General features: G+C 45.8%; 1 protein-coding gene across 1 annotated transcript; it reads right to left on the reverse strand.

Annotated features, from left to right (window-relative positions):
* Window positions 1-26,124: 26,124 nt before the first annotated feature.
* Window positions 26,125-109,871, reverse strand: LOC138282898 (GDP-L-fucose synthase-like). The gene is made up of 11 exons (XM_069220909.1): window positions 109,782-109,871; window positions 100,626-100,779; window positions 88,762-88,876; window positions 77,571-77,699; window positions 75,950-76,023; window positions 73,785-73,918; window positions 73,090-73,154; window positions 63,988-64,054; window positions 54,473-54,552; window positions 53,161-53,260; window positions 26,125-27,691 (listed from the first exon to the last, which is right to left on the reverse strand). Exons 2-11 carry the CDS (start codon window positions 100,775-100,777, stop codon window positions 27,636-27,638), a joined length of 972 nt encoding a protein of 323 aa, XP_069077010.1. The 5' UTR covers window positions 100,778-100,779; window positions 109,782-109,871; the 3' UTR covers window positions 26,125-27,635.
* Between the last annotated feature and the right edge of the window lie 34,308 nt (window positions 109,872-144,179).

Raw genomic sequence — 144,179 nt, forward strand, 5'->3', positions numbered from 1 at the left:
TAGTACAGTGTGATCGCTGTGAGTGCATGGTGAGTGGTGTTAGTACAGTGTGATCGCTGTGAGTGCATGGTGAGTGGTGTAGTACAGTGTGATCGCGCTGTGAGTGCATGGTGAGTGGTGTCAGTACAGTGTGATCGCTGTGAGTGCAGGGTGAGTGGTGTTAGTACAGTGTGGTCGCTGTGAGTGCAGGGTGAGTGATGTTAGTACAGTGTGATCGCTGTGAGTGCATGGTGAGTGGTGTTAGTACAGTGTGGTCACTGTGAGTGCATGGTGAGTGGTGTTAGTACAGTGTGATCGCTGTGAGTGCATGGTGAGAGATGTTAGTACAGTGTGATCGCTGTGAGTGCACGGTGAGAGATGTTAGTACAGTGTGATCGCTGTGAGTGCACGGTGAGTGGTGTAGTACAGTGTGATCGCTGTGAGTGCATGGTGAGTGGTGTTAGTGTGATCGCTGTGAGTGCATGGCGATGGTGTAGTACAGTGTGGTCGCTGTGAGTGCAGGGTGATGGTGTAGTACAGTGTGATCGCTGTGAGTGCAGGGTGAGTGGTGCAAGTACAGTGATCGCTATGAGTGCATGGTTAGTGGTGTTAGTACAGTGTGATCGCTGCGAGTGCAGGGTGAGTGGTGTTAGTACAGTGTGATCGCTGTGAGTGCATGGTGAGAGATGTTAGTACAGTGTGATCGCTGTGAGTGCACGGTGAGTGGTGTAGTACAGTGTGATCGCTGTGAGTGCATGGTGAGTGGTGTTAGTAATGTGATCGCTGTGAGTGCATGTAAGTGGTGTAAGTACAGTGTGATCGCTGTGAGTGCAGGGTGAGTGGTGTAGTACAGTGTGATCGCTGTGAGTGCATGGTGAGTGGTGTAGTACAGTGTGATCGCTGTGAGTGCATGGTGAGTGGTGTAAGTACAGTGTGATCAATGAGTGCATGGTGAGAGATGTTAGTACAGTGTGATCGCTGTGAGTGCATGGTGAGTGGTGTTAGTAGTGTGATCGCTGTGAGTGCATGGTGAGTGGTTTAAGTACAGTGTGATCGCTGTGAGTGCATGGTGAGTGGTGTAAGTACAGTGATCGCTGTGAGTGCAGGGTGAGTGGTGTAAGTACAATGATCGCTGTGAGTGCATGGTGAGTGGTGTAGTACACAGTGTGGTTGCTGTGAGTGCATGATGATGGTGTAGTACAGTGTGATCACTGAGTGCAGGGTGAGGGGTGTAAGTACAGTGTGATCGCTGCGAGTGCAGGGTGAGTGGTGTTAGTACAGTGTGATCGCTGCGAGTGCAGGGTGAGTGGTGTTAGTACAGTGTGGTCGCTGTGAGTGCATGGTGAGTGGTGTTAGTACAGTGTGGTCGCTGTGAGTGCATGGTGATGGTGTAAGTACAGTGTGATCGCTGTGAGTGCATGGTGAGTGGTTTAAGTACAGTGTGATCGCTGTGAGTGGTGTCAGTACAGTGTGATCGCTGCGAGTGCATGGTGAGAGATGTTAGTACAGTGTGATCGCTGTGAGTGCACGGTGAGTGGTGTAGTACAGTGTGATCGCTGTGAGTGCATGGTGAGTGGTGTTAGTAGTGTGATCGCTGTGAGTGCATGGTGAGTGGTGTAGTACAGTGTGATCGCTGTGAGTGGTGTAAGTACAGTGTGGTCGCTGTGAGTGCAGGGTGAGTGGTGTAAGTACAGTGATCGCTGTGAGTGGTGTAAGTACAGTGTGATCGCTGTGAGTGCATGGTGAGTGGTGTTAGTACAGTGTGATCGCTGTGAGTGCATGGTGAGTGGTGTTAGTACAGTGTGATCGCTGTGAGTGGTGTAAGTACAGTGTGATTGCTGTGAGTGCATGGTGAGTGGTGTAAGTCAGTGTGATCGCTGTGAGTGGTCTAAGTACAGTGTGGTCGCTGTGAGTGCATGGTGAGATGTTAGTACAGTGTGGTCGCTGTGAGTGCATGGTGAGTGGTGTAAGAACAGTGTGGTCGCTGTGAGTGCATGGTGAGAGATGTTAGTACAGTGTGATCACTGAGTGCAGGGTGAGGGGTGTAAGTACAGTGTGATCTCTGCGACTGCATGTGAGTGGTGTTAGTACAGTGTGGTCGCTGTGAGTGCGTGGTGAGTGGTGTAGTACAGTGTGGTCGCTGTGAGTGCATGGTGAGTGGTGTAGTACAGTGTGGTCGCTGTGAGTGCATGGTGATGGTGTAGTACAGTGTGATCGCTGTGAGTGCAGGGTGAGTGGTCTAAGTACAGTGATCGCTGTGAGTGGTGTAGTACAGTGATCGCTGTGAGTGGTGTAGTACAGTGTGATCGCTGTGAGTGCAGGGTGAGTGGTGTCAGTACAGTGTGATCGCTGTGAGTGCATGGTGAGAGATGTTAGTACAGTGTGATCGCTGTGAGTGCATGGTGAGTGGTGTTAGTACAGTGTGATCGCTGTGAGTGCATGGTGAGTGGTGTAGTACAGTGTGATCGCTGTGAGTGCATGGTGAGTGGTGTAGTACAGTGTGATCGCTGTGAGTGCATGGTGAGTGGTGTAGTACAGTGTGATCGCGCTGTGAGTGCATGGTGAGTGGTGTCAGTACAGTGTGATCGCTGTGAGTGCAGGGTGAGTGGTGTTAGTACAGTGTGGTCGCTGTGAGTGCAGGGTGAGTGGTGTAAGTACAGTGTGATCGCTGTGAGTGCATGGTGAGAGATGTTAGTACAGTGTGATCGCTGTGAGTGCATGGTGAGTGGTGTTAGTACAGTGTGGTCACTGTGAGTGCATGGTGAGTGGTGTTAGTACAGTGTGATCGCTGTGAGTGCATGGTGAGAGATGTTAGTACAGTGTGATCGCTGTGAGTGCACGGTGAGAGATGTTAGTACAGTGTGATCGCTGTGAGTGCACGGTGAGTGGTGTAGTACAGTGTGATCGCTGTGAGTGCATGGTGAGTGGTGTTAGTAGTGTGATCGCTGTGAGTGCATGGCGATGGTGTAGTACAGTGTGGTCGCTGTGAGTGCAGGGTGATGGTGTAGTACAGTGTGATCGCTGTGAGTGCAGGGTGAGTGGTGCAAGTACAGTGATCGCTATGAGTGCATGGTTAGTGGTGTTAGTACAGTGTGATCGCTGCGAGTGCAGGGTGAGTGGTGTTAGTACAGTGTGATCGCTGTGAGTGCATGGTGAGAGATGTTAGTACAGTGTGATCGCTGTGAGTGCACGGTGAGTGGTGTAGTACAGTGTGATCGCTGTGAGTGCATGGTGAGTGGTGTAAGTAATGTGATCGCTGTGAGTGCATGTAAGTGGTGTAAGTACAGTGTGATCGCTGTGAGTGCAGGGTGAGTGGTGTAGTACAGTGTGATCGCTGTGAGTGCATGGTGAGTGGTGTAGTACAGTGTGATCGCTGTGAGTGCATGGTGAGTGGTGTAAGTACAGTGTGATCAATGAGTGCATGGTGAGAGATGTTAGTACAGTGTGATCGCTGTGAGTGCATGGTGAGTGGTGTTAGTAGTGTGATCGCTGTGAGTGCATGGTGAGTGGTTTAAGTACAGTGTGATCGCTGTGAGTGCATGGTGAGTGGTGTAAGTACAGTGATCGCTGTGAGTGCAGGGTGAGTGGTGTTAGTGTGATCGCTGTGAGTGCATGGTGAGTGGTGTAGTACACAGTGTGGTTGCTGTGAGTGCAGGGTGAGTGGTGTAGTACAGTGTGATCACTGAGTGCAGGGTGAGGGGTGTAAGTACAGTGTGATCGCTGCGAGTGCAGGGTGAGTGGTGTTAGTACAGTGTGATCGCTGCGAGTGCAGGGTGAGTGGTGTTAGTACAGTGTGGTCGCTGTGAGTGCATGGTGAGTGGTGTTAGTACAGTGTGGTCGCTGTGAGTGCATGGTGATGGTGTAAGTACAGTGTGATCGCTGTGAGTGCATGGTGAGTGGTTTAAGTACAGTGTGATCGCTGTGAGTGGTGTCAGTACAGTGTGATCGCTGCGAGTGCATGGTGATGGTGTAAGTACAGTGTGATCGCTGTGAGTGCATGGTGAGTGGTGTAAGTACAGTGTGATCGCTGTGAGTGGTGTAAGTACAGTGTGATCGCTGTGAGTGCATGGTGAGTGGTGTTAGTACAGTGTGATCGCTGTGAGTGCAGGGTGAGTGGTGTTAGTACAGTGTGATCGCTGTGAGTGGTGTAAGTACAGTGTGATTGCTGTGAGTGCATGGTGAGTGGTGTAAGTCAGTGTGATCGCTGTGAATGCATGGTGAGTGGTGTAGTACAGTGTGATCGCTGTGAGTGCATGGTGAGTGGTGTAAGTACAGTGTGATCACTGAGTGCATGGTGAGAGATGTTAGACCACTCACAGCGATCACACTGTACTAACATCTCTCACCATGCACTCAGTGATCACACTGTACTTACACCACTCACCATGCACTCACAGCGACCACACTGTACTTAGACCACTCACAGCGATCACACTGTACTAAGTACAGTGTGGTCGCTGTGAGTGCATGGTGAGATGTTAGTACAGTGTGGTCGCTGTGAGTGCGTGGTGAGTGGTGTAAGTACAGTGTGATCGCTGAGTGCATGGTGAGAGATGTTAGTACAGTGTGATCACTGAGTGCAGGGTGGGGGGTGTAAGTACAGTGTGATCGCTGCGACTGCATGTGAGTGGTGTTAGTACAGTGTGGTCGCTGTGAGTGCATGGTGAGTGGTGTAGTACAGTGTGGTCGCTGTGAGTGCATGGTGAGTGGTGTAAGTACAGTGTGGTCGCTGTGAGTGCATGGTGAGTGGTGTAGTACAGTGTGGTCGCTGTGAGTGCATGGCGATGGTGTAGTACAGTGTGATCGCGCTGTGAGTGCATGGTGAGTGGTGTCAGTACAGTGTGATCGCTGTGAGTGCAAGGTGAGTGGTGTTAGTACAGTGTGGTCGCTGTGAGTGCAGGGTGAGTGGTGTAAGTACAGTGTGATCGCTGTGAGTGCATGGTGAGAGATGTTAGTACAGTGTGATCGCTGTGAGTGCATGGTGAGTGGTGTTAGTACAGTGTGGTCACTGTGAGTGCATGGTGAGAGGTGTTAGTATAGTGTGATCGCTGTGAGTGCATGGTGAGAGATGTTAGTACAGTGTGATCGCTGTGAGTGCACGGTGAGTGGTGTAGTACAGTGTGATCGCTGTGAGTGCATGGTGAGTGGTGTTAGTAGTGTGATCGCTGTGAGTGCATGGCGATGGTGTAGTACAGTGTGGTCGCTGTGAGTGCAGGGTGATGGTGTAGTACAGTGTGATCGCTGTGAGTGCAGGGTGAGTGGTGCAAGTACAGTGATCGCTATGAGTGCATGGTTAGTGGTGTTAGTACAGTGTGATCGCTGCGAGTGCAGGGTGAGTGGTGTTAGTACAGTGTGATCGCTGTGAGTGCAGGGTGAGTGGTGTTAGTAGTGTGATCGCTGTGAGTGCATGGTGAGTGGTGTAAGTACAGTGTGATCGCTGTGAGTGCATGGTGAGTGGTGTAGTACAGTGTGATCGCTGTGAGTGCATGGTGAGTGGTGTAGTACAGTGTGATCGCTGCGAGTGCATGGTGAGTGTTGTAAGTACAGCGTGATCGCTGCGAGTGCATGGTGAGTGGTGTAGTACAGTGTGATCGCTGTGAGTGCATGGTGATGGTGTAGTACAGTGTGGTCGCTGTGAGTGCATGGTGAGAGATGTTAGTACAGTGTGATCGCTGTGAGTGCATGGTGAGTGGTGTTAGTACAGTGTGATCGCTGTGAGTGTAAGTACAGTGTGATCGCTGTGAGTGCATGTGAGTGGTGTTAGTACAGTGTGTTCGCTGTGAGTGCAGGGTGAGTGGTGTAGTACAGTGTGATCGCTGTGAGTGCATGGTGAGTGGTGTTAGTACAGTGTGATCGCTGTGAGTGTAAGTACAGTGTGATCGCTGTGAGTGCATGTGAGTGGTGTAAGTACAGTGTGATCGCTGCGAGTGCATGGTGATGGTGTAAGTACAGTGTGATCGCTGTGAGTGCATGGTGAGTGGTGTAAGTACAGTGTGATCGCTGTGAGTGCACGGTGAGTGGTGTAGTACAGTGTGATCGCTGTGAGTGCATGTAAGTGGTGTAAGTACAGTGTGATCGCTGGGAGTGCAGGGTGAGAGATGTTAGTACAGTGTGATCGCTGTGAGTGGTGTAGAACAGTGTGATCGCTGTGAGTGCATGGTGAGTGGTGTAAGTACAGTGTGATCAATGAGTGCATGGTGAGAGATGTTAGTACAGTGTGATCGCTGTGAGTGCATGGTGAGTGGTGTTAGTAGTGTGATCGCTGTGAGTGCATGGTGAGTGGTTTAAGTACAGTGTGATCGCTGTGAGTGCAGGGTGAGTGGTGTAAGTACAATGATCGCTGTGAGTGCAGGGTGAGTGGTGTTAGTGTGATCGCTGTGAGTGCATGGTGAGTGGTGTAGTACACAGTGTGGTTGCTGTGAGTGCATGATGATGGTGTAGTACAGTGTGATCACTGAGTGCAGGGTGAGGGGTGTAAGTGCAGTGTGATCGCTGCGAGTGCATGGTGAGTGGTTTAAGTACAGTGTGATCGCTGTGAGTGCAGGGTGAGTGGTGTAAGTACAATGATCGCTGTGAGTGCAGGGTGAGTGGTGTTAGTGTGATCGCTGTGAGTGCATGGTGAGTGGTGTAGTACACAGTGTGGTTGCTGTGAGTGCATGATGATGGTGTAGTACAGTGTGATCACTGAGTGCAGGGTGAGGGGTGTAAGTGCAGTGTGATCGCTGCGAGTGCAGGGTGAGTGGTGTTAGTACAGTGTGATCGCTGCGAGTGCAGGGTGAGTGGTGTTAGTACAGTGTGGTCGCTGTGAGTGCATGGTGAGTGGTGTTAGTACAGTGTGGTCGCTGTGAGTGCATGGTGATGGTGTAAGTACAGTGTGATCGCTGTGAGTGCATGGTGAGTGGTTTAAGTACAGTGTGATCGCTGTGAGTGATGTCAGTACAGTGTGATCGCTGCGAGTGCATGGTGATGGTGTAAGTACAGTGTGATCGCTGTGAGTGCATGGTGAGTGGTGTAAGTACAGTGTGATCGCTGTGAGTGCATGGCGAGTGGTGTAAGTACAGTGTGGTCGCTGTGAGTGCAGGGTGAGTGGTGTAAGTACAGTGATCGCTGTGAGTGGTGTAAGTACAGTGTGATCGCTGTGAGTGGTGTAAGTACAGTGTGATCGCTGTGAGTGGTGTAAGTACAGTGTGATCGCTGTGAGTGGTGTAAGTACAGTGATCGCTGTGAGTGGTGTAAGTACAGTGTGATCGCTGTGAGTGCATGGTGAGTGGTGTTAGTACAGTGTGATCGCTGTGAGTGGTGTAAGTACAGTGTGATCGCTGTGAGTGCATGGTGAGTGGTGTAGTACAGTGTGATCGCTGTGAGTGCATGGTGAGTGGTGTAAGTACAGTGTGATCACTGAGTGCATGGTGAGAGATGTTAGACCACTCACAGCGATCACACTGTACTAACATCTCTCACCATGCACTCAGTGATCACACTGTACTTACACCACTCACCATGCACTCACAGCGACCACACTGTACTTAGACCACTCACAGCGATCACACTGTACTAAGTACAGTGTGGTCGCTGTGAGTGCATGGTGAGATGTTAGTACAGTGTGGTCGCTGTGAGTGCATGGTGAGTGGTGTAAGAACAGTGTGGTCGCTGTGAGTGCATGGTGAGAGATGTTAGTACAGTGTGATCACTGAGTGCAGGGTGGGGGGTGTAAGTACAGTGTGATCGCTGCGACTGCATGTGAGTGGTGTTAGTACAGTGTGGTCGCTGTGAGTGCAGGGTGAGGGGTGTAAGTACAGTGTGATCGCTGCGACTGCATGTGAGTGGTGTTAGTACAGTGTGGTCGCTCTGAGTGCGTGGTGTAAGTACAGTGTGATCGCTGAGTGCATGGTGAGAGATGTTAGTACAGTGTGATCACTGAGTGCAGGGTGGGGGGTGTAAGTACAGTGTGATCGCTGCGACTGCATGTGAGTGGTGTTAGTACAGTGTGGTCGCTGTGAGTGCATGGTGAGTGGTGTAGTACAGTGTGGTCGCTGTGAGTGCATGGTGAGTGGTGTAGGTACAGTGTGGTCGCTGTGAGTGCATGGTGAGTGTTTTTAGTACAGTGTGGTCGCTGTGAGTGCATGGCGATGGTGTAGTACAGTGTGATCGCGCTGTGAGTGCATGGTGAGTGGTGTCAGTACAGTGTGATCGCTGTGAGTGCAAGGTGAGTGGTGTTAGTACAGTGTGGTCGCTGTGAGTGCAGGGTGAGTGGTGTAAGTACAGTGTGATCGCTGTGAGTGCATGGTGAGAGATGTTAGTACAGTGTGATCGCTGTGAGTGCATGGTGAGTGGTGTTAGTACAGTGTGGTCACTGTGAGTGCATGGTGAGAGGTGTTAGTATAGTGTGATCGCTGTGAGTGCATGGTGAGAGATGTTAGTACAGTGTGATCGCTGTGAGTGCACGGTGAGTGGTGTAGTACAGTGTGATCGCTGTGAGTGCATGGTGAGTGGTGTTAGTAGTGTAATCGCTGTGAGTGCATGGCGATGGTGTAGTACAGTGTGGTCGCTGTGAGTGCAGGGTGATGGTGTAGTACACTGTGATCGCTGTGAGTGCAGGGTGAGTGGTGCAAGTACAGTGATCGCTATGAGTGCATGGTTAGTGGTGTTAGTACAGTGTGATCGCTGCGAGTGCAGGGTGAGTGGTGTTAGTACAGTGTGATCGCTGTGAGTGCAGGGTGAGTGGTGTTAGTAGTGTGATCGCTGTGAGTGCATGGTGAGTGGTGTAAGTACAGTGTGATCGCTGTGAGTGCATGGTGAGTGGTGTAGTACAGTGTGATCGCTGTGAGTGCATGGTGAGTGGTGTAGTACAGTGTGATCGCTGCGAGTGCATGGTGAGTGTTGTAAGTACAGCGTGATCGCTGCGAGTGCATGGTGAGTGGTGTAGTACAGCGTGATCGCTGTGAGTGCATGGTGATGGTGTAGTACAGTGTGGTCGCTGTGAGTGCATGGTGAGAGATGTTAGTACAGTGTGATCGCTGTGAGTGCATGGTGAATGGTGTTAGTACAGTGTGATCGCTGTGAGTGTAAGTACAGTGTGATCGCTGTGAGTGCATGTGAGTGGTGTTAGTACAGTGTGTTCGCTGTGAGTGCAGGGTGAGTGGTGTAGTACAGTGTGATCGCTGTGAGTGCATGGTGAGTGGTGTTAGTAATGTGATCGCTGTGAGTGCACGGTGAGTGGTGTAGTACAGTGTGATCGCTGTGAGTGCATGTAAGTGGTGTAAGTACAGTGTGATCGCTGGGAGTGCAGGGTGAGAGATGTTAGTACAGTGTGATCGCTGTGAGTGCAGGGTGAGTGGTGTAGTACAGTGTGATCACTGAGTGCAGGGTGAGGGGTGTAAGTGCAGTGTGATCGCTGCGAGTGCAGGGTGAGTGGTGTTAGTACAGTGTGATCGCTGCGAGTGCAGGGTGAGTGGTGTTAGTACAGTGTGGTCGCTGTGAGTGCATGGTGAGTGGTGTTAGTACAGTGTGGTCGCTGTGAGTGCATGGTGATGGTGTAAGTACAGTGTGATCGCTGTGAGTGCATGGTGAGTGGTTTAAGTACAGTGTGATCGCTGTGAGTGATGTCAGTACAGTGTGATCGCTGCGAGTGCATGGTGATGGTGTAAGTACAGTGTGATCGCTGTGAGTGCATGGTGAGTGGTGTAAGTACAGTGTGATCGCTGTGAGTGCATGGCGAGTGGTGTAAGTACAGTGTGGTCGCTGTGAGTGCAGGGTGAGTGGTGTAAGTACAGTGATCGCTGTGAGTGGTGTAAGTACAGTGTGATCGCTGTGAGTGGTGTAAGTACAGTGTGATCGCTGTGAGTGGTGTAAGTACAGTGTGATCGCTGTGAGTGGTGTAAGTACAGTGATCGCTGTGAGTGGTGTAAGTACAGTGTGATCGCTGTGAGTGCATGGTGAGTGGTGTTAGTACAGTGTGATCGCTGTGAGTGGTGTAAGTACAGTGTGATCGCTGTGAGTGCATGGTGAGTGGTGTAGTACAGTGTGATCGCTGTGAGTGCATGGTGAGTGGTGTAAGTACAGTGTGATCACTGAGTGCATGGTGAGAGATGTTAGACCACTCACAGCGATCACACTGTACTAACATCTCTCACCATGCACTCAGTGATCACACTGTACTTACACCACTCACCATGCACTCACAGCGACCACACTGTACTTAGACCACTCACAGCGATCACACTGTACTAAGTACAGTGTGGTCGCTGTGAGTGCATGGTGAGATGTTAGTACAGTGTGGTCGCTGTGAGTGCATGGTGAGTGGTGTAAGAACAGTGTGGTCGCTGTGAGTGCATGGTGAGAGATGTTAGTACAGTGTGATCACTGAGTGCAGGGTGGGGGGTGTAAGTACAGTGTGATCGCTGCGACTGCATGTGAGTGGTGTTAGTACAGTGTGGTCGCTGTGAGTGCAGGGTGAGGGGTGTAAGTACAGTGTGATCGCTGCGACTGCATGTGAGTGGTGTTAGTACAGTGTGGTCGCTCTGAGTGCGTGGTGTAAGTACAGTGTGATCGCTGAGTGCATGGTGAGAGATGTTAGTACAGTGTGATCACTGAGTGCAGGGTGGGGGGTGTAAGTACAGTGTGATCGCTGCGACTGCATGTGAGTGGTGTTAGTACAGTGTGGTCGCTGTGAGTGCATGGTGAGTGGTGTAGTACAGTGTGGTCGCTGTGAGTGCATGGTGAGTGGTGTAAGTACAGTGTGGTCGCTGTGAGTGCATGGTGAGTGTTTTTAGTACAGTGTGGTCGCTGTGAGTGCATGGCGATGGTGTAGTACAGTGTGATCGCGCTGTGAGTGCATGGTGAGTGGTGTCAGTACAGTGTGATCGCTGTGAGTGCAAGGTGAGTGGTGTTAGTACAGTGTGGTCGCTGTGAGTGCAGGGTGAGTGGTGTAAGTACAGTGTGATCGCTGTGAGTGCATGGTGAGAGATGTTAGTACAGTGTGATCGCTGTGAGTGCATGGTGAGTGGTGTTAGTACAGTGTGGTCACTGTGAGTGCATGGTGAGAGGTGTTAGTATAGTGTGATCGCTGTGAGTGCATGGTGAGAGATGTTAGTACAGTGTGATCGCTGTGAGTGCACGGTGAGTGGTGTAGTACAGTGTGATCGCTGTGAGTGCATGGTGAGTGGTGTTAGTAGTGTAATCGCTGTGAGTGCATGGCGATGGTGTAGTACAGTGTGGTCGCTGTGAGTGCAGGGTGATGGTGTAGTACAGTGTGATCGCTGTGAGTGCAGGGTGAGTGGTGCAAGTACAGTGATCGCTATGAGTGCATGGTTAGTGGTGTTAGTACAGTGTGATCGCTGCGAGTGCAGGGTGAGTGGTGTTAGTACAGTGTGATCGCTGTGAGTGCAGGGTGAGTGGTGTTAGTAGTGTGATCGCTGTGAGTGCATGGTGAGTGGTGTAAGTACAGTGTGATCGCTGTGAGTGCATGGTGAGTGGTGTAGTACAGTGTGATCGCTGTGAGTGCATGGTGAGTGGTGTAGTACAGTGTGATCGCTGCGAGTGCATGGTGAGTGTTGTAAGTACAGCGTGATCGCTGCGAGTGCATGGTGAGTGGTGTAGTACAGCGTGATCGCTGTGAGTGCATGGTGATGGTGTAGTACAGTGTGGTCGCTGTGAGTGCATGGTGAGAGATGTTAGTACAGTGTGATCGCTGTGAGTGCATGGTGAATGGTGTTAGTACAGTGTGATCGCTGTGAGTGTAAGTACAGTGTGATCGCTGTGAGTGCATGTGAGTGGTGTTAGTACAGTGTGTTCGCTGTGAGTGCAGGGTGAGTGGTGTAGTACAGTGTGATCGCTGTGAGTGCATGGTGAGTGGTGTTAGTAATGTGATCGCTGTGAGTGCACGGTGAGTGGTGTAGTACAGTGTGATCGCTGTGAGTGCATGTAAGTGGTGTAAGTACAGTGTGATCGCTGGGAGTGCAGGGTGAGAGATGTTAGTACAGTGTGATCGCTGTGAGTGCAGGGTGAGTGGTGTAGTACAGTGTGATCGCTGTGAGTGCATAGTGAGTGGTGTAAGTACAGTGTGATCAATGAGTGCATGGTGAGAGATGTTAGTACAGTGTGATCGCTGTGAGTGCATGGTGAGTGGTGTTAGTAGTGTGATCGCTGAGTGCATGGTGAGTGGTTTAAGTACAGTGTGATCGCTGTGAGTGCATGGTGAGTGGTGTAAGTACAGTGATCGCTGTGAGTGCAGGGTGAGTGGTGTAAGTACAATGATCGCTGAGAGTGCAGGGTGAGTGGTGTTAGTGTGATCGCTGTGAGTGCATGGTGAGTGGTGTAGTACACAGTGTGGTTGCTGTGAGTGCATGATGATGGTGTAGTACAGTGTGATCACTGAGTGCAGGGTGAGGGGTGTAAGTGCAGTGTGATCGCTGCGAGTGCAGGGTGAGTGGTGTTAGTACAGTGTGATCGCTGCGAGTGCATGGCGAGTGGTGTAAGTACAGTGTGGTCGCTGTGAGTGCATGGTGAGTGGTGTTAGTACAGTGTGGTCGCTGTGAGTGCATGGTGATGGTGTAAGTACAGTGTGATCGCTGTGAGTGCATGGTGAGTGGTTTAAGTACAGTGTGATCGCTGTGAGTGATGTCAGTACAGTGTGATCGCTGCGAGTGCATGGTGATGGTGTAAGTACAGTGTGATCGCTGTGAGTGCATGGTGAGTGGTGTAAGTACAGTGTGATCGCTGTGAGTGCATGGCGAGTGGCGTAAGTACAGTGTGGTCGCTGTGAGTGCAGGGTGAGTGGTGTAAGTACAGTGATCGCTGTGAGTGGTGTAAGTACAGTGTGATCGCTGTGAGTGCATGGTGAGTGGTGTTAGTACAGTGTGATCGCTGTGAGTGCATGGTGAGTGGTGTTAGTACAGTGTGATCGCTGTGAGTGCATGGTGAGTGGTGTAAGTCAGTGTGATCGCTGTGAGTGCATGGTGAGTGGTGTAGTACAGTGTGATCGCTGTGAGTGCATGGTGAGTGGTGTAAGTACAGTGTGATCACTGAGTGCATGGTGAGAGATGTTAGTACAGTGTGATCGCTGTGAGTGGTCTAAGTACAGTGTGGTCGCTGTGAGTGCATGGTGAGATGTTAGTACAGTGTGGTCGCTGTGAGTGCATGGTGAGTGGTGTAAGAACAGTGTGGTCGCTGTGAGTGCATGGTGAGAGATGTTAGTACAGTGTGATCACTGAGTGCAGGGTGAGGGGTGTAAGTACAGTGTGATCGCTGCGACTGCATGTGAGTGGTGTTAGTACAGTGTGGTCGCTGTGAGTGCATGGTGAGTGGTGTAGTACAGTGTGGTCGCTGTGAGTGCATGGTGAGTGGTGTAGTACAGTGTGGTCGCTGTGAGTGCATGGTGATGGTGTAGTACAGTGTGATCGCTGTGAGTGGTGTCAGTAGAGTGTGATCGCTGTGAGTGCATGGTGATGGTGTAGTACAGTGTGATTGCTGTGAGTGCATGGTCAGTGGTGTAGTACAGTGTGGTCGCTGTGAGTGCATGGTGAGTGGTGTAGTACAGTGTGGTCGCTGTGAGTGCATGGTGATGGTGTTAGTAGTGTGATCGCTGTGAGTGCAGGGTGATGGTGTTAGTAGTGTGATCGCTGTGAGTGCAGGGTGAGTGGTCTAAGTACAGTGATCGCTGCGAGTGCATGGTGAGTGGTGTAGTACAGTGTGGTCGCTGTGAGTGCATGGTGAGTGGTGTAAGTACAGTGTGATCGCTGTGAGTGCATGGTGAGTGGTGTAAGTACAGTGTGGTCGCTGTGAGTGCATGGTGAGTGGTGTAGTACAGTGTGGTCGCTGTGAGTGCATGGTGAGTGGTGTAGTACAGTGTGGTCGCTGTGAGTGCATGGTGATGGTGTTAGTAGTGTGATCGCTGTGAGTGCAGGGTGAGTGGTCTAAGTACAGTGATCTCTGTGAGTGGTCTAAGTACAGTGATCGCTGTTAGTGGTGTAGTACAGTGATCGCTGTGAGTGGTGTAGTACAGTGATCGCTGTGAGTGGTGTAGTACAGTGTGATCGCTGTGAGTGCACGGTGAGTGGTGTAGTACAGTGATCGCTGTGAGTGGTCTAGTACAGTGATCGCTGTGAGTGGTGTAGTACAGTGATCGCTGTGAGTACATGTGAGTGGTGTAAGTACAGTGTGGTCGCTGTGAGTGCAGGGTGAGTGGTGTAGTACAGTGTGGTCGCTGTGAGTGCATGGTGAGTGGTGTCAGTACAGTGTGATCGCTGTGAGTGCATGGTGATGGTGTAGTAAAGTGTGATCGCTGTGAGTACATGGTGAGTGGTGTAGTACAGTGTGGTCGCTGTGAGTGCATGGTGATGGTGTAGTACAGTGTGATTGCTGTGAGTGCATGGTCAGTGGTGTAGTACAGTGTGGTCGCTGTGAGTGAATGGTGAGTGGTGTAGTACAGTGTGATCGCTGTGAGTGCATGGTGAGAGGTGTAGTACAGTGTGGTCGCTTTGGGTGCATGGTGATTGTGTAGTACAGTGTGATCGCTGTGAGTGCATGGTCAGTGGTGTAGTACAGTGTGGTCGCTGTGAGTGCATGGTGAGTGGTGTAGTACAGTGTGGTCGCTGTGAGTGCATGGTGATGGTGTAGTACAGTGTGATCGCTGTGAGTGCATGGTGAGTGGTGTAGTGCAGTGTGGTCACTGTGAGTGCATGGTGATGGTGTAGTACAGTGTGATCGTTGTGAGTGCATGGTGAGTGCTGTGTAGTACAGTGTGGTCGCTGTGAGTGCATGGTGATGGTGTAGTACAGTGTGATCGCTGTGAGTGCAGGGTGAGTGGTCTAAGTACAGTGATCGCTGTGAGTGGTGTAGTACAGTGATCGCTGTGAGTGGTGTAGTACAGTGTGGTCGCTGTGACTGCATGGTGATGGCGTAGTACAGTGTGATCGCTGTGAGTGCAGGGTGAGTGGTCTAAGTATAGTGATCGCTGTGAGTGGTGTAGTACAGTGATCGCTGTGAGTGGTGTAGTACAGTGTAGTCGCTGTGAGTGCAGGGTGAGTGGTGTAGTACAGTGTGGTCGCTGTGAGTGCATGGTGATGGTGTAGTACAGTGTGATCGCTGTGAGTGCAGGGTGAGTGGTCTAAGTACAGTGATCGCTGCGAGTGCATGGTGAGTGGTGTAGTACAGTGTGGTCGCTGTGAGTGCATGGTGAGTGGTGTAAGTACAGTGTGATCGCTGTGAGTGCATGGTGAGTGGTGTAAGTACAGTGTGATCGCTGTGAGTGCATGGTGATGGTGTTAGTAGTGTGATCGCTGTGAGTGCAGGGTGAGTGGTCTAAGTACAGTGAGCTCTGTGAGTGGTCTAAGTACAGTGATCGCTGTTAGTGGTGTAGTACAGTGATCGCTGAGTGGTGTAGTACAGTGATCGCTGTGAGTGGTGTAGTACAGTGTGATCGCTGTGAGTGCACAGTGATTGGTGTAGTACAGTGATCGCTGTGAGTGGTGTAGTACAGTGATCGCTGTGAGTGCATGTGAGTGGTGTAAGTACAGTGTGGTCGCTGTGAGTGCAGGGTGAGTGGTGTAGTACAGTGTGATCGCAGTGAGTGCATGTGAGTGGTGTAGTACAGTGATCGCTGTGAGTGGTGTAGTACAGTGTGATCGCTGTGAGTGCACGGTGAGTGGTGTTAGTAGTGTGATCGCTGTGAGTGCATGTGAGTGGTGTAGTACAGTGTGGTCACCGCGAGCATAGGGTGAGCTTGAAGGCGAAGGGGGAGCAGTGAGAATGATGGGTGAGATTCCTGAAAGCAGGAAGCATCCTCAGACACTGAATATCCCAGCATGTTATCCACGTTTGGCGAGTGGGGTTTCAGATATAATTTAAACTATTGCTAATATGGCATCAAGCAGGCATGAGGGAGGATGAAACAAACGATTTGCGGATCCTGCAACAAACTTTCAGCCTCTTGAAATGCCTTATAGGCAGGGCCACGTGAATTATGCAAGTGCGTTGCCGAGGCAATTTCCACATAATTATAGATTTGGTGCATTTGCCACATAATACATCATCTGCTGCATAATCTGCAGATTGAAACAAAAAAAATTGTTTACAGCTCAAACGGTTCAGAAGTTACTAAAAATGCAGCAACACCTGTTGCTGCACAGTGGATGGCCCTTCGCAAAGGTTGTCCGGTCAACTTTCTGTAGGTTATTGCTATATTTGGGTGTTAAACCGCTACCAAAAAGGTGCAACTAATGCCAAGACAGTGTTAAGTTTAAAACTTGCAAAATATTGAAGTAATTTTATCACAACGTGTGCAGTATAATGCTGCATGATTTGTCTTTTCTCGACTCCTATTTTACTCAACCCCTGCCGCATAATTCTACTGGTCCTGTAGTCCAATAGGGCTGCCACTTTTACAAAAGAAAAATGTTGGCGATTTGTTGTTTTAAGAGTCTTTAAGTCCTGCACGATATTGTATTAGTTCATTTGTAAGATGAGGTTTTTAGCCTTTGTCCAATTGTTAGTTGGGGCTCGTTAAAACGGCTCTAGAGCACATTTAAAGGTGATGTCCGTTTATATTTGCTGGTTAAAGTAGGTACAAATAGGATCTAAAAGTAACCAGCGTTAGATAGTTTTGCATATACCGTACCGTTTCCCCCTTAGAAACCCAGCCAGATTGCCCCCCGCCCCTCAAATGTCCACCCTGGCAGCGGTTGTAATTTACAAATGTAATGAATAGGCAGAGGGGGGGACGCAGGGGTCTGGCAAGCAGTGTAAAAACACAAGAAAGCCTTGTTAATAAGTAAATGGTCTTTTAAAGACCTGTGAGATTCTTCGATGAGGCTGAGCTAAGGCACCAGCACCAGCCCAGCCAGCCCACGGCAGCTCAGTCTGGGCTAAGAAACACGACGTGGGAGGGATGGACGAACGATATCAGTATTGTTCACTGAAATGTAAAATTCATGTATTGCTTCAAAAATAAGCAGTGAAACATCACTATCTACGTTTCTGTGGTTGCTGTTTATGGGTGTGTATATATATATATATATATATTCTTTCAGTGTTGGTCTGTGGTGTCAAAATGTTCCCTGACCTTTTGACGACTTGCAGGTAGTCATCTGTTAGAAATTGGGTCTCTAGTGGGCATAGATATGCACCCTGCCCAAGCAGGGAGAACAATCCTAGTCAGGGTAAATCACAAGACAACCTAAATTATCCTGTGCTCACCCTCCGGTAGCTTGGCACAGAGCACGCAGGCTTAACTTGGAAAGCAATGTGGAAAGTATTTGTGCAATTACTCATACAGTAACAGTGAAAACAACACAAAAAGTACTCCACACCAGTTTAGGAAGATAGATAATAGTTATTTGAATAAAATAAGACCATAATGACAAGAATCCAATATGCACAAGTCAATATATCACTTTTTAGAAGTTTAGTTAAGTCTTAAACCATAGGAATCAATGGATGTATCTTTTTTTGCACAAAGTATCTGGGATGTGTCAAGTCAAAGTAAAGCAATGCGTTGATTTTTCAGGAACGGCAGAGGTGATGTGTTGATTCTTTTCTCATGGGCAAGGTAATGTGTCGATTTCCGAGTGTGCAGGTCTGTCTCCTTACTGCGGTGCAGGGATAATTTGACGCCCAGGGATGATGCGTTGAAAATCCAAAACACGCTGCGAGGATAAAACAGGTGCTGTGTAGATTCTGTAGGTGTTGTGTCAATTTTCCAGTGGCCAGACAGGTGCTGTGTCAATTCTGCAGGAATTGCGTCAATGCTTGCAGGTGTTGCGTTGATTTTACGGTGCATTGGATTTTTTTCTCTCTCTGGTGAAGTCTTTGATGGCCTTGAGACTTCTTAACAGAAGGCAAGCTCAGTTCAAGCCCTTGAAGATCACTTTGTGGGGGAAGGCAAAGCCCTTCCAACAGATATATATATATATATATATATGGAAAATGTCACTTACCCAGTGTACATCTGTTCGTGGCATTAGTCGCTGCAGATTCACATGCTGTGCACATCCCGCCATCTGGTGTTGGGCTCGGAGTGTTACAAGTTGTTTTTCTTCGAAGAAGTCTTTTCGAGTCACGAGACCGAGGGACTCCTCCCATTTCGACTCCATTGCACATGGACGTCGACTCCATCTTAGATTGTTTTCCCCGCAGAGGGTGAGGTAGGAGCTGTGTATGCTAGTAATAGTGCCCATGCAATGGAGTGAATGCATATGTACATAATGAAGTTTTAAGTAATATATTTACAAATGTACAAATGTTTAAGATCTACTTCTAAACGGCTACAGGCTCCCGGGGAGGCGGGTGGGCACATGTGAATCTGCAGCGACTAATGCCACGAACAGATGTACACTGGGTAAGTGACATTTTCCATTCGATGGTATGTGTAGCTGCAGATACACATGCTGTGCATAGACTAGTAAGCAGTTATCTCCCCAAAAGCGGTGGTTCAGCCTGTAGGAGTTGAAGTAGTTTGAAATAATGTTCTTAGTACAGCTTGACCTACTGTTGCTTGTTGTGCAGTTAACACATCTACACAGTAGTGCTTGGTAAATGTATGAGGCGTAGACCATGTTGCTGCCTTACATATTTCGTTCATTGGAATATTTCCTAGAAAGGCCATGGTAGCACCCTTCTTTCTGGTTGAGTGTGCCTTTGGTGTAATAGGCAGTTCTCTTTTAGCTTTAAGATAGCAGGTTTGAATGCACTTAACTATCCATCTAGCAATGCCTTGTTTTGAAATTGGATTTCCTGTATGAGGTTTTTGAAAGGCGATAAATAGTTGTTTTGTCTTTCGAATTAGTTTTGTTCTGTCAATGTAGTACATTAGTGTTCTTTTGATGTCTAATGTATGTAGTGCTCTTTCAGCTACAGAATCTGGCTGTGGGAAGAACACTGGTAATTCTACCGTTTGATTCAAGTGGAACGGTGAGATTACTTTTGGTAAAAATTTAGGATTGGTCCGTAGAACAACTTTATTCTTGTGTATTTGAATAAATGGTTCTTGAATGGTAAATGCTTGAATTTCACTCACTCTTCTTAGAGATGTGATGGCAATTAAAAATGCTACTTTCCACGTTAAGTATTGCATTTCACAAGAGTGCATGGGCTCAAAAGGTGGACCCATGAGTCGGGTTAAGACAATGTTGCGGTTCCATGAAGGAACTGGTGGTGTTCTTGGTGGTATAATTCTCTTTAGGCCTTCCATAAACGCTTTTATGACTGGTATCCTATACAATGAAGTTGAGTGCGTAATTTGCAGGTAAGCTGAAATTGCCGTAAGATGTATTTTAATGGAAGAGAAAGCTAGTTTAGATTTTTGCAAATGTAGTAAGTATCCTACTATCTCTTTTGCAGATGCGTGTAAAGGTTGAATTTGATTATTATGGCAGTAATAAACAAATCTTTTCCACTTATTTCCATAGCAGTGTCTAGTGGTAGGTTTTCTAGCTTGTTTTATGACCTCCATACATTCCTGTGTGAGGTCTAAGTGCCCGAATTCTAGGATTTCAGGAGCCAAATTGCTAGATTCAGCGATGCTGGACTTGGATGTCTGATCTGTTGTTTGTGTTGTGTTAACAGATCTGGTCTGTTTGGCAGTTTGACATGAGGTACTACTGATAGGTCTAGTAGTGTTGTGTACCAAGGTTGCCTTGCCCATGTTGGTGCTATTAGTATGAGTTTGAGTTTGTTTTGACTCAACTTGTTTACTAGATATGGAAGAAGTGGGAGATGGGGAAAAGCGTACGCAAATATCCCTGACCAGTTCATCCATAGTGCATTTCCCTGAGACTGATGTTGTGGGTACCTGGATGCGAAGTTTTGGCATTTTGAGTTTTCTTTTGTTGCAAATAGATCTATTTGTGGCGTTCCCCACATTCTGAAGTAAGTGTTCAGTATTTGGGGGTGAATTTCCCATTCGTGGATCTGTTGGTGATCCCGAGAGAGATTGTCTGCTAACTGATTCTGAATCCCTGGAATAAATTGTGCTATTAGGCGAATGTGGTTGTGAATCGCCCAATGCCATATTTTTTGTGTTAGGAGACACAACTGTGTCGAGTGTGTTCCTCCCTGTTTGTTTAGGTAATACATTGTTGTCATGTTGTCTGTTTTGACAAGAGTGTATTTGTGAGTTATTATGGGTTGAAATGCTTTGAGCGCTAGAAACACAGCTAACAGTTCTAAGTGGTTTATATGAAACTGTCTTTGCTGAATGTCCCATTGTCCTTGGATGCTGTGCTGATTGAGGTGTGCTCCCCACCCGGTCATGGATGCATCTGTCGTTATTACGTATTGTGGCACTGGGTCTTGAAAAGGCCGCCCTTGGTTTAAATTTATACTGTTCCACCATTGAAGCGAGATGTATGTTTGGCGGTCTATCAACACCAGATCTAGAAGTTGACCCTGTGCCTGTGACCACTGTGATGCTAGGCACTGTTGTAAGGGCCGCATGTGCAACCTTGCGTTTGGGACAATGGCTATGCATGAGGACATCATGCCTAGGAGTTTCATTACTAATTTGACCTGTATCTTTTGGTTTGGATACATGGCTTGTATTACATTGTGGAATGTTTGGACTCTTTGTGGACTTGGAGTGGCAATTCCTTTTACTGTGTTGATTGTTGCTCCTAGGTATTGCTGTGTTTGACACGGCAGAAGGTGTGACTTTGAGTAACTGATTGAGAAACCTAGTTTGTGTAGGGTTTCTATGACATAATTTGTGTGTTGTGAACACTGTATTTGCGTGTTGGTTTTGATTAACCAATCGTCTAGGTACGGGAACACATGTATTTGCTGCCTTCTGATATGTGCAGCTACTACTGCTAGACATTTTGTAAAAACTCTTGGCGCAGTCGTTATTCCGAATGGCAACACTTTGAATTGGTAATGTATCCCTTGGAATACAAACCTTAGATACTTTCTGTGTGAAGGATGTATTGGTATATGGAAATATGCATCCTTTAGATCCAGTGTTGTCATGTAGTCTTGTTGTTTGAGCAGTGGGATTACTTCTTGTAATGTAACCATGTGAAAGTGGTCTGATTTGATGTATGTATTTAATATTCTGAGATCTAGTATAGGTCTTAGAGTTTTGTCTTTTTTGGGTATCAGAAAGTACAGTGAGTAAACTCCTGTGTTTAGTTCTTGTTTTGGTACTAATTCTATTGCCTCTTTTTGGAGCAATGCTTGAACTTCTAATCCTAGAAGATTTATATGTTGTTTTGACATACTGTGTGTTTTCGGTGGGACTGTTGGAGGGAATTCGCGAAATTCTATGCAATAACCATGCTGGATAATTGCTAGTACCCAAGTATCTGTTGTTATCTCCTCCCAATGTTTGTAAAAATTGGCTTAGTCTTCCCCCCACAGGTGTTATGTGATGGGGATGTGTGACTTGTAAGTCACTGCTTATTTTGAGGACTTTTGGGGCTTTGGAATTTTCCTCGAATTTTTTGGAATTGTCCCCCTCTATATTGCCCCCGAAAACTTCCCCGCTGATATTGGCTTTGGTAAGTGGGCCTTGTTTGTGATGTTGTGGTTTCTGTAGGTTGTCCTCGAAACCCTCCCCTAAAAGGTGTTTTGCGAAATGTGCCTCTGCTTTGCGGGGAGTAGAGTGCGCCCATGGCTTTTGCTGTATCAATGTCTTTTTTGAGTTTATCAATAGCAGTGTCGACTTCCGGCCCAAACAACTGCTGTTCATTAAATGGCATATTTAGCACGGCTTGTTGAATTTCCGGCTTGAAACCTGACGTACGCAGCCATGCGTGCCTTCTTATTGTTATTGCAGTATTTACTGTCCTTGCAGCCGTATCTGCTGCATCCATTGAAGACCGTATCTGATTATTAGAGATACTTTGTTCTTCTTCCACCACTTGTTGTGCTCTTTTTTGGAACTCCTTGGTTAAGTGTTCTATTAAATGTTGCATCTCATCCCAGTGAGCTCTATCATATCTTGCCAAAAGTGCTTGTGAATTGGCAATGCGCCATTGGTTTGCTGCTTGTGCTGCAACCCTTTTGCCCGCAGCATCAAATTTGCGACTCTCTTTGTCTGGAGGTGGTGCGTCCCCCGAGGTATGAGAGTTCGCTCTCTTACGAGCTGCCCCGACAACTACTGAGTCTGGTGTTAACTGGGTTGTAATATAAACAGGATCTGTTGGCGGTGGCTTGTACTTTTTCTCCACCCTTGGAGTTATGGCTCGGCCTTTAACAGGATCCTGAAAGATTTGTTTTGAATGTTTTAGCATTCCTGGGAGCATAGGTAGTCTTTGGTATTGGCTATGAGTGGAGGATAGCGTGTTAAACAAAAAGTCATCCTCAATTGGTTCGGAATGCAAGGTGACGTTATGGAAAGCAGCTGCCCTTGCGATCACCTGTGTGTAAGTTGTACTGTCCTCAGGAGGGGACGGCCTGGCAGGGTACGAGTCTGGGCTGTTGTCCGATACTGGAGCATCGTAAAGGTCCCATGCATCGGGATCATCTTGACTCATAGCAGTATGAGTCGGGGAGTGCATCAGTGGAGGAGTTGCTACTGGTGATGTGTGCACTGATGGTGGTGGAGTTGTTTTCTTTGCCACCTTTGCCTGTGGATCCTTGTCCTTTTTTTGAAAGGCAAGTTTTCTTTTATTTTAATTGGGGGAAGAGTGGTTATACTCCCTGTGTCTTGATGAATGTGGAGCCTCCTTTGAGTATAGTCTGGCTCTACAGCTTGAAGTTCCTCTCCAAATCTATGTTTTTGCATTTGGGAGGACAATCCTTGTTCCTCTGTATAGGAACCTGTTTTCGGCTCCGAGGCTGGATGTTTCGGAACCAAAACTTTTTCGGGCGTCTTTTTAGGCTCCGAAGAAACCTTTGTAATTTTCGGCGTGGAGGTTTCTCGGTGCCGAATTTGTTCGGTGCCGCTGTCACGGTGCCGAAATTTCTCTGAGCCGATGTCTCGGGTCCGAGATTGCTGTGTGGCGGTATCTCGACCGGAGTCGGATGACTTAGACACCAGCGTGCCCTTTTTCGGTGCCTTGGCTCGGTCACCTATTTTTTGGGTTAAGCCATGGCCTGTTGGCGGTGGCGTCCCCTGGGCTTTTGTTGACTTCTCGTGAGTCTTATGTTTCGACGTCTTACTCGCGGTTTTCGGCATTTCTTCGGCCTCGAGCTCTTCCGAGTCCGACTCTTGGATAGAGAAAGCTTCCTCTTCCTCCTCGAAAAGCTCTTGTCCTGTCGGCGTCGACGCCATCTGCAGTCTTCTGGCTCTTCGGTCTCTTAACGTCTTTCTGGACCGAAACACTCGACAGGCCTCACAAGTATCTTCCTTGTGCTCTGGGGACAAGCACAAGTTACAGACCAGATGCTGAGCCGTATACGGATACTTGTTATGGCATTTTGGACAGAAGCGGAATGGGGTCCGTTCCATCAGCCTTGAAGTCGCACGTGGCCGGGCCGACCAGGCCCCGACGGGGGATCGAAAAAACCCCGAAGGGCCACCGGAGCTCTTCAAAATTCGGTGTCGATCTGTTGTAAATAACCCGATACCGAACGCAAACAATACCGACGTTTTTTCCGAGATTCTAACTAACTTTCAGACCTGAAACACGGAGCGAAAAGGAACACGTCCGAACCCGATGGCGGAAAAAAAAACAATCTAAGATGGAGTCGACGCCCATGCGCAATGGAGTCGAAATGGGAGGAGTCCCTCGGTCTCGTGACTCGAAAAGACTTCTTCGAAGAAAAACAACTTGTAACACTCCGAGCCCAACACCAGATGGCGGGATGTGCACAGCATGTGTATCTGCAGCTACACATGCCATCGAACATATATATATATATATATATATATATGGAAAATGTCACTTACCCAGTGTACATCTGTTTGTGGCATGTTGCGCTGCAGATTCACATGCTGTGCACCGTTCCTGCCATCTAGTGTTGGGCTCGGAGTGTTACAAGTTGTTTTTCTTCTAAGAAGTCTTTTCGAGTCACGGGACCGAGTGACTCCTCCCTTTCGGCTCCATTGCGCAGGGAATTCTTTTGTGTGTGTCAATCCGAGCCGAATGTTAATCTGAATGTACTGCACGCCTCCAGGAAAGACTTTCCACCGACCTGGTCTCTTACCACAGAGAAACATCACAGTATTAGAATGAGGTTTGGGATGAGTCAGAGAGCGGAGGCAGAGGACGTATGGAGAGAGGTATTGGGTGAGACAGAGTAGTGCATTGGAGAGTGTCAGTTTTTTTCATGTTGTTTTTCTTCTATCCCTCCATTATCTTATTCAACCTAACTGACACCGCTCAAAATAACTCACATCTCCCTATACTAATCCATCACTATTCTTCTTTGGGTTCTGAGTAGTGTGCTACTTTCCGAAAAGTGCTTTGACGCCTCATCAGGGGTAGTAAGTGCTACATAAATACAATTACAATCAGGATGTACCCAGGGACCAAGACAGCTGCTTTCAGTTCCCGCATACCATGTGAAGCAGTGCATCCTGAGGGACACAGAGAGGCAGATTTATGAAAAGTGGCGCTGCACCTAGGTCAGTGCCGCTTTTTTTTGCGCCCTTAGTGTCCCCCTGACACCACCATATGTGCATTGTATTTAAAAGGGGCGCACCATGGGGTAGTCAGGGGTACTAGCGGCATAATTTTTTACGCTAGTCCAGCACTTTGCAGGATTAGCGTCAAAAATGGATGCTAACCCTGCAAAGCACCCAAAGGCCCATTGAAAACAATGGGAGCCTCCCTTTAACACCTGCTCTTTGCGTCATTTTTATCTGCATTTTTAACGCCTGCTAAGAAATCTCTTAGATTTCTTTGCACCATTTTTACACCCCCCCCCCCCCCCAGCGCCGGAACGCCCCTCTTGCATACATTATGCCTGGCGCAGGCATAATGTGGCACAAGGGGTTACAAAGTGGCGCAATGCAAGCATTGCACCACTTTGTAAATATGGCGCACCGTTTTTGGCCTTCTAACGCCACATTAGTGTCAAATGACGCTAATGTGGCGCTGGAATGGCCCTAGGCCATCTTAAATCTGGGCCAGAATTTCTAGGAGTATAAAGGGTCTGGATGTCATTGCAGCAGATTGGTGGGGACCCTGAGCTCGCCCAGCCTAGTCAGCCACTGTACTAGACTCACTTGGAGAGGAGCTGGTCTGTGGCTGGGTACAGAGAAGATAGTTTTGGACCTTCAATTTTTGGAGCACTCAGTATATCTCCAAGTATAATCCATCAGCAAAGAGTCAGTGAATGACCAATAGATGTAAGTGTTCATGTCAAGCTTCGGCTGGAAGTTGAAGGTTGTAAATTAGTCAGAGAACGAGGCGGGCTGGATGATGCGGAGAATTCTTTTCTATGTGACCTGGAAAGACAATCGTCATACTTCCATTTAAGGTGTATGAGGTCTGCAGGGGAGTACAGTGAATCCTGCCACCAATGTTGCCTCACATGGTCCAAGCATCCCTTGGAGACAGTGTTAACTACAATGTGGATGATAGAGATCAAGTTTTACTAATAAATTAGTGGCATAGAAGTTAGCATATTGCGACTTACAAATCCTACATTTAAAGGCCTAACAGAGAAAATAACTAGAAATGTAAATTGCGCATGTTTAAATACTGGTGTACATTTGTGGCTGCCACTCGTATTTTGATATAACGTTTAACATGAAGGCATTGTGCATACATAACTGAGTGAATTATTAATAAATATTAACCTGAAAGTATTATATTCAAGTAGCAACAGTACAAATAAAATATGAGTATCAAATGAATATGAATTAAATGCACTTATGTTGAATTAAATGGATTTATTAGTGCAAATTGCATGTGTGCAGAAAATAAATGTACGTTTAAATTTGTTTTAACATGACAAATATTTGAAATGTAATAAGCTTTGCATATGCGATTTGAATTGTAAGGTGCATAATAGGTTTATTAATGTATAATTGTATTAATGTGCATTTAGACTTTCTTAGCTTGACTAGGCCTGAAGTTTCATTATGCAAGCAGCAATGGACGATCACTCGTTTATTCTGTCTCCTCTGACCTGAATTCTTTCCGTAGGTTACTAATGTAATGTTGAATGTCCTTTTGTATTGTAGGCAAAGAACAAGTTTTATGTTTAACAATGTTGCATTATTTGTCGTAGCTGTTGAATAAGACAGGAAACTTGTAGTCCTCATGTGAAAGAATATTAGTTTATTGTATGTCCTCAAGTAAAAAATTATTAGAAAATTTAATAGTTTGGCGGAATTAAAGGAATTAGTTCAGCTAACAACGCACTTTTGTTGAGAAGATTCAGAAAAGTTGCAAACTTCGTGGTACCACAGCTTGCCACTGGATGCCGAAATCAACGCCCAGAGTGTGCCCACCTGAAGGGCCAATGAATGAATTTCACATATTTTAATTAGTGAAGAACTTGGAAACTTGGAGTTAGTTCTCTCTGGTCTTGAAGTAGTCCAGAACCTTGTCCACGTCTGTCTAGTCTGATGTCACCCTCTCATCTTCAAGTCTCCTGATGAGTTTTCTCATCACAGGCATAATTGCCCAATGCAGTTTCAGTACTAATATGCCCTACTAATTCTGAACAGCTGATTTGTCCTATGTGCAGCTAGTGTTCTGCACCATCCTGATGCTGCTCTCAATTGATGCCAGAAGACGGTGACCGTCCTGCCTGGTGAACTGCTACTGTCTGCTGTCCCATGAGGACAGGTATAACTAAATGTGGTTTATCGTTTCCTTTTTAGCTCAGGCTCAGCATTACTTTTAGAGTTAGAAGCCAAAGTTAGATAGTTTTTCCAAAATATTTTTTGTCTTTCTTTTATTTTCGCTTTTGCCCACGTGTTAGTCTGTTCCACACGTGCAAGTCCCAATTTTGGTTAATAAGGATGGCCCTGCTCTTAAATTGATTGATCAAACTGTACTTTGACGATTTACTGATGATACCCATCATCTGCTTTGATATCTGGTAATAATGTTCATATTGTGTTGTTAATCTATATCATTCTTTTGGGATATTTAATAGTATTAATGTTTAGTAGGTGGAGTCTTATCAGATGTTTTCGTCAGCCAATGGTTTTCATGTATGTTGATAATTTAGTTTGCACACCCATTTACCGGACATTGGTTTTGGGATTGAAATAAAGCTTTGTAACTTATTCAGATTGGAGTTTTCATTGGAGTTTAAATTGTTCATGGTGTTAAAATTGTTTATGGTTCAGGTCATTGATTTGTGATTGTATAAATCTGACTACTAGATCCGTCATCAAGCCCAAAGATTGTCAACTTCTGAGGGTGAGAATGGTGATGTGGTCTCACCCGAGAGCTTGTGGTTTCTGAACCCGAGGCCGGAAAAAGACCTCTATGGGCACTCCAGCATGGAAATAAAACAGACAGAGGGGAGCTCAAGTGTTTTTTAAATGTGCTATTCACAAATATGTACATAAGAAGGAACAACTAGCCACAAAAAGCAGACTAGCAACAAAGTCCTGATCAGTTTCCCATCACCATAGTACTTGCAGCATCTGAGTTTATCAATTGCTAGAATTCACTCTACAGAGAGCAATAGATGTATCCCTCCACCTACACAGCACCAACACGGCCAGCACTGGCCACTCCAGTCCTCCGGGACTGGAGCCCTGGTAAGAGTCCATCGGCCAAGGAAACCAGCATCTTACTAGTGGCTTTCCTTCATTTTCTGGCCAAGTCGTAGTTGGCGTTGAACCAATCGCAAGACTCTTGAACCGCTGAAACAGAGTGTGCACAGGCATAGATTAGAGTTACATATCTGTCTTCCAGTTTCATATATTTTAATGAAAACATTACACAAAGTTGTTCATGAGTGCCCCTCACCTCATCTTAAAGAAAGGAGCAACATTAAAAGGGAGGAGGAATGTACACTGCAGAGTCACATTTACAACAAGCACAGTTAAATAGGACACTATCAAGGAGGTTAAAGACCATTGAGAAAGGGTCAACGTGAAAGGCAACAACAACAAAATATTTGGAGACCACTTACTGACCCAATGAGCTATTTCATTTTAAAGACACTGCTGGAATATTCTGGGAATAAATATGCACTGTTTAAGGCCAAAATATTCATCCCTAACCCAGAAGGACCTTTTTGCCCTATCATGACGATAATTCACTTTAAGCCTCAAATCTCGAATATTAAAGGCACACTCCCTCTCCTAAAAACAGTCGCTGGACTATGCACCACCCAGTATAAGAACACCTTCATTTCTTGAAAAGCACCTACTCCATGTGGGACAAGGGATGGTGGGAAGCCTATGCGATGCTTCTTTTAAGCAGTTACCTTTTGATTTTTGCCATTGAGAACGTGTAGGAAGTTGGCTCTGTATGCACTATTTCAAAGTAAGGAATAGTATGCACAGAGTCCAAGGGTTCCCCTTAGAGGTAAGATAGTGGCAAAAAGAGATAATACTAATGCTCTATTTTGTATTAGTGTGGTCGAGCAGTAGGCTTATCAAAGGAGTAGTGTTAAGCATTTGTTGTACACACACAGGCAATAAATGAGGAACACACACTCAGACAATTCCAGGCCAATAGGTTTTTGTATAGAAAAATATATTTTCTTAGTTTATTTTAAGAACCACAGGTTCAAATTTTACATGTAATACTTCAAATGAAAGGTATAGCAGGTAGGTACTTTAGGAACTTTGAATAATCAAAATAGCATATACACCTTTCAAATAAATCACATATAGCTATTTTAAACTAGACAGTGCAATTTTCAACAGTTCCTAGGGGAAGTAAGAGTTTGTTAGTTTTTGCAGGTGAGTAAACCACCTACGGGGTTCAAGTTTGGGTCCAAGGTAGCCCACCGTTGGGGGTTCAGAGCAACCCCAAAGTTACCACACCAGCTCAGGGCCGGTCAGGTGCAGAGGTCAAAGTGGTGCCCAAAACGCATAGGCTTCAATGGAGAAGGGGGTGCCCCGGTTCCAGTCTGCCAGCAGGTAAGTACCCGCGTCTTCGGAGGGCAGACCAGGGGGGTTTTGTAGGGCACCGGGGGGGGGGGGGGGGGGGGGGGGGGGGGGGGGGGGTTGGGGGGGTTGAACACAAGTTAGCACAGAAAGTACACCCTCAGCAGCACGGGGGCGGCCGGGTGCAGTGTGCAAACACGCGTCGGGTTTCCAATAGAAATCAATGGGAGACCAAGGGGTCTCTTCAGCGATGCAGGCAGGCAAGGGGAGGGCTCCTCGGGGTAGCCACCACCTAGGCAAGGGAGAGGGCCTCCTGGGGTTCACTCCTGCACTGGCGTTCTGGTCTTTCAGGTCCTGGGGGCTGCGGGTGCAGAGTCTTTACCAGGCGTCAGGATCTGGGAACCAGGCAGTTGCGTCAGGGGGAGCCTCGGGATTCCCTCTGCAGGTGTCGCTGTGGGGGCTCAGGGGGGGCAACTCTGGCTACTCACGGTCTCGCAGTCGCCGGGGAGTCCTCCCTGAAGTGTTTGTTCTCCACAAGTCGAGCCGGGGGCGTCGGGTGCAGAGTAGCAAGTCTCACGCTTCCAGCGGGAAACGCAAGTTGTTTTAAAGTTGCTCCTTTGTAACAAAGTTGCAGTCTTGGGTGAACAGAGCCGCTGTCCTCGGGAGTTCTTGGTCCTTCTAGAGCTGGGCAGTCCTCTGAGGATTCAGTGGTCGCTGGTCCCTGGGGAAAGCGTCGCTGGAGCAGTGTCTTTAAAAGGGGGGAGACAGGCCGGTAGAACTGGGGCCAAAGCAGTTGGTGTCTCCGTCTTCTCTCCAGGGTTTTTCAGCTTAGCAGTCCTCTTCTTCTTAGGTTGGAGGAATCTGAGTTCCTAGGTTCTGGGGAGCCCCTAAATACAGAATTTAGGGGTGTGTTTAGGTCTGGGGGGTTAGTAGCCAATGGCTACTAGCCCTGAGGGTGGCTACACCCTCTTTGTGACTCCTCCCAAGGGGAGGGGGTCACATTCCTATCCCTATTGGGGGAGTCCTCCATCTGCAAGATGGAGGATTTCTAAAAGTCAGAGTCACCTCAGCTCAGGTTGCCTTACGGGCTGTCCTGACTGGCCAGTGACTCCTCCTTGTTTTTCTCACTATCTCCTCCGGCCTTGCCGCCAAAAGTGTGGCCGTGGCCGGAGGGGGCAGGCAACTCCACTAGCTGGAATGCCCTGGGATGCTGTAACAAAGGGGGTTAGCCTTTGAGGCTCACCGCCAGGTGTTACAGTTCCTGCAAGGGGGAGGTGATAAGCATCTCCACCCAGTACAGGCTTTGTTACTAGCCACAGAGTGACAAAGGCACTCTCCCCATGTGGCCAGCAACATTTCTCAAGTGTGGCAGGCTGCTAAAACCAGTCAGCCTACACGGGTAGTTGGTTAAGGTTTCAGGGGGCACCTCTAAGGTGCCCTCTGGGGTGTATGTTACAATAAAATATACACTGGCATCAGTGTGCATTTATTGTGCTGAGAAGTTTGATACCAAACTTCACAGTTTTCAGTGTAGCCATTATGGTGCTGTGGAGTTCGTGCATGACAGACTCCCAGACCATATACTCTTATGGCTACCCTGCACTTACAATGTCTAAGGTTTTGCTTAGACACTGTAGGGGCACAGTGCTCATGCACTTGTGCCCTCACCTATGGCATAGGGCACCCTGCCTTAGGGCTGTAAGGCCTGCTAGAGGGGTGTCTTATCTATACTGCATAGGCAGTGTGAGGTTGGCATGGCACCCTGAGGGGAGTGCCATGTCGACTTACTCGTTTTGTCCTCACTAGCACACACAAGCTGGCAAGCAGTGTGTCTGTGCTAAGTGAGGGGTCCCCAGGGTGGCATAAGATATGCTGCAGCCCTTAGAGACCTTCCCTGGCGTCAGGGCCCATGGTACCAGGGGTACCAGTTACAAGGGACTTACCTGGATGCCAGGGTGAGCCAATTGTGGAAACAAAAGTACAGGTTAGGGAAAGAACACTGGTGCTGGGGCCTGGTTAGCAGGCCCCAGCACACTTTCAAATCAAAACTTAGCATCAGCAAAGGCAAAAAGTCAGGGGGTAACCATGCCAAGGAGGCATTTCCTTACACAACCCCCCCCCCCCCCCCAAACGAAAGAGGATGAGACTAACCTTTCCCAAGAGAGTCTTCATTTTCTAAGTGGAAGAACCTGGAAAGGCCATCTGCATAGGCATGGGCAGTCCAGGGTCTGTGTTCCACTATAAAGTCCATTCCCAGTAGGGAGATGGACCACCTCAACAGTTTTGGATTTTCACCTTTCATTTGCATCAGCCATCTGAGAGGTCTGTGGTCAGTTTGAACTACAAAGTGAGTACCAAAGAGGTATGGTCTCAGCTTCTTCAGGGACCAAACCACAGCAAAGGCCTCCCTCTCAATGGCACTCCAACACTGCTCCCTGGGGAGTAACCTCCTGCTAATGAAAGCAACAGGCTGGTCAAGGCCATCTTCATTTGTTTTGGACAAAACTGCCCCTATCCCATGTTCAGAGGCATCTGTCTGCACAATGAACTGCTTGGAGTAATCTGGAGCTTTTAGAACTGGTGCTGTGCACATTGCTTGTTTCAGGGTGTCAAAGGTCTGTTGGCATTCTACAGTCCAGTTTACCTTCTTGGGCATTTTCTTGGAGGTAAGTTCTGTGAGGGCTGTCACTATGGATCCATATCCCTTCACAAACCTCCTGTAGTACCCAGTCAAGCCAAGGAATGCCCTGACTTGAGTCTGGGTTTTTGGAGCTGCCCAGTCCAGAATAGTCTGGATCTTAGGCTGGAGTGGCTGAACTTGGCCTCCACCTACAAGGTGTCCCAAGTAAACCACAGGTCCCTGCCCTATCTGGCATTTGGATGCCTTGATAGAGAGGCCTGCTGATTGCAGAGCCTTCAAAACCTTCTTCAGGTGGACCAGGTGATCCTGCCAGCTGGAGCTAAAGACAGCAATATCGTCAAGATAAGCTGCACTAAAGGACTCCAAGCCAGCAAGGACTTGATTCACCAACCTTTGGAAGGTGGCAGGGGCATTCTTTAAACCAAAGGGCATAACACTAAACTGATAATGCCCATCAGGTGTGGAGAATGCGGTCTTTTCTTTTGCTCCTGGTGCCATTTTGATTTGCCAGTACCCTGCTGTTAAGTCAAAGGTACTTAAGAATTTGGCAGCACCTAATTTATCAATCAGTTCATCAGCCCTTGGAATGGGATGGGCATCTGTCTTTGTGACAGAATTAAGTCCTCTGTAGTCCACACAAAACCTCATCTCTCTCCTTCCATCTTTGGTGTGAGGTTTGGGGACTAGGACCACTGGGCTAGCCCAGTGGTCTGTCAGAGTGCTCAATGACTCCCAGTTCCAGCATCTTGTGGACTTCCACCTTGATGCTTTCCTTAACTTGGTCAGACTGTCTGAATATTTTGTTTTTGACAGGCATGCTGTCTCCTGTGTCCACTTCATGGGTACACAGGTGTGCCTGACCAGGGGTTAGGGAAAAGAGCTCAGCAAACTGTTGCAGGACTTTCCTACAATCAGATTGCTGTTGACTAGAGAGGGTGTCTGAGTAGATCACTCCATCAACTGAGCCATCTTTAGGGTTTGTGGAGAGGAGATCAGGGAGAGGTTCACTCTCAGCTTCCTGGTCCTCATCTGTTACCATCAACAGATTCACATCAGCCCTGTCATGGAAGAGCTTAAGGCGGTTCACATGGATCACCCTCTTGGGGCTCCTGCTAGTGCCTAGGTCCACCAGGTAGGTGACATGACTCCTCTTTTCTAGCACTGGGTAAGGGCCACTCCATTTGTCCTGAAGTGCCCTGGGAGCCACAGGCTCCAGAACCCAGACTTTCTGCCCTGGTTGAAATTCAACCATTGCAGCCTTTTGGTCATACCAAAACTTCTGGAGCTGTTGGCTGGCCTCAAGGTTTTTACTTGCCTTTTCCATGTACTCTGCCATCCTTGAACGTAGACCAAGTACATAGTCCACTATATCTTGCTTAGGCTCATGAAGAGGTCTCTCCCAGCCTTCTTTCACAAGAGCTAGTGGTCCCCTTACAGGGTGGCCAAACAGAAGTTCAAAGGGTGAGAACCCTACTCCCTTCTGAGGCACCTCTCTGTAAGCGAAAAGCAGACATGGCAAGAGGACATCCCATCTCCTTTTGAGTTTTTCAGGGAGCCCCATGATCATGCCTTTTAATGTCTTGTTGAATCTCTCAACAAGGCCATTAGTTTGTGGATGGTATGGTGTAGTGAATTTGTAAGTCACTCCACACTCATTCCACATGTGTTTCAGGTATGCTGACATGAAGACGGTACCTCTGTCAGACACCACCTCCTTAGGAAAACCCACTCTGGTAAAAATACCAATGAGGGCCTTGGCTACTGCAGGGGCAGTAGTCGACCTAAGGGGAATTGCTTCAGGGTATCTAGTAGCATGATCCACTACTACTAGTATATACATATGTTCCCTGAGGCTGTGGGAGGTTCAAGTGGACCCACTATGTCCACACCCACTCTTTCAAAGGGGACCCCCACCACTGGAAGTGGAATGAGGGGGGCCTTTGGGTGTCCACCCGTCTTACCACTGGCTTGACAGGTGGTACAGGAGACACAAAACTCCTTGACTTTCTGGGACATGTTGGGCCAGTAGAAGTGGTTGCCTAGTCTCTCCCACGTCTTGGTTTGTCCCAAATGCCCAGCAAGAGGAATATCATGGGCTAAGGTCAGTATGAACGCCCTAAACTCCTGAGGTACTACCACTCTCCTAGTGGCACCAGGTTTGGGATCTCTTGCCTCAGTGTAAAGGAGTCCATCTTCCCAATAGACCCTATGTGTTCCAGTTTTCTTGCCATTGGACTCTTCAGCAGCTTGCTGCCTAAGGCCTTCAAGAGAGGGACAGGTTTCTTGCTCCTTACACAACTGCTCCCTTGAGGGTCCCCCTGGGCCTAAGAGCTCAACCTGATAAGGTTCTAGCTCCAGAGGCTCAGTTCCCTCAGAGGGCAGAACTTCTTCCTGAGAAGAGAGGTTCTCTTTTTGTTGTGTTGCAGCTGGTTTCCCAGTTGTCTTTCCTTTTCTCTTGGTAGGCTGGGCCCTTTTTCCAGGCTCCAACTCTACTTTTTCACCCTGAGCCTTGCACTGTGCCCTTGTCTTTACACACACCAGTTCAGGGATACCCAGCATGGCTGCATGGGTTTTCAGTTCTACCTCAGCCCATGCTGAGGACTCCAGGTCGTTTCCAAGCAAACAGTCTACAGGGATATTTGAGGAGACCACCACTGGTTTCAGGCTATTGACCCCTCCCCACTCTAAAGTTACCATAGCCATGGGATGTACTTTAGTCTGATTGTCAGCGTTGGTGACTGGATAAGTTTGTCCAGCCAGGTATTGACCAGGGGAAACCAGTTTCTCTGTCACCATGGTGACACTGGCACCTGTATCCCTCAGGCCTTCTACACTTGTCCCATTAAGAGCTGCTGCCTGTATTTTTGCATGTTAGGAGGCCAGGCAGCCAGTGTGGCTAAATCCAGCCCACCCTCAGAGACTAATGTAGCTTCAGTGTGACACCTGATTTGCTCTGGGCACACTGTTGATCCCACTTGGAGACTAGCCATTCCAGTGTTAGCGGGAGTGGAGTTAGAAGTGGTACTTTTCTTGGGACAGGCCTTGTCTCCAGTTTGGTGTCCAGGCTGATTACAGCTACGACACCAGGCATTTTTGGGATCAAAGTTTTTACCCTTGTACCCAAAATTGGATTGTGAAGAGGCTCTGGGCCCACCCTCCTGTGCAGGTTTTTGGGGGCCTGTAGAAGACTCTTTACTATTTTTATTTTTGGATGCCTCAACACTCTTCCCCTGGGGAGGCTTTGTGACCCCTTTCTTTTGGTCACCCCCTGTGGACGTCTTGGTCACCCTAGTCTTGACCCAATGGTCCGCCTTCTTTCCCAATTCTTGGGGAGAAATTGGTCCTAGGTCTACCAGATGCTGATGCAGTTTATCATTTGAACAATTACTTAATAGGTGTTCTTTCACAAATAAATTGTATAGCCCATCATAATCATTTACACCACTGCCTTGAATCCAACCATCCAGTGTTTTCACTGAGTAGTCCACAAAATCAACCCAGGTCTGGCTCGAGGTTTTTTGAGCCCTTCGAATCTAATACTATACTCCTCAGTGGAGAATCCAAAGCCCTCAATCAGGGTACCCTTCATGAGGTCATAAGATTCTGCATCTTTTCCAGAGAGTGTGAGGAGTCTATCCCTACACTTTCCAGTGAACATTTCCCAAAGGAGAGCACTCCAGTGAGATCTGTTTACTTTTCTGGTTGCACAAGCCCTCTCAAAAGCTGTGAACCATTTGGTGATGTCATCACCATCTTCATATTTAGTTACAATCCCTTTAGGGATTTTCAACATGTCAGTAGAATCTCTGACCCTATTTATGTTGCTGCCATCATGGATGGGACCAAAACCCATCTCTTGTCTTTCCCTTTCTATGGCTAGGAGCTGTCTCTCCAAAGCCAATCTTTTGGCCATCCTGGCTAACAGGAGGTCATCTTCACTGAGGCTATCCTCAGTGATTCCAGAGGTGCTGGACCCTCCTGTGAGGGGAGCAGCATCTCTGACTATCACATTTGGAGACAGGGCTTGAGGTTCCCTGATCTCCCTAATTAGGACTGGAAGGGGGGAATTCTCCTCCAAGTCACTATCTTCCTCCTCTGGGAGGTCATCCTCAGAGGGGTTGGCATTTTCAAACTCTGCCAGCAGCTTCTGGAGCTGTTGTTTGGAGGGTTTTAAGCCAACTAGGATTTTCTTTATTTTGCAGAGAGACCTTAGCTCCCTCATCTTAAGATGGAGGTAAGGTGTGAGGTCGAGTTCCATCACATTCTCTTCTGCACCAGACATTATGTTTCTAAAAGTTGGAATACTTTTTAAGAATCTAAAACTATCTCTAGAACTTAATTCAAACTTTTACAAAACTTTTAAACTCTAAAAGAAATGCTAACAGGGACTAACACAAGGCCCTAGCAGGACTTTTAAAAATTTAGAAAAATAGTTCAAATTGCAAAAATCAGTTTCTAATGACAATTTTTGTAATTTGTCGTGTGATCAGGTATTGGCTGAGTAGTCCAGCAAATGCAAAGTCTTGTACCCCACCGCTGATACACCAATGTAGGAAGTTGGCTCTGGATGCACTATTTCAAAGTAAGGAATAGTATGCACAGAGTCCAAGGGTTCCCCTTAGAGGTAAGATAGTGGCAAAAAGAGATAATACTAATGCTCTATTTTGTGGTAGTGTGGTCGAGCAGTAGGCTTATCAAAGGAGTAGTGTTAAGCATTTGTTGTACACACACAGGCAATAAATGAGGAACACACACTCCAAGACAATTCCAGGCCAATAGGTTTTTGTATAGAAAAATATATTTTCTTAGTTTATTTTAAGAACCACAGGTTCCAATTTTACATGTAATACTTCAAATGAAAGGTATTGCAGGTAGGTAAGTTAGGAACTTTGAATAATCAAAATAGCATATACACTTTTCAAATAAATCACATATAGCTATTTTAAAACTAGACAGTGCAATGTTCAACAGTTCCTGGGGGGAGTAAGAGTTTGTTAGTTTTTGCAGGTAAGTAAACCACCTACGAGGTTCAAGTTTGGGTCCAAGGTAGCCCACCGTTGGGGGTTCAGAGCAACCCCAAAGTTACCACACCAGCAGCTCAGGGCCGGTCAGGTGCAGAGGTCAAAGTGGTGCCCAAAACGCATAGGCCTCAATGGAGAAGGGGGTGCCCCGGTTCCAGTCTGCCAGGAGGTAAGTACCCGCGTCTTCGGAGGGCAGACCAGGGGGGTTTTGTAGGGCACCGGGGGGGGGGGGGGACACAAGTTAGCACAGAAAGTACACCCTCAGCAGCACGGGGGCGGCCGGGTGCAGTGTGAAAACACGCGTCGGGTTTCCAATAGAAATCAATGGGCGACCAAGGGGTCTCTTCAGCGATGCAGGCAGGCAAGGGGGGGGGGCTCCTCGGGGTAGCCACCACCTAGGCAAGGGAGAGGGCCTCCTGGGGGTCACTCCTGCACTGGCGTTCCGGTCTTTCAGGTCCTGGGGGCTGCGGGTGCAGAGTCTTTACCAGGCGTCAGGATCTGGGAACCAGGCAGTCGCGTCAGGGGGAGCCTCGGGATTCCCTCTGCAGGCGTCGCTGTGGGGGCTCAGGGGGGGGCAACTCTGGCTACTCACGGTCTCGCAGTCGCCGGGGAGTCCTCCCTGAAGTGTTTGTTCTCCACAAATCGAGCCGGGGGCGTCGGGTGCAGAGTAGCAAGTCTCACGCTTCCAGCGGGAAACGCAAGTTGTTTTAAAGTTGCTCCTTTGTAACAAAGTTGCAGTCTTGGGTGAACAGAGCCGCTGTCCTCTGGAGTTCTTGGTCCTTCTAGAGCAGGGCAGTCCTCTGAGGATTCAGAGGTCGCTGGTCCCTGTGGAAAGCGTAGCTGGAGCAGTGTCTTTAGAAGGGGGGAGACAGGCCGGTAGAGCTGGGGCCAAAGCAGTTGGTGTCTCAGTCTTCTCTGCAGGGTTTTTCAGCTTAGCAGTCCTCTTCTTCTTAGGTTGCACGCATCGACAGACCAACACCAAAAAACCTCTCTGGTTCTCTGACACCCTCAAAGAATCAAAGAAAACTTGTCGCACCCTCGAGAAGGCCTGGCGCAAGGACCACACCGCTGACAACATGACCGCCCTCAAGAACGCTACCCGCGAACACCACCACCTGATCCGCACTGCCAAAAGGAACTTTTTCACCGACAGACTGGACAAAAACAGCCACAACAGCAGAGAACTCTTCAGTATCATCAAGGAGTTCTCCAACCCCAACGCCGTCACGCCCTCACAGGATTTGTGCGAATCCCTCGCCACCTTCTTCCATCACAAGATCAGCGACCTCCACGACAACTTCGGACACCAGACCCAACCAAACACCACCGAACCCGCACCCCTGGCCTTCACCCTCAACAACTGGACCCACATCAACACTGAAGAAACCAAATCCATCATGAACTCTATCCACTCCGGCACCCCTTCGGACCCCTGCCCTCACTTCATCTTTAATAAAGCCGACAACATCATCGCCTCGCACCTCCAGGCCGTCATCAACTCTTCTTTTTCTTCTGCTACCTTCCCCGAATGCTGGAAACACGCCGAAGTCAACGCCCTACTAAAGAAACCTACGGCTGACCCGAGCGACCTGAAAAACTTCCGCCCCATCTCTCTCCTGCTTTTCCCAGCCAAGGTAATAGAGAAGACCGTCAACAAACAGCTGACCACCTTCCTGGAAAACAACAACCTGCTCGACCCTTCACAAACCGGATTCCGAACCAACCACAGCACGGAAACCGCCCTCATCTCAGTCACCGACGACATCAGAACCCTGATGGACAACGGTGAAACAGTCGCCCTCATCCTCCTCGACCTCTCGGCTGCCTTCGACACCGTCTGTCACCGCACCCTAATCACCCGCCTCCGCTCCACCGGGATCCAAGGCCAGGCCCTGGACTGGATCGCCTCCTTCCTCTCAAACCGTTCCCAAAGAGTTTACCTCCCTCCGTTTCGCTCAGACCCCATCGAGATCATCTGCGGCGTACCTCAAGGCTCATCGCTCAGCCCGACACTCTTCAATGTCTACATGAGCCCCCTCGCCAACATCGTACGCAAGCACGACATCATCATCACCTCATACGCCGACGACACCCAACTTATACTCTCCCTCACCAAGGACCCTACCAGTGCCAAGACCAACCTACAAGAGGGTATGAAGGACGTCGCAGATTGGATGAGGCTCAGCCGCCTAAAGCTGAACTCTGAAAAAACGGAAGTCCTCATCCTCGGCAACACCCCATCCGCCTGGGACGACTCCTGGTGGCCCACGGCCCTCGGAACCGCACAGACCCCCACAGACCACGCCCGCAACCTCGGCTTCATCTTGGACCCTCTTCTCACCATGACCAAGCAAGTCAATGCCGTGTCCTCCGCCTGCTTCCTCACCCTCCGCAAGATCTTCCGCTGGATCCCCGCCAACACTAGAAAAACCGTGACCCACGCCCTTGTCACGAGCCGCCTGGACTACGGCAACACCCTCTACGCTGGGACCACAGCCAAACTCAAAAATCGCCTGCAACGCATCCAAAACGCCTCGGCCCGCCTCATCCTCGACGTACCCCGCAACAGCCACATCTCCGCACACCTGAGACACCTGCATTGGCTCCCAGTCAGCAAAAGGATCACCTTTCGACTTCTCACCCACGCACACAAAGCCCTCCACAACAAGGGACTGGAATACCTCAACCGACGCCTCAGCTTCTACGTCCCCACCCGCCTCCTCCGTTCCTCTGGCCTCGCACTCGCTGCCGTCCCTCGCATCCGCCGCTCCACGGCGGGTGGGAGATCTTTCTCCTTCCTGGCGGCCAAGACCTGGAACTCCCTCCCCACCAGCCTCAGGACCACCCAGGACCACTCCGCATTCCGGAGACTCCTAAAAACCTGGCTTTTCGAGCAGCAGTAACCCCCCCTTTCCCCTAGCGCCTTGAGACCCGCACGGGTGAGTAGCGCGCTTTATAAATGTTAATGATTTGATTTGAGTTCCTAGGTTCTGGGGAGCCCCTAAATACAGAATTTAGGGGTATGTTTAGGTCTGGGAGGGCAGTAGCCAATGGCTACTAGCCCTGAGGGTGGCTACACCCTCTTTGTGCCTCCTCCCAAGGGGAGGGGGTCACATTCCTATGATTTCTAAAAGTCAGAGTCACCTCAGCTCAGGTTGCCTTACGGGCTGTCCTGACTGGCCAGTGACGACTCCTTGTTTTTCTCACTATCTCCTCCGGCCTTGCCGCCAAAAGTGGGGCCATGGCCGGAGGGGGCAGGCAACTCCACTAGCTGGAATGCCGTGAGGTGCTGTAACAAAGGGGGTTAGCCTTTGAGGCTCACCGCCAGGTGTTACAGTTCCTGCAAGGGGGAGGTGATAAGCATCTCCACCCAGTACAGGCTTTGTTACTAGCCACAGAGTGACAAAGGCACTCTCCCCATGTGGCCAGCAACATGTCTCGAGTGTGGCAGGCTGCTAAAACCAGTCAGCCTACACGGGTAGTTGGTTAAGGTTTCAGGGGGCACCTCTAAGGTGCCCTCTGGGGTGTTTGTTACAATAAAATATACACTGGCATCAGTGTGCATTTATTGTGCTGAGAAGTTTGATACCAAACTTCACAGTTTTCAGTGTAGCCATTATGGTGCTGTGGAGTTCGTGCATGACAGACTCCCAGACCATATACTCTTATGGCTACCCTGCACTTACAATGTCTAAGGTTTTGCTTAGACACTGTAGGGGCACAGTGCTCATGCACTTGTGCCCTCACCTATGGCATAGGGCACCCTGCCTTAGGGCTGTAAGGCCTGCTAGAGGGGTGTCTTACCTATACTGCATAGGCAGTGTGAGGTTGGCATGGCACCCTGAGGGGAGTGCCATGTCGACTTACTTGTTTTGTCCTCACTAGCACACACAAGCTGGCAAGCAGTGTGTCTGTGCTAAGTGAGGGGTCCCCAGGGTGGCATAAGATATGCTGCAGCCCTTAGAGACCTTCCCTGGCATCAGGGCCCTTGGTACCAGGGGTACCAGTTACAAGGGACTTACCTGGATGCCAGGGTGTGCCAATTGTGGAAACAAAAGTACAGGTTAGGGAAAGAACACTGGTGCTGGGGCTGGTTAGCAGGCCTCAGCACACTTTCAAATCAAAACTTAGCAAAGGCAAAGAGTCAGGGGGTAACCATGCAAAGGAGGCATTTCCTTACAGAACGTATTAAGGACTACAATGTAATTGAAATAAGTTTTGCAATGTGGGGAACGACAAGTTACACTATTAATGTTTGAGCTGTGAGGCAGTCTTGGGGTGCACTGCCAAATAAACGAAACACGTGTTGTCGGAAGGAAAACAACTACATCTTCTGTAAAAATGCTAGACTTTGTATTGGAAAAAGTGTTTAATGGACACTTTTTGAACTATACACTTGAGTTAGTGTTTGTGGTGCTCAAGCATTCTTAGGTGAGAGGAGAACTGCTGCGTTTCTTATTTAGACCCTATGGACAATGGGTTACCCCAACTGCTTAGCTCCCGATTAATGTGAAAATTCTCCTATTCGCACACAGTGTGAAGCACTGAATATTTAGAATTCAAACGAGGACAGGCCACCATTCACCATAAAAACTATAAGGCGAGGATGCACCTTGCCAGCACTTTATTTTGCTTAATTTATCTTGCATGACTAACACTAACTAAGCTACAAAGTGTTGTACATCTGCTACAAAGAAAGTCCAGCTACAAGGGCTGTGTAACATATAGTAATTCGATTAAAGTACTGACATCCATCCCCTGTCCCCTCCTGAAGAACAGACTCTGGTCCAGTGCGGCGTGCAGAGAAGAGACAATGGGAGACACGGATTTTGTTGAATCCTCCTACATGGGTTTCAATACAGTAGGTAAAATGGTACTGTTCCCAAGATGGTCTAAGACAGTTGTCAGAGCAGTTGGAGACCACTAGGAGGAGAAAAACAGATGCTGCAATTTGGCAAAATGTTGTATTAATGGAGCCCCCCTCGTTGTCAATTTGTGACTGGTTTATATTAAGTGTTGGCTATTCCAATGCTAGCATTTACCACAGTCCAATGAACCAGAGGGCAATGAGTTGAGCATCCTTTTTCCAGAATAAAGCAATGGGCTGCCTCGCCACTACCGCCAAGATATGAGAGCGTAAACCGCAATTGTGAGAGCGGACCCCTTCAAGGATTGCTGCCCACTGGCCCAAGATGGCAACCACCATCAGTGCTGGAAAGGGGAATCTCAAGACACCCATGATATGGCTTAAGGTCTCCTTGGAAAACATCTGGACTAGGAGGACCAAATACGGAGGAAGATTCCTCGGTCATCCAGACCTCACCAGCAAACTTCCGGCGCGGCTGAATACAGGAATACCAATGCCATCTACAGTGGTAGATCTCCTTATATGTGGCTTTCCTGGGGGGACTGCATGGAAATCCGATGGCTCTCGTAGTAAGTTGAAGCCATATTTATTGGGCCATATGGGCTGTTAAAAGGTAAACAAATTACAGAACCCTTAACAAATGTAACACATCGACATATGCTGAGGATAAGGCACGAGTGACAGCTCCAGACAAGAATGAGACAAGGCTAAAGCAGGATTCACGAGGAAATTCATCAGAGTGCAATGATGGGGAAAAAACATGGGAAACACAATGAAACAACAAGAAACACAAATGAGCACTTGGTGAATTTAATGCCCTTTATGCTTTAGGGATGCTGGACCAAAGAAATGTCCATGCTTTGTCAGTGACTGCTCTATTTATCTCTCCGGCCAGTGTTCAGAGGACCACTTCTTTACATGACCACTTGCTTGCTGTCTCCTTTATGCAAGGAGACAAGACTCTTGTATCAAAGTAGGACTACCTTAGTTCTTCTAAGTGGGTTAGTGTGCTGCGGCTGCTTCTGCGTTGATGTGGAGGGGCCAGTATATGAGCAGGGAGCACTGCAGCCTTTCTGTGATAACAATCTACTTACATTACCTTAGCCGTTCTTTGAGAAACCTGACGTTTCTGTAAAGGGATCTTCTATAGTTTATGTGCGTTATTTGCCACAATGTATTTTCATCTTCATCTGATATGCCTGGAGATCAGATCCTTATCTTAAAAAAGGGCATCTTTGTTAAGAAATATTGGTATATCCCTCCTGTGACCCTGCAGCTTCATTCTGTGTGTGCAGTCAAGTCTGACTGATGGGTGGAGCATCTGAGAGGATGTTGATGAAACGGAGGAAGTCTTTTACAAACTTTGATATTTCATCCTTCGGAACGCCACTGAACCCTATAATACTCCGTCTGGGTATTTGTTGGACACCCTCCTGCTTGTTTTGGAACACAATGTTTTGTTCTTGCAGCATCCCAGTACTGGCCCACACCTGTGCTTGCACCTCCAACTGGTTATCAACTACCAGCTCCATGTTATCAGTTACACCCCTGCACCCTCGTTTCCACCACCTCTCCTCACAGCTTCTAAAGACATAAAAGAAACCATCCACATATTCCTGCATGAGGCTGGATAGCACTGGGCTCTCTCTTGCTTCTGCAGGGAAGTGGTCACCAGTGTGTCATCGACCAACCTCATGTCCTTTCCACAGAGACTGGTGCTGCATCCTTTGTTCTCATTCCTGCCCAAAGTCCGGACGGACTCTAGCCTGAACTAGGAAATAGCTTCCTTTGCTGGCCTGCCACATTTCACCTCGCCATTCTGATTCACCCTAAGCGGGTGAGTGTGGTTTACAATCACCACAGCCAACACGAAGGTTGAGTAATGCTTCCGTAGTGCAGGAGTGATATATATATAGGTTATTTTTAAGGTTTAAGGTGGGTATAGGTTTTTGCGTGGAAAGGGTCATTTTAGGTTTTAGGGTGGGTATGAGTTTTTGGTTGGAAAGTGTTTTTTTAGGGTTTAGTGCGAGTATGGGCTTTTGGGTGGCAAGTGTTTTTTTTTTTTTAGGGTTTAATGGTGGGCGTGGGTTTTTGGGAGTTAAGTGTTTTTAAGGGCTTAGGATGGGTCTGGGTTTGTGGGTGATGTGTGTAAAAGTGTAGGAATATATATTATATATGGAAAATGTCACTTACCCAGTGTACATCTGTTCGTGGCATTAGTCGCTGCAGATTCACATGCTGTGCACATTCCGCCATCTAGTGTTGGGCTCGGAGTGTTACAAGTTGTTTTTCTTCAAAGAAGTCTTTTCGAGTCACGAGATCGAGGGACTCCTCCCATTTCGGCTCCATTGCGCATGGGCGTCAACTGCATCTTAGATTGTTTTCCCCGCAGAGGGTGAGGTAGGAGTTGTGTATTATAGTAATAGTGCCCATGCAATGGAGTGAATACGTATGTACATAATGTAGTTTAAAGTAATATATTTACAAATTTACAAATGTTCAAGATCAACTTCTAAACTGCTACAGGCTCCCGGGGAGGCGGGTGGGCGCATGTGAATCTGCAGTGACTAATGCCACGAACAGATGTACACTGGGTAAGTGACATTTTCCGTTCGATGGCATGTGTAGCTGCAGATACACATGCTGTGCATATACTAGTAAGCAGTTATCTCCCCAAAAGCGGTGGTTCAGCCTGTAGGAGTTGAAGTTGTTTGAAACAATGTTCGTAGTACTGCTTGACCTACTGTGGCTTGTTGTGCCGTTAACACATCTACACAGTAGTGTTTGGTAAATGTATGAGGCGTAGACCATGTAGCTGCTTTACATATTTCGGTCATTGGAATATTTCCTAGAAAGGCCATGGTAGCACCTTTCTTTCTAGTCGAGTGTGCCTTTGGTGTAATAGGCAGTTCTCTTTTTGCTTTAAGATAACAAGTTTGAATGCACTTAACTATCCATCTAGCAATGCCTTGTTTAGAAATTGGATTTCCTGTATGAGGTTTTTGGAAAGCAATAAATAATTCTTTTGTTTTTCGAATTAGTTTTGTTCTGTCAATGTAGTACATTAACGCTCTTTTCATGTCTAATGTATGTAGTGCTCTTTCAGCTACAGAATCTGGCTGTGGAAAGAACACTGGTAGTTCTACTGTCTGGTTCAAGTGGAACGGTGATATGACTTTTGGTAAGAATTTAGGATTTGTTTGTAAGACTACTTTATGCTTGTGTATCTGAATAAATGGTTCTTGTATGGTAAATGCTTGTATCTCACTTACTCTTCTTAGAGATGTGATAGCAATTAGGAATGCAACCTTCCATGTTAAATATTGCATTTCACATGAGTGCATAGGTTCGAAGGGTGGACCCATGAGGCGAGTTAAGACAATGTTGAGGTTCCACGAAGGAACTGGTGGTGTTCTTGGTGGTATAATCCTCTTTAGGCCTTACATAAATGCTTTAATGACTGGTATCCTAAATAATGAAGTTGAGTGTGTAATTTGCAGATAAGCTGAAATTGCGGTAAGATGTATTTTAATGGATGAAAAAGCTAGCTTGGACTTTTGCAAATGTAATAAGTAGCTTACAATGTCTTTTGCAGATGCGTGTAATGGCTGGATTTGATTATTGTGGCAATAATAAACAAATCTTTTCCACTTATTTGCATAGCAATGTCTAGTGGTTGGTTTCCTAGCTTGTTTTATGACCTCCATACATTCCTGTGTAAGGTCTAAGTGTCCGAAGTCTAAGATTTCAGGAGCCAAATTGCTAGATTCAGCGATGCTGGATTTGGGTGTCTGATCTGTTGTTTGTGTTGAGTTAACAGATCTGGTCTGTTTGGTAGTTTTACATGAGGCACTACTGAGAGGTCTAGTAGTGTTGTGTACCAAGGTTGTCTTGCCCAAGTTGGTGCTATTAGTATGAGTTTGAGTTTGTTTTGACTCAATTTGTTTACTAGATATGGAAGGAGTGGGAGAGGGGGAAAAGCGTAAGCAAATATCCCTGACCAGCTCATCCATAACGCATTGCCCTGAGACTGATCTTGTGGGTACCTGGATGCGAAGTTTTGGCATTTTTAGTTTTCTTTTGTTGCAAATAGGTCTATTTGTGGTGTTCCCCATCTTTGGAAGTAAGTGTTCAGTATTTCGGGGTGAATCTCCCATTCGTGGATCTGTTGATGATCCCGAGAAAGATTGTCTGCTAACTGATTCTGAATCCCTGGAATAAACTGTGCTATTAGGCGAATGTGGTTGTGAATCGCCCAACACCATATTTTTTGTGCTAGAAGACACAACTGAGTTGAGTGTGTTCCTCCCTGTTTGTTTAGATAATACATTGTTGTTATGTTGTCTGTTTTGACAAGGATGTATTTTTGGCTTATTATGGGTTGAAATGCTTTTAGCGCTAGAAATACTGCCAGTAGTTCTAAATGATTTATGTGAAGTTGTCTTAGCATCCAGGGACAATGGGACACTCAGCAGTGTTGATTGAGATGAGCTCCCCATCCTATCATGGAGGCATCCGTAGTTATTACGTATTGTGGCACTGGGTCTTGGAAAGGCCGCCCTTGGTTTAAGTTTATGTTGTTCCATTATAGAAGCGAGGTGTATGTTTGGCGGTCTATCAACACTAGATCTAGAAGTTGACCCTGTGCCTGTCACCATTGTGATGCTAGGCACTGTTGTAAGGGCTGCATGTACAATCTGGCTTTTGGGACAATGGCTATGCATGAGGACATCATGCCTAGTAGTTTCATTACCATCTTGACCTGTATTCTTTGTTCTGGATACATGACCTGTATTACCTTGAGAAAAGCTTGTACCCTTTGTGGACTTGGAGTGGCAACCCCTTTTGTTGTGTCGATTGTCGCCCCTAAGTATTGCTGGGTTTGGCACGGCTGAATGTGCGACTTTGTGTAGTTGATTGAGAAACCTAGTTTGTGGAGTGTCTCGATAACATACTTTGTGTGTTGTGAACACCGTTTTTTGCGTGTTGGTTTTGATTAGCCAATCGTCTAGGTACGGGAACACATGTATTTGCTGCCTTCTGATATGTGCAGCTACCACTGCCAGGCATTTTGTAAAAACTCTTGGCGCAGTTGTTATCCCAAATGGCAACACCTTGAATTGGTAATGTACCCCTTGGAATACAAACCTTAGGTACATTCTGTGTGAAGGATGTATCGGTATATGGAAGTATGCATCCTTTAGGTCTAGTGTTGTCATGTAGTCTTGCTGTTTGAGCAATGGGATTACGTCCTGTAATGTAACCATGTGAAAGTGATCTGATTTGATGTAGGTATTTAATGTTCTGAGATCTAGTATAGTTCTCAGACTCTTGTCTTTTTTGGGTATCAGAAAGTACAGGGAGTAAACTCCTGTGTTTATTTGTTGTTTTGGTACTAACTCTATTGCTTCTTTTTGTAGCAATGCCTGAACTTCTAGTCCTAGAAGATCTATATGTTGTTTTGACATATTGTGTGTTTTCGGTGGGATGTTTGGAGGGAATTTGAGAAATTCTATGCAATAACCATGCTGGATAATTGCTAAGACCCAAGTGTCTGTTGTTATTTCCTCCCAATGTTTGTAAAACTTGGTTAGTCTCCCCCCCCACAGGTGTTATGTGTTGGGGATTTGTGACCTTGAAGTCACTGCTTGTTTGGAGGAGTTTTGGGACTTTGGAACTTTCCTCTATTCCTTTGAAATTGTCCCCCTCTATATTGTCCCCGAAAACCTCCCCGCTGATACTGGCTCTGGTAAGTGGGCTTTGTTTGTGAGGTTGTGGCTTCCGTGGTTTGCCCTCGAAACCCCCCTCGAAATTGTGTCTTTCGAAATGTGCCTCTGCTCTGTGGGGAGTAGAGTGCGCCCATGGCTTTGGCCGTGTCAGTGTCTTTTTTAAGTTTTTCGATCGCAGTGTCCACCTCCGGCCCAAACAACTGCTGTCCGTTGAATGGCATATTCAGCACAGCTTGCTGTATCTCTGGTTTAAATCCTGATGTACGCAGCCATGCATGTCTCCTTATTGTCACTGCTGTGTTGACAGTTCTAGCAGCTGTGTCTGCAGCATCCATTGCTGACCATATCTGATTATTGGAGATACCCTGTCCTCCTTCTACTACTTGCTGCGCTCTTTTTTGGAACTCCTTGGGTAAATGTTCAATAAGGTGTTGCATCTTATCCCAATGGGCCCTATCATATCTGGCTAGCAAAGCTTGCGAGTTTGCAATACGCCACTGGTTTGCTGCCTGTGCCGCCACCCTTTTGCCTGCAGCATCGAATTTTCGACTTTCTTTATCTGGAGGTGGTGCATCTCCTGAAGTATGAGAGTTGGCTCTTTTGCGCGCTGCTCCCACTACAACAGAGTCTGGTGTTAGCTGTTGTGTAATGTACACTGGGTCTGTTGGTGGCGGTTTATATTTTTTATCTACTCTTGGAGTAATGGCTCTCCCTTTAACAGGCTCCTCAAACACTTGTTTGGAGTGTTTTAGCATTCCGGGTAGCATAGGAAGACTCTGATACTGGCTGTGCGTGGACGACAGTGTGTTAAAAAGAAAGTCGTCTTCAATGGGCTCTGAATGAAGGCTGACATTATGAAATGCAGCTGCTCTTGACACCACCTGTGCGTAGCCTGTACTACCCTCTGGTGGCGATGGTTTAGCTGGATAGCATTCTGGACTATTATCTGACACTGGTGCGTCATAAAGGTCCCATGTGTCAGGGTCATCTTGACTCATTCCTGTATGAGTTGGGGATTGCATCATTGGTGGAGTGGCTACCGGTGATGGTTGCGGAGAGTGATGTGGGGATGGTGGCAGTGTTACTTGTTTAGCCACCTTTGCGTGTGGCTGTTTATCTTTGTCTTGGAAGGCATGCTTGCATTTCATTTTAACTGGAGGAAGAGTGCTGATCTTCCCTGTATCTTTTTGAATAAAGAGCCGTCTTTGTGTGTGATCTGGCTCTATTGCCTGTAATTCCTGTCCAAATCTATGTGTCTTCATTTGTGTGGACAGTCCTTGTTCCTCAGTGTAGGAACTTGTTTTCGGTTCCGAGGCCGGATATTTCGGTACCGAAACCTTTTCGGCTGCTTTTTTCGGCTCCGACTAAACCTTTTTTACTTTCGCCGTTGTGCTCTCTCGGTGCCGACCCGTTTCGGTGCCGCTGTCTCGGTGCCGAATCTTCTCTGAGCCACTATCTCGGGCCCGAGACTGCTGTGTGCCGGTATCTCGACCGGAGTCGGATGACTTAGACACCAGCTCGCCCTTTTTCGGTGCCGATGAACGGTCACCTACTTTTCGGGTTAAGCCATGGCCTGTGGCGGTGGCGTCCCCTGGGCTTTAGCGCTTTTCTCGTGAGTTCTTGGTTTCGACGTCTTACTCACGGTTTTCGGCGTTTCCTCGGGATCGATCTCCTCAGAGTCCGACTCCTGGGTGGAGAATGTTTCTTCCTCCTCCTCGAAACGCTCTTGTCCTGTCGGCGCCGACGCCATTTGCAGTTTTCTTGCTCTTCGGTCCCTGAGTGTCTTCCTGGACCGAAACGCTCGACAGGCCTCACAAGTATCCTCCTTGTGTTCTGGTGACAAACACAAGTTACAGACCAGATGTTGATCTGTATATGGATACTTGTTATGGCATTTTGGAAAGAAGCGGAATGGGGTCCGTTCCATCAGCCTTGAAGAGACACGTGGCCGGGCCGACCAGGCCCCGACGGGGATGGAAGAAAACCCCAAAGGGCCACCGGAGCTCTTCTTAATTCGGTGTCGATCTGTTGTAACTAACCCGATACCGAACGCAAACAATACCGTCGATTTTTCAGAGATTCTAACTAACTTTCCGACCCGAAACACGGAGCGAAAAGGAACACGTCCGAACCCGATGGCGGAAAAAAAAAACAATCTAAGATGGAGTCGACGCCCATGCGCAATGGAATCGAAATGGGAGGAGTCCCTCGGTCTCGTGACTCGAAAAAAGACTTCTTCGAAGAAAAACAACTTGTAACACTCCGAGCCCAACACCAGATGGCGGGATGTGCACAGCATGTGTATCTGCAGCTACACATGCCATCGAACACATATATATATATATATATATATATATACACATACATACACAAAGTTTTACTACGCATATGCCTTTATCAAACATGATCTACAACTAAATTTGTGTTGTAAACACATCCATGGTAGTGTTGTGGTCAATGTAATGACCGCGGAGTAAAGGCATGTGTGGTTCAGTCAACCTCCACCACGGAGAGGGTATGTGTTACTGTTTGAGGACTGAGGTGAAGAGGAGGAAGACCTAAGAATAATGAAGATTATTTGTAAATAACCCAAGCACCGTTTAGCCTTACACAATTAAGGCCATTTAAAATCAGCCACTATTAGCACTGGAGTGAAGCTATCTGCCCTAGTAAAAAATAGAATGACAGAATTTTGTTTATGACTCTTTAATTTGCATTTCCGCTGTGGTATGAAGCATGCTAAACCGTCTCAGTCACTGTGTTAAAATGTTATATTATTTACTTTCAATGCATGTGCTGCGGACTCGCTCCGAGAGGAAATCAGAATACTAAGCGGTCATCGAAAGGTGAGCAAAGCGAATATCCAACAAATACTCTATTAGATTAAAAAAACGCAGAAAACCAGCCCAGCTACAAACAGGCTTCGTTATTAACTAGATAGCAGAATGTTGTTGTCATAGTAACTACTGTAAACTCAAGGCTTACTTTTCTGATATATTAAAATAATTAACGAAAATTGCCTAGTTCTAATTTTGAACCTTGGCAGCTAGTAACCTTGCTTCCATATCCCTCGATGCAGTCTGGCCCAGAACACACCTTTTTTGTTTTGCATTATTGCTAATCAGACTGAAATCAAAAAAATGATTACTTTGCTGTGCTATTATCCGGTAGCACAGTCCTAGTGTGCTAGAGACTAGGGCGGTATAAACCCTGCCGACAGTGGCAACACAAAGGCTTCTCTTAACAAGCGAATTAACCTGTAAAGGAAAGATTAAGGGAGTAATAGCATCTTTGGTGGCTTCTTATTGGGACCTCCAGTTCTCGATATCATCACAGAAAAGTTAGCTAGAGAGTTCTGCAAAGACAAATGGAACATATTTCCAGTTCCAGGAAGGAAAGATATGATCTCTGAGGAAAGCTCTAACTTCTGCATGGCATTTTTGTAGTAGGAGGCGTTTCATCATATTGTTTACGCACAAATGGTAGGATTTATTTTTTACCATAGGCTGTACTTTCCAATTTTTTTTAAAATCAAGATGTAAACAAGTAAAAAACAAAGAAAATCCTTTGAGGAACTATTTCGGATGAGTGAGGAAACAACTTGAATTTGCTTTCTGGAAAGGCCATGCAGCAAAGTTGGAACCACTCCAACTTTCTGGGCTGGTTTTCATTCCGATGGAACAGGCTGGAAATGTGTTTGCCTGCTCGCAGAGCTTTGATTTGCTTCTGAAAGCTCTGGTTTGAATAAGGTCATCTGAGCCCTAAAGAACCTGCTGACATGAGCCAGATGACAAATGGTCTGGGAGTGATGAAACCTCACAGTAGACTAAAACCGGCTGGGATGCAAGTGAATTCCTGTGTTGAGACATGCGTATAGCATCTTCAATATGGCATGCTTGCTACCAGTCATAGAGGTAAACTGAAATAAAGGTACTTGGGATGCCAGGGAGGGTCACAGTGTCATCGCAGTTGCTGCCAAGGCAATAATTTAACACACAATCTCAGACAGGCTAACCCAGACAACCATCAAAAGGAAACAGGAAGCATTTACCTAAGCAGGTTCGAGGTACCTCACTCGCCCAGAAGAAAGAGCAAATCTGAGTCAAATTTCCTGGAAGAAGCTCCCCACAATCGCATACGGGTAGTCTGGGCGGAAGTAAAGCAATGTGGGGGAGATGCCGCGACTAAGTTCGGATTACCAATTGGGTGACTTCAGCACCTGTTCATAATTTTAATGTGGAGAGCAGGTAAATCGCCAAATCTGCCGATTAACTTAATCCCCTTTGACCCAGACTGCTCTGGTTGGCTCTGATCCAACAGATCTTCTGCGAACAGCGAACTGTGGTCTTCACGCAAGGAGACCAATCAAAGTCCAGCACCTGATCATCAGCTGTAATTCCTCTAGCCAATGGGTCTGAGGCTACCGCAAAGAGCGAGGATAAAAGAGGACCTTCCAGCCGTGTGCCGCTACCAACTGGGAATGATGGGATAAAACTTCCCCCTCCCTCACACTGGCCATGGTTTGTTCCCACAAGAGTCAGACAGGGCCCGAGATCATCTTTAAGGAGCAAAGAGATGACTCCGTTCTAGCACGCGAAAGGGTGTTTCAATGTTGAGAAAGAGCAGTCACTGGACCGTCTTTGCCAGTGGTTCTTAACCTGAGGTCCGGGGACCCCGGGGTCTGCAACACCCACTTAGGCGGTCCGCAAAAGCTTAGAAAACAAAAAATATATAATATTAGAACATTGGAATGTTGGCATGTCCATTGAAGACAATGGACTGCTGCGGGCTTTTACAGGCCGGTAAAAGCCCGCAGCGCCAACATTCCAATGTTCGCTTTGTTCACAGACGGAGCCCGAGGGGATTTAAATCCCCTCGGGCTCCGTTAAATTTTTTTTTTTTTAATAGAACATTCTGCCCTGTGTGGCAGAATGTTCTAATAGCCTTAGAACCCGCCGTAGCGGGCTCTACCGGCTATTAAAGTCCCTCTCCCTTATTAAATGCCCTCGCCTTCGGCTCGGGCATTTAACGCGGGGAGCGGGCCTTTAATAGCCGGTAGAGCCCGCAACGGCGGGTTCTAAGGCTATTTAACAGGTTAATGAAGTGTATCCATAAAGAATTAGCATGTGTATTAGTTTGATGAATCCTTGTTTACTTAATTGTCTGCATTCTTTTGCAGTTGAAATCATCAACATCTCTTAGACCGGGGTCCCCGGATTTCAATAATGACTCTGTGGGGATTCCCAGATTTCAATAATGACTCTGTGGGGATTCCCGGATTTCAATAATGACTCTGTGGGGGTCCTTGGATTCCAATAATGACTCCGTGGGGGGGGGGGGTCCCCAGATTCCAATAATGACTCCGTGGGGGGAGTCCCCAGATTTCAATAATGACTCCGTGGGGGGAGTCCCCAGATTCCAATAATGAGTCCGTGGGGATTCCCTGGATTCCAATAATGACCATTGGGGGGGAATGGGGGTCTCCGGATTTCAGTAATGACTCAGTGGGGGAATCCCTAGATTCTAATAATGACAGGGGGATCCCAAATTCCCATAATGACTCAGTGGGGGAATCCCTAGGTTCTAATAATGACTTGGGGGGTGGGAGGGGGGTGCAAATTACAATAATGACTCAGTGAGGATCCCCCAATTCCAGTAATGGTTAAGTGGGGGTTGGGGGTCCCCGTATTCCAGTAATGGCTAAGTGGGGGCCCACAGAAGTCAAAAGGTTAAGAGGCACTGATCTATATAAGGCGCTAGGAGTCCAGTGTTGTATAAATGCCTAATCTTATGCTGGTTCGTACAGCCAGGCATAAATCACCTACGACCAGGGTGGATGGAGAAGCCAATATTCCCCTGCAGGGAGTTTCAGGGCTTTGTCACGCACCCCAGCAATCTCAATGCCACATTCTTTACTACTACTGACTGTTATTTCATAGGTCAGCGATTTTTTTTTTTTAATACACTTCTGTTGTTCAATTTCATTTCGCACCACCGAGTCCTACTAAACATACCTTGCACAAAGGGGGTAAATTTAAAGTCTGGCAGGTACTTCCGCAGCTTGCTGTTTCTGGCCGTCTTCTTGAACTGACCGTCCGACTTGGTCGTGTCGAACTGAAGGCGACAACAGTTAAGGAAGAAATGCAGCACCCCAGCCCTGCCCAGCCAACAAATTAATGAAGCCCCATCTCAACATAGCAACACCAAGGAGCCCGTAAGAGAGCGCCCCTAAATACTGCCCGCTACATCTCCCAGCACAAAGTGTGTTGCACTTCTACCCATACAACCCTGTTTCACAGTAGGGGCCCCTGGGTGACGTGATAATGGGCCCCACTCATCACACCATTTGCTGCTCGCACACCAGTTTTGTGGTATCACTTTGAGTGCAATTTACTTACACTTGCTTTCGTCAAAGCAAACAGTAATTTTAAGAGGCATCACCAGTTCCAATTACCTAAAAAAGGCAAGAACCAGTGCTTCTCTGCAACCAGACCCAAATATGCACTTAGCTACAGCCAAGGAGAATACTTTCAGAAACGAGCTGATGGAATGTGAGCGGCTGCAAGTGCCATAGGGCTATGCATGAAACAGGCTGGAAGGGCTACACCCGCCTCGGCTTACTGGGGGCACACTTCGGAAATGAGAAGCAAGAAGATTTGTTAATTTGGGGGGGAGGGAGGGGCTGTAACTCTGGCATGTGCCACTGGAGATTGTTTAAAATGCATACACTGCACGATATTTAAATGCGGTTCATTGCATTCCTCTCAAGAGCTGGTGAAATGTGACACACAGAAGCCTAGAATACCAATTATAAAATGGATAAACTGAGAAGTGGATTTCTACATAATAATTGCCAAGCTGGTAGCGAGCACTTGCCCAGCTACACATGGGGCAAACAGAAAAATATCTGAATGTAATGCTGAGAGGCCCAAATTACAAAATGTGCAAAACTGATGTGAATGTGACCACGCCACCGTTTCCAATTGTATATATATATATATATATATATATATATATATATATATATATATATATATATATATATATATATATTTTCCAGAATGGTCATACAAGGGCGCAGGCCGTCGGTTTTATAGTGGTCGCATTTTTTAGGCCTCGTGACACCCGTCTGATTTCAGGTCCTGCGTTTAAATTCTATCCGAGTGGAATCCGTGCTTCTCAGGTCACTGGTCACACTGCCTGTGCGCTGAATTTCCACCCCCTCCCCCTCCAACTCACCATTCCCCCCCCTCCCCCCCCAATTCCCGCTTTGGGTCATGGGCCCAAGTCCACAACCAGTGCGCACGGATTTTAATGAAAGGATACAATGACCTCGCCTTTGAAGTCCATGGCTTTCACTATGCTCTCGGCGGCCTCCTTGATGGAAACTTCGTCCTCCTCGCCGACTGGAATTGAAGAAAATACAAGAACAATGAAAATGGATGGCCCCGATTTATCCCACATACTTGTAACAAGCTGTCAGCAGTTCAAAGGGCTGTGCATTCCCATGATGTGTACTCGCCTGCCACCTAGTGGTTGGTCATGAATATTACACTTTCAGGTGTAAATCGAAAAAAGTCATATCCTGGAAATCCACAGTGAATAAACCTTATATTAGCTTTCTCGCCATTGAAATGTATGTTTTGTACGTGTACGAACGATAGATATGTAAAGAGTTTGATGCAATTAGCCCAAATTCCAACATCCAGGGAGGCTAGCTACCCGCATGTCAATGTATACAACTACGTGCTGCAAACCCATTGTTACAGACAAGTAATGTTCATTTTTCTATGATGTGTTGTTTTAGAACCCCATCCTGTGTCCATAATGCAGTGCATTACCCTCTAAACCGAGGCGCTGTGGAAAGCACTGGTGGTTATAACTAACACTTTGGAGACTGTTTGGCCAACTAGTGCTTCTTGCCTGGTCTGCATTATGCACATACTAGTGCTTCGTGAAAGTGTGAGCAGGTGTCCAAGTAGCTGCAGCGCAGCTGTTAGCTCATTGTATGATCCGTAAAACTGTCACTGTGTACCCCTTCCCGTGTGTGGAGTGAGCTTGTGCGGCGCCCGAAGTGTTTGCTTACTCTTCATACATAGTGTAATATATTTAACAACACACCTAGTTATCACTGCTTACAAATTGTATTTCCAGAGGTAGAAGGGAAATGTCAATAAAAAGCTACTTTACTTTGCAAACTGTGTGTTTGGTTAATGTAAATACAGAAGTGGTCATTTGACATCAAGTGTAAGTTATGGGTTCTCAAACACTTTGTGGACTGATCAACAAATGTTGGTATTAGACTGGATTATTAACTGAGGCGAGGGCGATGATGTGTTCACACATGTAAGCCAGTGCTTTGTTAGAATATTACAGTTTGAATGACAAACCCTTGATTTATCCCTCATAGTAATTAGACAAAGTAACAAGGTTTTAAACACAGACATGGGAATGAAGTATTCAAGTAGCACTGAAAACACAATGACCAAGAATTCAGTCAGTAAACCTAAAGCAACTGAGTAAAATGAAAAATAAATAGAATCTCAAAATGGGAGTCCCAGGATATTTTCATTTTTGAAGAAAACGTCGAACACATAGGAAACAATCAAGGATTACAGCCCATGTTAGTTTACGTGCATTACTAAAAGTGGCCACCAGAGACCACTCCTGCACCACAAAAGCTGCAAGAACAGGCGCAGAATGCTTCCAAGAGACGCAATCAAATGTTTCACGAACTTCACAGAATTCATGCCGAGGACGGGACTACTAATTCTTCATCGGGGCACATCCAGCCAAAGGCGAGTTCTCGCTTTGTCCAAGCATTGAACAACATTTGGCCAGATAACGCTTGGCTGGCTACTTTTAGAGCTCTCAAAGGTGGTGAGGAGCTCCACCGCTCTCTCCATCCAGGGCTTCCAGAACTGTTCCCAGTCCCAACTAGTCTGTTGTCTCCTCTTCCAAGATGCTCTTCCTTTGCCTGAGGACACATGAGTCTGGTACCTGAGAAGCTGGGGTACAAACAAAGGTAAGCATGCCCAGACCTCAGTCTTTCTCCAGGTAGATACCGCAACAGATCCCTCCTCTTCTGTTCTTCCTCCTGAGTTGACAGGAAATGCTCAAAAAAGGTTGGTTTGGCTGTAAGAATTGTCTTAGGGTTGGATTATGGTTCCAACTCAACTGCAACCATTCCCAGGAAACCTTGTTCTGGGGGTCTTTTTAAGATGCCGGGATCGCACGGTCTGTGTGGAGCTCTGAATTCCCACCCGGAGCCTGTCCTATTTAAAAAAAAAAAAAAAAAAAAAAGGCACAAGGCAAGTTCTTCCCTATTTTGTGATTGAAGAAAGCTTGGTTGGGTCCATGCCATCAAAGGTCTTCCTTCCTAAGGCCCCTTTTGTTATATACAGTACTGGACCCTACATGCTGTCATTGGGATACTATCAGTAGTTCCCACCCACTCCCCTACATTCCAAGAGAACTTGGGTGGAGACCCTGCCAGGGGTGAATTACTGTCTAGGCTTTAAGGAACAGAAAATACATTTTTAAAAATATCACCCCGGGAGTATATGTAACAAAATCTACGCTCACCACTGAATTTGAATTTTGATAAATATTACAATGGTACACAGATTCATTCTGTGGCCATTTCCTAAATCGACTTGTGAAAATTATGATTTTTAGGTCAGACGTTAGCCAAGAGTTCTTGATTTTACTAAAATTATATGTATAACGTACTTACTTAAAAGGGGCTTTCAGCCACTTTTTATTCATTGGTTTGCTGTTGTGTTCTTCATATTTTGCATTCGCCCACTACAGCACACTGCGAAGAGTCAGCCTATTTCAGCCGCTGCTTAACCTTACTTTGAGTGACTGCATTTTGCTCTTTCACAGCCAGCACATCCACACACAAGGTAACTCCCTTCGGTGCCAGTGTTTTTGTTGTTTTTAATTTACAATTACTTTTCTGTTGCCTTTGTGTTAAGAGCCAGAAGTGAAGGTGGGACCTTTCTACTGGATGTCAGCACAGGCCACGTTCCACATTTTATAATTTCCTGTCTCCTGCCAATGCTGCTGTAAATTCCTTTAGAAGTGTCCTTTGTTTATCAGACTACTAGTATTTCACAGCACAACAGATTGCATACATTTTTAACTGTTTAGTACAGAGTTATCCTCTTTTTACTATGCACGCAGTGCACAAATATTAAGCTTCAATGTTATATGTGAATTCATAAGTGGACTATTCTTCAGAAAACATTTATTCTGGACTAAATTTCACTAACTGTTCTTTAATTAACTTTGACCAGAAAGAAAATCAGCCTTTATTTTATTTTTAAAAATATTTATTTATTTGTTCCTTTCTATCGATCTTTCTTTCTCTGTTGCCTTCTTTTCATTTTCGTTTTTTTTATGTTTCTTTTCTTTCCTTTTTTCTTTTCCCTTTCCTTGCTTTCTTTCTAGCCTTTTTCGTCCAACCCTCTCTTTTTTTGCCATCTTTCCTTCCTTTTTTCCTTCTTTTTACCTCCCGATTTTTTTCCATGTTTCCTTCCTTAGTTCCTTTCTTTGTCCTTCCTTATTTCATGGTCTTTTTTTTCTTGCTTCCTTCCATTTTTTTATTCTTTACTGCCTTTCTTTTTGTTCCTCGCTTTCCTTCTCTTTTCCTATTTTTCTTTCATTGCCTCCTTTACTTTTTTCCTTCTTTCTTGCTTCCTTTAATTTCTAGCTTTCTTTCCTTCCCTTCTTTGTGTCCATCCTTCTTCCTTCCTTTTCTTTCTTTCTTTACTTCCTTCTTCTTTTCTCCTTCCTTTTGTCTTTCCTTCCTTCTTTCAATTCCTTCCTTCTTTCTTGGTTTTTCCTTCCTTAGATTCAAGAAGCTGTCAGCCAATGGAAAAAAACAATTGGTTTCTTTTTTAGGTCAATGTTAGCGAAAACCTTTCAGATTTTCTAAAATGAAGTCTATGACAGTCACTTAAAGGAGTTTTTGGCCACACCTCATCAGTTTACAGGGCTTGTGCCACTAACACTTTTCTCCAACTCACTCAAGCATGCATCAAGGGGCAACACGTTAGCTTATTAGCCACTGGCTGACTTCACAATGAGTTACAGCATGCTGCCCTTTCACATGGAGGAGTACTATGGTAATGTGGGTGCTTTTTGTGGCCAAAAAAATTTTTGCCTTTAGTCAATTTTTTTTTAGATTGGCAAACACTTGGCAGTTTCCTGAACAATACAGGGACCAGGCTGGACCCGCTGACAATTGTACCTCATGTCATGGATGCTGGGAGTTGTGCAGCAGCAGTTCGGCAGAGCAACGTGAGGTCAGTGTTGAGTTTCGTCATGCTGCACTGGTTGTGTTGGGGCCAGAGCTGGGCTGGCAGAGCACCTTTATTCCCAGTTCCAAGGGTCCAGGACTGGGGAGGCACCACGGAGGGGGGAGGGGGGGGGGGGGGGGAAAGGTAACAGTAAGTGGCGTCCAGGTGCATGGTTCAAGAGTGTTGGAGCTCTTTGAGTCAACTCTGGTGGGTTCAAGTGACTGCACCTTCAAATGTGAGTTCAGCATTTCTGCTGTACAAATAAAACTGTTTGCTCCATGTAGAGTAAAAATCTAGCCCACATATAGCGTACATATGTTCCATGACTTGCCTCTTACTTAGCACTGCCATCAGGGCAGGAGTGTTTCTCAGTTTATGTTTAAACACTCACTTTTAATAAATATATTACCCAGCGTAATGTGGTAGCGCAGTGCCATTTACAGACAGTAAATTTCCAAGAAATGTCCAAAATCCTTCCCACTAATTTGCAGCTTTACTGATAAAACTATGCAGTGCTTTAACAGTAATCTGTGAAAATTGGGATTTGGAAAACATATTTATCATTAGCACATCACCAAGTAAAGTGTTCCGATTTGTTTTCATCCTATTAAATAATTTTATCACACAGAAGTAGAAAAAAATGGGCTTTCACAACTACTGAAATATATTCTGAAATGTTTGTACATTTGACTTACTTATTTAAATGCAGAGTGTTAGGAAACATCTGACACCCTGCAGCCTTTCATTTCACACTCTTTGTGCAGCAGGTTAGACAGTTCACATTACAAAATCCTGGAACTGTGCAGTCAGAAGGGAAAGTAGTTGTAAGAAGACAAACTTACTTTTGACCTCTGTCTCTGAATACACAGCAAATGTGACAAGATAACAAGATTTTAAAGCGTCTGTATTGCTCCTTCACTTTCTGACTGAACAGCACATCTGTTCTTTGTCAACTTGCTAGAAGGGATGATTAGGACCCAAAAATAGCTCAAACTGATAAAAAACAAAGTCTTGCCATAGCGAGTGGGTGAGTAGATTTTGAGGCCTGAGATGCCTAGAATTTCCTGCTTCCCTGCCCTGGTCCCAGTCTGTCTGGGTACACAATAGGCTAGTGGGAGATCCTTTGTGAGTGTGCCCATCCTGCCAACATCCAGACCCTCTATTGTGAAACTGTAAGGAATACACAAAGGCCATCTGCACATAATCTAATGTTTTTTTTTTTAAACTAGAATAGCTTTATTTTATGATTAATTAAAATCTGTACAATATAAAATGTTGCAATAATCCAAGTAGTAAAACACAGGCATAAAATCAGTAGGATCCAAAGTGCATTAGAAGATAAAAATACAATGGTTAACTGCCTCATTAAAACAAGTATTAAAGTGCGGAATTTAAAATCTGATGGACCTGGGGAAAACAAGAAATGCAGCAGAGGTAAGTAAATACAAGCAGTACCTTAAAGTGCTTTGTCAGAGTTAAAGTGCTTACAGTCATCTTCCGGTCATTCGTCTCTCACAACAGAGTTAAGGAGATTGGCTGCTATAACGCCTACCCAGGGCATCAAAGTAATGTGTGTAGCAGCTTAGAGTCGTTTTCCAGCAAGGCTATAAGGTGCTTGAAGATACTTAGGGGGTTATTCTAACTTTGGAGGAGTGTTAATCCGTCCCAAAAGTGACGGTAAAGTGACGGATATACCACCAGCCCTATTACGAGTTCCATAGGATATAATGGACTCGTAATACGGCTGGTGGTAAATCCGTCACTTTTCCGTCACTTTTGGGACGGATTAACACCTCCTCCAAAGTTAGAATAACCCCCTTAGTTTCCTAATAGAAAGTGTCTCAGCCGAGCAGGTTGGGCTAGGTTGTTTGTCGCTAGCCAGCCAGTTCCATTGCCTACTGTCACTAGACTACACAGCCATGTTACCCAGGAACAGGCTTGCAGGCACCAAATGGTTAGGACAACAAAATACTAAACTTTTTTAAAGTGGCATCTTCAGAAATGTGACCTTAAATCTGATTTTGCCATTAAAAAGAGTCTTAAATTACAACTCCTCAAACACCAGACATGCCTTTCCCACCCTCTCCCAATCAAGAGTTATCAATTATTAACTGTAATAGGGTAACCCAAAAATAGGTTATGGGAGAGTAGTGTAAAATACATTTGAAAGTTTTTCTGTAGTAGGACATGGAAAACGTTAAAAAACCATGATCATCTTTTCAAATACAACGCACCCTGCCCTACAGGCTGTTTAGTGCCCCTACCCTACAAGTGTCATATGTATAAAAAAAAAAAAGGAAGGATTATACCTGGCAAAAGGTAAATTTTGCCAGGTTGAAAAATCGTTTAAAACTGCACACAGGCTGCAATGGCAGGGCTGAGACATGTATACAAAGCTACTTATGTAGGTGTCACATTTAGTGCTGCAGGCCCACTAGTAGCATTTAATTTGCAGGCCCACTAGTAGCATTTAATTTACAGGCCCTGGGTCCATGCAGTACCACTTTACTAGGGACTTTCAAGTAAATTAAATGTGTCAATTCTGTGTAAGCCAATTTCACCATGTTCAAAAGAGAGAACACAAGCACTGGTTAGCAGTGGTAAAGTGAAGAGCGTCCTAAACACTAACAAAAACAGGTTCAGAAAACAGGAGGGTAAAGGCAAAAAGTCTGAGGATGACTCTGCAGAGAAGGCCAAGTTCAAGAAAAGTTACGACTGCTAAGAATACCACATGAACTGTTGCAATGAGCACAACTGTGTTCAAGCTGTAATCCTATTCCTTCTGTAAGGACTATGTTTAGCTTACATAATGTTGCAAAAGTAATTCACAAAGAAATAATCCACTGTAACAGTTTGATGAAAGCTTTTGCAACACATTTTAGATAGCTGCCTATACTGTCTCTAATAAGTAGAGAAGTGCAATAGTGCTAAAAGTGCTTCCACTTTGCTGCGCAACATGCAGTAGCAGCTGGGTGGAGCGTAACTTCAAAAACAGACATACATTCCTTAGGAGATGGAGATACTCCAATTACAGTTTTAGCCAAATTGCTAAATTGAGGGCCTTGGGATTCTGATGTTGAACAAGACTGTTGCTGAGTAAGTCCGCCTTGATTAGGCAGTCTGCAAAAAGGTGGGATGGACAGCACCAACAGGCACTTCAAGTACACAGCTGCCCTTGGGTGAGCGTCTCTAACAGGTCAGCTCTTGTAGTAGCTTTCACCAGCAAGCAAGGTAGCCCCAGTGTCCCAATGTGCAGCTTAATACCCTCAGAGCACATCCCAAGGAAGTGCTCCCAATGAGTGACATCCATGAGTCACACAAAGCAAACGGGTCCCCACTAATTCACCAAAGTTTAAAGCTCCCCTTCCGAAACAAAGGGAGAAAAGAGAGGGAACAAGGAGTCAACTTCCACTGGGCTTCCTCCAAAGGTTCTGAGATTTTTTCCTAGACCTGAAGAATTTCACTGCACCTGGATAAAAAGCTGTTGCACCACTGACTCACAAGCCTTGTGAGTGGACTAACCACCATTCGCCCTTGCCGTTCCACCATCTCACTGTTGCACAAAATCATTCTACCAAGGTTTCACCAATGTTAAAGGGGGAAGGCGTCCTCTAGCTCTTCTCACTCTGCTGACCTACCTTGGGTACTATACAGCGTGTCTAACCTTCATTGCCTGGGACCATGTTCAGTCCAGTCCAGGGAACATTATCTGAATGAACAACAGTTAGGCACAGATATGAACAAGTGAGGCAACTTCTGTCCTTTTCTGATCACATGATGAAACTATTTCACACAGAGTGATTTGCGCTACAGAGAAAATGACCATAAAGCCACCATTGTTGATGTTTTCCTTCACACCTTGAAGCTAACACAAGCGTGCATACCTGGAACCATATCTGAAGACTTACGTAACAGCCCAAGAGGGCTGCCTACCTTTGATGATTAACATACTCAGAGCATCCGGTGAATGCCTGCAGCAACTAAAGTAACCCTATTTTGAAACTATGCATTCCTATCTGGATCAAGATCCTGGCTGATATTCTAATTGTATCAACTTCAAACTCTGCATTAATGAACTTATTCTTGCCACTACCCTGGCCAAGGTCCTATAGAAAATCTTCAACAGACACCTCAATGAATACATCAATGGCTACCAACTGCTTGACTCCACGTAGTCTGGTTTCAGACCCAACCACAGCAAGGAAATTGCCTTCATCGCAGCCACGGATGACATCCACATTGCTCTGGACAGAGGCGACACAGAGGCCCTCATCCTCAAGGACCTCTTCACAGCATTTGACATATTTTTCTCCTCATCCAATGCCTACACAACATTGGAATCCAAGGACACGCAGTCAGATGGATCAGCTCCTCCAAAACTGGAAGGACTCAGTCAGCATGGCACTGTACACCTTGGACACCCACGACCTCATCTGTGGAATTCCGCAAGGCTCTTCCCAGAGTCCAACCCTGTTCAACACATACATGATCCCTACAGCCAGCATCATCTGCCCCCACAACATCAACATCCTTTCCTAGGCCGACAACACTCAACACCATCTCCCTCGTGAACAAGACACTCAGTACCCGGGTCATGCTCAATGCGTGGACGACTGGCATTGCCCACTGAATGAAGACCAGCTGTCTGAAGCTGAACACCAACAAGACCAAAATCGTGATCTTCAGGAACAGCACTTCACCATGGGACCCCACCTGGTGGTTAACAGAGCTAGGACTGAGACTTACCCCTATGTCACATGCCAAGAACCTTGGGATAGTCATTATCACAAAAACTCCACACAAGCAGTAGTATTCTCGTATAATATCACCTTGGCGGATGGAGCTAATGAACAACCAGAACTGGAGAAATTACTATAAACTGTATCAATATCACATCATAGTCAAAGTACAAGGTGGTGAAAATAGGCCAACAAACAACTTAAATTGTCAGGGAATTTCCGTCTCAGCAACAAAGATTCACAGGCAATACGGCAGGTGGGTCTGAATAACCTCAACCCACAAGTTTCTGTAGATAATGTTAGTTGCACAGCTGAAATAGAGTCTCGTACTGAGCACACGTCTTTGAATTGAGAGAGAAAGAGAGACAGGCACTCTCAAATACAGAGAGAACTGAAACAACATAAACGAACATGTGAGCCAGCACAGCTTGATCTTTAATAGACATCAGCAGTCCATACATCGATATTAGACAGTGAGAAGTGTGGAACATATACACTATAATGAGATAGCTACCCTGTTGGACAGTTGAACAAAGGAGTTAAGTTAACCAAGTTTTCAGCTGTTCTGATCATTCAGTAAGACTCCTACTCTTATTTTGCCCACAAACAGATGACTGCTTTTTCATCTGTTCATCCACTTTTCTTCTTGATGGTGATGTGTCAATGCCTATTTCAACCCACTTTAACAATTAATTGCTTTGATGCTGCCCTCTGAAAAGTTGTCAGAAACATTTTAAAAAAAAACTGGATTTCTTGTTACAACTTTTAGTGATTGTGTACACTTGTTATTTCTCACCTGAAAGGATAATGGGGTCTATTTCATCGTACTCCCGAAGCACCCAGATAAAGAGCTTTGCAAGATCCTACAGAGATATGAAAAAAAATATAACACTTTATTGACATTTATTTTCTATAGGTCTTCGGCACCATAAGGAAAATGTTACTTACCCAGTAAGCATCGGTTTGTGGCATGCAGTGCTGTAGATTCACATTCTCTGCATACGTCTGCTATCTACTGTTGGGTCCAGAAGGTTGCAAGTTGTTTGTCTACGAAAAGTCTTTCGAGTCACGAAGTGTAGGGACTCCTCCTTTTGCTGGTAATGCGTATAGGCATCGACTCCACTGTTAGATTGTTTTCTCGCCGGTGGGTGAGAATGGAGTGTAGTGCAAGAGAAAAGATAAAGAAGTCCATGCAAATGAATGTACTAATAATGCAACAGCCACATGCGAATCTACAGCACTACATGCCACAAACAAATGCAGAGATAGCTTATGTGGGAGCTACCAGAATCAATGTGAGAGATGTTTGCCTTAGCTTTCGAACCAGAAACGGAAGGAGAGGGAGAGGTGGAAAAATGTAGGCAAATATCCCTGACCTGTTCATCCATAGGGTCTTTGGATTGAGGTTGTAGAAACCTAGAAGCGAAGTTTGGGCATTTTGTGTTTTCGTTTGTTACAAATAGGTCTATGTCCCGGAACCCCCACTTTTAAAAGTAGGGGAACAGGACTTGTGGGTGGAGTTCCCACTCGTGGACTTGCTGCTGCATCCTGCTGAAGAGCTCGGCAAAATTGTTGTTTGCCCCTGTAAGATGTTCCGTTTGTAGATGGACAGTGTGGCAAATGGCCCAACGCCTGATCTTCTGTGATAGGAGAGAGAGCTGCAGAGAATGTGTCCCACTCCCATTTTCTGCACATAATACATGGTTGTCATGTTCCCTGTACGGATGAGGACAACTTTGTTGATCAGGTGAGATGTAAACGCTTTCAGCGCTAGCTAAACAGCAAGAAGTTTTAGATAAGTGATGTGTATACTATGGTACTTGGAATCCGAGAGAACTTTTACTGTGAGATCCTTAAGGTGAGCACCTCATCCTGTCTGTGAAGCACCTGTTGTCAGTATGGCCCGAGGTACAGGGTCTAGGAAAGGCCTCCCCTTCAACAGGTTGTTCTTGTTCCACCACTGCAGAGAGCGAAGGGTGCAGCTGTTTACCAACACTAGATCCTCCAGATGACCCTGGGACTGAGACAATTGACATGCTGGACATTCCTGCAATGGATGCATGTGGAGACGGGACCCTGGCACTATGGTGATATAGGACCCCCATCATACCTAGTAGTCTCATGAAAGATCTGACTGTGACTTGCTGATCGGGACAAAAACACATTATTTGTGTTTGAGAGTTCTGTATTCCTGTTGCACTGGGATAAACGAAACCCAGCTGTGTGTTTAGAACAGCTCCGAGGTAGGGCCGGATCTAAAGAGGCTGAAGATGAGATTTTTGGAAATTGATAGTGAAGTCTAGTTGATGCAGCAAGTCTATGGTAGTTATGACGTGATCTAGACAAAGTGCGAGAGTGCTGGGTTTGATGAGCCAGTTGTCTAGATACGGAAGACGTGAGTGTTTTGTCTGCATAAATGTGCTGCTACCACCGCAAGACATTTTGTGACCACCCGTTGTGCAGTAAATGCCCTGAATGGGAGAAGTTTGAACTGGCAGTGGTTGCCTGCTATCACAAATCTGAGGTATTTGATGTGCTGGGGTCTTTTAGCCGCTGAGGTGGTCAGTGCCCATTGTGAGCCTGAGGCTGTCAGTGCCGAAGCTGGAGATGGTCAGCTTGGCGCTGATACAGTCAGCTTAGGCTTGTGTTTCAGTGCCAAGCCCAAGGGTAGGTCATCCAAATCTGTCTTTTGAAGCCGACCATGGCCTGACATCAGTGGTGGCCTGGTAGCCTTTGTTTTGGAGGGAGGTGGTGGTAGATCGGGGGAATCTAATCACAGCACGTTGCTCCAGAGGGAGAGCTCTCAATCTCTCATCTCGAGGACTGTGTCTACATCGGACTCAGAGTCGTCGATCGAAAAAGCTTCCTCCTCAGATGCAGAGTCCTCTAGCAGTTCTTCTTCCTCCTCGCCGACTTGACATCCAGTTGTTCGTAGATGTCGGGTGTTTCCTCGATCTCTTGACGCTGCATTTTTCTTCTGCATGCTCTTCGGTCCCATAGAGTTTTCTTGGAGTGAAAGGACTGGTAAGCCTCAAAGTCCTCCTTTCTCTGGTCGGAAGACAGATTGCAGACTTGGGGCTGGCTGGTCCGCAGGAACTTTGTGTAGGACATAGGACAGAAACGGAAGGGAGTCCGACGAATTTTAAAAAATGGCAGCTCGAAGGGCATGGCGCAGTGGGCCTCTGTTGGAGCATGTTGATCCAACGGGTGATGTTTTCCTGGTTTCGAAGCGCAAAGGACAGAGGTGCGCGTTCAATAACAAGACCTATGACAAGGGGTGGACAGCGAATGGAAAAAGCCCAACAAGATGGTCCCGACCCTGAGCTCAGCGAAACGCAACTGGACCTACAGCAGAAGAAAACAATCTAACAATGGAATTGTTGCCCATGCGCATTACCAGCAAAAGGAGGTATCACTACACTACACCTCATGACTCGAAAGACTTTTTGAAGACAAACAAGTTGCAACTTTCCAAACCAAATACTAGTTCTCAGAAGTATGCAGGGCATGTGTATCTACAGCCACACATGCCATCAAACACTGATATTATATGAACAATGCATGTGTGAACCAGACAAAATAGGGCAAGTCCTCTCTTACAAATAACAGCAATCTCATGATAGTTTGACAATTCAGAGACAACTGACAGATGTCAATCTCAGATGACTGAAGGAGAGTGATGTATTTATCAGTGAAGAGAAGGTGTCAAGAACTGAAGATGAAGCTTATGAACTATAAAACAATCCAGTTTTCAAAATACCACCTCATCTCTGCGTCCATTGTCTGCAGTGGTAGCCACTTGTCAACGGGGGTGACAGAGTATTTAAAAAAAATATGTTACTTTATGTTGGAAGAGACTGTTCCTTCTCTCCTTCCTCCTCAAACTCCCAGAAGGAAGCACACAGGCTTCAAGACTCCCCTCCAATCACGCTGCTGCTGGCAACAGCATGACAGCAGTGTCCTCATTGGTCTGAGCATCCTGCTTCGGCACTCAGACAGGAAGTAAGGCCCTGTGCACTTTACCCTCCCAGCTGTTCAATACAGCCGGGTGGAGAAATGAAAAGTGCGGTTTGGCAAGCCCAACATGGCCGGCCAAAGCATCATGCCCACTTATGTGCTCACAGCCCTCTTCCAGCCCAACCCCACCCTGCCCTAACTGTGCTCCAGAGGAAAAATAAAATGATAATAACGTTATGTTGTTATAATTTTATTTTTCCCTTTCTTCCACTGCATATAGCAGGGGGGCAAGGCTCCTCCGCCTTAGCTGAGAAGCCGCCGCAGATTGTCTGTGATATTATGAATTTAGCATGAAAATGGGTGAAAGTCAACACTGTCAGTTATCTACAATATCAATCTCAGCATTTCTTCAAAGCCTTGCATTTCTCCTTAGTAGGAATATATCGCTGAAGAAAACAAAGCTGGAGCATGGTTTGCAAGGAAATGGAAAACAACTTTGTTGAAACTAATTTCTTGCCCTAAGATGTCGTCATGGTATTGAAAAAACAGGTTTAATGGTCCAAATGACTGATGGGGGTGGAGATGTGACATTCAGGTGCACATTCAAATATGAAGTTGCCTGGTAAGCGCATTTTGTCTAGAAATGAACAAGAACTACTCCTATTTAATATCTGCTTGATAGACTAACACTGGCAGAGTCCTAGTGACAATATATAAAATCTTAAGGACTTTTTGGAGGACTTTTATGGACAGCTTTTTTTGGACACCACACATTTTTAGGCAACTCTCCAGTTCAGTGCTGCACCATGTACTTCTGGCTACAGATTGTGCTGGTCACCAGTTCCCTACCCCGTTAATCCAACAAAAAGCTGCTGCTTCAACAGTCCGTCTTACACAAAAGCCTCTGTCTGGTCAAGTGCTCTTCTGTTTTGCAGCTATTTGTGAAGGTAAACTCTTGCTGCATAATTTCTTTGATGGGAAAGTGTAAAGAAATGGCTCCCTGTTGCAGTTACCCCCCACTTTTTGCCTGATACTGATGCTGACTTGACTGAGAAGTATGCTGGGACCCTGCTAACCAGGCCCCAGCACCAGTGTTCTTTCACCTAAAATGTGCTTTTGATTCCACAATTGGCACAACCCTGGCACCCAGATAAGTCCCTTGTAAGTGGTACCCCTGGTACCAAGAGCCCTGATGCCAAGGAAGGTCTCGAAGGGCTGCAGCATATCTTATGCCACCCTGGAGACCCCTCACTCAGCACAGATACCCTGCTTGCCAGCTTGTGTGTACTGGTGAGAACAAAACGAGTAAGTCGACATGGCACTCCCCTCAGGGTGCCATGCCAGCCCCTCACTGCCTATGCAGGTATAGATAAGTCACCCCTCTAGCAGGCCTTACAGCCCTAAGGCAGGGTGCACTATACCATAGGTGAGGGCACCAGTGCATGAGCACTGTGCCCCTACAGTGTCTAAGCAATACCTTAGACATTGTAAGTGCAGGGTAGCCATAAGAGTATATGGTCTGGGAGTCTGTTTTACACGAACTCCACAGCACCATAATGGCTACACTGAAAACTGGGAAGTTTGGTATCAAACTTCTCAGCACAATAAATGCACACTGATACCAGTGTACATTTTATTGTAAAATACACCCCAGAGGGCACCTTAGAGGTGCCCCCTGAAACCTTAACCAACTATCTGTGTAGGCTGACTGGTTCCAGCAGCCTGCCACACTAGAGACATGTTGCTGGCCCCATGGGGAGAGTGCCTTTGTCACTCTGAGGCCAGTAACAAAGCCTGCACTGGGTGGAGATGCTAACACCTCCCCCAGGCAGGAGCTGTCACACCTGGCGGTGAGCCTCAAAGGCTCACCCCTTTGTGCCAGCACCGCAGGACACTCCAGCTAGTGGAGTTGCCCGCCCCCTCCGGACCCGGCCCCCACTTTTGGCGGCAAGGCCGGAGAAAATAATGAGAAAAACAAGGAGGAGTCACTGGCCAGTCAGGACAGCCCCTAAGGTGTCCTGAGCTGAGGTGACTCTGACTTTTAGAAATCCTCCATCTTGCAGATGGAGGATTCCCCAATAGGATTAGGGATGTGACCCCCTCCCCTTGGGAGGAGGCACAAAGAGGGTGTACTCACCCTCAGGGCTAGTAGCCATTGGCTACTAACCCCCCAGACCTAAACACGCCCTTAAATTTAGTATTTAAGGGCTCCCCTGAACCTAAGAATTTAGATTCCTGCAACTTACCGAAGAAGAAGACTGCTGAGCTGAAAACCCCTGCAGAAGAAGAAAGAAGACACCAACTGCTTTGGCCCCAGTCCTACCGGCTTGTCTCCTGCTTTCTAAAGAACCCTGCTCCAGCGACACTTTCTCCAGGACCAGCGACCTCTGAATCTTCAGAGGACTGCCCTGCTTCCAAGAGACCAAGAAACTCCCGAGGACAGCGGTACTGCTCCAAAAAGACTGCAACTTTGTTTCGAAGGAGCAGATTTAAAGACCCCTGCAACTCCCCGCAAGAAGCGTGAGACTTGCAACACTGCACCCGGCGACCCCGACTCGACTGGTGGAGAACCAACACCTCAGGGAGGACCCTCCGGCGACTCCGAGTCCGTGAGTAACCAAAGTTGTCCCTCTTGAGCCCCCACAGGGACGCCTGCAGAGGGAATCCCGAGGTTCCCCCTGACTGCGACTGCCTGAACTCCATTTCCCGACAGCTGGAAAAGACCCTGCACCCGCAGCCCCCAGCACCTAAAGGAACGGAACTCCTGTGCAGGAGTGACCCCCAGGAAGCCCTCTCCCTTGCCCAGGAGGTGGCTACCCCGAGGAGCCCCCCCCCTTGCCTGCCTGCAACGCTGAAGAGATCCCTTGATCTCTCATTGATTTCCATTGAAAACCCGACGCTTGTTTCTACACTGCACCCGGCCGCCCCAGTGCCGCTGAGGGTGTACTTTTTGTGTGGACTTGTGCCCCTCCCGGTGCCCTACAAAACCCCCCTGGTCTGCCCTCCGAAGACACGGGTACTTACCTGCTGGTAGACCGGAACCGGGGCACCCCCTTCTCTCCATTGCAGCCTATGCGTTTTGGGCACCTCTTTGACCTCTGCACCTGACCGGCCCTGAGCTGCTGGTGTGGTAACTTTGGGGTTGCTCTGAACCCCCAACGGTGGGCTACCTTGGACCCAAACCTGAGACTGGTAAGTGATTTACTTACCTGACAAAACTAACAAAAACTTACCTCCCCCAGGAACTGTGAAAATTGCACTGTGTCCACTTTTAAAACAGCTTATTGTGTTTTATGTGAAAAGTATACATGCTAATGTAATGATTCAAAGTTCCTAAAGTACTTACCTGCAATACCTTTCAAATGAGATATTACATGTAGAATTTGAACCTGTGGTTCTTAAAATAAACTAAGAAAAGATATTTTTCTATAACAAAACCTATTGGCTGGATTTGTCTCTAAGTGTGTGTTCCTCATTTATTGCCTGTCTGTATGTACAACAAATGCTTAACACTACTCCTTTGATAAGCCTACTGCTCGACCACACTACCACAAAATAGAGCATTAGTATTATCTCTTTTTGCCACTATCTTACCTCTAAGGGGAACCCTTGGACTCTGTATGCACTATTTCAAAGTAAGGAATAGTATGCACAGAGCCAACTTCCTACAGAAAGGATACGGAAGATACTCTCCAACTGTAAAAGCGGAGGTTCAGCCTTGATCCCAAAGTAGTTGAGTTGGAACAGGTTGGCTACAACACAATATGGTAGGCAGAAAATATTTACTTTTGCTATAAGGTGCACTAGTAGGACAGAAACGGATCATGATGCGGACTGACGTGCAAAAATTCTAACTTTATTCACAACCACATTTAGGTCTCTATTATAACACCTGATGTAACTATTCCGCATCTGCTTTGGACTGAGAAGAAAGATGACCAGTTTGAAAGAATTTGTTTGGTGAAGGACTGAGAAGTGGTGACTTCTGCTTCATCTTGAACCTCTGGAACTACAAGGCTCTTGAGCATTCAATATTCTAGGTACAAGTACAAAATGCTGCAGTTTGCCTCATCTGTGGGATGGAACATCATCCTGCACTCTAGAAATATATTCTGGCCCCGCTGAAAGATAAACCGCTTTCAAAATACTCTGCCTCACGTTTAAATCTGGAAGGCCCACACCAGCATAGGTACGGAACAAAGTCCAAGAAATACAGCACCCTCAGAACTCTCCACTGTAACAACTCAATCTCCTCTCAACCCCTAGAACAAAATGCAAGAGCAGACATTTTAAGCGACTGGAGACAGTTATGGGTTAGCCTTCACAGCTCTTCTGCAGCTCCAACAACCTTTTGACCTTCATAAAAAAATTAAACTAAAACCTATTTTAAATCAGAGAAGCTCCACTTCTTTCTTCTCCTCGTCTGGTAATAACCGTTTGAGAACATTTACAATCCATTAAAGAAATAAGACTTTTTGCAAAATGGGATATGGCAGAATATGTCCACTAAAGGCCTCAGCATTGAGGCAATTCATGTTTCCGTAATCACCTTGGACGGTGCGTTATCCCCAAGGCAGCACATGGGCAGGATCAGACCCAAGTAGCATGATCTGCAGAAGAAGCACCCCAACCCTGAGCATCGAATGACTCTATTGTGTACAAGTTACTTGGAGCTGGTGGAGCAGTGCAACATCCATTCTGCAGCATGAATGCAATGTGTGCTGTTGTTCTGCTGCTACATATCGGACTGGAGTAATGCTGAACAAAGGTGTGTTCTCTCGAGGGCTTTAAGCACCCCAACAATGCTCTTCATCGATATACTTGGGGCAGTACCTGCAGTCAGTTCAGATCTGAATGGCAGTGTATGAAGATGAAGAGGTCTCTCTCTCCCCCATCACCTACTCCCCATCCCCCCCACACACATGCCCGATCGGTCAGCTCAGTATACAAGTGAGTTGGGGAGATGTGACAGATAAGCAAAGTACAACGGAGTTGCACCGTCTGTCCTGCCCATTGGGGCCAGTGTCACTGCCAGCTGGATTCAATGTACCGCAAGAGAAGTCTGTTAGACTTATCCCTGGATTGTACCCACTCAACTGCAACCTGAGGCAAACAAAAGCTAGCATCAAGTTATCCAAAGGCAAGAGGGGTGCTGTTCCCCCACTTCTTCACAAAGGCTTACTAAATTTGCTTTAAGCCAGGTGTTTGCATGTGCACTAGTGATATCAGAATGCCAAGTAGCCATGTTGCATTATTATATTTCATTGCTCATCATAAAATAAAAAAACACAATGACCTCTCTCAGAACAGGTGGATACTGTGGTATACTCTAGGCCTTCCAATTCACCCTATCTGACAGGATTCCAGCTGAACCTCCACAATCAGCCTACCGACTGCTAAACACATTTAGGCTGACCACGGAGTTCAAGGTCATTACAGATGCTTTCTCCAGTCCTGAACGTTTCACGTATAACTCATTGTTCAATGGTGTGTAAGTCTGATTAGCTGAAAGGAAGAACAAGACTACAAGAGCCAGAATGCATTTAGTTATCACAGAATAGTCCACGCCTGGAAGCAGCATCTGTAACGACCTGGAGCGAGGCACGCTAGAAGCATTTGATTGTAGTACATGCATAGTAGCAGTGGTAACTACAAAAGTAAAACAAGAGTTGCAGCCAGTAAATGACTCTTACACTTTGCCTTAAGGGTCCTTGGCATCACAGAGGTCTTTTCCTGTGGGTTCATTCTCTTGTGTTTTCAGGGGTCATATTGGTTGGTTGCGCACTCAGATATGATGCAGAAAGCAGATACAGACTGGATCGCAGATAAGAGACTGCAGATTTGCTGCTCTGGTAGTATGTGGCAAGTGCAATGGAAGATGGAGGATCTGCTTCAACGATATAAAACAGCGATGGCAACTCACACACAGACACCTACTTACCAAGGAGTAGATGAACTGTCTTCGGGGTTTCCCTGTACCCCAAATGGAAAGTGCGGTGCCATTTTCTGCAGACATTTAAAACAACATCTGTTAGTTATCTGTATGTTAACATGTTTCCAGAAAAAGTTTAAACTGAAAACCACTTCTTAAGACTATCCTAAAATAATAATGGTTTTCTTTTTACTTGTACATGCTCGTGGTTTTGCAACTTTCTAATGCAACGAACATGTCGTCTTCTAGAGGTTTAAATTGCCCAACATCCACAAATAGCAATGCATTATCCAAGAAAATTTCTCCCGAACAAATTGCACGGGATCACTCAAGCCCTCACGTGTGTCTGAAATTCATTCTGCAGTATTAGGACCGGTCCGATGTTCCCGCTCCCGGATTGCCCGTGTACAGAAGCAAGTAATTACATTTTACTGGCTGGAAACTCCAGCTGGCAAAAATCAATGAGGTTTTCACTGCAATAGCAGCTCAGTCACTGCACTTGTCCTCGTCCAACCTCTTTCTAGTGGAAGTGGGATAATGCAATGCTGATCCACCCCGCCCAGGGCACTTTACACCTTCTCTCCCTGACCATCCCCAAACCTGCATCATGATTTCCCCCCCCCTCCCCCCCCCCCCCACCTCACAGAGAAGCACCTGCTCTCATTTACCACCTGCTCAGTGCATCCATTAACTTAAATACTTACTCTTCGCCTGGTACACTTTGTGGATGAGCCCTGGAAGGACATGTCCGTCCTCAATGTTGAAGTTATCGTACGGCCCGAAGACATTGGTGGGAATCCCAGAGGTGAACTTGCAGCCATGCTGTTGAAAGTACGCCCTGAGTCAGGGAGCGGGGAAACAAGAGAAAGTCCGCTATATTAGACAAAGGAGGAGGTGCAAACAGACTGAGCCAAAGGAAGAGAAAGAAAACAGGGTAAAAAACTGCGGGCGTGAGTGGTTGGTGAGTGTCAGAAAGGCACTAACTGCACTTTCAGTTCTGTTGCTTCCACCCATCAACCTGATCTATGGAAACTGAAGAGAAAATGGGAGACTTCAAGGAATTGATTATATTGAGGACAGGTGGTTATTCACAGAAGACAACATAGTAATGTATCCCATTCACTACAGATGCAGTGCTACTTAACCTGTGCTTTTCACAAGATAGACGGTCCCTAGCGTCAAATATGGGATTCTAACCTGCTCATGAGAGCTAGACCCCTTAAGGAAGACGTAATTAGAAGACGTAAACAAAAACAAAAAAAAAAAAAACACATTAAATTGGAAGAATAGTTAATTATGTATGAAAAACAAAATGGAAGTAGGAAAATGCAGTTTGTTAGATTCCTGTTTGTGTTACGCTGATTGGTATTTTTGGTTCAAACAACTCTGTTGTATTATGTCATTGGATTTGTAAAGCACGGCTTATCACCCAGTAGGGTATCCAGACACTATGAATCTAAGGCCGTCACATACATGATATGTTGAGATTATGAAATTTCTCAAAATGAAGCAAATGAAACAGAATAAATGTGTTTATGTGAAGTTACATCAACGCCTAAAGCAGCTGCACAGCATTTCTCCTTACACAAAACATTTTACTGCCTAAAAATATTTTTAGCAGGAATTTAACATTCTTTATGAGCTCAGTGCTCATCACCTGTTAGAAAGCCAATCACATTAAGTCTTTTTCCCTGGGGTGCATGTTATACACAGAGATGCAGAGTCTGGAAACAGAATGACCACAGGGCTCGGGTGGTGCCACTGTAAACTGCTGAGATAGTAGTGAAGGACGTCAAATGAACATGAATAGGCCAACATCTGAAAGGTGGGAGGGCTAAGCTCTTCGCCCTTGTCCTAGGTTAGTGAAAAAATCTGTGGAAGATGGAGGTGCCACATAAAAATACTTAACTGTTTGGATTTTGGATGAATAAAATGCAACTTTTAAAGCGCACAGCTACTCAAAGGAGTGTCCCAGCACTGTGCTTATTGCCCACCTCAAGGAATGTAGTCGGACAGTTTATTCTTGCTTAAAAAGCCCATTTTGTTTTGCATTTTCTTGAACAGATATCCGCAGGGTGTAACTCCAGAGGGAGTTAATTCCAGACAGATGGCCCAAGATAGGAGAAGGGCTGTCTTCAAATTCTAGTGCAGGGATTCTTAGGAATCCTAGCCAGAAGGATATAAGCCGACTGCATGGTTTCTAGAGGGGGCGTACAAGCTGATTCTTGCCCAAGGCTGCGTGCACCTGTATGATGAAGTGCCTTGTGGACTAAAACTAGTGCTTTAAAGGGGATTCTCTTCCTTACAGGGATCCAGTGAAGAGCATGGTGGTCTGGGGGTCATGCGAGTTCTGGGAGGCAGACTAAGAAGAATGCAGAACTTTCAGCCTGTTACACTGAGAAGTTGCACACTAGTAAGGAGTCCCAGGAAGCAGGCAGGAACAGGTACAGGTATTTACTCAGGAACTATTTCAAGGTAGGAATATCACAAAGTGCTACGGGTTAACCAGCTCAACTTTAAGCACCAAACTGAAAGGGACAGGGACACAGCACTCACGCTAATTAAGTCACACACTCCACACCAGGCTAGGCAAGAAGACAGGATATTACACAGCCTTTGATGGTCAAGCAGCTTAGTAAGTGCGATGCAGGCCTTTTGGGTAGCCTGCAAGTATGTAGCATAAGGCGTTGGCTCTCCTTGCTTCCTAATAGTAAGTTAATATCTCACCAGTATTAAGTATGTTCGATTATAACATGTACACAAAGAACCCTACATTGTTAACAAGCCAATGTGAACCACACCTCCCCACTTGGATTGATATGGAGTGTCCTGTAGCACCCAGTCCACGTCCGCGGTGTTAGGTCAGTACCTGTTCTGCACATCTATCATTCTCTTGGCGTAAGAATATCCGAAGTTAGACTCATGTGGTGGACCACTGTGAATCTGTTAAAAAAAAAAAAAAAAAAAGAGAGAAGAGAAGAGAAGCATTACTCAGTAAGTTTAGAAGCCACATGGCAAGTAGCGTTCAACATGGAGCGTAAGTGATTAAAGTGCAGATAATCAGTCAAATATATAAAACAACACAGTAGGTGGAGCCTAGCAAGACCAGTCACTGGAAGAGAAGCAGCAGACGTGCATTACAATGATCTTTTATGGGAGAAGAGGAAGTGCCATTGGATTGCAAGGATCTTCTCTGGGACATTTGATTACAAAGTATCCTATGGGAGAAGAGGCGCCAACATTATATACAAGGACGCTCAACAGAAGGACAGGCAACAATATTGGATTGCAAGGGTATTCTCTATGCAGAAAAGACAGCAAAGGCAAAGTCAAGGACGACCGCCCACAATTCTGGATTTATAATGAGCACAGATTTGTTGTAACTTATTGCAGATTTGTTCTCGCTCTGCCCTCACTGCTGGGCCCCTGACTGAGTGGCCATTTCACTATAACTGCATCTCAGCGGAGTTGTTGCGGGTGATGCAGTGGGCACCTGCATGGCGAGGCTCTACAGGGAAGCCTCACTAATTTCTTCATATATTAAGGCAGTCAGATCTGTGCTCTAAAGAGGTACAATAAGGCGTGAGTTTAAGGAGATTATTGGGGTTGGGTATGAGGACAAAGGGAAGATGAGAAGGTGTGTACCTGTGTGAATGTGAGTGACAATCTGACATCAGTAAACACAAAAGTGTTTGAAGAGGGGTGTCTGGAAGGTGGGCTGAAGACCATGGAATAGGGAGGTACAAGAAGGCGGAGGTATGCGACAGGCATGGGGAGGCTAAATATTGCAGACTCATTTTAATCACATTCAACAATGTAGACAACTGAGATGGCAGCTTCTGTGAGAATCATTGATGTACATATTCACTTTTGCTTTTAGTTTCCCCAGCAGATGGCGCAGTGATCTTCTTTAGGAGGCAGTGCCAGGACCGAGATTACAAGGATCTTCTTCAGGAGGCAGTGCCAGGACGGGATTACAAGGATCTTCTTCAGGAGGCAGGGCCAGGATGGGATTACAAGGATCTGCTGGCAGAGGCAGTGCCAGGACGGGGATTACATGGATGTCTTGGGGGACGCAGGGCCAGAACACAGACTGCAAGTAACTTCTCCTGGCAGATGCAGTACAGATGCTGCTACCCCCATTGGACTTCCTTGGCAGGAGCACATCAATGCAGATGCTGAGGGCTAATAGGGGGGCAGCGAGAGGAGAGGAGGGGTAGTGTGAAATACTAAAATTCAAAAAGAAATGCAGCAAGGGAATGACACAAGGATCCTCCTTCAAAAGATGGAGATACACGGTGGAGGCTTGGGGAGGGGGAGGGAGGGGACAATGATGTGCATTACAACTGGGCTAGAGTACATTAAGTAATCGCAACGAGAAGGAAGTGAAGGCAAGAAGCCTGGTGAGTACCACTTCATCACGGGGCAAGTGGACAGGTATCTATTACAGGAAAAAGGTGAAAGCCAAAGAGAAGAAGTAACCCGCTCACCATGGTCTCATCAATGGGGTAGCTGGTTTTATCTGGGAAGATGCAGGTGGACAGGCAGGAGACCACCTTCTGCACTTTCAGCTCGTACGCCGAGTGGAGGACGTTATCATTGATATGAACGTTGTTCCTCTACCAAAGAAAGAGAACATTAGACACAATGCATCTTCATTTTAAAACTACACTTGCAGATTTCTGCACACAGGCAAATCACAAAAATATTTACATCTTAGAATGTGAGGGAAAGAAACAACCCTTCCAAGATGTCTACATGTCCCTAACAGACAGTTCTAGGAACTGGTTTAGGCTGCAGAAATCTTTCACAGCCACACTGTAATTAAATTGTTTAATCCAGACTTTTACATTCATTTATAAGCAAATCTTTTTGTTTTGACCTCGACTTCTTGACTTTATAGCCTAGATTATACATGGCTGTGCTGGATCCTTGCTTTTGCTGTACTCGAAGACCCTGTACTGCTTACCACCGTCTCCAGCACCTCCTTGTCAAAACCACGATAACACAGTTAATTCCACTGCATCTCTTACTCTCTCCTGAGAGGCCTATCACAAACCAAACAATGATGGATTAACTTAAGCAATTCTCTTTAGGACACTGGTTTGTGAGCATGACCCATAATATGCACTACTAATTCCTTCCCCTAGTGCTAAAAACTTCCACAGGATGGATTCCCCAAATGTATGCCTCACTTTAGGAACATGACAGATAAACTAAAGCTACTCCAGGCAGAAGGACCAGTTTGAGGCTCTACTGTTACAGTGGCCAGGGCTGCTGGCTTCTGCAGGGTGACTTGGTAGGGAAGAAATATATGGTTAACTTCTAAGCTGTGGGTTTTAAAGTACTGAAGGTTAAGATATCCTCTAAAGCCAGACTCATAACAGTATACATATTTATAGAATTAAAATGATCAATTTAGAGTATTTTTTAGTTTTTTTACAGATGAAAATACCGTTCCTCATCAGACATTCTGGATGCACCCTCCTCTCTGCTGGACCCTAGCTTGCAATGCACTTAAGATGCACTTGAATACCTGGTTCTTCAAACAGGTTACACGCTGTAAACCAGAGGTGTGTTATCCTCGGAGCGTACATATAAAGCGGAAGAGCTGTGCTGAAAGCACAGGCTGGATTGGGAACAAGCTTGAAATCGGTTTGAGTGGTCAATAAATGTGTCACGCCACAGCTGCCACTTAGCCCCACGTCACTTGGGCCACCTACAAGCAGGCAAAGCATTTTAGTTAACAGCTCTATGCATGCTGGAACTAAAAAAGTGTACTTGGAGCGCGTTTAACCAAAGTCACAGTGTGAAACGTGCAGGCGGATAAACAGTGGGGACTGGCTGATGTCACACACGAGCCACGACACTGGACCACTTAGCAAATACGCAAAGCTACAAACACAAAACTCCAAATTCCAAGCAGAAGAATGTGGCTTTGTGAAGCTGTAACTAAATCCCAGTGGTCATGCGTTGAATGAAGCATAGGTTCTATGCCCAGGGGAGATCCTAAGGGACATCTCCTACCAAGATGACGGTGTGCAGCACAGTCATATGAGATTTATTCCACTGACCTCCAACCAGGGCCGGCTTTAGCGCTGGCGGCGCCCAATGCGACAATCTTTTGACTCACCTCGCCCCCCCACACCCCTCCAAAACCCCGACCTCCTCCTCGGATACCCTCACTACCACGTGGCAAAGTACACCTCATCTCTCCATAGCCCCTCTCACATACATTCATTTTTTTGTTTGTTTCAAATAGCTGGTAAAGGCTGGCTTCACTAATCCACTCGGCTATTCGCAAAGTACAGATCTGTTCCTTGCAGCTGGCACATTAACCCTCTACTCTACTTTATGGTGAGTGAAAACTGCCAGTAGACAAAACTCCGTCTCTCTCTTTAGCAAAACATTAATCCCAAGAGTTAGCTTGACATTTTTATTGCTGCCTGAAAGCTGCTGGACGCACAAGAACCTGGGCAGCATGTGCTTTTAAAAATGGTATCTTATTGGTTATCACAGGGCCCCTCCTGAGGGCAGTGTCCAGTGCGGCCACACCTGTCGCATCGCCCTAAAGCCGCCCTGCCTCCAACCAGTGACCGTCGTCGACAACGCCCATGATGTATACAGGCAACTTATACATTTTATTACAACACTTTGCAGGCCAAATACCAATTAGCAGTTTGTAAGGCTGCGCCCACTCTAAACTACAACTTTCTGGGGAAAACAGGGGGCTTAATCTGGAAGCCAAGTCCAAAGAACTGCACCTCACAACCGGTCAAACATCACAGTGAGCTTCGCAGCACCGGATGAAATCCAAGTAGGGCACACTCAGCTCTACATCCTTCCAGATTCAATCAAACGAATGCCACTGACCTCAGGAACGATTCAGCTGCCGATGTGCAAAACATAATTATTAATCACGGCTATAATAAAAGATCGATGAGCAAACAGAGCAAAAACATGAGGAATCAATTCATTGACGAACACGTCTCCGAAGATGGCCACTTCTAATGCTGTTCCAAGGGTTGGCTTTCGCTGTCAACTCTTAGACTCTCCTGCCATCTTGTGCGCAGGATGTGAACTGCAGCGACATATTTTCACAGAGAAGAGAGCCCAACAGAAAATGCGGACCTCCCGCCACCCTTGGCCCCCAACAACTGCAACTTTCCTTACGCATCTATGTCTGAAAGATAAACATCTGCCAAACAGTAAAATCGGTTAGAAGTAACAACCGTTATATAGCACTTAAGTTGTGGTTTTATATGGACATGTGGCTTTGGAGATCTCTTTCCTGCTCGAGCCCGACTTCCACTAGTAGAGGCGCCGTGTGTTGTGGTGACATCCTGCCTGACATGGTTACTATCTAGCATCCGCGTTACCCAGCACACTGTATGAATACGCGGTAACTCGAGGCAGTGCGTGTTTGAGAACCACAATTCACATCTACTGAGATGTCTGCTGGATGGATGCCAAGGGAACCATTTAATGTTGGCTATTCGTGTGCTGCTGTAAGGCTCGGACGCACGGGTTCTACGGAGATCCCCACGCACAGGTCCACCTGTCGTGTTGCGTGTGTGATAACAACCCTCAACTGGAGCGCTGAAGCATCAACCATGCTGGCTTCGTTGCAGGCCACCAGGGGTACAGACACAGGCAGCCAGGAAGGACTGCAACCACCTCATGCCTGCTCTGGAAGCTCTGCACTGGCTATCGGGGGTTTCTGCACCAGCCACTAAGCCTTTGGACCAGGGTCGTCTGTAGCGCTGGTGACGCCCGGTAAGACATTCTTTTTTGGAGGCCCCTGCTCTGTAAACACCAACTCATGACTTACGCCTCGGATTCCCTCACTACCACCCAGCAAAAGTGCCTCTCATCTCTCCATAGCCCCTCTCTCACATACATGTCATTGGTTTTAAAGTGCTGGTAAAGGGTGACATTACTAATCCACTCAGCTATCCACACAAAATACAGATCTGTAGTTTGCAGCAGGCAGATTAACTCTATGTACTTTATGCCCAGTCAAAACTGCCTCTAGACAAAACTCCGATCTCTCGCTCCAGCAGGAACATTAATCCCAAGAGTTATCTTGACATTTTTATTACTGCCTGAAAGCTGGACACACAAGGAACTGTGCAGCAGGTGCTTTATATTGTAAGTTATTGCTACACACGGCGCCACCCCCGGAGGTCAGAGCTCCCCCTCCATGTACGCGCCCAGTGCGGTCGCACCTGTTGCACCGCCCTAAAGCTGGCCCTGCTTCTGAGGAAAAGACCACAAACACCTGCAGAATTTAGGTACACACTGTACCCCTGCCAGAAACCGCTGCTCTTCGTATGACAATTTGACTCAATTAACGTTGGTGAGAGCATGAAACACGGACACTTAACCAGAGGGGTACAAGGCCCCGGACTGGGACGCCCAAAAACGCTCCTTGAGATATAAAGCATTGCCTTTTTTCGTTCTAGAGAACCCCACCAAAAGCTGATCGTCCGCTCAGTGTTCTTCGCTACGATCAAAGTAAAAGCTGAGAGTTGTTTTGGGATCAAAGCAATGGGGCATCTCCTCATCGTTAGAGGAGTGAGGTGGAGCACAGAATGCCGCAAGGGTGCAGTTTTGACTGACATGGAAAAGTGTCACAACACTGGGTTGAAATGATCCTCGTGTCTGCTGAACCAGTTTGTCTGGGAAGAAGGTAGTGTATGGTGGATTGACACAGAGCCTGGAGATTGGTCACTCGCTGTGCTGAAGTGATGACGACGAGGAACACAGTCTTGATCGTGAAGAGCCATAAGGGATAGCTGTGAAGTGGCTCAAAGGGCGTGCACATCAAATACGCATGGACCAGATTAAGGTCCCAATAGGGCCTTACAAAGGAAAAGGGGAAACATGTGTTGTATCTCTTTCAAAAACTGCATCACAACCAGTGACTTAAACAATGAAGGCTGATCTGGCAATCGCACAGAGGCTTAACTGTACCCAAAGTAAAGCCTTTCTGGTCAAGAGACAGAAAAATAACAGAACGGCTGATAACTTGGCCTGGAATGGGGTAACTGACTTGTTCTGCACCTGCTAAACAAAGGAGGGGGAGAAGGAGGGTTAAAGGGGAGGGTCTATCCTCCTTGAAGCTTCAGTAAACGTATTTAGAGACCCAACCCAGAGGAGAAAAAAAACTTTCACAGAAAAAAAAGTTTTTTTGTTAGAAAAATCCTCACCCACCAGGGTTACCCCTTGGTGGCATGCTTCATCATTGGGTTTCTTCCCGTTCTGCTGCAGAATGAGGTGTGCTGCGAACGACGGGCCACGGCAAGGTCTGCTACACCTAGTCACGAATTTGCACAGTCAGGCATATACTGTTTTCACCGTTGGATGCCTGGCTGCCAAAATGACCTCAACCACTTCCGAAGGAAGGTTGAAGGTGTTCAGCTGCTGCCCCTCAATGTCCAGGCATGAAGATGGAGATTACAAAGGCACATGTGCAGAACCCTGTCCTGTTGCTGTGACTGCAGCACGAAAAGTGAACACATGCTCAAGTCCAGGAGTTCTGGATACCATACCCTACATGCCCAATCTGGTGTCACTAGGATGACTTGGGGCCCAGTCAGTCAGTCCTGATCTATTTGAGAACTCAAGCAGGAGTGGAATCGGCAGAAAGGCATACAGGAGTCTCGAGCTCCACTTGAGGTGGAAAACGTCTCCAAGCAAGAGATGCCCTAGAAACTCCAATGCACACAAGTGCTGGCATTGCGAGTTCTCAGTGGTGGCAAATAGATCACGCCAAGGTTCTCCCCATTCGTGGAAGAGGCCCTACGCCACCTGCGGGTGTAATTACCACTTACGATCTGCTAGGTGAGACAGCGAGTTTGCCCACCATGGCGTTAAAAGACCCGACCAGATGGTTTGCCTTTATGGTCCAACCATTTCCAGAGATGCAGCACGTCCTGGTACAGGATCCAGGACTGTAACCCAACCTGTTTGTTGCAATGCCACATAATGGTGGTGTTGTCTGTGAGCACCTGAACCAGCCTCTTCTTGATCGATGGAAGGAAGGCTTTCAGCACCCAGTGGATAACCCTCAGCTCCAGAAGGATGATGTGGAGCTGGGACTCAGCCAGAGAAGAAATGCCTCTGATCTCCACCTTTCCCAGATGGCCACCCCAACACAAAAGTGATGCATCGGTCACCACTGTCAGTTCTGGGTAGAGGGGTCTCCCGACAACCCAATCGCAGTCAAGCAACCACTACTGCAGGTCTTTCACAGTATCTACTGGAACATCAGATCTCAATGCAAAGCCTGCATATGTCACCCAGCGTGCTCTACTAGCAGGACACAGAAGGCCATCAGTCCCAGCAGCCTCAGAGTCGACCTCACTAAAAACAAAGACAGAGATTGAAAGATTGAGATCATGGCTAGAGTTCCCTTGACTCTCTTTCCCGTGGGAAAGGCACCCGTTCCATTTCCAGAATGGCTCAGAGGAAGGGGAGCATCTGAGGAGGAGTCGGGTGTGACTTTGGGATCATGATTGTGAACCGCAAAGATGATAGAAGGTTTGCAGTAGTCTGCAGGTGTTTGACGACTGCCTGGAGTGAGCCTGCCTTCAACAGCCAGCTGTTCAGGTAGGGGAAGACTGTCACCCGTGGCCTCCAAGGGTGTGCTGCTACAACTTCCATCACTTTTGTGAACACCCAAGTGGCGCAGGTGAGACCTAAGGAGAGAACAGCAAACTGAAAATGCTCCTTTCCCACTAGAAACCGCAGGTAGAGTCAATAGGACGGCAGGACAGGAAGTGAAAAGAGGCATCCAGTAGTATAACGCAACCATCCAGTCTTCAGGGTCGAGAGCAGACAAGACCTGGGCCAGGGTGAGCATTTTGAATTTCTCCTTTAGGAAGAAGGCGTTGAGAGAGCACAGGTTTAAAATTGGAAGAAGGCCTTCGTCCTTCTTGGGCACCAGAAAGTTGTGGGAAGAAGAACCACGTCCTCCTTCTGGTGCTAGCACTCTCTCAACAGTCCCTTTGGCCAAAAGGGCTTGCAGTTCATATTGCAAAATAGTGATGGTCCTCAGTCAGCCGCTTGAGGGGGGAAATAGTGGAAGGTATGGAGGAGGTGAGAGGAAGGGTAAGGCATAACCTCTGAGAAAGATTGCACAACCCACCTGACCAGCGTTCTAGCCTGCAAACCTGGGAAGAATTGGTGGATTCTGCCTCCCACCATATGGGCACGCTCAACAGGTACAGACGTCCCATCAAGGAACCGACTACCTTTCAATCCCATAGGTCGTACTGCATTATTTAAAATCATGTGCCTCCTCCTATTTATACATTATGTCCAAAAATCCTCATCTAATCCCGCGATGTGGTTCCGTTTCCTAATTTATAAACGTACCTCCTTTATGTGGGCCAGAAAGCCCCATCGCATGGCATTTACTACAGCGTGTGAATCTGCCTTTGATATTGGACTGGGTGTGTCAGATGTCTATGCCTATTAATGGTGGCACTTTTAGTGGCCATAAATGAATGGTGTATGGGGGGTGGGGGTGAGGTTATGATGACCCAGCCTATCGCCTTGAAGGCTTTGATGGGCTCCGTGATCTATTCTACGGCAGGCGCATGGCCATATCCATCCCGTCATGTACCTGTATGGATGTGATGTGCTGGAGATCCTCTGGGATCATCGCGTGACAGGCCTGACTCCCCCCCCCCCCAACAAGTGTCCAGCCTCGAGGGCTTTGTCCACTGGGACCGCATCGAGATTACATAAAGCATATTGCTTCAGCATGACACTATTATGACATGCGTTGCAATGTCCACAAGGAAAGAAACCTTGTAGATTATGTTATCTAAGTTGAGGGATAGTAGTAATATCATTAGATCTTAAAATATCATGTAAAAAGCAATATGCTTTATGAAAACCTGGGAAAGTTAGGCAAATCAATCAATTTATAACATGTAGTACTCCATTTGTGATCTATATACTTGAATGCCCATGTTTAAGATGGTATGTTGGCAGTACCAAACGCACTGTTAAGAAACAGGTTTTGGAACATATGCGAGCTATCACATCTACAGACGAACACTACCCGGTAACGAGGCACTTCAAAGATAAACACAATTCTGACTGCACTCTGTTATCCTATTTTGGTATTGAACATGTTCCTTCATATCACAGAGGAGGTAATAGAGAATTGACATTGAGGAAAAAAAAAAAAAAGAGTCAAAATACATCTTAGATTTAGAGACTAAGATACCAAAAGGATTGAATACGGGTGAAGAACTGAACTCCCATTTATATGATAATTAATGAGATAATGAAAGTCCAGATAGGTTCTTGTGAATTGATCATTAATGGATTTTGGGTTGTTGTGAATCATCTGAGTGTACAAATAGTGGATTCTAGTGTGTTTAATTAAGCTTATGAATTAATTTTTTGCGTTTAGAAGATGACTTGATTTGTATATATGTGGTGGTTATTTATTTATATATTTTTTCAGATATAATGGGTCGGATGGAAAACTACTGAGCCCTGCTTGCCAACGCTTTCTCTATATTGCACGTTATTATTGGGTGATATTTCTTTGCAGATTCACGGATAAGAAAATTAATTTTATTCATATTGTTATGGTTAGTCTGTCCTATTATTATTGACCCTTAGTATAAATTTGCGAGTACATATGTTAGGATCAGTACTGGGTCCTTTTGGGTTAGGAATTCTGGCTTAGAGGGTGTGTTTTTCATTGCTTGTCTTTATTTCCATTTGGGCTTGAATTGACGATATTTCATTATTTATATTATGGTCCAGTGGAGTATAAACTTTGTAATGTTACACTTCCCCCCCTTTTTGGACAATATATTTTAACATTCATATATAAAGTACCAGGATATGATAATTGCAGTAGGTTTAATATTATGGGTCAGACAAGCTATTATTTTTGAATATGCAATGTGGTAGTGGTCTGTTTGTTTCTTTTAGTTATATGTTTTTGTCTCATCTCTGTCTATGAAATGATAGTATTTAGCAAATGCTTATTGGTGGTAATTATCACGTGACCAAGGCTGCTGTGTCAGTCGAAACGCATTGTGTTTGTGATTAAATGATTTTTCTTTTCCTTGAGCCCAGAGTGTGCGAACAGCATTCTTTTCTTTCGATAATATGTGTGTGTTATTACCTGAGCTAAAGAGCTTGATTAATGGAGATGACAGGGGGTGTGGAGGAACAAAACTGCACCAATGGGTAATTAATTGAACAGAGGGCGAGGGAGCTGGGGAAGGGCCCCAGACTGGAACACACAGTTCATGAACAGTGGATTAAAGGCTACATGGGTGAAATAGGCTTGCCATTAACAGAAGCAAGCAAGTCTAATCTGTGTGGCAAGAAAACAGGATGCCACTGGAGTTTGTAGGGTTGGTACAGGAAAATTTAGTGGTGGGTGGGATGGGTGAGGGGGGTGGGGAGCAGGCTGACCATGACATGAATACAGCAGTCTATCCCCATTTGGCGTGGAAGATTAAAGAGGCGGTGAATGTAATCCTGCACTATTAAATTATGGAAGGGGAAGGAATTGGGCCACGTGAACTTTAACTTCATTATTCTAAAAAGAAGCTAAAGTACTAATAAAAGAAGCTAAAGTACTATTTATGAACACATTTCTGCTCTAGTTCACACAATATGACAGTGTCTACACCCATGACTTATTCGCAAGTTTAATTGTGTCCGATGACTAATCGGCTTGGTCCTGTGGCATTATCTTTCCTCAATTTGTGAGCTATTATATTCTGCACCTCTGTTGATTAGGTTGTTGCTTACTAGTCTTGTTCATTCCCTCCGAGCATTTGTAAAGCGCTCTGGTACCATCACGGGTCATGTTTGAGCTATAGAAACGTTTAGAACTACATTTTAAAAAAAGTAAAAAAATGAAGTAAATAGAGGTGTTCACTTAGCATATGGAGGGGGGAGTGTATCGCAGACGTCACCTGGCAGGCCCAATCTCACCTATGTAGGGGCAGGTGAGGGGACTATGTGCTCAAAGGACAAGGAGCATGTAAAGACCTCCAACACTCATGTATACGAAGGAGATGCGAGCAATGCCCGGGTTACTGAGTAGTGCACACAAGGGGCAAAAAGCTCATAATCCCTACTACTCCTCCATGTGCGTAGAAGTCCCTAATATGCACATGGAGGAGTAGCAATGAGGGAAGAGAAAAGTGGAGGGAAGGTGGGGGTGGAGAAACTTGGTTGGAAGGGAGAGAAATTGGGCAGGAAGGGTGACTAACAAACAGGTCCACATGGGGAAGAAAAATCAGAAAAATGGCCCACGCCATGCATACGGAGGGAGTTGTGGGATAGGTGTGCCCGTCTGGCCACATAGCTGACATGGGCTCACATGACAGGGAGCGCATAAAGAGGAGCTGCAATCACGGATACAGAGTAAGGTGAAGGGGTACTGGGCAGGAGTATGCACCAGATCAGACCTGCAGGAGGGGGCTAATACACAGCAGCCCCAGTCATGCTGATACAGGTCACCAGGCAGATCATATAGCAGAGCGCCTGTAAGAGCTACATTCACTACTCATCAGGAGGGTGGTGGGTGAGGAATGAGAAAACGGTGGAAAAGGTTGGGGCACTCATAAAACAGCATACACAGCCACAAGCTGTCAGTCAAAGTCTGAAATAACCCACAATATTTGAGAGAGGAGGCGGCATATGTTCTCCCCAAAGAGTAGGGTGAAATCAGAAGACTTCAGTCTCCTTGCCGCTCTTTCTGCAGCGCCTATGGAGAAGGGTGCAAACATGAGGCGTGGCAGCCGGTCCTCACTGGGTCTCGCGCATGCATTTGTGGACAGATTGTCATTGCATGAATCACCTCAGCCATGGAAGGAGTCAGGAATATCGCTTGTGCTTATCCCTCTTAACTTTGTCTTATTTTCCTTAGTTATTTTTTGTTGGAAGATGGAGATAAAATTTCCCCTTAACTGCTGTAAGGACAATGATGTGTTGAGCATCAATTCACAGTTTTTTCTTGATGGAACTCAATAAGGAGAATGGATTATTTTGCTCTAGTTAGTTTGTTACACTGCAATGTGACTGGGCTCAATAGGAGAAACTGGATGGCACAAGGCTGAAGTTGCTCCATTCCCATTAAATCGAAATTCAGATTCACCCATAAAATTAGCTGAACCACATCCTGAGCTACTTCCCTCAAACTAAACCCCACAAAGTGGCCAATCACCTCTGCTCAGAAAGAAGCATTTATCCCCAGTGCCATCTGCCTTCAGAAGTGGGCAACAATGTTCCTAACACCACAGATCTAAATCTACCCACTGTAGGAAGAAGACTGTGGTGCGCTCACAAAGTTGTATGCCTAGCACAACTCAATAGAGACAGCATTGCAAAAAAAAAAAAAAGTTAAACAAGGTTTTAAATAAAAATGAAGCTAATTAACAGTGCAAAAGTAGAGAGAGGAAAAACACATGGGTTGGAAAACCTAGTTTAAAAAAAAAAAAAAAAAAAAAAAAAGTAACAGCACTGCCCTATATCAAAGAATACTGAAACATGCTGCCATGACACCAGGGGTATTTTTGGAATGCACGCATGATGTCACACTGTCATCTGCTTGTGTTCCTACTTTCTCCGAGTGTGAGGATCTTTCCCGTCATCATCCCAGCCTTGCAAAAGGTAAGCACTTACCCAGAAGTCCAGGTTGTACTTCATGTTCCTGAAGAGGCCGCCCACCATCGCAGCCAAGTGGATGACATGGGTAGGTTTGTGCTTGTCAAACAGTGCCTTGGTATCTGCTGCATTACTGGTGATGGACAAAACAAATACCATAGTCAGACTAGTAGCTATCAGGTACACTCATTTCCCAATTACATCCCCATAGGTGGTGCCCCCAACATCAAACAGAAGTCCCAAGGAAGAAATCATGGCCTCTCTTAGGCCCACCCTTACAGTAGTTATACAATATTAAGCAATGACCAGAGGCCTGTGAGGTTTCTCAGATAATGACAAGAGGCTGTGAGGTTTCTCAGGTAATGACAAGAGTCTGAGGTTTCCAAGGTTTCGGTAGCTCATCCAGTGAGGAAGGTTATCTTCGGAGGGATGCCCCATAGCCGGAGTATGCCAACTTAGAGCTTAAGAACTTTGGAAGCCATGCTAACACTCAAAAAGCAAAGGGGACCTAGTTTCCCAAATAGCAATTGTTAATTCACTGCTTTCGTACCCTTTGCATGCGAGGCACACTGGCTTGTGCAAGGGGCCCTGCAGAAATGACTGATCCTTGTTAAGGATGATACAGAAGACAAATGAATGCACAAACAGGTGTACAGGTGGTGAAGTAAAAAAGCCCAGGGCACATGGACCCAAGTATCACACCCCCAAATAGGACTTCATGCTTAAGTCCAGGGGTTAAAATTAAATGGTGCAATCAGACAATGGGTTTGTTTTCTTATTGAGCAGCATTGACAATTCGCTAAGAAGTGGTTTAAATAGTAGCCAGGACTGTACATAGGTGAGGGACATGGAGTGGTTACCATAGTTTAGAATAATGGATGTTCTATAGATTTTCTTTTTATTAGTTGCTTGATTGTAATAGTGTGAAGACACACAAATAACACATTTAGTTAAGTAGTGCTTTTACATCTCTCACTACCAGAATATTACAGGCTAAATATATACATATTTATAACAGAGAGGGGACAGTAGTCAGTATTGTTTGGAGTTGAAAAGGTGACTTTTCGGACCTATTTTCAGCTCTCTTAATGAGGGAATAGCACATGTGCAGTGTAAGGAAGTTCCATTGCAAAGGGCCTAGAAGGTGGAACTACTGGATCTTTGAGATGGCACTAGGTGGTCTGGGTTTAGGTAGAAGGTTGAGGTTGAAGGACCATAGGTAAGATAAACCCATGTGTTCCACTCATACTGATGTATATGCTCTATGTACAGATTAAAAAGAGTGATGTTGAGTACAGAGCATTGTGGGAAACTCAATGAGAGGGCAACCACACTATAAAACAATTTGTCCAATTTTCACCTGGTTAGACATATAAGTGGTGAGCACCCTCAATGCCAATGTTATACTTTGAGACTCCTCCTTAGAAAGGAATGATTTATAGTATTAAATGCTGTTGAGAGTTTAAGGACCACAGAGTAGGGAGCTGCCAGAGACGAGGATATGAAGTGTTTCAGCTACTACTTGAAACAGGAGAATTTCAGAGCAGCATCTCTCTCCAAACCCTAACTGGATATGGTTGAAAAGATCATTTTGAGCAATAAGCTGTGTATGTTGCATAGTAATGCAAATCACTAGCACTTTCGCCAAAACTGCAGCACTAAGACCGGATCAAAATTGTTGAAATCTGCTTTACCTGCTGTTTCTTCAGTAGAGTGAAGTCTTGCCCAATTAATACTCTTTGGTAAAGAAAGAGGTTCACTAACTGTTTAAAGTAAGGCACAAGTTGGTATAATGTGTATCTGGTAATGTACTTCAGAATCAAGTCGATTAAATGATTAGAAGGCTTAACTTTTCGAATAATTTTCAAAAGGCCATTCTTTGAAAGCATCAAATGTAAGTAATTTTGATTTGGTTTTGCATGTGAGATTTGAGATATTCCAGGAGTCTTCGAGGTGGGGAAGTGAAAGTTTGATGGTGTTGACTGGCGAATTCTTCAGCTTTGCGAGCAGCATTCTCAAACTTATTTGGGGTGTGAATGGACTTGTTTTATGCCTCTATGTCGAAGAACTGTTTTGGGTGCTTCTTGGTGGTGATGGTCAGAGATTTAAGGTAGCTGTGCTAAGTCTTTAAGATATTTACCAAGTAATACCTTCTTCTCAAAGCCATATGGTTTTATAAGTTGATGAGAAAGGCATCTGTTCCCACTTGTTTTCCAGTGTTGATAATCACTTTCTTTCATTAAAGAGGTCACTTGAGGAGGGGTGTGGCCAAGATGGCGACCGCGTCGGACGCTAATTAGAGAGCTCTGCACTGGGCCCAGTAAAATATCGTGTTTACCGTAGCAGAAGGGCCCCGCTGTTGCAGTGCGGAGACCCAAAGCGCCCAGGGAGGCTACCTATGCAATTTGCTTGAATCAGCAGCACAAAGGGCTGCACAGCCGGACTCGTCAGACCCTGGGCCGACGACACACTGTGCAAGGCAGTACCGACCCCACAGTCCGCAGGTGGTGCCCGGCTCGGTTGAGCCCTGAGTGTGTCAGTGGGGAACTGATGGATGATTGGTAAAGCCAGACCGGACCATTGCAAGACAGAGGTGGCTGTGCAGGCGGCGTGGGATCAACGCCCGACCATCCATGGTTCGGAAGCAGACCACGTGAGGAACCACAGGATACGCATGCCGCAGCAGACGGATCGTGATCCAAACAAGACCGTATGGATCCATCTGTGCTCGTTTGAGGACGAAAGACACAAGGTGAGACGAGCTCTGCAACCGCTTTCAGCCACAACGGCTCACTGGGGGCATATAGAAAGCGCGAGGAATAGGAGGAGGCCATTGACCACGTAGCAAAGACTCGCGGGTGGTAGTGGTGAGACCCCGGAGCAATGGCAAACGAACAGGGAGTGTCTGGTGTGCTGGTAAAGACTGCATGGACAACCAGGAAGATTTGGTGGCGCACAGAGAGGACGCCGTGGTCTAGCCCGGAGATCCTTCACAACGTGGGGCATTGTGGAGCTATGGTGGAGGCGAGCACCTTAGTCCCTTTAGACATTTGACTAACACCCTGCCTGATGGGAAATACTTGATAAGCAGTAACTAACACTGCTGTTTGGGTTTTACAGTCAGCGCACCCAGAGGTGGCTAAGGGGCTCAATAGACTATTACGGTGTGACTGTGTAGGGTAGGTCTCCCTTCGCTACACCCTCCCCCACCTGTAACGCCATGGGAAAGACATGTCCTACCAAAACAGCGGGAGACGCAGTGGTGCCAGATGATGTCTCCACATCAGAACTACCCCCACACTTGGATAACTTTCGGCATCTTGAATCCACACTCAGCCACTCCGAGAAGATCCTACATGCTATACTAGACACCAAAACCTCACTAGAGGCCAAATTTACTCATACTAGACACCAAAACCTCACTAGAGGCCAAATTTACTCAATGTCCTTGGATGTGTTTTGCCGTCCACATTCCCAGAGTACCCTCGATCTGGATACTCTCCCTTCGCTACCAATCGCAGACAATTCTTCCTGCCACAAAACACAGTCCCACAAATTTTATGTTTTTCACATGATGGTTATGTTTACTGTTTGTGAAAGATGATTATAAGCTTGTGTCACGAGACAGCCTTTGAAAGAACACTGGCTATACACTGTCTAGTTATATGCGGCTCGGTGCCGTTAGCGTTAATGAAGGATTGTTCATTGAAGTGTTCTAATGTAAAGACTCGAATATCATTGATAAACTAATAAACATAAAAAAGGAGGAGGTCACTTGAGAACCAGTGAGAAGAATATTTAAGCCTTTTTTTCCCCTTTATGTTTGAGAGGCCCAAAATTGTTGGAAACTTCAAACACATAATTAAGGTTGCAGGTGTTTTTTTGTTTGTTTGACCATTGCTTTCATGTGATTGTGGACTATTGAGAATGGGATGAGGAAGTATTAGGATTATTATGGGTTTTTTTCTATGCTAGGTATTCCTCGTTTAGCTTACACAGGTTACCTGCATTTCATTTGTCATTTTTCTTTGAAACAGTAAACAAGAATGCTTGAATATATTCATAATATTTAATATGAGCTAACTTTTCAGTTCTAAGTAATTGTTATTAAGCTGTGAACAATGTTTCATGTAAAAATGATAATTGTATGTTGTTTATTGTTATTGCTCACAGGCTTGCAAAATGAAAACAAGAGGGTATCAGGCCACTTTTTGCTAATTGTTTATCTTGAAAGATTCAATAACAACTAAATGTAAAATAAACTAAGCACATTGTGTGAAGGGCTAGAGAGGAACTTTGTGCCGGGCAACAAATCATGCAGAATCTTATCACCTAGTTTGGCTGAAGGCTAACGAAAAGGCACTCAGCCTTCACTTTCTGAGCTTATCAGCCCAGCTGCCAGCACAAGATGAGAATAGTAGGCTCTATTATCATATTGAATATGAAGCCTTATTGCCCAATAAGGTATGTGGGCGTGAACCGCCTCCAAAACTCAAATTAGCTGTTCTTTTTGGTGTTAAGAAAAGCTTAGTAAACAGAAGAATGGGGTGGATTGTTAAAAGGTTATACAGTAAATATGTTGGAGTGTTTGTTGCTGTTTGTAATTTTAGTAAACGTTGTAGCTACCATTCTGTTTATCATTGTTGTAGGGTCAATTTAACATAAGATTTTGACTTTTAAATAACATCTTTAAACTGTATATGTTAATTCCTAGTGCTCTGAGGTGTGTTATTCCTTAATGAAAGAAGGTTTAGAATCCACTTACTATCACAGTAATATCTTATGAAATTGATCATTATCTGGAACATCGCACTCAAATTTTGCTCAGTGGATTGATGGGTGGCATTAACAAAGGTCGGCAGAGAAAGGGGTTCTGAGGGTGAAGGAGAAGGGCAAGGTAAAGTCATACTTGCAGCCACGTTACAATAGTGTCCTGGGGTGAGATAGAGTTTAAGACGATGGATGACAGTAAAAGTGCTGTCAGGAAATGTTTTGTGATGCATGAAAAAGTGGTCAAACAAGGCCGGATTATAGTGCGAGGAAGCATAATTCAGAAGGAGAGTTTTGATTATCGTTTGGAAATGTACGTGCCTGCTGAGGTATGCGCATGTGCAGTCTACCTAAGAGCAGTATGATTAACAATGGTGGACGCTTACCACCAGGAAAAGTAATAAGTCCGAAAGCAGCCATGAAGAGTAATGAAATAGACAGGATTGGCAGTGAGGTGGAATGTCACATTAGCAAAAGTGGCCTACAGTACTGAAAGGAGGATAAGTGAGAGCAAGCGAACAAAGTAAAACCAAGAGAGTTGAAGATAAAGCGAGTGGCATGTTAGAAAAAACAGTAACACTTCTATCTTGTAATGATTCAAGGCAATGGAACAACTGGCGTATCTAAACACTCCCTTGAATAGCTCAGAACCCACGAATTGAGCCACATACATAGTGCCATTCAATGACAATCCAGAACTAACCCAGAGCATCGTCTAACAACTATTTGCCATGGAACCCGTCTTGATCCTGGATATCTATCCTCTTCTACACAAGGGCAGGAAAGGTCCATGGTATGCCTATGTGGTTTAAAAATATGAGCAAAAAAGCAAAGTTATAAACCTACCCCGAGATCCTGCCCTGTATCAGGCACTGCTATGCCACATACCTGCCGCCCCACTGATAATGAACTGTCTAGTCAGGCTCTTGAGCTTCCAGCTGGATGTGCGTCTCATGTTCAGGGATTTAGGGTTCAGTGGGTATCTCCGTTTTAACACTACTTGCTGTAGAAAGTAACTGGAAATCCATAAATGGATCTGTCTGAGCTAAATCTGTCGTAATCTGTCCAAAATTGCTGTCTCTGTTCCACGTTTAGCATAAAATCTTGATTGACCGTTGGCAAGTATACCAATATGTTCATCTTCCTCTGTGGATGCCCAGGTTTTTTTTGGATTAAGCTCACTGTAGGCTTGTGAATATCAAGCATTCTTAGATGAACTCAAAAAATGTGTCACCTGTTATGGATGACTGTAATGTAAAGCTTGGGCTTTCTCCCTGAAATTAAGGGCGCAGATATGTTTATGCAATGCCATAGCATCTTACCAGAAAAATTAAACGACTGAACACTCACAATATAGAAGTCAAGCCTACACTCTGTTGTCGGTCCATTAAAAGACAAGCAGTAGAGGACTGCTTGACCTCATAGCGCCTTGAGACCCCCGGGTGATAAGCTGTGCTATATAAATGCCGATTGATACACTACTTTGGATGTTTTATCCAAAACATTATTTAGTGTACAGAGCTGAACATGGCGTGGGGTGGGGTGCAAACTTACTGAGTAATTTTATAATAGTGTACATTCCTCCCCGTGATACAGGCTTTGTGCCGTAGAACAGTGGTTCCCAACCTTTTGACTTCTGTGGATCCCCACTTTATCATTACTGGTGCCCAGGGACACCCACTGAAATTTTATTGGATCCTGGGGACCCCCCCACCGAGTCATTATTGAAAGCTGGGGACCTAATCTATTAATATTATTTAATTTTCTAAGCAGTCGCAAGCTCCCTGAGGAGGCTTCACGGACCCACAGGGGTCCCCCAACCCCAGGTTGGGAACCGCTGCGTAGAATGCCTTCAACAACAATGGATGGTGTTTCTCCCTGATTAACATTTGCCTTTCTTACCTGAAGATAGTTTAAATGACTGATCAAACTTAACTCCTGCCTTGAAAGTGTACTTGATCAGGTATCTCTCTAGCTTTCCACGGTCTCATCTAAGAAGACAGACCAACAGATAGTAAAATGTTTCTTGGTTTGGTGAAGATGATCATAAACTAGCGAAAATAAGGGACACGTCCAAGTAGACTATGGCCAGTACAGCATACGTGTAGTTGTTGAGATTAGGATAGAAGGCTGTGCAATGCACTTTAAGCAGAACTATTGAAACAAGTATGAGAAGGATGACACATAGTAATAGACAGGAAACAGCACAGGGAAAGGGGAAGAGAGCCTTCTTATGGGAAGTTGGATTACACTGCATAATGCCAGAGGCTTGATGAAGTCCTTAACTCAAGGTCTATGCTAATACATTTTCACTTAGACAAGTTGGATCAGCTAATTCAACATCATTTCCACACTTTCAATTAGGACTCTTCAGAAAACTAGCACTAGTTAAGTAACAGATACCAGTACAGGGGATAGGAGTGCTCCAATTCAATAATGTTCTGTGATACCGAGCCTTTAAATCAACTGATTGAATAACTGGTTGCATTAGGATTTGACCTACATTGGATATGCTGGAGCCAGCAGAATGAACCATTGCTGAAGTAGCCATCCCTTCTCACACCTTCAAAACCTCTGCATTTACCTTCCAAACTTTGAGCCTCTTCTATAAGAAATCCTAGCGAACACTTGTACAACGTAACTACAGAAGTTCCTTCACTGTATCTGAATTCACGCTAAATAAGGGTGCAGAATCTGTGTTCCAAGATGTGCAAAAAAACTTTCCCTACATCATTGATTTTTGCCCAATCATAACGCAGCTATGGACGTAGGACCCATCAACCATCTTTGATGGCCCCAGGTGCACCATTCTCCTTGTTTGTTGGACTAAAGCGGTGTGGAAATAGTACAGAACCGGTGTAAGCCTTTTCTTTAAAAAAAGGATGTCACACCACTTATGTTCTGTGAGGGTTCACGTTTGCCACCCCTGCCTTTTACAATCCATTTTCAGCCTTGATACTTTCCCCTTTTAGGTCTGAGTATCTATTTTCATGATCGTGTAGATGAGATTTGGGCCCTTTTAAGGGGAGGGGTTCTAATAATCCATACAAAATAATGGCAGAAATTCCACTTCAAATGGCCCAGTCTTTTTTTCCCTTCAATAGAGACAGAAACACAAAAATAGTCCCTCTCGTTTGCAAAAAAAAACAAAAAACACAGCTTTCTGTTTGTGCAGAGTGAAATTTTACCTCTCCTCATTTTGTCTCATCTCTTCCTTTTTAATGTCATTTTTTGGCAATGAAATTAAGAGAAAAACACCTGTAGGTGTATTGCAAAAGTGAGACATAGGTCGGGAAGTATAAAAACAAACACTCACATTTTATATTTGATAAAAAGACATCTATTTAAATATATCATACCACACTGCATTTTGGTTCAACCAAAATGAACTGATCCTTTCTGATGCAGGCCAGTCTTTCAACATCCATGCAAGATGAAAAACGATTTGCTTCTGCAACAGGAGTTGAGGCAGTTCTCCAATTCTACTATTCTGTTACCAGCAGAGGCTGTACCAAAAGAAGCTGGCTAGGATAAAATGAATGAATGATTATAGCTGTTGGGATAGGCTTCCTGCTCTTTAGTCACATTTTGTTGTGTTCATGTTCTGTGCACCACATTAGCTAAAGAGAATATAAATGTCATTTAGCAGAAGGAAGTAACACATCAAACCTTCAAATAGGCTAATACAATCATTTATTTACAAGCTTTTATGAAACGTTTCACTTCTTCAGGGAGTGGCTAACTGAACATTTGAAAGAAAAACCTATACATTTTGGTGCAACAAGTCTAATGTCTGCTTTACCACTCCTTATACGTTAGGCTGAGGAATTCCAAACACAAAAAGTTTACAGAAGTAATGAGGGCAACTTGACTGCATCAGCAGCTTTTGCAGCAAATGTGAGAGAACATAGAATTCCAAGAGGACCCATAATCAAACTCCAGGCTGGGTGGAATTCCTCAACCTAAATTCTAAGAGGGAGTGGAGGAAGGGGGTGGCAAACAGAAGTTGTACGTGTTTCTAGCAAAGTCTCATTTGGATTTGCAAATCAATGGCCTAACTAATGTCAATTTTTTACTTTCTTCTGTTGAATGACAAATATGTTATGCTAACAGATCTATTTAGCTCTATGGTTAACTAAGATGGCCCCACAGATCATATGAACAATTATGCCTTATCCTCATAGGTAATGAAAATGTCCAAGTTGGGTCTTGACACCAGAACACTATCAGAAAGACTGGAGTCTTTTCGAACACGCTCTGTGGGCTCCAGAAGGTTCAACCATGCTCCATGTATCGAGGATGTAGCAACGTGCAGTGGGAAGCACTGGTAAAAGTTGTTTCTCAAAGCATTTTCTCTGTCCTCCATGCTTCAGGGGGAGCAGTAGTGTTAGATATAAATGAAATCTTATGGGATCTAGTGTAGAGACAAGTAATCAGAGTAGCCCTCCCTTAACTAGTAACTAAAACAGTGTGACGTAATAAAGAGGTAAACAAGTCAGAGTAACCTTCTGCAGTCTAATGCACAGTACAACAGTCACAGTAACCCCATCTCTAATCCAGGTAAGGGCACATTTCTGCAAAATGCTTGTTTGGGAATGGACAGTGGTTCCCTGGACCACTGTCGACTCAACCTTTATAAAGTATTTTATTTAATTATGATTATTATTGTGTTAATGTAGCCTTGTTTCCTTTAATTAAAGCATACTGCGTTTAGAAAATACTTTATTTAAATGGAATTGCAGGTATGGTGATCTGCTGACATCATCCTATCAGAGCGAGTAGCAATTTGCAACCTACCTCACGAATGGTAGTAAGAAAGTTTGAACTGCGAACCCCTCCAAGTTGTGATTTGGCAAACTGACCTAGTAGTACATAGGTTGGTTTACAAAATCAAAATCTATTCACAAAAAAAAAAATCAGTGCACAATTTGCAACACTTTCTGCAAATCGATTTTTAGTACATCGGGCTCAGAATATACACAGTCATTAATAGGATTCTTAGTGCAAATTCTGATGCTATTATTGACACTAAAGGGTGGTCACTTGAGGTACTTCTTATCTTTGGGTAACTGACAATTTCTACAGAAAAGGCCACAAAACCTAGGCACCCTTTTCAATGTAGACTCTTTTTGTAGCATCTACATCAATTACACCTAGTGACCAAAACTGGCTTCTTCAACATGTTTCGGTTTAACACTCTGTTGCACTTTCCATCATTAAAGAACTGTGCATTTGTAATTGGCACCATAGCTAATGCTTTACTAGATTACAGTAATGCACAGTCTGCATGTCTTTACAACTATCTTCTACTTAGAGTCGACATGGCTAATTTGAAGTTGCTAAGGCAATCAACCTGAAAAAGAAAGTCTGCATTTCTTCAGAACAACAAGCTCTGAACTGGCTCCCAAAAATAGACTGGACTGTATTTAAAGAGTATGGGTGCTCTATAAATGCTTGCATCAGCTAGCTCCTAGCCATTTGACCTACAAAAGTTATCACCAAATAACAGCTTAAGACTTGTGCAGTAAAAACCAGGAAAAGCTACTGGTTTCAAAGTAACCTCACGTTACAAGGGAATTCCTCGTTTTCAGAGCAAGGGCCACTACAATGAAACCAACTTCCGCTTCACATCTGATTTTCACCCACACTTATAGGTTTCAGAAAAAGGATGAAGTGGTGGGCGCATTACAAACGCTGTCATCCTTTCACTCACTCATGATAGATGGTTCTTCAGTAGTTGCAGCATCAGAGTAGCAGCTGAAACTAGCGCTGAAGTTATGAGATCTACTCCATTACACTATTTTCCATTACTCCACTCTAAGCCATGCTGAACAGCAACCATGCTTGTGTACAACATGGCTAATACACATTGGCAAAACCAATAGTAGGGAGAGCTATTGGCTTTGACAAGGCTTTGCCAACACTTATTTTACATCTAAAGGAACCAATGATGGAAGACAGTGGTCGAATACGGTTATTAAAAAGCTTTGCTGATATTAAAGGTTTGTGAAACTCCCCAGTAGACAGTGTTGCTTTTCAATTTGCACTTAGCCTTCAAGAAAAGATGAAAGCTGTGGGTGCACCATACCATCAATGCCAACTTACGGAAGGATCACTTCCACCACATCATCATCTAAGACTGCTCATAAGTTTTTCCCTAGCCAGGACCAAAGCCCGTTATTGTCTCTCTTCTTACATACCAATGGGACAGTAAACATCCGATTGGAATAGACGGGACAGAGAAGCTACAATAGACTGGATCGGTTGTGGAAAATAAGTGAATCACATAGATAAAACGCTGAGAAGACACTTGTTGTCTGAGAAAGAGAACTAAGCCCCCACTCCCAGATCACAAGAGATCTTTTGGCCTCAAGTCCAGCCATCTAACAATTCCATAAACGGGAGGCACCCCCACAGAGGCACGCCAGTAAGTTAAGGAAGATGGAGATACAATAGGGAACAGCTTTGACACTTCGAATAAGTCTTCAAATGCTGAGTGTAGGTATACGAGTACACGGTTAGGATGAACGTTCTTAAAAGGAGCGCAGAATTTGGACATAGGTGTACAATTACTTACAGTAGCATGACTGATCTGAATGCAAAACAGGAGATTCAGTGCAACTTTTCCAATCAGTTTGAGTTTTCGAAGTAGAGACAGGAGCAATCAGAGAATGGGATCCACAAAAGAGTGAGTGCTTATACAGTAACATGATTCAGTAAAGCATTCAAACCCCCAAAGGGCATGGCCTACCTTGCACCTCTAACCCAAACTAGACAAAGCGCAGGAGAGTTGTATTGCACTAGTGTGACAAAACAGTTTCACTATACAAAAAGGCAAGACTATTAGCTTTTCAAATGCCAATATAAAATGGCCGGTTTCCACTTCTGAAAACATGAATGTTTCAGCTGGAATACAGAAAACAGGAGTATTTATTGCTTTATAGTATATCTATGCTACTTGCTTTAAGTCAATAAGCTATGTAATGTTAGCACATTATGAACAAAATATATGTAGATTTTGTCAGTCGAACACAGACATATGCTTTTTTTGGGAAGTAGGTACAGTTAATGCATAGTAACAACGAAAATAACAGAACAAAAAAGTTACTCACGTTAGGTCAGCATCTTTGGAAGAGAGAAAGATCCATTCCTCATCCGGCCGGCCTTCCCCTTCTGCCACCACTCTCTCTATGGCTTTCCCCACCAGTCCAGATCCACCAGTCACAAGAATGCGCTTGGATTTCACTTCTGTGGCGGGAGCCATGACTATCAAATTGATTTAAAAAAAATAAAAAAAAGTACAGTTCAATGACTTTTCCACGAACTGATATTTTACAGCGGGTGCAATGCAATTTATTAATTTGTAGGTCGAAGCCTACTAGACAGCGTAGTAATCTGGCTTGCTAACAACATGTTGGTGCCATTGTGAAAGCTTCCTTGGGAATGCATTCCGACCATTGGATTTATGGTTTTTACTTACATTTTCTTGCTTTCCATTTGCTGGCTTTATTTGTTTTAGGCTGGCCAGCTGGAGTTCATCCCTCCAATAGAGCATAGCCTATTTACTGTATTCTTCCACGGCCTAAACAGACCTTTAAATATTGTTATCATTGTGTCACATTTACTATGTATTCGAAGACTGAGGTCAAATGTCAGGTTCTACTGGCAGAGGGAGCTAGGTGTTTACTGTTCTTTCTTGGACTTCAAAGTATGAGGATTTGTGTAACAATCCTGCTGGGTACTCATATGAGAGGAGAGGCTGTAAGATGGCACAAACAGGCTGGCGGAGACCATGTTTCCCGCGGACCCATTACGAGATAGCAAACCACCAATGTGACTGCTGCAGTGCCCCGGAGGCAAAAGACATTGGGGGGTGTCTTCTGCAGCAGAGGACTGGAGCAGTGGTCAGCTGGATGCTCTAAAGTACACATGTCACTTTGGCCGGCAGTTTTTTGCTGGCCAAAGTGACATGCACTCTTTGAAGCTCTCCACTCCGCTCTCTCAAGACAGCTGGGTGGACACCAAACACAGGATTCCAGGGCCTGAAGGAGCGTCCAGCCAGCCAGCTCCATCCAATACAGGTAATTCTCTCATACTGGTTAACAGCATGAGAGCAGTGTCTTGACTGGTCACAGGAGCTCCACTGCAGAACACCGAAGAGGACATGCTGCGGTCGGTAAGTACATTTTAATTTAACTTAACATGGGGTTTTGGAAAGAGGGTTTTTTATTTTTTATTATGGGCTTTTAAAGGGAGGGGGTATTTTATCTTGGGCTTTTGGAGGGAGGGGGCGTTTTATTTTTTGGGAAGTGGTGGGGCACTTTGCTCTCCCCACCACTTATTAAGGATTCCAGCCACCCCAGTGTGTTTATTCCATGGCCAGTGGTGTGCTTGTACAATATCTACTGAAAGTATGACATGCTGTGTTAAGTAACCAATATAATATTAAAACATAAAAACATTTGACTAATTCAAAGTGGCCAGATGGCCTGTGCAAAAGGAATTCAGGTCATTCCAGTCACCAGTTTGTTCAAAATATGATCATCTACAGTAACAAACAAAGCACCACGTTTATTTACATTCTAAAAAATAGGTAATTAAAAAGTTTAATAAGACCCAACTTTGGCTGACTGCTATAGAGGGAAGCGTATATCAGTCTCTTCCCACAAAGGCTGTTTTAAATGAGGAACCATGGGGGCAGCTGCAGTATTTTAGGGCAGCTGTCAGCCTGCATGCTTTGCCTTTAAAAATAGCACCTTACATCACAGCAGCTGCAAGCCCAGTTCCTTGCAGTGTGCGACCTTTCAGAGGGGAATGAGAGGTGGCATGCAAGAGAAATTAGCCTTTCACATTCTATGTAATGCCATGTATCCTGTATGTATGATAAAAAAGTGAATCATTCTAGCATTTCCAATTAAACAATACATGCATCTTGGTAAAAATCTGGGTTGCTCAATAAAACACATCACCCCATATTCTCTGTTAATCTTCAAAACAAAATTAATTGTTTATATCAGGGATCACACTACCTTTACAAATCATCCGTGTTGCCCTTATATACAGTGACCGGTGCAGGTGCCAGGAAATTTAATTTGTGAGACCACATAACTAACAGTCACCTTGGGAACAAGCATGGCAAAGACAATAGGCCACAAGTTTAAAAACCAAACACAAACAACCTATAAAACAAAGGCTCAGCAACGAGCCAACAGCAGTCATGCCATTTTGATGGCATACCCACTCATTATGCATGCGTGCCAACAAAGGCTTGTGTTTTTTTATTTACTGAACAGAGTTAAATTGGTACATTAAAAAATACGATTTAAGAGTTAAGGCAGTGGGGCAGGCAGCAATTTGCAGCCTGGTCTTCACACCCCCTCAAAAAAACAGAAGGTGGTGTGCGTGGAGGGCAAAGGAGGCGCAGGAAGTGGGGGGAGCAACATCAAGTGGGCAGGGAAGGGAAAAAGCAGCACAAGAGGGGCAGCACCTAGGGGAGAAGCACACGAGAGAGATAGCAACATGAGAGACCGCAACAGGAAGCGTGGGTTGTTTGGCAGGGGGTATCCAAAGTACACAATGGAGAGAGCTGGAACACACATACACTCTCATGGAGTGCTTACGCAAAAAGGAAGAAGCAGTTCCCCAAAAATGAACAGTGAAAGGAGAGACGTCAGCCAAACAGTGAGATGGTAAAGAGGCTATGCTACAGGGGAGGGACAAACAGGATGGACAAAAAAAAAAAACAAGAAAAAAAAACAACAACAAAAAAAAAACCATAAGAAGCAAGCAAATGAGAGTGACAATAAATCCAGCCATTGGTAAGCAATGGGTAGGCTGTTAGCCCCCGTAGCTTCTTAATCATTAGATCTTATACAACCAGACATCTTGTGCTGTCTGGTAGGCTAACCTAAACAAGCATTGGCAAGGCAATAGATCTCACCTACGATGGGTATTCACTTTGTCAATTCTTTTAGTCATGTTGTATGGCTGCTGCAAAGCATAACTAAAAGTTTAAAAGTTCTTTAGATTAAAGCAATTATTTTTTTTTGGAGCTTGCGGGAGGGAGGGTTGGGGCAGGAGAAAGAGAGCATGGGGCACAATATGGACAATGGTGGGTGTGGGGAAAAAGCAATATGACACCACCAGCACTAGCAGTGTCATAGCACAATCTTTTGGCATGTCGGGTGGTGGGGGCAACACGAGCAACAGAGGAAGGGCAGGAGTAATGTGGAAAATGGTAGGAGGATGGGTGACAAGGCAAACACAGGCAACGGAGAAAAGAGAGGTGGAGAGACACAGCAGGTGCAAGAGGCAACAGACAACAGAGGGAGGGAGGTTGCTGGGGGCACGACGGACAACAGATACAGCACAGCAAAAACAGAGGGATGGAGGCTGCCACACAGGCACTAGAGGGAAGGCACATGGCAATGGCAACACGAGCAATAGATGGGCGGCAGATGGTGGGGCAACACACGCAACAGAGGGACGTAGGGTAGTGGGGGCAATGCAGACAGCAGAGAAACAGCTGGTGAGAGAATACAATGGACAGTAGAGGGCTTACAGGGGGCAGGAACACAGAGGGAGAAGGAAACTCCTCAAGGGAGACAGCCGAAAAAAAGTATTCTGGTAGTGTACTTAAACACAAAGAAAACATGCGTACCTAAAACAAATGAGCAGGGGAAGGACACAAGCAACATGTCCGGGCTCCAGGGAAGGGACAAACAAACAGAGGAAGAAAGCCTATAGCAGCTGATCAATACGAAGTAAGCAAATGAGAGTGACAATGAAGCAAACTAATGGTAAGCAATTGCAGCCCCTATTAGGAAATAATATATCTTGCAAGAGACCGTGCATTCGCTGCCTTAGGCAAAACCTAAAAACGAACGATTGAAGAATTAAACAAGGTTACAGAGGACTTTCTTCTATTTCTCTTACAAGCAGATGATCCCAGGAAATGGGGAACACAAGCAAAGCATGGTAGGAAGGGAAGGAGGTTCTAATAAGGAAGGGGTATGGGGAAAGGCAAGAGATGCAAAGTGAATCCACATTAATGATGGGCTAAACAATATAAATTACAGGGCAGAAGCGGATTAGTGAACTGAGTGGAAGAGCGAGAGGAGTTGAGGGTTTCATCAAGTGTGAGAATGTCATTGTCAGAAGGGGTTTATTAGTCTGCATTTGCTAGCTAGATGAAACCAAGCTTGTGTAGCACATCTAGAACCCTCCCGTTGGGCAAGGGATTTCGGGATATACCAGATGGCTGTGTGGAGGACCAATGCTAAGGGGATTGGGGGATAACCAAGGTTTCAATTGATGCAGGTCATATCTATGAAAAAGACAGTAAAATATGAATAAAAGCTGTCTAGGTTCCCAGATACATAAGGTTCACAGAAGAGATTTCGAGCCAGCAGGAATACTGAGGAGTGAAATTGAAACTCTTTGTTCTCAAAATAGGAGACGCATTATGATATTGAAAGGCGAACTCCAGCCACATCATTCCTGAACTAGAACACTGTACCAGCCTGGATTCTTTGTTGTTTTTTTAACCCCAGAAACAGATATGAACAGTTAAGAAACGTTTATCTTTGAAGGGACTAACCGCCACTTCATTTAAAGTTGGATTTGGGAAGTTGGTAATGACAATATCAGACACATAAGCACTGGCAAATAGTCTGCCCTTTGGGATATACTGGCTTTGCCAATGGTTTTAAGTGATTCTGTAGAACAGTGGTTCCCAACCTTTTGACTTCTGTGGACCCCCATTTTATCAATACAGGAGCCCGGGGACCCCCACTGAATCATTATTGGAACACGGGGACCCCCAAGGAGTCATTACTGATAGCTGGGACCTAGTATTATTAAATGTTTTAAGCAGCCGTGGACCCCCTGAGGAGGCTTCGCGGACCCCCAGGGGTCCCCGGCCCACAGGTTGGGAACCACTGCTGTAGAACATTACCAATGCCATGCAGCATGGCTAAAGAGAAAAAATATACTCTCATGGAGAATGCATTATTTTGTAGATGAGCACAAACATCACCACACGTGCTCGGCTACAGAATGACGCAGGTACTTTTTTTTTTCCCCTTCAATTTAGCGAACTGAGTTGGATTGGTAATTTTTTATTAAAAAAAAAACAAACAAAAAAAAAAGGAACGGAAGAATTATTATTATTAGTTTTTTTTTTTACTAAACACGGTGGGAAAAAGCAACACAGAGGGCAGAGGGGTGGCAACACAGAGGACGGCGGGGAAGCAACACACAGGGTGGCAGACAAACTTAGGGGGCAGCGTGGGAGAAGCAACACAGGGGGTGCATAGCAGCCAAGTTTCAAAGGTCCATCTGTGATGTCCTTCTCCAGTCCAGGTTTTGCCCTTTGAATTCTGGGTCTTATCCAGTTTTACAATGGACTATACAATATTACTAGTCCCAGAGCACAAAGAAAAAACCTGGACTGGAGCAGCACATCACACTTGGACCTGGGAAACTTGGCAGGGCAGAGGGAGGCAACACGGAGGGAGGGGTGTAAACAACACAGAGGGCGACAGGGAAACAACACAGAAGACAGCGGGGAAGCAACACAGACCGTTGATTAAGCAATACAGAGTGTGCATGGATGCTAAGTTTCAAAGGTCCATTTTTTATGTCCTTTTCCAGTCCGGGTTTTGTCCTTTGAATTCTGGGAATTATCCTGCTTTACAATGAAATATATATGATTACAACTCCCAAAGTTCAAATAAAATATATTGATCGGAGCAGCACATCACGCATGGAGATTGGAAACTTGGCAGGACAGAGGGAAGCAACAAGGAGGGCAGCGGTGGAAGCAACACCGAAGGCAGGGTGGAAGCAGCAAGGGTGAAGGGGACGCAACACGGAGAGGGAAGCAACACGGAGAGCGAGGGGGAAACAACACAAGCATGAGTGTGGGAAGAAAAGCACACATTCGGAAAAAACATGAACTCTCTCAGATCGTTTAAGCGATAAGAAAAAAGTAGTTCCCAAAAAGTGAGCGGTGATAGGATATGAATAAAGAGAGTAGGCTCTAGGGGAGGGACAGACAGAAGATGGACAAGGTAAGCCACTGAAAATTAATTAAACAAATAAGAGTGCCATGAAAGCAAGTGCTGTCTAGTAAGCAGTCATAAAAGCAAATCCCCATCCGCCATAAATTCAGTCGTAATTAATCAATCACATTATGAAATTAAATCATGCGCATACCAAAATGATTTATAAAAGTGATCTGACCAACAGACTGGTCAGATCACTATCAAATTCCCTTCCAAATATCCACACAAACTAAAATCAAGGGTCAAACGAGAAGGGAAAAAATTAGGGATTACAAATGCAATCAACAGAACAGAATTGATGGGGCAATGCCAAACCCGCCTTGGAGCCTAGGATGGACCAAACATTGGATTAAGAAATGGCGCACCTCTACAACAGAAATATGGCCAACATAGTTTAGAAGGCTGCTCCAGTACGTGTAAAAAGGCGGAAGAAAAAAACTCAAGTACTGCGGTTCGACTAATACATAAACAATGAAAGAAGAAAACTAAGATACCTGGAACGAATTCGAAGAAAGGGCCCACCTCTAGCAGTTAAGAATGCAAATAATTTGATACAAAACGGCTATCTTGAATGCCACAGCTATTAGATCTCAACAACACAAAGCGAAGACCAGGCCCAGAAAACTCTGAGATAATAACACAACAATTTAGACGCCTCGTCAGGGGTAGTAAGCGCTATATAAATACGATTACAATCAGGAAAACTTGCAAACCCACAATTGCAAACAGCTCAATGGACACCTATAATGCTTTCTTCACGTTCTATAAAGATAAAATTACAACCACATGCAAACCTATTCTCAGCCAAGATAGTACACAACATAGAGAATCCATCAACCCCACTCTTAAAGCACGCAGCAAGAATACTGACCAATATGCCCCAACAGTCCCACATAAAAAAACAGAGCCTTTTGAAACAATTTTAGATATTTATCTGAGGGCGAAACAGAGAACAGCATTCAGACAATGAAACCTACCACACATTTAGATGATTCTATTCCCTCACACTGACTGAAAGAGATCCTCCAATCCATCACTCACTTATTGACGAAAGTTGTAAACACGTCTTTATCCAATCTGCCTTTCCTGGCTAAATTGGTAGAACAATGCACCCACGATCAGCTAAACAAACACATCAAGAATGTCGACCTGCTAGATAAACACTAATCAGGTTTCAGGACTGGACACAACACAGAGGTCCCCAAGCTAATCATCCTAGAACATACAAACATCATTAGACCAAAACGGATCTGGTCTCCTAATTCTCCTAGGCCAATCTGCGGTGTTTGACACGGTCAGCCATAAATGCCTCAGATAAACTGTTGAATTCAGAATGGGCCTAGCAGGATCCGTCCTTAACTGGTTCACTTCTATCTTGCAAAACCGACAACAAAAAAGTCAAAATAGGCACCACCCTAGCTGATGTAGCAGACATCAACAGGGGCGTTCCACAAGGATCTACAATCTCACCAACACTCTTCAATCCATACATGGAACCACTCACGGAAATTCTTCAACAATCAAAAAATTCAGACAACGTGTATGACGATGATACCCAGCTCTACATCAAACTCTTCTCTCAAGAGGTCATCCAGAGACTGGGTGATTCCCCGAGGATACACAAGACTGGCTGGCACACAACCAGCGAAAACTAAACCCGCTGAAAACCGAAATCAATTTTTTCTCCCCACTCCTTGAATTCCAACAATTGCTGTTAACATCAAATCGCTCAACTTACACCAACCATATGAGAATCTGTAAAATCACTAGATATCACAAACGACTCAAATCGAAACATGCAAGCTTGCATACAAGATGCTACTAGAGGTGCTAAACGACATCTGCACCGTCTAAGAAAATTAAACCCCTTCATAATGCCAATAATAGCGGTTCAATCTCTAGTGCTCCCAAAACTGGACTATGGGAATGTCACTCACAGGTGTACCTACAACCAGCCTAGCCCCAACGAAAGCGACAATAAATGCAGCATCAAGACTTAACAGGCACACGTCGCTACAATAACATCTTTCCATCTCTCAGAGCCCTCAACTCGCTGCCACTTGCAGTCAGGAGACAACTGAAGGTTGCAGCATAACACACAAAGCACTACGCAATTCTGCTCCCAAATACATAGCGAATAGGATCAAGCTAGCAGGAGCTAAATAGGATTCCAGAAGTGCTGAACCCCTCATACTTGAACCACCCAGATTAAAAAAAAAACAAAAAAAGCCTCAAGGTTACACACTCGCTCACCTGAGATGCCCCAAAAGTTCGGAACTCCCTTAACGAAAGCAATTACCTCAAACTTTTAAAGAAGGAAGTTAAAGCCATACTACTAGAAAGACATGCTGCATAAAAGGACTATTTCTAAACTTTTATGTCACCCTATTTAAGACTGTATCCTATTGTGTTATATCTTGATCTTCGAATTCTATGTGTAGCGTATCTTAAATAACAGATATTCTTTCTACACAGCAACCCTTATCAGCTCTCTCTGTACAGCGCTCTGATATAGTCATGCTTTATAAAACACAGTAAATAAAATAAAATAAAAAATTTAGTTGTTTTAAAGCACGGGGGAAGACTTTAAAAAAGGGCAAACAGTTATGTCAATTTTACAGTCAAATACAATGGTACACAAAAATCAAAATTTTTACAAATCCTAAAGCTTTTAAAACTGACACACAAAGGCAGACAGTTTCATTGCTAATCAAAATGTGTCCTGCTGTCAGGTAGGCTCGACGTAAAAGGGGCTTATTATGACCATGGCTGCTCTGTTGGTTTCTAAACATCTCTCACGCAACTCCGGAGGGGGGAGAACAGGATCCCATTTCTATGAAAATCAGTTTCTCAATAAGCCGGAAATACCTCCATTAGTTTAAAAATGAGCACTCCCAAAACAGTTATATTTCCATGGAAATCAATGAGATCTTCCTGTTAAATACCCGAATCTCTTTTTCAGTCAAAGATTGAGTACTGGGGGTACCTTTTTATGAGGGGCGGTGGCTGGCCTGGAGTTATCTGGGAATGAACAGGTGCCAGTCATACCTCACCCCCTCTTTGGGTATTTTTGTAAAACAACATTCGCGCTTCAGGGGCGTTTCCTTCCGGGAAGTAGCAAAATCAGTTTAAATTCAATGAATCCGCGTATAAAATTAGAAACTTTAATCCTAAAATTCCCCCCCACCCCCCAAAACCTACCTTGCAAAGCACAACACCGTCTCCACCCCGGTTTGCAACGTGTTCGTAAAGACGCCCCACTCCTCCGCCAGGGACTAAAGCGCTCCCATTCCGCGAGCCGCTGGGAAATGTAGTCCTTAGATCTACGGAAGCCGCTAGCGTCCGGCAAAGGAGGAGAGAAAAAAACTACGCTGCGGCCGGCAGGCAGAGGGTTTGGTAATGGGTGCGCCATCTTGGAAGGGAGCATAGGCCTTCTCTCGAAGGCACCAAATGGGTCTTTACCAGTAAAAAGCGGATTTCGTTCACATTCTTCGTTGTTTTGATATTTGGTGTATTTTTAACACGTGTATTTAACTGTATTATTCCCAGCATGTCTTTGCTTGTACTTGACAACTCCGCACATTTTTTTTGCGAATTCAGGAGAAGTTTGCCTATGGTTGGAATCCTCAGGAGTCCGCACTGATGATAATCAGAGCCACCTACTCTTATGCTGTGTGACGAAACAACACTTCGCGGATGCGGTGGTGCTATCAGGAGTAAAAGTAAACCATAATGCAGCCCTGCCAAGTGTCACGCATCTTGCGTTAGAATAACAAGTTTCTGGTCATTTTCCCGCATTACTGCAATGCCTGAGATTGTCACGCAAAAGAACTGTGTCCTGAAGTGCGATAAAACCTCTTGTTCCAGTTTCTCAAGCTCCAAGTAGTGTTTATCAACGGTCACAAGGTGGTGTTGGTGTACAGTGGGAGGCATAGGAATTCTCGATATAGTACGATATTTATATGGTTCCCTCCTCTTCACCGCTTAATTTTGCTTGTGAGAAAGTGTAACTCATGGTCGTTGAAATGACACTCATATTACATTGAAAGTATGAAAATGTCACACATAGCAATTTGAAACCTTGACAGCTCTGCAGGGGTGGCTCCTCTACTATGGTGAAGGAGCGTTGCGCCCCTCTGCCAGCAGCAGCTGTAAAACTTTTACGTTTTTACTGCAAAAAGGGCTGGGCCACTGGCGTGACAGGACTCAGTGCACATGTATGTTTGACCGTCCGTCTCTGGCCGGCCAAACATACATGCGCAGTAGGCTCTGTCCAACCGCAGTGCCGGATTGGAGAGAGCAGACAGAGGCTCCCACTCTGCCTTGGAGCACCGAGCCAGGGCGGTCCGTCCAATCCTAGCGCTACTTTCATGCTGCTGGCAGCATGAAAGCAGCAATAGGATTGGACATAGCGCTGCTACCCCTAGCTCTTTCAGGTAAGTACCATTAATGTTTATCACAATACCATGCATGCACGTAATAATGCCAGGACAAAGTTTGTGGGTATAATATGTCGCAATTTATTGGTTTCACAGGTAGGGTTAGCTTACGGGCGATCCCGGTGTCGGAGATGAGTTTATTAATATTGGCCGACACCCATCCTGAGAAAACTAGAGCTGTTACGTCTGGTGTTCTCTGCACCAACATGTTTAGCATCTTACAGCTCGTTCCTTTATCGTGGTTTTTACCACTTTATTAGTTTGTCATGCTCCTGACAAGTCAGAGCGAGACCCAGGCCAGTCTCCACAGTTGCTCAGGATTCCAACTGTCCCTTGCGGGATTAAGGAGCGCCGTCGCGTCATCCCAGGACCCCGCCGTCAAGGCTCCCAGGGCCCTGAGGAATACCTTTGGCTCCAGGAATCACCATCTGGAGGCCTTTTAACCAATTTTTAAGCTTTAGGATCGCCCTGTAACTCCGCATTGCGACGGTTTGTAATTTCCTGTAAAGAAAGGCATGTTATCATCCTGTTCCACTATCCCAACCTTTCTTTCCACTATGCACGCCTCCCTGCCTTCTATTCTCCTTCTGTAGGGTGGGTGGGTAGGACTTCGCCGCCGTGACCCCAAAGAGGCCCAGCCTTGCCAGGTCTCCCCTTAAGAGACCTCCCGGCCTTACTCCTCCCTTCTAACACCTAGGCGGCCATAAACCAGCTGGGGACCACCCTCTCCACTACGGAGGCCTCTCCGGACCACCTTTTGGGCAGGCAGGGGAGCGACGCTAGAAAACTGTCCCCCTTATCGTCACACTGCGTGCGACGGGGCCAGCCACATAGCGCTGCTACCCCTAGCTCTTTCAGGTAAGTACCATTAGTGTTTATCACAATACCATGCATGCACGTAATAATGCCAGGACAAAGTTTGTGGGTATAATATGTCGCAATTTATTGGTTTCACAGGTAGGGTTAGCTTACGGGCGATCCCGGTGTCGGAGATGAGTTTATTAATATTGGCCGACACCCATCCTGAGAAAGCTAGAGCTGTTACGTCTGGTGTTCTCTGCACCAACATGTTTAGCATCTTACAGCTCGTTCCTTTATCGTGGTTTTTACCACTTTATTAGTTTGTCATGCTCCTGACAAGTCAGAGCGAGACCCAGGCCAGTCTCCACAGTTGCTCAGGATTCCAACTGTCCCTTGCGGGATTAAGGAGCGCCGTCGCGTCATCCCAGGACCCCGCCGTCAAGGCTCCCAGGGCCCTGAGGAATACCTTTGGCTCCAGGAATCACCATCTGGAGGCCTTTTAACCAATTTTTAAGCTTTAGGATCGCCCTGTAACTCCGCCAAGCCCCGGGGATGGCATCTCGCGATACCCGGGGCCCCCCCACCTGTGCTCCTCCCTTACTTACTATCTGTGCCCGCCGCAGACCGGTGTACCCATCTGCTGAATACAATCCGTGCTGATTCGCACTTGCGCGGGTTGATTTTCTGCCTGGATGTCCCACTTGTGGCCGTATACCCGGCTCCCTGATTCACCTCCCTTGGGATCATCTTGGCCCAATTATTTCCCCAGTCTTCCCTCGGGGCGACAGTTCTGGCAAGACCCTGTGTTAAGCAGGCCTGCCACTGTGGACCTCTCCCCCCAGTTGTTTAGCTAGTTTCCCCCGGGTGGATTACCGGAAAGCCTGGCTTAACCCTCTCTTGGCCCACCAGCTGGCCAACTCTAGCTCACACATGGCACATCAAGTTCTAGGGGGTTCCCATCCAGGCGAGTCTGCTGTCGCTGAAACCAGAGCTCCAGCCACCCCCTCTGGGCCGGTGCTCTGCTCTGGCCACCAGGAGTGTGGCCATCACCATACTGTCGCAGTCCCTAGATGGACGAGAAGGAAAGCATTACCTCACAATTTCTTGTGATGTGTTACAGCACATGTTATGGCTCGACAATGCTACAACATATACACGCATTTGTTAGCACCTTAGCCAGGCCCTTAACTTCTTCGGATGTGTCCGCCGCTACCGCCGTCAGTACCCTGCTTTTGCTATAACCCACCACAAGCCCCCCCTGTAATGGGCATGCTTTAAGGTTGGCCGTCTAGGTGAAGCCTATGTACCTTGTCCCGTCCAATGTTGAGCTCACCCGATCTTTGGGCCTAACTGAAGTGCTTCTCCTCACCTGTGCCACAACCTCTTGTTTGAAATCTTGCACCACCTATTGGCCTGGAATTGTCTCTGAGTGTGTGTTCCTAATTTCTTGCCTGTGTGTGTACAACAAATGCTTAGCACTACCCTCCGACCCTACTGCTCGACCAAACTACCACACAATAGACCATTAGATTTTTCTCTGTTTGCCCTTATCTTCCCTCTAAAGGGGAACCCTTGGACTCTGTGCATGCTCTTTCTTTTTTTTTTTTTTTTTTTTTTTTGGAAATAATACCTACAGAGCCAACTTCCTACCGCCGGGTTACCGTTCGGCCTGGCTGAAATTCATATAAAGTTCCTACACATGTGGCGCTACTTTCGTTTATCTGTTTATTCATTATTATTTATTTATTTATTTGTTTTTAAACACACTTATGAGCGGCCTCCAAGCCCCCCAACGCTGCTGCCCACAGATTGGTCACCACCCTTCTCTCCGGGGCAGCTGGGGCCCAGCATTATTACCCGCATAAACTCTTGCCACACGGCCCTGCCTCAGCAGATGATAACAACACGTCTCATCACGGTAGCTGGGCCGCAGTTTCCTTACCTGCATACGACTCCTGCGACAGGCCTTTTTGCTTCATAACTCACTTTGTCCCCTCGGACCTCAAATGAGCAGTCCATAGATTATTACAACATCATAATAAGTTTGAGTGCCAAGCATTGCTCTCTTATGACTGTAAGACAGAATATTGAGGCCGGTTATAAATCACAGTTGGCATTGCTAGTTCCCTCCTGTAAAATTCACCGGAGTCCTGCTATTTTGGCCGCCAAGCTTCTGCTTCGCCTATTTAATGCTATAATTAGTTATGTATGTTAATTTCATACCATTATTATATATATAGATACATGAATACATATATATATATATATATATATATATAATATATATATATTTTTTTATTTTATTTTTTATTTTATTTTTTGTATTGTTCCCGCTACGTCGTCCGGAAATGCCCCTGCGCCTGGAATCGTTCGCCTGACTCGATCCTCCGACAAGTCCCTATCTTATGTATGCTGCCAACAATGTTCTTGCCTGTCCGATCTGGTGGTGCTGTCCTACTCTCCACCGCTGCCCACCTACGCTAAGTCCTGTGATGCCGCAGTGAGCCAGGTGTGGTGTGGCAGCCGGGTTACCAATGACACAATTAACCTACTGTTGATAATGGGGCAGCCGTGTTCCCCATGTTGCCAATAACAAAATTGTTGATAATACCCTAGGGTAAACATGTCCTTCGAGCAGGATCCGAACCCGCGACCTAAGGACCCCTGACCTCGCATTACCGTCCTCCGCACATGTTTTCCAACCCCCTCAGGCGGCATTTCTAGTTGTTACGCATCATCCCCGTGCATTTTTCCATATTTATTTATTTATTTTAAAACCTTCGCATGAACCTCGTATGTCATAATGCATCAAGACTGTTGTGTGTCCCTGTGTTATAACTGAACGTGGGGACTTTCTGCTCCCTAGGTGTGCCCCCCCAAGGAACTCTTAGTAATGCTACAATGAACAACGCCGTCCTGCGGGTTGCCTCATGGCTACACATATCTTGCCTATATAACTTAACCTCATGCTGTGGGTACACACTGCGATACTTTTAGCATATTGTCATAAAATAAAGTACCTATATGTCTTGTACTTCTGTGTGTTGTGTTTCTTATAGTATTGTGCATATGACACCATTGGTATAGTAGGAGCTTTACCTCTTGTAATTCTGTGTATTGTGCTTCTTATAGTGTTGTGCCTATGACACCAGTGGTAATTAGGAGCTTTGCCCGTCTCCTATTTTCGCCTAAGCCGCTTTGCCATGGCTACCTTCTATCAGCCTAAGCTGCTAGCAGCCCTCTTCTATACTAATAAGGGATAACTGGACATGGCACCATGCGTAAGCACCTCTGATACCCACTATAGACCAGGCCAGCCTTCATGTTAAGCAGCCATTCCCTCTATAGCCTGGGACAACTAAAAGATGTACTAGTGACAGGTTCAAGCACTGCAGTCAAAAGATTCCCCTTTTGCGTGGTAAACGGTACTTATAGTCGCCACATGCGATGCTCTTTTTCGGCATGCTGTTGTCCCTCGGCTCGGCTTAGGCTGCTTTGTAGCAGCACCACTGAAAAGGCTCTAGGGATTATTAGGATTTTTTTTTGTTTGTTTTTTTTTGTTTTTTTTTTGCTATAGATCTGCATTTTATTTGACAATGCTGTCGCTGAATTTTCTCTGCAGGCTGATAGCAAGAGTTATATCCATTATAGTACTGGGATATTGTGATTTCTATTCCAGATAGAAAGAGTCTTATCGGTTTGCAGCAAAACCTTAAATACAGTACTCAGTGTGTGCAACTTGAGGTATTGTGAAATTACAAATATTAAACCTGTAAAGTGTTTATGATATACACCGAAATATGAAAAACCCAGTGAAGACTGTTATTTCGAGTCATTATGGGTCACGCACAGGCAGTGCTTAGCACACCACCGCCACTTGTTACTTATTCCTTAGTTTGCCCTTTAAATCCTTGCTTTTCCGGTGGCGGTTGCTAACTGTCGTCCCTTCTTTTGGTGTGCTGTTCGCTCCCATGGGTCTGTCCCTGTTACTTGCAGGCTTCCCCTTCTGGGCTAATTGTCTTACATTCATGCCCTATTCTCGCTTTTAGAGCTCGGCTCAGCCTCGGGGAGCAGCCGCCTTAAGTGCTGTACAACCATGAGGCGGGGGCTGCTTCGTGCGTCCACATCTCTTGTGAATATGTACTTATCCTCATACTGTGGGTACTCACTGAGCTACTTTTGGCATATGTCATAAAATAACGTACCTTTTTTTTTTTTTTTTACTTCTATGTATTGAGTGTTCTTTCAATACTGTGTATATGACACCAGTGGTATCGTAGGAGCTTACGTGTCTCCTGTTTCAGCCTAAGCCGTGTAACCATTGCTACCTTCTATCCGCCTAAGCTGCTTGAAACCATTCTTCAACACTAATCAGGGTTAACTGGACCTGGCACGCGGTGTAAGTACCCCTGGTATCCACTACAAGCCAGGCCCACCTTCAAGTTAAGCTGCTGTCCCCTTATCTAGGCTTGAGACACTAAAAGATGTAGCGGTGATAGGTTAAAGCCCCGCAGTCCAAAAAGATTCCCCCTACGCGTGGTCGCGGTACCTATAGTCGCCTACCTGCGAAGCTCACTTTGCGGCATGCTGTTGCCCTTGAGCTTGGCTTAATCAGCGTGACCGTATTCATACGTGCTTTTTGAGGACAACAGCCATCCCCGCGGTTATCCTTCCTATGGCATCAGATAGTGCTCTCCCAGCGCTGACTGATAAAGTGCATGCTGGCATCCATGGCTACAAGTTCAAATAATTGTATGTGGCGTTTGTAGGCAGCTAGCATCTGGCGCTCTTGACTGGGCAGGTATGTATAGCTCGAACCCAGCGACAAACGAACCCTAAATGTCTCTATGCAGCTTACTTTGTATGCTGTAATGAATGTCCCCTGACCCCAGGCACGCTTCCTGATTTGCTGGGTGGACCATTACCGAAGCAACACAAATGCACAAATCTGAAGGGATGAAGCCGAGGCTGATTTAATTATCGTGGGAAAAGCTGGCCACCCAAGGAAAGTGCCGTGGGGGATGAGGTTAATAACTGAGTGTCTGCTGCGGGACGTGCGCGCCACGCACAAGTGTAGCGCGCGCCCCCAGCCACTGTGCCCTTGCGTCGCCGAACCCTACTTAGCCCGATAAAGGCGTGGCCTGCCCTCCATGCGCCCCTACTAAACGCCCCAAGCGCCTCTATATATATATATATATATATATTTTTTTTTTTTTGGGGGGATATACAAAATTATGCACGAATTTTTATTTTTTATTTTATTTTTTTACATTTGTCTCTATTGATTTCCTTGCAGTGTATTTTTGTCGTTATATGGCTTGACTACACGCTGCTCCCTCGGTGCCTGTCTGTCTGTGGTCCGCCCAACCAGCAGCAAACCACCAATAGCTGGCTACGGTTCAATTCTGATGTCTGTTGGCATTCCAGCCATTACCTTGCCCTAGCTCCTCTGACGGCTCTAGTGGTGTTTAAGAATGCCGTCCAGTGACACCGATATCCAGGACGTGTGCAGTAAATGGAAAGGCTGGCTGCCCTTTTTCGCCGAGCACCACTCGGCCCTGTGCAGGAACCGGCCCGCCCCTAGCAACCGCTCCCATTGCCTCGTGTGACCACGAGTTCGCAGCGATTGCCTAGCAGCCTGCCGGCGAGGGCGCCCATGCCACCAGCCCCAACATACTCTTCCCTAGCCCCTCTGCGCCCCCCTGGATCCACGAGGATGGCAGCGCCGCCCTCGCGAAAGATCGCCACCTGCAACAACGTCCTCCCTTCCGAGACGAGGTGAGGAACGCCGCGGGCGGGGGCGGGTGGGGCTCCGGGGCAGACTCCTGTGGGCCCCGAGAACGTTCTATATTTTTCTATATAATAAATATCCCCTTTTCTCTTTTCTTTTGAGGAACTGCCCCGGGGAACAGAAACGCCGCTGGACCCAATCGCGATTCTGTGCCGCTGTGCGAACGACGCCGCGGGCGGGGTGGGGGTGCACGATGGGGGGGCAGCAATGGGCCTCATGGCTTCGGAGACAAACGGAATCGTTTGCAAAGAGCGCCCAAGTGCTCTGCAACCTGGGCGGACGGAAAGCAGTTCAACTGCCTATCCAGTTTTGGAGGCGGGTGGGTGCTAGTTTAGGTTAGTCTGTATTGTGAAATAACTCGTGTGCACCTTTATAAGTGCAAACCTGTAACATTAAACCTACGTTTAGGATAATATAAGGAGTTGGTTGTGCTTGTGCACCATGAAGCAAAGGTTGAGCACTCTTTGCCCATGCTGCTGTTCCTTTCGTCTCGGGGCCACCATCTTTCTATCTCTAGTTCCCGGCAGCCAGTCTGCAGCGTGCGGATACAGCTGTATGCCTGCCTCTCCGGACCACCTTTTGGGCAGGCAGGGGAGCGACGCTAGAAAGCTGTCCCCCTTATCGTCACACTGCGTGCGACGGGGCCAGCCACAGAGGGCAGGCTGGGAGCTTCAGCCTGTCCCTGCAGATGAGGAGCAGGGAGTGGTTCGGAGGTGGCGCGGCACAGCGGGCGAAACAAGTAAGTTATTTTTTTTTCATTCATTTTTTTTTTGCGCTCCTCAAATAAATGTGAGCACCCCTGTGCCGCACCGCCCCTTCTCCCTCCCACGAGCCACGACTGCAGCTATGATCCAGAACACAAGCAGTGAATTAACCTGCATAGGTTCTTGAGCAGTTGTCCTCTCACATGCCCTCTCATGACAAGCCGGTCACCTCAGACTCTTCCACTGTGAGCGATAAGGAGATGGGACCGAATGCAAAGATGTTGGTTCACAGCATGGACCGGTGATCACACCCAGGACTGTGGCCAAAATTCTTTTTTTAAAGTAACTGTAATCTTAGATCTCAATGGGCGAAATGTTTCTCAATCGCAATTGGCGAAAAATCTCGATGGCAATCTCAATATGAAAAAAAATCTCAATCTTAATGGGCAAAATATCTCAATAGGTGAAATGTTTCTCCATATATACAATCTCCACCTATGCCAACATTTTGCAAGAGGAAAGTGTGAGATTTTAGAAAAATAATCCCCCAGTTCTCAAGAATTTACAAATAGAGGTCTTGACGTGGGATCTCAAGGTACTTGGTAAGGAACTTTCTATAGAATACGACCGGCAACCCTTAGTGGGCAAAAACTCAGTCCAGTTCATGCTCAAATGTTGGTAAAATAAAGAATGGTTCCCTTATTCGGACTCGTTACCAAACCGTCGATTTAGATATGAATTGTTAAGGCAGAGGGTTGGTATTGACCCATGTTATTTTAATACCGAGATAAAAGTGGCAATAATGGATTCTGCCGGCAAATGTACAGGATTAAAATGTAATAATTTGCATATTTTAATGGATTGATTAAAAGTCCTGCCCCTCCGGATAACCAATATACGTCCTATTTTATAAAATACGGCATCAGGCATCAAGCACAAGCTGTAGCACTTTTAACTGATATGCAATTCTTGGATGTTGCATGTGCTGTAAGGAGTTTTATGATCGCTGTTAAAAAGTTTTTTATTTGCGTATGAAGGCTGTTTTTCTCTTCCTTTATGTATTTTTTAAGAAGACTTAAGGGGTCATTACGAGTTTGGCGGTCTCATGACTGCCAAACCCGCGGTGGCGGTCAGGTCGCCACAATCCTGGTGGTCCGACCACAAGATTATGACCAGGGCGGTCGGACCTCCACCACCACCAGGATCAAAGATCCCGATGGGTTGGCGGTGGTCAAAGTCATGGTCACCACGGTGGCACTAAGTTCAGCACCGCCGTGCTGATCACAACTTCATTTTCTGCCAGCATTTAATGGCTGCCGAAAGCCAGTGCTGGGGGGCCCCTGCACTGCCCACAACCATGTCGTGGGCATTGCATGGGCCCCCTGCCCAGCACTTTTGGAATGTGCAATGTCTGCTACTGCAGAGCGTGCGCATTCTGAGGGCCCTGGGTCACCCTGTTTGCGACGGCATTGGCCTCGACTCCCTGAGAAGCCGAGGCCAATGCCGCCGCATTGTTTCTACTGGGCTGATTGTCGGAAACCTCCTTATTCAGAGGTTTCCGCTGGTCAGCCCAGAGGAAACCTTGTAATAGGGCTGGGCGGGAGACCTCCAGCTCCGCGGCGGTCTCCACTTCATGGGTCTAGTGGTCCAACGGCAGACCGCCAAACTCGTAATGAGGTCCATAGTCTTAATATAGTAAGCTGAGGGAGTAGATATACAAACATTGTATATTTTAGAGTCTAATAGTTTTAAATGGGTATTTGGAAGGGGTATTTTACATTTTAAACTTTTTATTCTATTATTGTATGTTATTCATGAGAATGCTTTCAACAAGCAATTACACGTTTATGCTGTTTAAAGACTAATGGTCTAACTAAACATTTTTTGACTGACTGACTGATTACCTCCATTGGCTTCTTTTAAAACAGAGGCAATTTCAGGCAGAAGACAGCCATAATAAAGCAATTTTTGGCATCAGAAATCAGGAGTCTCCTGCCTGGACCGGGTCTGTTGGCATGTATGAGTCTTCCAGGTTTTGATGGGGACATGCATGATTGCTAATTGATCACACTTACTCCTGTTTTACATTTTCAATTGGCGCCTCCCTGGATCTGATGAAAGGTTCTCTTGTATACAACTCTTACATACTCTGATTCCAAGGTGGTAATTATATTAAGCATACATACCCACCTCCTGTACATTTCAGATGAATAAGTGAATATTGAAGCACACGTTGCCTGGAATCGCCATTCCCTAGCCCTTGATGCTTTAATTATCCAGACGGGTGTTGTTAGGGTTGCCAGAATTTTAAAGTCAAAATCTGGGACATTTCACAAAAATAGAAGGACTACAGTTTTACTTCAACTGAGCAGAATGACAGTGCTCATCAGCGTAGAATTACAAAAGAGGCACTAAGAACATAGATAAAATGCAATTTTTAAAGCCAGTATTATGCCTGCTAATTAATTTGGTTTAAAGCAGCTGCTAACTATCCCTGCATTGGAAAACACAAAAAGGCATCTCTCACGGTTTTCAATCAACCCTCTCTAAAAACCGGGACAGGAGCTACATTTCCAGAATTCTGCTGGGGCAGCTGGTAAAAAAGCTGGCTCTGTCACAGCAAATCTGGGACGCCTGGTCCCCCTACTTGTATGTTTGTTGTTAATGTCTTTATGTTTCTGTGGCCGGGTTAGTTCCAAACCCCTGGCCCAGTTGGAGTGTTGGAGCATATTCAATATGCATTAATATTGGCATGATATTATTAGCACAGTGTGGTTGGAGCATAGATGTCTAGAATCTTGGCTGACTGGTAATAAGGACATACATGTGAGGCAAAGTTATTGATATCACTTTCTCTAGGATAAAGCCCTTCACCCAGATAGCACATGATGATGGGACATATTTCTGCACTACATGAAACATTACAGGGCTTGGAAATCCAGCCAAAGACACTGTGTACACTCTTCCAGAGACGGAGGACCATACATATCACTTGTCTTCAAGAAACACATATGATGTCATCAGAGTTAAATAAGAGAAAAATTGCATGGTCAGCTACAGAGGACCACCTTTTTTGCCTTTCCTAGAGGCACAGTAATGTGGCTAACAACAGGTGTGCCCTACACCTTACACAAATCTTATATTCATACCAAGAGGCGATATATGATCCTCAAGGGGAAAGCAAATGATAAGGCTCTAATGCTACCTAGTGCATATGCCCCAGACGTGCAGTAGGATGTCTTTCTTGTTATGTTGAAGCCTCTTTGCTTGCAATATGTCTCTACCCCAAGCATAGTGTGGGGGAAGGGTAAACTCTAACATGGTGGCAGACTGCGACTCAGATAGTGCTCACTTTTCTGTGACAAGTTCAAAGGCCATAATATTGCCCTCCAAGTTTAGGGGTTGGGTTAGGCAATGGCATTTGTCAGACTTATGGAGTCAACCGGACATATCAGACCGGGATCTCTTGGTTTACTCCCTGGACCATAAAATATGCACCACAATAGAGCTGTTAATGGGAGATGCTGAGGTTGCACTGTATGTGTGAAACATGAAACACCTAGGCAAGGTGGCTTGTGATCATAAACCACTGCTTCCTACTTGAACTGGATTGGACTAGACTCCCGCCTGCGATCCCCATATGGTGTCTGCAAGTGGATAAGAAGAGTTGTGTGAAACAAGAGAAACTACAAGACAGAATTGTGCAAAGATGTGCGAAGAGGGTAACATAAAACACATTTAAGCAGTAGAGCGAAAGCCGTACATTCGTACCCAACAATAATGTTATCTGTCTGTTGGACACTTGCACTTTGACTGTGAAGAGAGATAGTGACTGTGTTTGGCATTTGCGCTCAACTGTGAAAAGAGACAGCAGTTTATAGTGTTTTCTGCGATTTCAACTTGTGCGCCTTGCAAATGAGGAACATACAGTTAAGAGCAGGCGCCCTTTACATTTTTAGAACTCTTACTATTCTGGCAGTCCAATCATATTTGCACGCAACTCACATCTTTTGAATCTTAGATGTTCCGTAACTCCCTCCAAGATTGGAACACATTCCTGTGGTCATGCTGCGCTCTGTCACATGCACTGATGTCAGAGCATCCTCTTCGTCTTTACATCTGAAGTACGTAACAATCAAAACAGATGACTTTGACATTGCTCAGTCATAATGTGTTGGGTTATGTTGCGTGACACTACTTGGAAGCCATTTTTTTAATGTCTTGTCATCGTTTCTTGGGGCATGGAGCTTTCAAGTGAGGAACAGTCAGTAGAAACACTAGAACATAATCATTCAAATGCGGTGAGACTGGCTGAGACACGGAAACCTCATATTTAGAATACGCATACAGAGATATTTCAGTGACTTGGAACAGATTTTTTCTGAAAGTAACTAAATAACTAAGCGCAGGGTTGCAATGTGTTGGGGGTGCGCCCGTCCTCCTCATGGGTCCGACTGACTGCGGGACGCCTCATTCTGTCAAGAGCAATTGTTTTTTGGGAGTTGGTCCCTGAGGGTTCCCGGCCACGGAATATCTGGGCTCTGCTGCGCTCCTTCTTGGTGTCCACTATGTGAGGCTGTGGATGTGAATTACATTCGGCCACGCATTTAGTAGTTCCGATTTATGTTGCTATTCTCATGCGCCATGGCTGATATGCGACTATGGATGATTGCACTGCTCCCCCGAGTCTCTTCTCTGCCCGTCTTTTTTCTTTCTCTCTCTGTTGGTTGTGGATCTGTTTTTCAGCCCTATGAACGTGAGTGCCTCCTGAGCTTGTCCCTAGATTTGTGTTCACCAATGCTTTAACTATCCTGTTGCTGATGCTACACCCTGGTGTGTTTTGAACGTGAGGTGGATGAATTCCCCCTACGATTCTGATTGGTTGTTTGAGATAAATATTGGGTATTTGTATACTGCATGGGACTACGTATGCATTAATTTTGCCTTCTGTTCATCGGGCTCTCTTTGTTGTATGTTAACCTTGTAACTGAATAAACAAATAAATAAATAAATACATTTTTAAAAAAGCGGCGACTGAACACACACATGCTTGTATGGAAGTCATTAAGAAAAACACACAGGGTGAAGAAAAGAAAGACAGTTTACCTGTTATAAAAAATGGAGCAAGAGTGTCAGTAGGTGGTTTCACTGGAAATTCTTTGAATGTTAAACATGAAATGAAAGGTGTGAAGGATAAAACATTTTTTCAAGGAAAGTGTTTCAGGTGTGGATATGTAGGACACATGGCTAATAACAAGGAATGCCCAGGGTGGAAAGTCACTTGCATGACATGTGGGAGGACAGGACATGTCACATCTTGTTGTAAGACCACGAAAGGAGTAAAGAAAGTAAGAGAGGTGTTATACGACTCAGATCAGGAAAGTGATGAGTTCAAGTTGCAGATAAAGGAAGGTTCATGTGATGGTCCCTATGAGTTGGTGAATATAAATGGATTTCCAGTCAGAATACTTTTTGACTCTCATGCAAAGATAACTTTAATACCTAAAACATTTTTTGATGAGAAACTAAAAACAGAGGTCATTGAAAAGAAACAAGATATAAGACCAAAAGGGTATGGTGGGAACCAATAAAGTTATAAGATTATTTTGAAGGCACCATAGGAATATAAGATAGGATAATTCCTGGAAAAAATTATGTGTCAATGAGAGGAGACTCCTTGATAAGCTGGCACCTTCGGAAAGACTTAGAAGTATACCTTGACCCTAATTAAAATCTGTCTGTCTAATTTAGGATGGAAAATACTAGGGCTGCCAGCATAAAAGAAATTTCAAAAGAGGAACTAGATACTGAGCAACAATATCCAGAGATATCTAAGAAGGATCTAGGATGCTTGGCACACTATGTTCATCGTATAAAATTAAGACCCGGATCTGTACCCAAGTGCAAGTACAAAGTGAGTGGAGTACCCATAATCATGAAGAAAGCAATGAAGAGGGAGTTGGACAAACTACAGAAAAATTGAGTTATACAAAAAGTAGAAAGCACTGAGTGGTTATCACCAGTTGTGATGGCAAACAAAGCGAACAGGGATGTAAGATTGTGTGTAGATCTGAGAGAACTTAGCAAGGCAGTGGTAGGAGACCACTACCCTTTACCAAACAGAAATGCTGTGTAGTTTAGATGGAGCAAGGCTTTTCTCCTGGCTGGACTTAACATCAGCACATCTTAAGACTGCCTTGCACCCTTTGTCTCATGATCTCACCACATTTATAACCCCGTTTGGTACGTTTAAATATCTGCAAATGCCTTTTGGTTTTATTTCTGTGGCCGCAGTGTTTCAGAGAGCTATGGAACAAGTGTTAGAAGGTGTCAAAGGTGTAAAAATATATCAAGATGAAGTCCATGTATATGGCTAGACAGATAGTGAGCATGACAAAAGGTTACAAGAAGTTTTAAAAAGGCTCAGTGGAAGCGGCTTAAGATTAAAGCATGAGAAGTGTAAATTGAGAGTGACAGAGATTAATTATTTAGGACATATTGTAACGGGTGAAGGCATTCAACCTAAAACTGATTTGGCAAAGGCAATTGTTGACATGCCAAACCCTTTTAACAAGGAAGAATTGGTGAAATAAGTAGGGACAGCTGAATACTACAGAAAGTTTGTCCCTAACTTTGCAGAGAGGTGCGGTAACATGAGGAAATGATTAAAAAAAGGAACTGAGTTCATGTGGTCGGAAGCTTGCGAGGATGAGTTGCCATTTTACTGAGCAGACAGAAAACTCAAAAAGTGTATGTGGGGTAGTCCATTTAAGATAAAAACTAACCAAAAGCCTCCGATAAAAAATATTGGCAGAAAAGTGATTGATACATTTTCCAACAGAATATGAAGATGGGTGGTAGCATAACAAGAATTCATTTTTGTTGTGTCATATTTGCCACGTGTAATGACTTCAGTGGCAGATTGGTGTTCAAGGTTATACAGTAAAAATGACAAAGGTGAAGAGCAGGAAGGATGTGATGGTGAGTTTGGAGATGAGAATGTGAAGGTGTGTTTAATATCAAGTGGAAGTGTACAGGAAGAAGAATGGAGAAATGAGCAAAAAAAGATGAAGATTTACAAATTGTGAAAGCAGAGTGAAAGTAAGGTTGCCTTTCAACGATAAAGAGAGTTGTACACTCAAAGGATTTTGTTATGTAAAAGATCATCTCTCAATGGAAGATGAAATGATCATGAAAGGCTGTTGGATAGTACCGACAGTAAGTCTCAGGATGAGGCTGATTGAGAGTGCACATGAGGGATACCCAGGTATCTGCAAAACTAAAGAAAGGGTAAGAGAAAATTATTGGTGGCCGGGTCTGGATCTCATGTTAGAAAGAGTGGTGAGAGAATGCATAAAATGTAAGAGAAGTGATAAAATACTGAAACGTAGGACTCAACCCTTGGTGGTCCGAGACAGATCATCGGGTCCATGGGTTGAAGTAGCATTAGATATAATTGGGCCTTTAAAGATTTCCAGTAGAGACAAATATATAATTACATGCATGGACAAGTATTCCAGGTGGCCAGAAGTCAAAGTAGTAAACTCAATAGAAACCAAAGTAGTTATAGACTTTTTAGAGGATGTTGTTGTAAGAGAGGGATATCCTGTATCTCTGTTGACAGACAACGGGGTACAGTTAACATCCCAGGCTATGGAGACATTCTTGTGGGAGAGAAGAATAAAACATAAGAAAACGTCACTATATCAACCAGAAACCAACAGAAAGATTGAACACTTTAACAAAGTGGTTAAATACATCATCCAACATTCCTTGGTCAACAATCTAAATTGGATGAATAAACTCAAAACTAAAGTGTATATGTATAGGATGAAACCACACTCCTCAACCAGTGTAACACTTTTTTTCTTGTTTAAGAACAATCAGATAGTTCCCTCATGGATGAACAAAGTGAAATTACTGAGAAGTTGTAATGAATCGAAAAGAAAATAGAGTTGGGTGAACAAGGAAACTGAACTGATTTAGAAAAGGAAGGAACATTTTGATAGGATAATGGCAGTTAGAAAATCAAAGGGGTGCTTTGGAGACTGGGTCAAAATAAAAAATCCAAGGTTTGGCGGGCTGACTGACAAATGTAGTCAGCCTATGAAAGTCGTGAAGTTGTTCAAGAATGCAGTCAAGACCAATGACCATTGCATTTGGAATCTAGGTAGGATAGCTGTGTTGGGTGAATACAAGGAACGCAAAGGGATAAAAAATGTTACAGAGAAGGTATCTCATTTAAAGAGGAAGACGAGTTCAAAGGTGATAAACAAACCAATTTGTTTTAGAGATTATGTGTAATTGCCTTGATTATGCTTCTGAATTAATGTAATTTCCATGACATTATTAAAAAAAGGCATTGAAATATTTATAATATTATTTATTATTGTTAAATAGTTGGTTTATTGGGAGGGAGGTGTGTGGTAACCTTGGCATAGCATGTGGTATCCTTGGCATAAATCAGTAGAGTCAGCTGACCACTTATTTCTGGAACAGCTGGGGAGTTGCCTAGTGCATGGAATGTATTGAATTGAATGCTGTAGAGAGTTAGGATTGAGAAGGAACTGAAGTTTGCTGATGGATGAGGGTTATATTGTACTCTACTTCGATAAACCATTTTGGATCCTAACTTGATTGTGGAGACACATCATTACATCACCTTTATTATTTCTGGCAGCTTTGACAGCCATGGGTGCCATCTGAATCCCCCCAACAGCTAACCGGAAGTCCAGACTGCAGCCACAATACAGTTATGCGGGCTGTGCGCTGCAGTGCCCCGGGCTCCCCATCCTGCGTGGGAGCCCTCAGATGCTTCTCACACTGAGATCTGCTGGTGGTGATGTGTCACCCTGGAAGTGATGGATCAAATGACGTTATACAGTACCATCCTGGAAAAAAGAAATGTAACTACAAAACAATTGGGTTAAATGCTGCATTCATCCACTGACAGTGACAATGTTTTGTATAGTAGTTGCACCTACAGAGCGCGTCATAGCCCTACAAATGTTCTGGAGTGTATTTGCGGATGGGTAGCAGGCTATTCTTTGGAGTCCTGAGGTAGGAAGAGAATGTATATTGATAGTGTTGTGACATCATGTGTGAGAACCAGAGTGGTTCCCCTGTATGATTTGTCTCTGTGTTTTGGTGTGAGATGGAAACAAAAAAAAGTGATGATCAGGGCACTTGAGCATTGCAGCCAGTGAATGGATGGGTAGAGGGTGTGTGAATGCATTGTGCCTGGGTAAGTGTTTTCAAGCTGTGCTTGTGTGGAAAAAACACAGTCCATGGAAGCCCCAGCTGCTTGGAAGATCTTTTGCTCATATTTGATGCAAGCATTTACCTGAAAATTGAGGTACACTAAATTAAATCAGTGTTGTGTCTGCAGAGTCACCCATTTGCTGGCATGTGTTCACATCAGCAGTAGCTTCCCCGATACATGTCTACAGAGGGGATGAGTAATTATGCAAACAACCCAGTCAGTCTCATGCCGGACACCTTGTAAAATTGTTTGCACATCCCTAATTGGTCTGTCAAACACTGCGGGGCAATGCAACAACCAGCCAGCGAGGTGGGCCCACTCATGATGGCGGTCACCTTCTTATGCCACCTGATTTCATCCAAGCCGCATTGAGGCCCACATCACTGCTTGCCTGGTTGCCCTCACATAATCTGCCTTCCCAGCAGCCTGCTGTGCAAGTGGCAGCCACGTGTCTCCTTCCTTCAGCAACACTGCACCCAGGGCTCAACTCCTAAAAAAGAAGTGGGGGAACTCACCAAGATAGGCAGAATGGGCATGGCATCACCAAACATGACATCACCAGAAGTGACGTGCATGTTCAGTAGGTCTATCATAAGTACTCTTGCATTTATTAAGAGATTTAACAAGTATCATGCTGATCAGTGCTTAAGCCTGTGGCATACTAAACATGGCACCAAGAGCAAAGCAGTTAACACATTACAATAAAGATGCTAGAAACTGCAATTTTGAACTATAAAATGTATTGATCTAACAAAGATAGCACCATTGTGTACATCAACAATTATAAACACTCTAATAGTTATAAGAAAAAATGGAAGTTGCACACTGTATTTGATATTCTTATCATTGTGATCTGTGTTTGTATGAGACCCAACGCAGCCATGCTGTGTTGGAGGATGTACCATAGCAGGTGTGAGCAGGACAGAGAAACAGGTGTTCAGGCCAATAAACAATGGTGACAGTCCTGTATGTGCCAGAATTTGAAATGGACCCCCATTGTAAATGCCTCATTCCACACACAGGTTGCCATGCACATATATGTGAGGGAATACATACATCATCCCATCAACACAGGTAGACCATGCATGAAACAGCAGATTACATGTTTTTCTAAAGAGAAAGTGACACATGCTGTCATGTAGGCACGAGGAATGTTTGAAACAGTGATGGCACATAAATCATGTCAATAGGCATTCCCCACTTACCAAGGGAAAGTAGTGATCTATAGCTGACCCAAAGAACAATGTAAGCTCTGTCACATGTATGTTGGCCATCTTCACATTACAGACTGCAGTGAGGCACCAGCACCCATCATACCTGAAGAGAAGTGGCATCTGGGTGGCAGATGCCCATGTACTCATTTAACCATACACATGGCTGAGGACAGTGATCCATCATTGAGGAGTAGTGGTCTGTTGCATAGAAATTACACAAACTACAACCAACAAACAGTACTTGATTGATCAATGTACACAGTCATATGTAGTCCCTGAAGAGCAAGTGGTAAGTGGAGTCTACCCAGTTGGGCCAATAGGCAAGGCACATGAATAAGCACTGCACAACATGTCTACACAAACAATCACTCATCTACAGTGTGACACATGGCTCATCCCTAATTGTCAGGGGGAGTTGTCAGAACCTAACTCATTTACTTGACAATATAATAAGCAGGAATATGCCCTGTACTCACCCCCTTGTGGCTGCTGTGCTGCCCTCAAATGCCCATCAAGCTCTAGTTAGGGCACTGCCAGATTCCGGGCTACTAGGATGTCATGGTCCGACGGGCACCCAGCCCACATTGGGAAAACATCCCCAGCTGGGTCTACGCGATCTTCTGTGCCCAGTGTCTCACGTCCTCCCATCTTTTCCTGCAGTTGGTGCTCCGCCCGCTGTGGATCTCGAGGGTCTGCACCTTCCAGGCGATGGCTCTCCATAATCCCTTCTTTTAATGGATGTTGACCTGCATGGATGCAAAAGACAAATTAAGAGGTCATGATCACAAGTTTAATCACAAATGGTTGAGTCACATATACATCAGTAACATAAAGCTGGGACTTTCCTATTTGTCAATACTCCCCGAGTGTGACACATACAAGTGAATAAGTACAGGGGCATGACTACAGACATACATTTTTCCATCTGCAGACTAAGCCGCTACCCTGTTCAGGGCCTACAATGACTAAGCAAGCTTAATGACATTAGGTAGCCCATGCTCTAGCAACCTGTACTGTGATGTGAGCCTTCTGAAATACTACACACATGAATGGCTTCTGAAGGGTAAACTCCTTAGACATGGATGGACCAACACATTCACACTCTGTGAGAATGACTCCCTGCATACAGTCCATACAGGCAAATGGCAGAGTACAAACTCAAACATTACACATGAGTAACAATGAATGGTGGGTACAAAAAGTGTCTTTCCTATCCAGGTGTGGACATGTGCAATAACAAATGCAGATTCATGCCACTTCAGGTGGTGGGGTCATGTGCCATGTACCTGTACCACAGAACACTGCTTTAGACATATGTGTCCATCCTGCAGAGATGGCACCCAACAAACAAAGACATGCGTTGGACAGTTTCTTCTATGTGGCGAAGCTACTGAGTCACATATCATGGCCTGCCAGGCGTCAACACACTGTCTGCATTGTGGGATTGTCATTTGTGCAATAAGCCTGCATAGGACAAATATGACCTGGGGGAAGGTGACAACAGAGCTGTGGGAGAAAGGGACCTGTCATGAGGTAAAAACCCATATTGACAAGGAGGCTAAGTGCACATATGGCTCAGAATAATGACTTACCTCCGTACCCATTCATAATCTACTCAAAGGAATGAGACATTCCGGGCAGGATGTGCCACTAGAGGCTCATATTTGCCACATGACAGGATCGGCTGGGAGTGGGCACAGTGCCATAGTTGCATAGCCACAGTAACTCTACCACAGCCACCACTATGTCCCATAATGGAAGATACAACTGAAAGGCCCGAACCTACATTACCCTCCATTTTCATCACTTCCATGCATGACAGTACATCATGTAGTCAACAGCTTTTTGGCATGTGATGTGTGTGGCAACCTGAAGGGCAGAGTGAGTCATGATATGCTTTCCACGCAACAGTTTAACAAGGACAGATGTGTTTAGAAATCTGTGACACCATACACATTCATCACATTACTCTCAACTGACTCATACAGCATGCATACTCAGCTCACGCTATAATGCACATACATGTTGTCGGACATTTAAAACAATCATGAGGAAAGAAATGTCAGTAACAAATCACAGTAATGTCTCCTCACCTAGTTATGTGCATCCAACACAAGGAGGATATAGGAGCCAACAAACCGCACACAACACAATGCGACTGAACTTAACATATGGCACTGTCCACCAATACCTGCACATTGTCCTTCCCATAGATGCCACACAGACTGTAACAACAGGCACATGAGTAGTCAAACTGGCACACCTGGCCACATTCTAGCCTGTGAGGAAGGAAAGGATGGTGAAGTACAGAGATAATTGTGCATATGAGGTACTTACCTGCTCCTCTGGTGAAACATAGAGCGGTTTATACAGGGGTAGGACCTCAGTCACCAGCTTCTTCAGCTCCTCTGGAGAGAAGGAAAGGGCCCTATCACCTGATGGACGTGGCATGATTTCTTCCAGAAGCGCCACACAGCAGCTCAAGTCGTGCAGGTCTTTCTGGCAGCAGTGTCAGGAGTCTAGAGAGTGAATCTGCAGAATATGGCGGGCACATCCGCCACGTATGCAGTCGTCACCACCAGTGGACACAGCCATTGGCCTACGATCGCCATGACTGCAACCGCCTACCGCCATGTTGTCTTCGGCTGGTGGTCACGGATGATTCCTAATGTCCATTGGAGTAGGTCAAGCAGCCTCTATTTTGGTATTGGGCTTTCTAAACTGCATCACACCTCCCAAAATGTATTTTTGACCACACAGACATGCTTATCCTGTCTTGTCACGTAGGTCCTACTACTCAAACACCATTGTAGTATGTTGCAGGGCACAGATGGCATTTAAAAGTGGGGCACAGTCCCCCACCACCGATAGTCATTTTGGCAGTCAGGATTAACAGTCACATTTTGAGGGGAAAATGTGTTGCACATCTTTGAGTTTGGTCCATAAACATGTTGTGGACACGTGTGGAAAACCACGTGAGTCACATGTGACCAATGTGTTATTTGCAGCTGTGATATGTACTGGTTGCCATATCTATCCAGTCAGAAAAGCCTTGTCACAATATATCACTGACATGCATCATGTATGTTGTTGTGGACACAGTGACGAATGTTGGAAATCATTTCTTGTCATACACAGGTAACCAGGGAGAGGGAGGATGCGTCAACCTCCATTTACCATCCACTGCCAGACCTTCAGATCATGAAAGAACACCACATTATCTTTCTTTATCGTCTGAATAGGCAAATAATAGTGGACTTATGTCGTCAGTTGGAGCCAGATCTGATGCCCGCTATTAGTTATCCAACAAGCATACCGTCCATTGTACAAGTCATGTCACTATTGCACTTCCTGGCCACAGGGTCCTTCCAACATACAGTGGCTCTACCAGCTGGCATGTCCAAACCTATGTTCAGTCTGGTGTAGAGGGATGTCCTCTCAGCAATGTTGAAACAACTGGACAGCTATATCCAGTTTCTGCGACATGAGGAATTAGCCCATGTAAAGGCTCACTTTTTATGGTTTTGCACGCAACCCACATGTGGTGGGGGCCATTGATGGCACTCATGTTGGCTTGGTCTCACTTCAGGCCAATAAACAAGTATACTGCAACAGAAAGAACTTCCATTCCAGCAATGTGCAAGTTGAATGTTTGGCGGATCTCTACATTTCACAGGTCAGTGCAAGTTATCCAGGTTCAGCCCATGATTCCTTCATTTTTTACAGATTTTATTGAATTTTCAGATAATACAGTCAACATAAACATTCCCATCTTTCCGTATTAGGGGTTATCAGCAGTTGGCAGAATCTTGTCTGTCTGTATATGTTGGCCCCCTCTCCTTTCATCACATACGTACATCCTTCTCCAATTATCTAGACCTAGAAAGTATTTCTCATCCTCCCTCCCCGCACTGCGCCTGATGTGCCAGATGTGCCCTCCCTTTAAAAACTGTGCTATGTTAGTATGAATGGGGAAGTGGTTTAGCTCTATCTCAATATCCCTAATTGGCGTCCATACATCTATCTATTCTGGTCTGTGTACGCTGCTTAGTCTATAGCCATCCCTGTATTGTTAGAGTCCAGGGGGAAGGTTTAGGGTGAGGTGGGGTCAGTGTCTGATAGCGTCAAGTCATGTAGGTCCAGCACCATAACCACTGCTTCCCAGGTCGCGGCGCCATCTGTTGACCCCTGTCCTCTTCGAGCCTCCTGCATTTTAACCACCCCCTTACATCCTGCCTATTTCAGCATCCCTCGCTTCCAGCCCTCATAAGTGGGACCCCTGGTATTGCTCGATAGTATTGTGATTTCCCTTTTGGCTATATGTATGCCAAATCCTGAAACTGGCTCGTTATTTTTGTTTTGGAGGTATGGGGAAACCAGTGAAGGAGGCAATGACCCGAGGCACGAGGGATCTCTTGTTCTATGAACAAGGCCATCATGTTGGTATTCCTGTCTCAATAGTCTACTAGTCAGGGGTAGTTCCAAAATATATGTAGAAATTCTGCATGTAACTCTCCACATAGGGGCATTTCGCCTCCATGTCCCCAAAGTACCAACTGATTCTACCCGGGATAAGGTAGGCTCTGTGGATGTAAAGGTTAATTAACTTAAAGCGAGCGTTGGGGACTCCTTGGGTATTCGCTCTAGGATATGTTCCCAGTCTCTATCACCTATGGGGTTACCTAGATCCCCTTTCCACTTCACCTTAAGTGTCAGTAATGGTAGAGTTAGCACCCGCCAGTGTCTCCTGTAAAGACACGTAACTGTTTTGTATTTCCCAGTCGCAATGACCAGGTGCTGGTATATCTCCGATGGAGGCGGTTCTCCTAATCTGTGTTTCTAACAATGATGTACAGTAGTAGATGTCACCGCTCGGTGCAGAAGAAAATGCCCTGGATTAAAAAAGTAGCTTTCCTGAAAATCTACAAAATGCAGGACGGTGTCTGTCCCATATAGAGCCCCCATTGTAAATTGCCCCAGGGGCAACCCATTCATGAATCCCCCACCAGTCTCCCTTGTAAGGTAACACCACCAGGAACGTCCCCGGGATGTCAGGTGAATATGGTATTTTAAGCTTGTTTCCATGAAGACACCTATCCTAACATCTTTGTGCCACCAAAACATGTCTCCCCATCTACCAGGGCCCTCGGATACCAGCTAATTCACCCACTTCTGGGGCAGTCGCAAAAGCCTCCCCGTCTGGGGATAACCATGCTGCTATCCATTGGGCAGCCACTGTAGTTGTCCCTCCAAGTAATATACATCAAAATCTGGGATGGCAAGCCCCCCCCTCCATTACCGGCCTTTGGAGTTTGGCGAATGCAAGCCGTAGCCCACAGGAATCCTGTTACTGAGTTGAGTTAATTGAACCAAGAGCGGGGAATCCATATCAGCAGTACCACTAAATAATAAAGTGGGCGTGGCAAAGCCACTATTTTTAAAAGAGCCCCTCGCCCCACCACCAAAAGTGGGAGTGTGCCCCAAAATTTAAAGCTTGTTCTTAAGTCTCATGTAGCTTATTCCAGGTTGACCTCTAACATGTCTTCCGGTTTGTGGTAAATGTGTGTTCCCAAATATGAGAGACACTGGGCCTCCAATAGTAAAGGTCCCAAATCCAGTGGTGGGGTCCGTGTGGAATATGCAGGTTTTTTGCCAGTTTATTGGTAAACCTGTCACGTTGCCAAAGTGGTCCAAGAGGGTGGATTCATCCCCATAGAGCGCTATATGCTGCTCCTGGCCTCTGACTCGGCAGCTGCTTATGCCCCACCCTTGCAGGTATGGCATGCTAGGGGCTCCATTGTTCCATTGCAAGCGAAAAGAGCAGGGGCGATAGAGGGCACCCCTGTCTTGTACCACGTTCCACTCTATATTCCCCCCAAATGATCCTGCCTGTGTGGACTGGTGCACTGGCATCTTTATAGAGGAGTCGTGTTCACTCCATGAACCTGTCCCCCAGCCTGAAATGTCGCAAGACTTCTTGTAGGTATGGCCACTCCAGGCTATCAACCGATTTTTTATTTTCAACAGCCAATATTGCCGCCGTTGTTATATCGTAAGACTTCGCCTCCATCATCAAGAGCAGGCGTCTAGTATTCAACGCCGTGCTCCGGCCCGGTATGAAACCATTGTGATCTTTATGTATAAGAGCAGTCATATGTTGCTGTAGCCTGGTGGCTAAGATTCTGCTAAGTATTTTATAATCGATATTTAACATCGACAAGGGCTGATACACCTTCTTATCTGTATCCTCTTTCCCTGGTTCTCTCTTTAGATGTAATATGGGTCTCTTGAATCAATGCAACGAGCACTTCACTGGTGGAGTGTGGGAGAGAACCCTCCTGTCTGGCTGCCTGATATAGAATGAGTAGTTCAGGGGCATTCTATGAAATAGGAGTAAAACCTCCACAGGTAGGCCATCAGTGCCTGGAGTTTTCTCCTGTGCCATCTGCTTTATTGTGCTTCTGACCTCTGGAAGGGTTATATCTTCCCCCAGGTACCCAGAAGGGTAACCATGGGAGCTCTGCGTCCTTTAAGAATGTTTGTATGGTACTTTCTTCACTAATGAGGGTGTGGAGATATAACCTCTTAAAGTATGCCCTGAACTCCTTGTTGATATCGTCTTGACTATATATCCTATCCACGAAGTATGTCATCAACTCAAAAATGACAGAGCCACGCTTGGCTGGGTTTGCTAGCCATGCCAAGAGCGCCTCCATCCTGTCGTGCTCTACATGCACCCTGGTCATGTAATTTTCATAATCAAAGCAGCGGAGGCATTCCACTTCCTCTGCCACATTCTTTTTAGCCTCCAAAAGATAAGAGTGGAGCGCCAGGTGGGCTGGTCGCTGTCATTCTAGGTCCCTAAGGTGTCCTTCTGTGGTCTCTATGTCCCAGAATAGCGTCTTCCACACTCCTATGACCCCAGAAATGCAGCTGCCTCTTCTCACAGCCTTAAAAGCCTTGCCATTCTGTTCATCGGGATGAGGAGGTACCAGTGTTTTCAGTAAAATAAGAATCTACAGTAGTGTGTATGTCTTTCCTGAACCCAAGGTCCTTAAGTGTTTCCAGACGCAGTTGCCATGTTGGCATAGGCGGTGTCGGTTTACCCCAGTGTAACCCACTACAAGGGCATTATCGTCTGATACTGTCCTCGTGAGGCATTCCGTGAATGTCAATGTCTCATTAACGTGTGGGGTACATAACATTGTTTCCAGCATTATTTGTAGATCATGTGGAGGTGAATAGTATGAATAGTCACGTTCCTCCCGAGCCTGAGAGCGCCAAGTATCTATCACCCCACCATTCCCTTTGCCAGGCTGATAACACTCTAGTGCTACTATGGATTGGTGAATCTCTGAGTGGGAGGTGGGAGCGGTCCCTGGTAGGATCTCCCACAAAGTTAAAGTCACCCCGAGTAAAAACGGGACCTGTCATGTAAGGGGCTATGATTTTAGAGAGTGCTGAAGAGAACCCAAGCTTATCAGTATTGGCCCATATATGCCACCTATGGTGATGTCCTAGCTGTTTAATTTCTCTGTGGCAATCCTGTATCTGCCTTGGGGGTCTACAGTCTGACTGGTGTACTGAAATGGTACTCCCGCCCGATCCAAATTAAAGCCCTGCGGGCATATGATGAATATGTTGTGTAATAAAGTTGTCCTCGCCATCTATGGTTCAGTGGTATTCCCTGTTCAGCTGTAATATGGGTCTCTTGAATCAATGCAATTTGTGTTCCTTGCCTTGTCATATGTGAATATACCATGTGCCTCTTATGCATGGAGTGCATATCCCGTATGTTCCAGGACAGCAACTTGTATGTCAAGGGAGGCATCATTTTGTGCTGTATAGGATAACCTGATCGGCCCTAAACCTGCATGGTCGGGACCGCAGTCCAAAGAGCTCCCCCCACCCCCATCTCGCTGTGAGTGCCCCAGGTCACAGTGCGTGCGTTTCCTATTAACAACAAAACAACAACTGACCCAACTCCCATCCCCAGGGCAAGTAGACATCTTCCACTCTTCCAAACAAACCATCCTGCAATATTCAACAGTCACTGCGTGTCCAAAGCCAGCATTGCAGAGTAACTTAAAGAGTTCCCCAATTCAAGCCCCCCCCCATCCCACCCAAGTAAGTACAGGTAAGTAAAATGCTTCCGGAGTACTTCTTTGCTGCGTGAGAGGAAGATTCAGTGTCATGCCCATGATCTCCCCAGGGAGGGGACAAATTACTCCACCCCACTGTTTGCTTGCCAGCAATATGTCAAATTAATTTGTCTGCCGTTCTGGGGGTGATATGTGGCAGTTCTGGGTCCGAGTGCTCTGTTCCATTATCTCCTGCAGCATCTGTGTCATCCTCAGCCACTGCACTTGGCAACGATGGACTCTAGTTCTATCTCCTGCCCAATGCTCCTGCTTCCTCTACAACCCTTTGTCAACCTCGTAGGATCTCTTTGTATGTGGGGGCAGCGTATCTGGAGTTACATTGCTTCTCCCCACATCGGTGTTGCCTTGCTCCACGGTTATCTACAGCCTGGCTAGGTCCAGCTTCTGTTTTCCCCTCCAACCAGTCCCATATTTTCTTTGGGGAAGTGAAGAATTGAGGGGCAATGACCCTCAGTCGCGCTGGGAAGAGCATTGCGTACTTCAGGCCCCGTTCTCTGAGTTGCTTCGTAGCCTTCAAAAAAGAGGTGCACTGCCGCTGCACTTCTCGGGTCAAGTCTGGAAGAGCATGATCTGCTATTATTGGGTTGCAGTGGGCCCTTAAGTCTAGCTTGTGCTAGAAGATGGTCTTGGTCGTGGTAGTGTAATAGTCAGGGTACTATTGGTTGAGGTGGGGCCCCCCATAAGAGCGGTCGAGACGTAACTCTATGAGCTCACTCAGGGCAAAGAAGGGGGACAATCCCATTGGCACAACGTCCTCACAGAGCCACCGTTCTAAGAAAGCCACCATGTCCCGACCCTCTGTTTTCTCTGGGACTCCTATGATCCATAGCGTATTCCACCTCTACCTATTTTCTCTGTCCTCAGCTCTAGAGTCAAATGTTCCAACCTTGGCCTCCAGCTCCGTGATGCTGGTCTACGTGCCAGCTACAGTGCCAGCTCATCCACCACTCGCTCCGTCGCTGTTACTCTCTCAGATGGGCACCAATAGTCATCCCTTAGGAGACTGAAATCTGTTCCCAGAGTGTCTATTTTTGCCTCCAACGCCTTTCAGGAGGCATTTATAGCCTGTAGGATGTCCTGCAGCGTTGAGATGTATGGTGCGTCCTGTTGGGCTGATGTTTTCCAGTGCCAACTCTTCCATCTGTCTGGCACTCACATCAATGTCTCTCTTTTTGTTAGCTGTCCCCATCTTACCAGTTGAAGTCTCATGGTTGTCCCGGTCTTCTGGTGTGAGTTGCTTCAGCTGCTTCCGACAGGGTCTGCAGAGGGTTTAGGAGGAGCTCTGTAGGGTGGTTTCTGGGGAGGAGTGTAGTATCAAACTGCGATAAGGGAGAATTAGCAGTGTGGGTGGTAGGGTATCCCTCTCACCACTGGTGCAGTCTTCAACTTTGTACAGTGGTCGCTTTGTGCTGCTAAGTCTACCTGCAGCAGTCTCACAGTGCTCAGATTGCCAGCTCAAATATGTCCTCCCTCTTCTCAAGTTACTCAGGGTGCAACCGGCAGATCCTTAATTCCGCCACCTCCTGCCAATGGGGCCCATAGGAACCCGCATGGGGTATTGCATTGCGATATAGGGGTCGTGGTAATAGGAGGAGGATCTCAACCCAGAGTCAGGTATGTGCAGTAAATGTTCCTTGAGGTTTATGGAGCTGTGGTCCCCTGGGGATATGGAGTGTAGTATGTAACCAGAGCATCCCTGCGTTAGTCCTTCCCTGGTGTCTCTAGCCCATGAAGGCCCCGTTATGAGACCACACTGTTGGTTCTAATGTTGGGGAGGGGGAGTGCTACGTGCCAGCGTACCTTCCTACTCCTCCTAGAAGTCCATATGGGCGTGGGCCAGACCTCCAGAGTGCTATCAGGGCATCTGGTGCAAGATCAGGGTGCTATTAGTGGCTACATACCTTCAGTGGGGGTCCACTGTACCGCTGTGTCATCATGGGATGTCAGTTGGTGGGGGGGTTGGATCGGCATCAATGTTATCTAAAAGGGGACCTCCGTCTCTCTCCCCAGTGGTAAGTCTTTAGATCACCCGCTAAGCAAAGGGGGTCTCCAAGAAACCGTCCACAGGACGCCCAGCCCAGGGCCCTCCATCCTCCTTCTTGCCAGCCTACACCACTTGTGCTGTGACCTGTGCATCAGCCTGCCCGCAGCGGCCGCTTTCTCCTCACCTCATCTGGCACTGCTATGCCTCGCTGCGGGCAAATTAATTGCCCGCAATCGTCTCACCGGGTAGTCCGCCTGTGGGTCTGAGGTCACGCAAGCAGGGCCTTGCAGGACATGGGTGCAGTGGCACCGCAGACCCAGTCTACGTCAGTCGGCCCTGCAGGTCTATGACTTAAGGTCAGCAGGAAGGCTCACTCCACAGTCAGTTCCTCATGCCCCCAAGGAGGTCCATATTCTTCCTTATAGTAGTGCTGGCTGCATCTGTACAGGACCCCTTGCTCCCTTCTCCGCTCTCTGGCAATCGGATGGCAGCCATTTTGTGAATGCTGGCTCAATGGCGCTGGCAGTACATATCGCAAACCCGCTTTAGAGGAGATCAACTTTCTCGGGCTCATGCTCTGAGTTAGCACATTTGGGGATAGATTTTTGGGGGCTCCAGGGCCAATTACATGCACAGGATGTAGGCGGATAAGGGAACTCCCGGTCGGAGCTCACAGATCCACGATCACTCACCTCGGCATCCTGGCCATGCCACTCCCCATGATGCCTTCATAATGCAGAACAGCACCATACCCCAGCTGATGTCACAACTGTACCCAGAGAAGGCCTGCCTGGTTGGTAAGTCACATCTGTCCTAAGTGTGTGTGTTCAATGTCTGGTGCTACAATCATGAAGTGAGTGACTCACTGTTGCACATATGCCCTATGCCTGAACAGGAGACTCTGCATATCTAAACCGTCCTTGGTTGTTGAATCCAATAAGGAATCCAACTACTCCAGGGGAAGTCTGCTTCATTGAAGCCCATGTAAGGACAAGGCTGGTATGGGAGTGGGCTTTTGGGCTCCTGAAGGCCAGATTCTGCTGTCTTGACCGGATTGGTGGAGCCCTCATCTACTCACCCTGAAAAGTGTGTCAGATCACTGTGGCATGCTGCATTTGCTGCAACATTGCCTTGCAGAGGAATATCCCTTACATCCCAGAGGAGGGGGAGCCTGCAGTTCCACCGAGTGAGAATCCTGAAATGCCAAGTGAGGATGACAATGGTGAAGAGGAATGAGCTGACTTGCAAGAAGATCTCATCAAGAGCTACTTTTCATAAGTGTAAGTACATTATGTGATGTCATGACTGACTGTACAATCTACTGTAGGTCGGAGAATGTGTGGAGTTGAGTGTTTTGGCAAAAACTAGGGAGCTGATACTCGTCAGTATTCAGCTAAGGCTGCTTGAAGAGTTAGCCTTTGACATATCCCAACCTTGATGATGCTGCTTTGTTTGTGACAGTCTCATTGCAATGTCATTCCTTTTCCAGATGCTTGCTATGTTATTTGTATAATAGGTATGTTTTCAAGTCCATACCCCTTGTTTTTTCTTTGTTTAGGTACCTTCACCATGTCATCTGGGCACTTCAGAGTTGTGACATTGGCATGTATCTGATGCTGTTCTGACATAGGAAGCGGACGTGGATTGTTACCGATAATGTATGTCACAGATTTGGGGTGTATTAGACCAGTGCCAAGGCAGCTTGAACAGTGTTTAGGTGGAAGGTCAGAAGTGCAAATTGTACTTGTTTAGTGTGCTGTGTTGGTCCAATTGCATCATGTGGGCATGAAATCTGTTGTCATCAATTGCGAGCAAGTCAATCACCCTTCACATTGGCTAAACACTCTTCTTGTATGATCTGCATGTAGCTATAGATGTGTTTTATTATTGAAGACACAAGTGCCTGTGCCACAACACTGACATATGTTTGTGTCATACCACCAGATGCATGGTCATTGGATGAGGATGGGCCTGTGGTCAGGAAATGTTGTACTGCCCTCTGTCTGTACCTTGCTTTATGTGATGGTTGATTACTGTGGTGTGGTATGTGATAAGGCTCAAGCTGGTGATACCATCCACTTTTCTGTTTCCCTATTCTACAGGAAAATGTCTGACAAGACCCTTCCTTCTGTGGTCTGGGGGCTGTACCCTTTTATGTGCACCTTGGCACAATATGAGTCAACCATTCTTGGCTGTCACAGTCGAGACATTTCAACAGCCTATGTGCTGTACAGTGGAATAAAATGTTTGGTGTGACCAGACACTTGTTGCAATGTGTTTGTGTGTGTTGGTAGTAATCCTTAGCAGGGCACTATACCTGTATCATATCCCTCTTTGCATTATTATCTTGTCTTCCTCATTTGCTTCACATGGTCTTACATCTCTCCATAGCAATATGTGGATCAGAAGCAAGCAGACAATGTCTTTGTGATAGGTGAATTTATTTGAAAGGTGTTCAGAATGTAAATTGGGACATGATGGAACAGAAAAGTGAAGGGTTCAGTCATGGTGGCTGAAATCATTGGGAATAGATGCCATCCCACTGTAAGTCAAAAGTCCAGTGTACTCCTCCCATTGGAAATGGAAGGTGGTTTAAGAACAGTCAACAGAGTGAATATGTGGCGCACAAAGAAGGTAATTTTGGAAAAGGTCACTTGCTGGCAGCGGTGGGTGACTTGCCATTCACACCTCCTGGGTTCTTAGTTGGATGTCCCCACTTGCTTGGGGGTAAGGGGAATCTGCTACTAAAGAGACAGGGGTGTCTGGGGTGGGTTCTTCCCCTGGTAGGGCCTCCCTTCCAGTGGCTGGCACCAATGAAGGCCCTGGTGTAGATGCACCAAAGGAAAGGGTAGAGTGTTGTTGTTGATTCATGCTCAGGGTGGTGTTAATGTCCCTCGGCACACCTGTTAGGTAGGCCGGGTTGGTATTGTGAGCCTCCCAGTGTTCACGCATTTCCAGATGTGAGTCCCTCTGTAGCTGCTTTATTTCCTGGAGTTCAGAGAGTACCTGGCCCATCAAGCCTTGCGGCTCCTGATAGACCCCAAGACGTGGCTGATGGTGTCCGGGCCAATAGCAGACCCAGTGGCCTCACACCGCTGGCCCACAGCATCCCTCCCATGCACCGTACCCCATGGGCCTGTGCCCTTTCCACAGGGTACCCACTCCTTCTAATCCGTGGACCATTATTGTCAGACGTGTTGTGCTGTGTCTCTGGATCCTGGACTGGGGGCACAAGATGGTTGACACTGTGCTAGGGACACAGGTTGGGGTATGTATGGTTGCCTGTAATGTGGAGGCAACTGGGCTGGGAGGTTTTGATGTGGCCACAGTGAGGCTCACTGCTGGTGTCTGACCAGGTTGCCCAGATGGGCCAGAACTGTCCTTCACATCCAGATGTCCAAGAGTGTCTTTATCAGTGAGGGCTTCATCCACGGGGATAGTGGCAGTCCCTTCAGTAGCCTCTGTGTGGCCAGTGGCAGTTCGACCTAAAAGATACAATGTTACTGGTTTATTGTGACATCTACTTCCGACAGTTAAGTGTGACAGTAGGCATAGACCTTGTACATATTTGATTTGTGGTTAATCCTATTGTGACAAGTACCCATAGTATTGGTTATATTGACATGAGATTTGTGGAGCATGCCAGATCTGCTTGCCTGAAACGTGCTGAGATGAGCAAAACACTGGCCCTTGGCGGATGGCCTGAGAATGTCACCTTGCCACCAGTGAAGGCTAAACAGTGGGTAGGCAAGGTAGGTTTTTGGCCCATTTTGAGGCCCAGTCAAATGTGATGCAGGCAGACCCAGGAGTATTTTGAATAGGTGACAGGAGTTGTAGTTACTGCAGTGTTAATGTGTCTGCTGCCAATACCATTCTGGTTATGTATCTTCAGGCCTTTGCAATCACTTGGTAAGCTGTCATTCCTGGCCTGATTACATCTTGTGTTAGCAGGTCAAGATGGAGCTAGGGAGCCAGAGACATCTCAGAGTTGGGCATGATCTGTATCCTGGTAACTTCCAAGTGTAAACCTCAAACTTGACTTAGCATGCAAGGGTATTTGATCAAGTGGTGTGGTATTTTGAATTGGGGAAATAGAGCCTCCTGAGAGTTACAGTCATGTCACTGTCTCTACTGCACACACTTGACAATTTCCATCCTCCCAGGTGTGTGGAGTTTAATTGGGAGTTCTCTACTAGATGGATTTGGGCAAGTGAAACAGGTCTTGTTGTTGAGGTTAGGTAAACAGGGCCAATTGGGCTTTACATTCTGGTCACTCCTTCTACTTCCCACCATTTTCCATATGGTATCCTCCCGGGGGAGTGAACTTCAATTGGGATTTCACAGCCATGGCTATTTGGGCATATGGACCCGGGGCTTATGTTTGGAGTGAGGGATACAGTGCCCCCTGTCCTTAGCAGTCAGGACACTCCCTCTACTACACACACTTTACAAATGGTATCCTCACATCTAATTAAACTTATGTTGTGATTTGCCAAGCTGGGCTCTTTGATCTAATGTACACTGTTCTGGTGTTTGGAGCCAGAGATACAGTGCCTCCTGTGAGTTGCATTCAGGTAAGTCTATCTACTTTACAAACTTGACCAATGTCATCCGTGAGGGTGAGTAAACATGAGTGAGTTGGGAAACAGGGGTATTTGGACAAGGGAACACTATGATGGTGTTTGGGGTTATGGAAACAGTGCCTCCTGGGATTCACAGTCATGTCACTCCCTCTACTACACAAACTATACACATGGCATCCCCCCAGGTGAGTAAACTTCTTTTGTGAGTTGAGAAACAAGGGTATTTGGACAAGGAAGCACTATGCTGGTTCGTGGAGTTTTGGAAACAGTGCCTCCTAAGATTTGCAGTCACGTCACTCCCTCTAACACACTCACTATACACATGGTATCCCCCCAGGTGAGTAAACTTTATTAGTGAGTTGAGAAACAGGTGTATTTGGACAGGGAAACACTATGCTGCTGTTTGGAGTTGCAGAACCAGTGCCTATTGGGATTTGCAGTCATGTCACTCTCTCTGCTACACACACTTGACAAATGCTATCCCCCCAGATGAGTCCACTTCACATGTGAGCTGCAACAGGGGTCTCTGGACAGGTGAACACTGGGCTGGGGAGTGAAGTGAAAGTAAAAGTGGCAAAAGGTGAGCTATGTGCATGCATGACATTGCATTTTGGTGACATTCTTGTGTTGTGACTTACCAGACTCCACTCCCCCGGGTA

This window comes from Pleurodeles waltl, chromosome 2_2 (assembly GCF_031143425.1).
Source record: "Pleurodeles waltl isolate 20211129_DDA chromosome 2_2, aPleWal1.hap1.20221129, whole genome shotgun sequence".
Taxonomy (NCBI): domain Eukaryota; kingdom Metazoa; phylum Chordata; class Amphibia; order Caudata; family Salamandridae; genus Pleurodeles; species Pleurodeles waltl.

What these genes read in the sequence shown, in the direction of transcription:
- LOC138282898 (XM_069220909.1), bottom strand. Translation starts at nt 100,777, where the DNA reads ATGGCTCCCGCCACAGAAGTGAAATCCAAGCGCATTCTTGTGACTGGT. An exon ending in ACTTCAAAGGCGAGGTCATT is followed by an intron (nt 53,261 to 54,472) that starts GTATCCTTTCAT and finishes TGTCGCCTTCAG; the next exon opens with TTCGACACGACCAAGTCGGA. An exon ending in ATTTACCCCCTTTGTGCAAG is followed by an intron (nt 27,692 to 53,160) that starts GTATGTTTAGTA and finishes ACTCTGTTTCAG; the next exon opens with CGGTTCAAGAGTCTTGCGAT.